Source organism: Delphinapterus leucas, chromosome 3, assembly GCF_059928025.1.
Source record: "Delphinapterus leucas isolate spDelLeu-1000000601 "Yukka" chromosome 3, BTC_Dleu_Yukka2, whole genome shotgun sequence".
In the NCBI taxonomy this organism is placed as follows: Eukaryota; Metazoa; Chordata; class Mammalia; order Artiodactyla; family Monodontidae; genus Delphinapterus; species Delphinapterus leucas.
This window is the reverse complement of record NC_143131.1, coordinates 57379192-57523370: the sequence shown is the minus strand read 5'-3', so window position 1 is coordinate 57523370 and position 144179 is coordinate 57379192. Positions and strand designations below refer to the sequence as shown.

Sequence of the window (144179 nt, the reverse complement as noted above, 5' to 3'; positions counted from 1 at the left end):
TAAATAGTGTTACAGCAATTTCTAATTTTTAAGAAACAAGTAATAATGTAGAACAAAGGTTGGCAAACTAAGGCCTGCAGGCCAAATCCAGCCCCCTGCCTGTTTTTGTATAGTCCCCAAGATTATAATGGTTTTTACTTTTTTTAATGCTTGTGGGTAGAAATCAAAAGAATGATACATAATGATATGTGCAACTTATAAGAAACACAATTTTTAGTGTCCCTAAATAAAGTTTTCCTGGAACACCACTTCACTCATTAGCCTACAGTTTTTCTAACCTGCTCTTATAAGATGCTTCAGGAGAAAATGAAATTACAAAAACAGTCCTGAATCAAAATAAGTTTTTAAATTGACAAAAATTTTAACATATACTGACAAAACTTTTAATATATACTGATAAATTGCCCTCCAGAATACAGTGAAATTTACAATCCCACCTGCAGTATATCATATGTCCTTGTATATCTATTTCTCCATATCCTTGCCAACAGAGTAATTTTTACCAATCTGACTAGTGAGAAATGATGTCTTTACATTTGTAGTTTCCTGCTTACTAGTGACAAAGAGCACCTTTTTATGTTTCTTGATCAGCGTACATTTCTTATTCTGTTAATTGTCTATGAATACCTTTGGCTTGTTGAAAAAAAATCTATCTTACTGTCTTTTAACTATTTCCCTGATTACTAGAGCAGTTGTGTTCTTTAACGTTTTTTGGTCATTTTTTTCTTCCTATTCTGTGAATTGCCTGTTTATACCTTTGCCAATTTTTCTACTGTGTTGCTTGCCTTTTCTTATTAATATTGAATTCTTAAGAATTACTATTGTTTAGGGGGTCTCAAAGTGCAGTCAGTTTTCAGAAAGCAAACATAATCTGACACAATAACCTAAATTAAACTCTTGTCCAAGCCAGTCCTGGGGTTAGCATATTGCCCCTTGTCTGTGTTGTACACCTACAGCAAAGCACAGAAAGCTGCGAGATAACAAATTAGTTCTCTCCTCCAGTGAATGCCACACACCTCTTCTTTCCTTTTCTAATAAGCCGTTCAAAGAAAGAAGGGAATTGATCATTAAAAATAGCTGCTGGGGACAGGAATAAAGATGTAGACATAGGGAATGGGCTTGAGGACACGGGGAGGGGGAAGGGTAAACTGGGACGAAGTGAGAGAGTGGCATGGACATATATACACTACCAAACGTAAAATAGCTAGTGGGAAGCAGCCACATAGCACAGGGAGATCAGCTTGGTGCTTTGTGACCACCTAGAGTGATGGGACAGGGAAGGAGGGAGGGAGATGCAAGAGGGAGGAGATATGGGAACATATGTATAGGTATAGCTGATTCACTCTGTCATACAGCAGAAACTAACACACCATTGTAAAGCAATTATACTCCAATAAAGATGTTTTTAAAAAAATAGCTGCTGGTTTTATCAGTAGCACTCAGTAATAATCAAAATCAGCTTTGGGCTCAGACAGCAACAGCATGTATTGAACATCCTCTGTGTGTCCTGGTGATTCATTAAGAAGATAGCAAAGGACCCTCTAGACCCCCTGGTGGTGGAGGGATGGGGGGAGGTGGTGCTAAGCAAGACCAGACCAGTCCACCAGGGGATAAGATACTAGAAGGGGTCCAGGTTGAAGCCCTTAGAGACTGCCATGGTCAATCCAGGAAACAGGGATGAGCTGACAAGTCCAGAGGGCAGGAACAGGGCCAAAGGTAGGAAACAAGATTTAGGACATGGATGGACCTGGAAAGAAAGGGGAAGAGGGAGTGAAGCAAGGCAAGCCCTGGAAGCTGTTCAAGGTCCCCAACCTGTTGCTGTAACAGCCACAAGACATCTTACATGAGTCCTCACGTGCAGTGGCTTAAAGCAAGTTCTCCACTCTCACTGAGCAACCCATAGAGTCCTTGACCCCTCCCCAGAGAGACGGATTCATTGGTCTGGGGTGGAGCCCAGGCATCCGTATTTTTTAAAACATGAAGCTAGGGTTGAGAACTCCAAGCTTAAAGAGTCAATCAGCTGACATAGAAGGAAGAGACATGGCCACAGTCTTGTATATGTTACAGTTGTCCCTTGGTATCCAAGGGAGATTGTTCCCAGTAACTCCACAGATACCAAAAGCCAAGGATGCTCAAGTCCCTTGTATTAAATACCATAATATTTGCATCCTCCCATAGACTTTAAATCATCTCTAGATTACTTATAATACCTAATGCAATGTAAATGCTAGGTTAAAAGTCATAAATACAATGTAAATGTATGTAAATAGTTGCCTGTGCATGGCAAGTTCAAGTTTTGCTCTTTGGAACTTTCTGGAATTTTTCTTCTGCCTACTCTCAACCTCTGGTTGGTCGAATCCACAGACGTGGAACCTGTGGATTTAGGGGGCCAACTGTAATAACTGCCTATTTTCAATCTCTGCCTATTTTCTTTTTTTTTTTTTTTTTTTTTTGCGGTACACGGGCCTCTCACTGTTGTGGCCTCTCCCGCTGCCAAGCACAGGCTCCAGACGCACAGGCTCAGCGGCCATGGCTCACGGGCCTAGCCGCTCCGCGGCATGGGGGATCTTCCCAGACCGGGGCACGAACCCGTGTCCCCTGCATCGGCAGGCGGACTCTCAACCACTGCGCCAGCAGGGAAGCCCTCTGCCTATTTTCAATCTCTGGTTTGTCAAATCCACAGATGTGGAACCTGTGGATATAGGGGGCCAATTGTAATAACTGCTGTGCTCAGAAGCCCAGCCCTGGGTGGACTGCTGCTCTGGACCACCCAAAGTCAGGCCTGAGAGGGAAATCAAACCCAAGTGCCACAAGGGAGGAGTTGATGCCTAGAAGAACTGTGGTGCCACTAGTTAATCTAGGAAACATTGAACAGAAGATAATGTGTTCTGTGACACCCCCATGAGTCCATGAGTTAACTACATCAATTTGTTTCAGTTAGAAATATAGATGGATTGCTCAGCAGAGAATTCTGGGCTAAGAATGTGCACTAGGAAGTCACCAAGAGCTGCTATTGTGCCCACCTATATTCATATGTTGAAGCCTTACCCCTCATTGTGATGGGATTTGGAGATGGGGCCTTTGGGAGATAATTAGGTTTAGATGAAGTAAAAAGGCTGGGTCCCTTGTGATGGGATTAGTGCCCTTATAAGAAGAGACACCAGAGAGCTTGCACTCTTTCTCTCTCCTCCATGTGAGGACACAGCAAGAAGGCAGCCATCTACAAGCCAGGAAGAGAATCTTCACCAGAAAATGACTATGCTGGCACCTTGATCTTGGACTTGTAGCCTCCAGAAGTGTGAGAACATACATTTCTACTGTTTAAACTGAATATTTTGTTATGGTAATTTGTTATGGCAGCCCCAGCTGACTAATACAAGAGCCATGGGAATGGACCAGATTACACAGAGAGAGATCAGAGAGTGAGATGAGAAATATATCAAGAATAGAAACTTGGGGAGTCTGACATTTAAGGTAGGGCAGAGTAAAGAGATCCAGGGAAGGGCAAGCAAGCCACCAGAGAGACAGAAAGAAAATGAGGAATGTGCCGAGAGAGAGGAGATTTGAAGAAGGCAGGGATGCTGGACAGAGTCACTAGAGAGAAGTACGCAGTTTGAGGAAAGGAGACAGGCCTTTCAAACCTTCTGCAGTGAAGTCATTGCTAACCTCAGAGAGACAATTTCAGGCAAAGGAGAGAGGCTTTTCTCTTCTTCCCCTTGTAGGGCTGGCTGCCTGGCCCTGCTCGGCACAGTTATGGGTTCTGAGGCTTGTGGACTGGAAAGTACATTAGGAGCTCCTTCTATACCAGCTGGTCCATCAGGATGCTGTGCTGCCTGTGTCTGGAGTCCACAGAAGAAGCAAATGGTGCTTAGCTCATCACCAGACTGTCAGACTACCTGGTAGGCCTTATGCTCACGTCCCAAGTTACTAGATAGAACCCCACTGAGGCTGGAGCCCAGCCCCTGTCCCATCCTAATGAAATGGAGACCTCGACTCCCTCAGCTATCTCCTGCCAGCTCCTTTCCTTGGGGCTGGTTCTTTCTTCCCTATATTAGCTTAGGTAAACCTCTGATTTATAATTTGGACACTTAGATGCAACCAAGAGCCACAGCCATCTCCTGGAAGTCCTGATTTCGTGCTGCCTTAGGCACAGCTGAGGGCAAGATCAGACACTTCAGCATGCCCCCTTGCACTGGGGATTTGGTACCAGCATCCCATTGGTCCTCGTTGGTCCCCTTCCTCATTACACCACTGCCTCATGCCAGTTTAGTCTTTTCACTGCCCCCTTTTCCTCTGTCCTGGGAGCCCCAATCATGCTATGGGGTAGGGGCCACAGCACTGATAAGCATGCACTCACACTTTTCTCCAAGGTGCTGTCCTAACTGGCCTTTCCGAGTGCCTCAATGCCTCTGACAATGTGGGAGTTCTTTCATCACTTTTCTTTTTTAATAATGTTAACAGACATATCAACACATTTGTCAAAATCACAAGTCAACAGAAAAAATTCAAACACTTAACAGAGTAAATATGAGAGCTGTCTCCAGGCTGCAATAATCTTGCTGGAACGCAGGCAGACACAACAAACCTCCTCTCATTTCCCTCCCACTACATCCTTTACACCAAGGCCATCGCCTGTCCTTCCTGGACCCTGATGATCTCTCCAATGAATAAACAATTAGGCTTGACTCAAGTTTCCGGACCAAGCTGAGCCCATGCTGCCGGCAGCCTGATCTGTGATGAATGATCAGGGATCTTGGAAAATGTTGTGCTCCATATTTCACCCAGGGAATAATTTCTTGGTGTTAACTTTTTAAAAAGTGATTTCTAAGAGGGCTTAGAAAAAAGCCTACAAGACATCACCACAGTCATTCGGTTTTGTAGAATCCTTTGATATGCTCAGATAAAAGAGACAGTTCTGTGTAATTAACCTAAGCCTGTGGACGATCACCGAAGGTCTAATGGGTGTTGGACCAAGCCTGATGGATGCAGGGGAGGCAGCACTGGGTATCCCAGCCCTGTTTGTTGCCAGCCCCAAGGGTAGTTAGATGAGCCCTGTGTCTCTTGTCACCTCTCTCTCATATACAGGACAGAAATGAAATCCAAACCAGGGCCTCTGCTGATAACCTGAAGACACAGAAAGGATATATTTATGTCCAGCCCTGGTAAAACTGCTAAACTGCCTCAGTTTCTCCACTGGGAATGAGGGTGGATGCAGCTTGAAGCAGATGCAGTGTTTGTCTATCCCAATCGTACGCTATGCAGATGTGCACCTTTGCTCCACCCCAGCCCCTCCCTCCTGCCCTTAGCCACTCTATTCCAGGAGAAGAGGCAGAATGGTCAGCCCATCAATCCAAATATCAACATCTCCAAGAAATGATATTGGACCTCCTTCCTCAAAATCTGGATGTTGCTAAGTACCTCCAGTGGTCAGATTCTATCTGCTTCTTTAGGTCTTGGATATTGATCTTTGATTGCTATGTCTATTTTTCTTGGCTTATCCCATAATCCTTGGGCGGGTGAAGGATACAATATTATACAGAAATACAGATAACACAGCCTGGGCAGTCTGCCTTGCTAAACCATATGATCCTGTACACACAAACATCTATCCTGACCATCTCAATGTGTCCAGCATCGGGACCAAAGACATGCCAATTACTTTCCGAGTTGCCTGGGCCATAGGCTCATTAGTGGAGAAAGTGATGTGAGCGATGGCAGAGAATGTGCTGCCCACTGCTCACAGGTAGCAGCTGCCAGGAGTCAGAACGGGCCAGTAGGAAGCAGTGGGAACATCACGCCCCAGTCCTCGTTTTATCTCAGGGTCACTCTAGGACTTTGTTCTCTCTCTGTCTCACCTCCCTCCTCTGTGGCAGGAAAACACCGTCTGTCACCCAGGGAGGGCCAGGTTGAGAAGTCCCTAATGAGGGACCGGCAGGAGTTGACAGCTGTCCTGTGTGGAACAGCACGTCCTTGTTAGGCCACATCCCTCGCCTCACCTCAGGGATATCAGCAGCTGGCGGCAGGCAGCTGCGAGAAGACAGACACCCATAGACCTGTCAGCTCCGGGAGCCGCCTCCCTGCCCCACAGTGATCTGGGGGCCACTCATTGGATTGTTGCTGCTCATAACAATATAATGCCTGGGCTTCTACTTCCTCCAGTGATAACTCATTTACTTAGGAGACTTAATAAAAGCCAAACATCATCACCTCATTGCCAGCTCACCAGTGGTGTTCATTCCATAAATACTGCTGAGGTGTTGTGTGGAGTTTGTTTTTGATCCAGGACGCTACAGAGAGGCTCACGGCCAATGCGAGGGGGTGGAGTGACTCATCAGGGAAGACTTTTGCCTGCCCAAGTGGTGGGAAAAGTTCAACTCTAGGCCAATCTTTTAACTTGCTCCTCTCCACTTGTCACCTTGTTTAGTGTCACTTAAAATAAACTGTCCCTTTCTTGGGTGAAACTGGACCTTGGATCACAAGGAGGTAACCTGTGGAAGCTGCATCAGGCATTCAGTAATGGATGGCATTCTGATCGCCAGAGCCTCGCCTCTGGCAGCTCACCATCTCTCTCCTCCTTCCCCTCCTCGTTCCTTCTCCCTCAGGAGCAGCAGTGGTGACCACTCAGAGCTGGAAACCATCAATGCATGATGAGTTCTTACCTCAGAATGATTATTAGGAGGAAGGGTGAGGTTGTTTTCACTCTATTCATGGTCATATGGTCAGAGACCCAGGAATGACAAATTCTGCCCTGCAATCACATCTACTCCCCACAGCAAGATTCTAGGAAGGTATATGCAAGGTTCAGTGGCAGAATGAACATATTAAAACAATTTATGAACAGCTGTCAAGTGCCTGACATTCCAAAAAGAGCTCTGTGAAAAATGCAGAGTAGATTCTGCTTGAGACCTTCACTGAACTTACTTCTTCCCCGTGCACTTGAATCTAGGAACTTACAAGTTCCTATGGAGGGGAATAAAGAGATGGATGACCCTCAGGGCCCCCCAGGATCCAATTATCCAACCCCTTGGACGCAACATGAAAGAGGAAGAAGTGACAGTTTACCAATTCTACAGAATAAGGAGAATGACAAAGAACAAGAGAGAGGCGGGGGACCCAAAGATGGCACCTTTCAAGGCACAATGCCCTCACACACAAGTAATTGTCTGGGACTCTGTTCCATCATCAGATTAGCAAGTCTTCAGCCCTTGAAGAGGTGGACAGAGGTCAGTGCTCTTGAGTGGGAGGAAGACGGAGCAGTGTTCCCTCTCTTACAACTGACATCATCATTGTTGTTATCATCACGCCTAGACAAATACCTCCATGTCTATGCAGCCATTCTGGTGAGCTTCTGTTTATTTACCATGCTTCTCCTATGGACCAGGCATGATACATGGCACTCTACAACCTGAATAGAGCTCTCTTCAGTGATTATAGCTAAGATAGCACTATTAACTCAGGTATTACATTTCAGGACGCAACTGGGATTGAAAGGGTACATTGAAACTGGCAAGAGAAGCCCCAGAGACAGACCTAGGGGTTAGAAATGGAGCTCCTCACGTGGTAGAGCAGGCTCTCAGCTTCAGTTCATGGGGGAAACTCTACCTAAGAAATTAATTCTGGTTCTTAGAGAGTGAGTAGCCTGAAGTCCAGCCAAAAGTAACAGGGGTGTCCTGTCAAGCAGACAGGCATGCAAAGCCCACGAGGGTTGAAAGGAGGCAGTGAAAAGGGAGGGAAGAAGGCAAAAAAGGTGAGAAAACATTTAAGGTAAAATCTGAAGGTAACTAGCAGTCATTTTTTCCCAAGTTGTGGATGGGTGGGGAGTTGACCAGGGAAAGATTGACTCAGGCAGATGGAACAGTGTGTGTAAAAGATGCGAGTTGGCCAGTTGTACATACCAGTTAAGTAGTGGAAACTAGGGAAAGAAACAGACATCTGGAAAAAAAAGAGAAATTTATTTCTCTCTTAAGTAAGGGTCCAAAAGTGGACATTTCTGAGCTGACGTATCAACCCAACAGAGTCTTCCCTGACCTGGACTCCTATCTTGCTATTCCACATATTACCATTGGATTGTTGCCTCACAATCCAAGACAGCTACTTGAGCTCCATGCTTAGCATCTGCATTAAGGAGACCGATGTGATCAGATTTGCCATCTTGGACAACTGCTATACCTGCAACATAAAGAATGATTTGGAGGAGACAGCATAATGTAAGTAGGCCATTGAAAGAATTCAGGCAATAGATAACTGTGATCTGAGCTATGCCAAGCTGCCACTAGTATAGCTGTTGCCAGAATTACTTCAATAGAGGACAATACTGATGACATAGTAAGTGACAACATGGAATATAAAACTAAATGAAGAAGCACGTAGGGCAGAGTCCAGGAAAAGTGCCAAATGTGGAGCTTCCGCGGTCCTCTCCCCATGGAATCATGGACATATTAATGTATGACAATACACACTAAGTATTGCCATGCAGGGAAGCTCACCTGAGCCTTTGGTGTCTAGAGTTTTTATTTGGGCTCAATCATATTGTGAAAATTAATGAAGGGAAACCTCACTAAAATGGAGTCCAGAAGAAGGATGGAGCTTTCACATGCATACCACTCAGCACCAATAAAGATCCCAATAGAAAGAGACATACCTTACACCTCCAGCAGGAAATGACACTACTTTACTATGTCAGCAGGAGGAAGAAAGATTTTCTCTTTGCCTGACAACAGTTCAGTCAGTAAGAGACTGTTACCACTCAGTCAATGAAAAGCCACTATACTCTGAACTCCCAGTTTCCTCCAGTGGACTTTTTGTTTATAACAGCCTCTCCCAATTTTCCCTTCTCCTCTATAAAAAAAACTTACTCTCCTTTGCTTTACTAAACTTGAATATGGCTTGCCATAGTTGCACGTCCCAAATTGCAATTCTTCACTGCTCCCATATAAACCCATTTTTCTGGTAAAATAACTGGCTGTTTTATTGTTTTAGGTTAGCAACATATATTCTATGTGGCTGACCTTTAGTCTCCAGCCCTCTCAGAGTTCAGGCTGATACCTATAATCTCCAACCCCTTTGAGAGGCAAAACTGATAGTAGTGATAATGGGCCCAACGCCCCCAGTATAAATCACACTGTTGACTCTCTAGTGGCCAAAGTCCCTAGGCAAACAGACACAGTCCTATCAGACATAGTACTCCAAAGGCCTGGAGATCACCCTCCAGTAGCTGAGGGAAAAGGCCAGATCTCTCTTCAGGTAGGGTTAATTCTTCACTCCTCAAGAAGGTAAAGTAGTGCCATGTCAATAGCACCTCATACCCTCCAAGCACCTTCAGTTCAGGCCAGCAGAATTGAGGTCAGGCAATAAACTCACAAAGTTAACCAAGCCCTTGAGAAATTAAGCCATCATGTGGGACAGCCAACGGAAACAAACAATAGACTTAGACCCCTGGAGGCTGATAGTATTGGAACTCTCAGACTCAAAATATACACTAGATATACAGAAAATATTTAAATACATAAATAATGGAATTTGAAATATGAAAAAAAGCAAGATACTGTAAGGAATAGCAGACACATTTGAAAAAAAAACTAATGGAACTTGTAAGAATAAAAAGGGAATTAGTAAACTGGAAAACAGAGGTGACATGATTATCCAGACTGCGGCACAGAGAGGTAAGTATATGGAAAAAACAAAGGGAAGAAAAGAGATAGGCAGGATAGGTTGAGAAGGTCTAAGTGTTTGAGGATGTGTCTGGGATTTGTTTTAATCAGGTGTGGTAAGAAATGCAAACACAAAAATGACTGTGATGAAGAAAGAAGTTGTTATATCCACAGAGCCCTAGAAACAGAAGGCACAAGGTGCCACACAGGACTACACAGGGAAGCCCTGGGTTGGTTAGAAGGCAGAGGGGACAAGGGGAAAACATGGGCAAGAGCTTTTATTGTGGTTTCCATGGGAAGGAACGGTTGAGGCAGGGTAAGCAGGCTTAGGGTTGGCTACTTTGAATAATTTCGGTGGGCTGTCTCTACTTGTCTGGTACCTGGCCTTGGGGTGATTAGGACAGGGGGATACTGGCCCCGAGTATGACAGCTCAACAGAGGAGGTGGTGGGGTTTGTGGGCTTTGGATTGGTTAGTTTGCATGTGAAAGGCACGTTCCCAGGTGACTCATCTACTATCTCTAGGAATTGGCTATCTCTGGCAGGGGCAATCTCTCCTGGGTCAGCAGGTCCCCAAGACATCAAAGCACTAGGAAATATATAAAATAAAAAAACATGATTAATACATTAACATATAACTAACATGAGTCTGAGGGAATAAAGAACATCAAAGATGGAAAAGAGAGTATTTGAAGAGATAATGACCAGAAAATTTCCAGAACTAGTGATAATCATGAATCCACAAATCTAGAAAACACAACGTATCTCAAAAAGGGAAGAGAAAAAAGAAATCCATGCCTAGATATGTTGTAGTGAAACAGAATCAGAAAGACAAGAGAAGATACTGAAAAGTAGTCAGAGAGAACTGATAGGTTACATTCAAAGTAATGGCAGTTTAACTGAGAGCAAATCTCTCAACAGCAACAATGAGTAGTTAGAAGAGAAATAAAAATAACTATCAACTTAGAGCTATAATCCCAACAAAACCATCATCAAAATGACAATGGGGTCCTGGTTCTAGACAAGATGGAGTAAACACATTTGTATCTGTCTCTCATTGAATACAACTACAAACCATGGCCAGAATGTGTGGGACACCTATCTGAGGCATCTCAAAGATTGATAACAGATTGTGGAAGGAGGCCAAAATTTTACAAACTAAACTGACATCGAGTTTCTGATTTTTTTCCTTTCCAGTATTACCCAGCCTAGACTCAAAAAGCAGCTCAAAAGTTGGGTGATGAAAGAAAGAACGCCAGGAGAAGCCCTCTCTTTCTGGTCTGAAGGGGAATTCTAAAGGTCAGAGAGAGTACGAGGAAAACCATGTTCTTTCTTCCCCATTCTCTCTCAACCCAGACTCCAGGGACCACACAACAGCAGCATGATGGCATCAGTGGCCAGACAGGCACTTACAACTCCCAGGGCAAGGAATTCTTCTCTCTGACGAGAGGAAAAGAGGATGGGATAAATACCTGTTGCTTTTCTTCCTCTCCCTCTCTCTCTCCTCTCTCCCCTCTCCTCCACCTTTGCCTTGGGTGGAGGTGCAGTAAAGGAAAAGACACAGAAGAAGGAGGAAACTAAGACCCCAGGTTTTGGGTCAGAAGACTAGGAATGGGTACTCGAATCAACTGGAAATTGTTAGATCATGGAGGAAAAACAGCTCGAGAGAGATTTCACAAAGTTGTGTATGAAACTCTGGACTCAACTCCAGGCTGTGCATACATGGATCTGACTCTGAAGAGTATATTAAAAGCTTTGAGAACTCTACTATAAGGTAGACCACTGCCAGGGTCCTGGACTGGCTGGGGCACATGCAGGACAGATCCAAGTAGAAATGCAAACTGACTGACATTGGAAACATAGTCCATAGTGAAGAGGCCTGAACCGAACCAGGTTCTGTCTGCTTTAAAACACATCAACATTCTCCTTAGGATTTAAATAAGAAGTCTCATAATGGAGAAATTTTACGACAAACAAATCTTCACTTAAAAAAAAAACTCTAAACCTCAGCAAAAATGAAAATTTTCCATAAAAATAGACTAGGATGCAAGAAGGAAAGATGAAAAACTAAAATGGTAAAATACCTGTAAATCTTTTTTTTTAATTGCATGATGAAGTGAAATTACTTAATGGAAACATAGCTATGAAGTCTCCATGAATATGTCATGTTTCTGCAGAGTCTGGGTCCTCTGAGAGAAGTCATTTATAGTTAATGCTTATATAAGCGAGACATTTCAGGATAGTAAAGCTTAGAGACATCTCTCTCCCCAGAGGCAACCCTGGGTAATAAAGATAAAGACCTCTTCTTCCCTGCCTGCAGATTTGCTTACATTCCGGGATAAGAGCAATCTCTCTCTGAAGGGAGGGTGGGCAGCTCTTTATAAGTCAGTTTCCTAATTCAGGGTTCTCCTGAAATGCTCTCCATTGCATGTACATGTACTATCAGATTCTCAGCATTTCACCCCATGGGGATTTGGACTTAAGAAAACAGTGCCATGAAGCTACTCTGGCTGCTGCAATTTTTTTTTTTTTTTTTTTTTTTTGCGGTACGCGGGCCTCTCACTGTTGTGGCCTCTCCCGTTGTGGAGCACAGCTTTGGACGCTTAGGCTCAGCGGCCATGGCTCACGGGCCCAGCCACTCCCCGGCATGTGGGATCTTCCCGGACCAGGGCACGAACCCGTGTCCCCTGCATTGGCAGGCGGACTCTCAACCACTGCGCCACCAGGGAAACCCTAAAATGAACTCTTTGAAAAAAATTAATAACAAACCTCCTGAGAAATTAATCTAAAATAAGATTAAGGCTCAATATTAACAATGAAGAGGTAAACATAACTGCATATATAGCAGAGGTTAAAAAAATAATACTATTGTCAACTGAAAAAAAAATGCACAACCTAAAAGGTGAGAGTTATGCTTTATTCAGCAGACATTCTTAGGACTTTAGCTGGGGCCAGTATCCTTTGTTTTCTCATCCTGACTCTCTTCAGGGTGCACCTTTGCGGGTGGCTGCAGTCTGACGTCTGCTAGCTGATGGGCATTCTTTGTTTCCTTCCTGAGTTCCCTCAGGGCTCACTTCTGGGGGTAGCTACAACATACTTTATTTACTGATATGGCAGGCTGCTTTCCTAGTCCGCACTATGAGTAACTTTTTGATGATATATTTGAAATTTTAGATGAATAAAAAACTCATAAAAATTAAAAGTTACTAAGATTGAATCAACAGGAAATGTAAACCCTGAGAATTTCCATAAATATTAAAGCTTTTAAATCAGTAATTAAAATTATTACCACAAAGAAATCACCAAATCCAGATAATTTATAGAAAAATCCTATCAAACTTCCAAGAAACATATCATTGTAATATTTTACAAACTCTTCCAAATACTAAAAAAAGAGAGAATACTCCTCAATTTAAGTTGGCTGGTATAATCATGATATCAAAACCAGACAAGAACAGTACAAGAAAGGAAAATTATAAGCCAATTACATACATGAACATGAGTGCAAAGACACCAATCAAAATATTAGCAAATTTAAGCTAGAATTTAAAGAGAGATAATACATCAAACTTAAGTTGAACATATGCCAAGAATGCAAGAATGTATTAATCATGTTAATAGATTAAATTAGAAAGAAATCATCTCAGCAGGTTCAAGAAAAACATTTGTCAAAATTCTACATGTATTTATAGTCTTTAAAAACCTCCCAACAAACTAGGAATGAAAGAGAATGTTTTAACCTGCTAAAGGATATCTTCATAAAATCCATTGCAAGCATCATTTTTAATAGGGAAATATAGGAAGCATTACCTTCATGAAAAGGAACAAGACAAGAATGCCCATTTTTATCATTTTAATTCAGCATAGCGTGGGAGGTTCTAACCAGCACAGTTAGATAATAACAACAAATTAAAAGCAGAGTACTGAAAAGAAAAAATGAAAACCATTATTACTTAAGGTAATATCATTATATCTACATAAAAAACTCAGAGACATTACAGAAAAATTATTAGATATAATAAGGTAATTTAGCAAGGAGCCTGGCTAAAAGATCAACATACAAAAAGTAATTACATTTGTATACACCAGAAATCATTAACTAGAAAACATAACATTTAAAAAGATTCTATTGCAGACTCACAGACATAGAAAACAAACTTATGGTTACCAAAGGGGAAAGGTGTGGGGGGAGAGATAAATTAGGAGGTTGGGATTAACATATACACACTACTTTATATAAAATATATAATCAACAAGGGCCTACTGTATAGCACAGGGAACTCTACTCAGTACTCTGTAATAACATATATGGGAAAAGAATCTGAAAAAGAATAGATATATGTATATGTATAACTGAATCACTTTGCTGTACACCTGAAACTAACACAACATTATAAATCAAATATACTACAATATAAAATAAAAATTTAAAAAAAGACTTACTAAGGTACAAACTTTTGCTATAAAATAAATAACCTATGGGATGCAAAAATAAATAAAAAGATTCTATCTACAAGAGTTATAAAAACAGAAGATACTCAGAAATAAATCTGAAAGCAATATATGAGACCCATATGGAGAAAAATTCTAAATTTCATTGGAAGGCATTAAAGAAAATCTAAATAATCAGTAAGACATTCTATGTTTAATAAGACAACTTAATGTCATAAAGATATCAGTATAGTCCAAACTGATTTATAGATTCAATATAATTAATCAAAATCCCAACAGATTTTTTTTTCAGAGAACTTAGAAAGCCAATTCTAAGATGTATATGGAAGAACAAAGGGTCAAGAATAACCAAGACACTCCTGAAGACAGGTTGAGGGGACTGTCCTAGCAGATACCAAGATTTATTATAAAACTTTAGTTATTAAAACAGTGTGATATCAGTACAGAAATGGATAAGTTGACCAATGAAACAAAACAGACACCTGAGAACCAGGTCCATGCACAAGTGGAATCTTGAATTTACTACAAAGGTGGCATTGTAGATCATGAGAAATAGCCTCCCTTTGTCTAAAAGGAAGTGAAACAGTTGTGATAGGGACAGAGTAAAGGGACAAAGTAGGTAATTAAATAGTTAGCCCCACTAGGGGACTGTAAGTAAAGAAAAAAGTAGGGAAGACCCCTGTAAATTAATGATCACTCAAGAAAGTAGGTTTACTTAACCACAAAACTAAGCAGGCTTGCTTAGCCAGAAAACCATACAACAGAAGCATGAGACATGCCCCAAAACAATAAAACAATGGTGGCATGAGACCCACATCCCGCCCAGTAAGACCAATAAGTTAATGATTCCTAGGACACACTCCTTTGCGTGCACTAAAAAAAAATATTAGGAAAAGGTGACATTATACTAAAACCTGAGATGATTTACCATTTTTAGCATATGTTATTACCGCCTTTCTGTTTATTTCCATGGCATCATGACAGTCCCTGCTTCACAATGTAGGGACAAGAAAACTCCCCCACCCAACATGGGGGAGGAAGTGATGATGGAAGCATGATGTCTACTCAAAAATGAGGAAGAAAATGGTCTTTTCCCCCTCCCTACTTTTCCTTTGATTTTAAAACAACAGCCCACTAAGTTCCCAGGGCACGGCACCCTCTCACCCACCCACTTCTAAGCTTCACAAGCATCCTATTCTAATAAATCACTTCTTATCTATCACTTTGCCTCTCACTGAATTCTTTCTGTACTGAGACATAAAGAACCAGAACTCCTCGGAGCCCCCCGAAATGCTACCTAGTGGTTTCAGTTGGTTAGTCATGGAGGACAAAATGGAATAGGATTCCTACCTCTGGAATCTAGCAATTCTACATAGGTTAAGGACTCAAATCTGAAAGACCAAACTTCAAAACTATTAGAAGAAAATGCAGGTAGGTATATATCTTTCTGATCTTGAGGTATGGAAAATTTTCTCAAACGATATTTTGTATAAAAAGGGAATTCCATGGCGGTCCAGTGGTTAAGACTCCAAGCTTCCACTGCCAGGGGCCCGGGTTCAATCCTGGTCAAGGAACTAAGATCCCACAAGCCGCATGGCACAGCCAAAAAAAAAAAACGTAAAAAGCAGTAACAAAAGAAAGAGTGATAAATTTGGCTACATTAAAATTAAGAGCTCACTAGCTACACGTGGCTACACTAGTGAACAACCATAGTCTATACAGTTAAACATTCGTGTACCCTTTCACCCAGTAAGTCCACACCTAAACAAATTCCCTACAGCAGTGGTTCTCAAACTTCAAGCATCGAAATACTTGAAGGGCTGGTTAAAACATGGATTGCTGGGCCCATCCTAGAGTTTTTGATTCAATAGGTCTTGGATGAAGTTCAAGAATTTGCATTTCTAACCATTTTTCAGGCAACAACTGACACTGCCCTATATGACATGTACACAAAAGTTCATTGCAGCCCTGTAATAGCAAAAAACTAGAAACAACATACATATCCATCATCAGAAGAATGGATTTTTGTAAAGTATGGTATAAGCACACAATACAATACTATACGAAACTGAAAATGATTTGTTGTCAAATACAGCAAGATGGATCAAGCTATATCCATTTATGGAAATAGAATGTTGATTTTTAAAGTCAGTTTCAAGAAGATTACAGACAATATGATGCTTTTCTTTATAAAACTCAAAAACAAATAATACATCACTTGGACATAGATGAAACAATTTTTATTTTAAAAGCAAGTGAATGAAAAACACAAAATTTGGGATAGTCATTACCTCAGGGGGCGGAGAGGAGGAATAAAGATTAGAGTATATTCATAGGTGTTCATTATATTATTATGCTTTGTAAGTTACATATATGTCATATATAAAACATAATAAAGAAAATAAAATATAAAAATTAAAATAATACTACATAGCACAAAATCTTAAATATCTTTAAAAATACACGTATTTATAGATGCAAAGAAAAAAAATCTGGAAGAAAAAATATCAGAATGTTAAGAGTGGTTATTTCTGGATTGTGGAGTTTGGATATATTTTTTCTTTTTGTATAATTGTATGTTTTCTACATAAATATGCAATGCTTTATAATTAGACAAGTTTGTTTCTTTTTATCTTCAACACATATGGGATTCAACTTGCTGTACTCAGTTAATCCCCAAACCCTCTGTTCATTTCTGCACTGCCTCAGTACAAACCTTTAAAAGGATCCATTTCTATTCTCTAGAATATATGTCTCAGATGTCTTTTCATATGTTCATCAATGATAACAGTAACAGTGATAGCTGACATTTATTAAGCACCTACTATGTGTTCTTGTGTTCTAAGTATTTAGTGAATAAGTCTGGTTAATCTTTACAAAAACCTAAGAGCTCGGTACAATTATTTTTCTCACTGTACAAATGTAGAAAAAGAGGTACAGTGTCTACTTAAGTAGCCTGGATAAACTGCTTGCCCAAGGCCACACAGCTAAGAAGGTGGTTTCCCATGAAGAGCAGTAAAGAGGAAAGCAACAGTTTGCATTTCATGTTAAGTCCTGTTTTAGGGCCCATTTTCTCAGAAATAACTTGGTGAGGTTATTCCACATACCAGCAAAAAGTGGGGAAAGGACTCATGGAAAATTTATTAGATTTCCTGATCTAATAAATCTAAAAAGCAATTGTAATTACTACTGACGACAGAACTTCCGGGCCAAAATCAGTATCTGTCTAATGAGCAGTGTTTGGCTATTCTCAATCTAATCAAGACAAGCAGAAACCTGGATGACATCAGCAGTGGTCAGAGTCCAAGAGCCCTCAGCTTCATCAGGCCCTGGGGACTCCTGCAGTTTGGTTCACCTTCCAAAGAGAAGAGCCCAAAATTCACGAGCTGTGCTGTTGACTGCTAGAGAAAGTTTCAGCGGTGATTTCCTTCACTGTCCACGTGCGTATACATTTCATCTTTCATGGGGAGATGGTCAATCATCTTACTTGCCAGGTACAATGGAAAATAGATGTTATTGGGTTTTTCTGGCAACATCATGCTGGGATACTGAGATCATATCCGTCCACAGATGTTGCCTTTTCACCAAAAGTGGCCTGAGTCGTCAATCGCCAAGCAGCTTATTTAATTTTATTCTAATAAAATCCCCCAATACATCACTTACTCTACCCAAGCCTAGTACCAAGGCTCTTGGGAGCTTCATGTTTCTGTGTTCTTTTCTCTATTTTCACCTTCCTTATACCTCAGTGACAACTTAGAGTCATTGAAAGCCCCAATTTCTGTCCTTTTAAAAAATGGCTATTTAGTTTCAATTTTAAGAAAGTAAGAATGCTGTTAGAAAACCCAAGATCTCAAATCTATGATGGTACAAAACATGGGGGTCAGGCTGAGCACCCTGAGTTTGGGTCTGACCAGGCCAAGAGTGTCTGTGGAGGCCAATGGCTTGGGTCAGCTGGCAGGAAGGGCAGAGCCACACCCCAGCCCAGCACCTGAGAACAGAGGATAGTCCAGGCAGAGAAAACAACACCCAGTGAGCCCAAAGTATTTGCAGGGGTCCTTAAAAGTAGAAGAGAACATTAGAAGAGGGAACCAGAGAGATGGCAGCATGAGATGGACTCTGCCTGATGTTGTTGGCTTTAAAGCCAAGGATAGTAGACAGCCTCTAAAAGCTGGAAATGGTAGGAAAAAATATTTTCTGAATTGATTGTTAGGCTCTACTTACAAATATAATCCACATCCTCTTGTGAGCCATGCACACAGCCCCTCCTACTCCCACAATTCTATTTCCTGTAATTTTCTTCGTTTCTTTATTTCTCCAAATAGAGCAGAGCACAAAGGCCTTGGTGCAGCTGTTGGTACAGGTCACACCTACCCCTCAAGGACCCTGGAAACATAACATATCCTTGGCCACATTCTTAACTCCAAAACCCAAGGATTCCTCAACTATTTTGTTTCTCTGACTTTGAAGAACCTTAAGCCATTTAAAAACATTCTCTCCTACAAGTATTCATTGCACTTCTATCATGTTCTAGGCATTATGCTTATCTCTGGCAATCCAGTGGTAAGCAAGATAAACACTGTCCTTGTCCTTGGGAAGCTACTGAGGGGAAAAAATTGTAAACGTTAACCACATTTTTTTAGAAAAGCCAACACTTAAATAGACACAAATAGGTACTTAACACACATTAACATTTTATCTTCCCAGCAATCCTAAAGGTTGTTATTATTTATGTCCCCATTTTACAGATGAGAAAAATGAATTTCAGAGGGGTTAAGTAACTTGGCCAAGGTTATCTATCTAAGTAGTAATGGAGCTAGGATTCAAACCCAGGCCATCAGGGCCCAGATTCTATGTTCTCAGTCTTTTCAATACATTATCTCTTTGTGACTCTGTGAATACAAATATTCCTTATACTACCCATTTTCATTCTGCAACAAGATCTACTTTATCTAGAGTGACAGACCAGAAATAAGATTGCTGAAAAGCAGGGCAAAGAAAAATATGATCATGGTTAAATGCCTGACACCAAGCTCAGAAGCCCAGTCTAGCTTTGGAGGCACTTGTTGTGGTCCAAGAAATGATGCCAGTGTTAGATCTCGCTAACCAGACAGCAGAACTCTTTACTATTCACAACGTCCTTGCCCCAGAGAAGTATGACTGTGCTGCAGACAACAGTTCTGGATAAGCCTGCTCTGGCCCCAAAATAGATCCCTGACTTTATCAAAACCAGATTCCATCTATTACATTCTCTCCTAGTGCAACAGCCTGGATCTCTGCCTGAGACTTCGCCTACAAGGAAATGCAACTGCATTACCTATATACAATCACAAAGAAACCCGCCCTCAGCCAAAAACCTCTTCCCCTCCTTGCAAAACTCAAACATGACCAGCTCCATGGTGGGTATTGAGCAGCATCCAGCAGCAAGTGAGATTTGAAGTGTCACTGTGAGAGGTCTCTCAGTGAAGGAGGAGCCCCACTCTTTGTGTAGGACCTTTCCCCTGAGGATATACCCAGCTCAGTCTGCAGAATACAGCAATGTGTGTCTAAGAAGAAAAAGGGAATGAGACCCCTGAACTCTCCAGCACCCGCCTCCTTAGGTCAAAGAGACCCTAGCTAGATCCCTGTAAAAGATATGAACATACGGGATAAAGCCAAAATATTTAGTATTACCAGATAGAGTTTTGCTCCCCACCTTCTCTGAGGAACACTGGATGAATAGACTGGACCATATTTCAGAGGGTCTTGCTTTGGCTGGTCTAGATTGATTGATTGAGCAGCCTGATTCAAAAACCATTTGAGTGGCTTCCTTGTTCCACTGTCTCTAGGTCTGTACCCTCTCTTAGTTCTGGAGATTTCACCAGGGTGAAAAGAGACAGGGAAAGATAAATCTATGGGAAAACACACCCCAAAGAGGGGAGTCTTTCCCTAAAGGTCCCCAGTATTGGCCTAAAGCTACCTACCTAGGAGAAAGAGGAGGAGGAAGCCTCCCAAGGGGCAGAAGTCTCCAGATCCTCTCACTGCATTAACAGAGGGAGCATTCCAAAGGAGACAGCTCCAGCTAGAACACACACGGCGGAGAACAGGCGTCAGTCTCATGGGGAAGATTCAGGAAGGAACACACACACACCCAAAAGTCTTGAACAATAAACAGGAGTGATGACTTTCTTATTTTCTATTTTACTTAATTGTTATGAAAAATAGTAATAAAGTTAGAAACAAAAAACTTTTTTAAAAAATTTAGCACCTAGGACAGTGCTTATTATTCAAATATTTGTTGGGTGAATGCATACTCCCTTCTCCCAACCTAGAAAAAATCGCCAGACTTCCAAAACAGGTTCAGTATCCTATATACACACTGGATCCAAAAGGCTGGTAAAATTTTGGCACATTTAGTCTCAAGCTTCCCTGCCTGTTTTGATATGGGACAGCCCATTTGGGAATATACCTCCAGACACCTCCAGACGCCTCCTTCTTGCTAAGAGGGCAGGAGTGACCTGACAGTTCCTCAGATGCAATAGTGAAACTCCTCCGTTATGTCCCACAGTGTCTGAAACAAATCCTATAGAAGCCAGCCACAAATTCAGAGCATAGGAAATGATGCAGACTTTCCTTTATTCTTTGGAGTATTGAATATTTATTGCGTTCAGGTACTGTTCATACATGTAAACTCACTTAGTCCTCCTTGGGTCAACAAGGTCGGATCAAATGGGGGAAAAAAAACTGCCTTCTTAGAGAGCAGGTGTTATCATCTTAACAGGGCATCAGTGGCTTTATAAGACTGTCTCATTTTAAGAGCGCTGTGTCCAGTTCCTGGTGTCACATTTTTAAGAAAGTCTCCACCTGTACTGAGAAGACGTCTCAGTAGAGGTGACCCCAACTCCTAGGTGAGAGAACAGACAGACTAAATGACAGCACATTGACATTGATATTCAACCTCAAAGGAACTCAAGGCAAATGCCCACATATTTATGAAATATGATCTGTCTGCACTGAGCCTGGAGGGGGAATTACTTTTCCCTTTTCCTGAGGGACATCATTAGCAGAGTGATAATTAATGAAAGGCAGCAGCCAGAGTTTGGTAAATTATTAATGGTTTCAATCATCCAGACGGCAGACAGCCCCTGTGTGCAGTTGTCCTTGGCGACAGTGTGGAAGTGCTCTGGGGAAACAGGGATGGTGGACACAGAACCAGAGCCGTGTGTGTAGCTCTGCCTTCCAGAGTCTGTACACACAGATTCAGCCTCTCTCAACCAAGCAGGCTGGGTTTTCACACAGAAGTGTTCAAGGATTACGGCTGGGAGCAGGTCCCTCTGGCAGACGGTGGATACTATCAGATTCTCTCTATAAAATGGCTACATGGGAATTAGGCCTGTTCCCAGGGACCTGTGAGAACACTGTGGGGAGGGAGTAGTGGGTCTTTTACAGCAACCACAGATATTGGGGGCCAGGGGGTAAAATTGAGAACTGCATTAGGAAATCAGTGTCAAGGTGTAGCTGAAGAGTGTTTCATAGAGGGTTATCAGAGCCAACGGGTTGGAAACAAACGTCAGGAGCTGAGATACACAGACAAAAGGAATTACAGGCAACCTGGGAAAATGACAGGGAAGAGAACCATGTAGGAACAGGTAAAAGAAAGATTATCAGGACAAATTCCCAGGGGAGAAGGATTCAATGCCATAGCAGGAATCTTTCTCCCTCCCTACGTCCACCTGCATGGGTCCCACTTAAACAGGGCCTTCTATTACATAAAAGCATAAGCTCCTTGAGGGTGGCAACTTGACTGTTTTCTTCTCTGCTCTATCCTGGAGCCTATCACAGTGCCTGACACAGAGTAGGTGCTCAAAAATGTCTCTTGAGGGGCTTCCCTGGTGGCGCAGTGGTTGAGAGTCTGCCTGCCGATGCAGGGGACACGGGTTCGTGCCCCGGTCCGGGAAGATCCCACATGCCGTGGAGCGGCTGGGCCCGTGAGCCATGGCCGCTGAGCCTGCGTGTCCGGAGCCTGTGCTCTGCAACGGGAGAGGCCACAACAGTGAGAGGCCCACGTACCGCAAAAAAAAAAACAAAAAACATCAAAAATGTTTGTTGAAACAGACTCACAGATATAGAGAACTAGGGGCTCCCAGGAGGGAGAGGAAAGCGGGGAGGGGCAAGACAGGGGTAGGGATTAAGAAATACAAACTACTATGTATAAAATAAATAAGCAACAAGGATATATTGTACAGCACAGGGAAATATAGCCAATATTTTGCAGTAACTTTAAATGGAGTATAATCTATAAAATATTGAATCACGCCAAAAAAAAAATATATTGAATCACTATGCTGTATACCTGAAACTAACATAATATTGTAAATCAACTATGCTATAATTAAAACATGTTTGTTGAATAATGAGTAAAGGGATGAATGAATGGATATAGCTATCTTACCATGCTAGCTATTGGCTAAAGGAAAGAAATACTGATAAGCCTTTTTTTTCAATGAAACCACATCAATTGTTACTTTGAGAACAAAGAATTTACTGAAGAATTCATTGGAGAGCAGGAAGAAAGGTTTCTAACAAACATACAGCAAATAACTAGATAAATGTTCATGAGACAGGTGTCTATGGTCTTCCCATAGATCCCTCTTCCAAATGACTTCTTCTTCACCCTTTCCCCAACACAGCACACAAGCGCTCTCACTCTCTGTCTCTCCCTCCCTCTCCCCCAACCCTTACTAAGTGCAAAATAAAAGCAAAAAGTTCTTTCCGTATTACATGTGGTTAAGAAAACCACTCCCCCAATCATGATGCGATTTGAAGAATGAGAGGTGCCACTCCCACATGCCATCTTGGAGCCCTTGGCACTCTTTTTCCCTTTGGAGTGTGTGCTGAGCCTTTGAGATCTCCAGCCAGGCTTTAGCAAAGTGTGAAGCAGATAAAGCTAGCCCCAGTGTCTCCCTATGGGGCCCTGATACCTCAGTCTTTCTGCTGTCACCAAAAAAAGAGGCTGTGGAAAACCCATCCTAACATAAGCGTGAGTAAATCAGTGGTCTGCGTCTTTCAGGAGTATTTGCTTTTTACATCAGAACCGCAAAAAAAGGGAGTTTGGGGAAATTTCCTTTGTGGGGACTGATCTAGTGAACAGAAGATGAGTTACGGAATAAAACCAAATTATGGGGCTTCCCTGGTGGTGCAGTGGTTAAAAATCTGCCTGCCAATGCAGGGGACACAGGTTCGAGCCCTGGTCTGGGAAGATCCCACATGCCGTGGAGCAACTAAGTCCGTGCACCATAACTACTGAGCCTGTACTCTAGAGCCCACGAGCCACAATTACTGAGCCCGCGTGCTGCAACTACTGAAGCCCGCATGCCTAGAGCCCATGCTCCGCAAAAAGAGAAGTCACCGCAATGAGAAGCCTGCGCACCGCAACGAAGAGTAGCCCCCGCTCGCCACAGCTAGACAAAACCCACGTGCAGCAACGAAGACCCAAATTATGAATTAGAGAACCACCTCAAAAATTTTCCCCTGGACTCAGACGGAAAAGATCAAGGTAAAAAGGAGAAAAGATATAGTTCACACAAACATAGATATAAGAGATTCTATATTTATGTAAAAGAATCACAGAAAGAGAACTAAACATACAGCAGATATAAGAGATTCTATATTTATATAAAAGAATCCCAGAAAGAGAACTAAACATACAGCAGAGAAACAATAATCAAAGAAATGAGAAAAATATCTTTCACTTAACCAAAGAAAATCTAGAATCTTTCCGTTGAAGGGGCTCAACAAGATTCAGGCGAGATTATGGAGACAGACCTACCCCAAGATACCCTGAGTGACATTTCTGAAGTACAAGTATAGGAAATAATCTCTACTCAGATATTGAGGGAAAGACAACACTCCAACAACAAAAAAAATGACAATTACAGTGAAAGATTTCCCTTACCCCAATGCCAGAAAACGATAGACCAACAGCATGACAGGACACTTCTACATCAATTACTAAAAACTGTTTTTTGAAAAAGCAAAATAAACACAAATTCAAGTATGCGAGGATTCAGAAACACAATACCCAAGTACCCAGTCCCCAGAAAGGCACTCGAAGAAAGATTCCCATGAATTGGAATAAAGAACTCAAAAATTGAGACAATGTTAAGAAGAGTCAATAATGAGCAATACCAATAAAACTTAGAATTAAGTCAAGAAAAGTGTTGCTATTGGTTGGGTATTTTAATGCAAATGTTAACATACTACTCCTAAGGTAAAAATATAGAAAAATTGAAATGTTAAAAACCTGGATATAAAATACTAGATTAGTTTAAAAGAGACTGGAAGGTACCAGTTATGAGTTTAAGATTCTACTACACAACCCAATAGAGCTGCCGTGAGGAGTCAGGAAAAGGAGTAGTTGTAGGAGTAGCAGTGATAGGAGAGGAAAACCTGGAGATGGAGGTAAACTGAAAGAAGAAAAGCTGTCAATAAATTAGAAAATCTATCAATAAATTCACCATGTCAAGCAGACAAGGTGAAGGACCGGCAGCAAAAACAGCAAGTCTAGAAAAGCATTGTTGGGAGAAATTTGTGATGAGGACAAGAGCAGAAGCAGGTATGTGGTTCTCCACTGCCTGCCCAGGGTATAGAAGAATCAGATTGTAGCCTCTCAGAAAGGGATCCAGGCCTTCAGGCTGTGAGAAGTATTAGCTGCCCACCTGGCAGGATCAAGGGCTATGGCTGTAGGACACGGCGGAATCTTAGACTCCAGTACTGATCTTTCCACCTTAGAACTCCACCAAGATTGATTGCTCAACCACGAGCATGTATCCATGGAGTCTGCTAGAGGCTGACTACTTCTCTAGGATGTAGATTAAGTCAGATTATTAAAAGGTCAAGTAAAATATTAATAGATTAAGATAAAATGATTATTTCAATAAATGCAGAAAAAATTCTTTGAAACCCAATACTCATTTGTTTTTGAAAAAGAAAAAAACTTATCAAACCAGGAATAAAAGTAAAATTCCTCAGTCTAAGAAAGGGTATATATATTTTTTAATACACACACACACATTTCCTGTTAAACTTAAGAAACACTGTCACTGAAATCAAGCATAAATAAGAATGCCTGCTGTCACCTCTATACCATTGACATTACACTGACAGACCCAGTCAATGTAATAAAACAGTAAGAAAAGGATAAGAATTAGAAAGGAAGCGAAAACTATCTTTATTTTCAGATAACGTGATTGTCTACATAGAAAATTCAAGAGAATATATAAAAAGTATTTAAAACTAACTAATGGGAAAGTTCAGAAACATTGCAGGATCTCATGTTTATACATGATATGTAACATTCCTATATATCAATAAACCAGTTATGAAACACGATAGAATTAAAAAACATACATACTTGCAACAAAAAGATACCAAATAATCTAAAACTTGAAAAAATTCTAAAACCTAATAAGTCCAAAACCTATACGAAGAAAATTATTAGTTATTTTAAAATCCAAACTTAAATTGAGGTGATTTTAGGTTTAATCTTTCTTGTTAAAGCCTGTAGTTCAAGTAAAGTCAAAACCAATTTGGACTGAGGCATATTTGCTTTATTTCCCAGTTGCTCAAACATAGAATATTAGATATGATCAAATAAAGTAGAATTCAGTCTCCAAATACCTCACCTAGAAGGGGAATCTTAGATGTCAGCCTGTCCGAATCCCTGCAAGGCTACACAGGTAACGAGTGGCAGAGCCATGACTAGAAACAAGGCTTCCTGCTTCCACTGCAGTGCTGCCCTGCCCTTACCTCCATTCTGGTGAAACCACACCTGAACTGGAACCTAGAGCAAATCTAGAGAAGCTCCAGGCTCCTTAGAGATTCAAAACCTCAGTCCTCTCTCCGCTGCAAGCATCTCTCCCCACGTCTCCTTTCTCTGGCATCTACCATCCTCCCAGCCTTTCAGATTCCTCATTTCACAAGTCTCCAGGAGTTCAATGGCTTCCAGATTTCCAGATTTCCAGATTTTCTAGACCAGTCAAATTTCCCCCCAAATTCTGGCATCTGAAAATAGAGATCCCAAATTTTGTTTTGTTAATGGAAACATTAGGAAAACAACCATCTATTTCCACTATCATTTCATGAAAGAAAGAACACTTTATAGAGAATGTACATTTCAAAAGGATGAATTTTATTGTATATAAATTATACCTAAATAAACCTGACTTTTTAAATGCAAGTATGCTAAACTTTGAATTAAAACAGTTAGAAATTGGATATATCTAGCTTTGGTATCCCAACTTCCACACCACTTTACCACAGAAGATGAAATAAAACACCATCACAAACAGAAGAGTTTTGGGAAACTACCGCTTCAGACTTTTCCTGAACGATGTCTTCTTTGTCACTCTTGTCCATCCTTACTGCTCTTATCCATCCAGGCCCTCATCACTTTTTTTCTGGACTACTGCAATATCCTCCCACCTGCCCTTTCTGTGCCCATGTCTCCCTCTCTGGTCCCTCCATTAGTGTGCTATCAGAGAGCTTCCTAAAACACAGCCCTGATCATATCATTCTGCTACCAGGAATAAAGCCTTGGCCCCTTACCCCACAATCTGAGCCAAACTTGTCTCCTTCATCATTTTACACCACATGGACCCAGTGCTCAAGTTATTTCTAACTGCATTCTCTTTTCCCTGTGTACTTTCATTCACACTACTTCCCACACCTTCAACAAGTTTTCCCAATCTTCACCCTTTGAAATATTACACACTCTTCAAAGAATATTCAAATACCACTTTGTCTACAAGCCTTGATAACTCACCTCTTGGGCCTTCTAAATTGATTTTTCTCTCTGTCTAGTATTAGATGTATCATGTCTTACGGTGAAACTCTCACTTTATGGCAGAGACCTGGCTATCATCAATTTCTTTTTTTTTTTTGAATTTTTGAATTTTGTTTTATTTTTTTTATACAGCAGGTTCTTATTAGTTATCCATTTTATACATACTAGTGTATACATGTCAATCCCAATCTCCCAATTCATCACACACACACCCCGCTTGCCCCCCTTGGTGTCCATACATTTGTTCTCTATATCTGTGTCTCAATTTCTACCCTGCAAACCGGTACATCTGTACCATTTTTCTAGGTTCCACACTGGCTATCATCAGTTTCTATATTGTGTATATATAATTATTGAATGGACAATTTGCTTCTTCTCCTCCTCAGCAGATGACTTTATATCCTACTTCCCTCAGAAAACAGAAGCCATAAATAACCACCCCAACTTCCTGCCAACACACCTACAAATTCACCTGCATCTGTGCACAACATGTTCTCCCACCTTCCCACTCCTCCTTCAAACTAATCTTTTTCTTGGCTCTGAATCCCATCCCCTCATCCCTGACAAGAGCCTTGCTTCATCAATTATCTCCTCTTTCTTCTAAATTTGTAACCTCTTCCTTTCTTCTGATTCCTCTTCTCAATAGTGCAGGGAACACCAGCTAGAAATATTTACATAAACTATTTTCAAGCCCAAAGAATTTTGCTGATAGACCCTCAAGACTAGATACCCTGAAAAAAGCACACCCACACTTAGGAAGGTAAAGGAAATAAACCATAAACACACATTAGCCAGGCAAGAGAGAATTATATTCATCCATCACTGAGACAAAGAAGATCAAAAGTTGATGTCAGGACAACCACCCTCCTTATTCTCAGTCCTACTTTCTCGTGAGAAATTTCTAACCTATGAACATCTGTTAATTTCACCTGGCACCTGATTAAGGCAACTGTGTACACCCAACAGGGCCCAAAGAACTATCCACAGGGGTAGCCACTTGTGCCTCTCCTCATGGGGCATTCATCTGCTAAGAGTCCTTGGTCTTCTTTCAGCTCCTCAAGCAGGTCGACATCTATCCTGCCTTTGAACATGTCAAACCCTCTGCCTGAAGCCCTTGTGGCAGAGTACTCCAACCACTCTGTTTTTGACATAACTGGCTCCTTATCCTTTAACTCTCAGCTCATATATCGCCTTTCCTGGTCACTCATTTGATACCACAATGTCCTTCATAGAATTTCTCATGGCTTGTAATTTTTATTTGTTTGTTTCTTATTAATTTTTCTCACCACTAGACTATCACGCAGTAGACTATAAACTCTATGAGAACAGGAATTGTGTCTATCTTACTTACCATTATGTTCTCAGTACCTAGCACATGGAAGGTACTCAAAAAAGTGTGGAATGAATGAGTTATATTAAAAGCTAGCTCAGCACTGCAGTGGTTCTAGAACAGGAAACTTAGCAGAACCACCTGAGGATCTTATTTAAACTAAACAATCCTAAATCCCCTTCCCTAACTACACTTCAAACTGTCAAAGAAAAACTATAGCTAGACAGTAGTTAAAGCCATAAAAACAGATTTTATTCAGGGCTGTTGCAATAATGGAAAAGAGACCTCAGTATAGAACAGGGCTCAATTCCAAATACAGCATGGACAAGTAGTAATTTATGGCCAAGGGACAGGGTTGGGGGGTCTATGAATGGAAAGTTATTAAGAGGTAAAAGGGGAGATCCTGGCTAAACTGATCTAACAGGATTTTTGCTGAAGGTGGGCCAGGGTGATCAGACATCACTTCGGGGGTGGTGGAGGGTAAGGAACTTGATCATATTTGGAGAGCGATCAGATGTCCAGGGTGGGGAGTTCTTGATAAACTGACTTAGCAGGGTTCTTGCTAATACTATATTTTACAAGGAAGCACACAGATGGGTCTAGGACAAGGTTCAGGAAGCTGACTAAAGTTTGGTCAAGCAAAGAATCTTTGTCAATACCTAGAGTCAGATGTGCCATTTTCAGGATCAGGAGAGGGTACAGGTACACAGGTAGACTATGTATCCCTCATAGCCCTCCAGATTCTGGCATAGGGTGAGGGGTATAAGGTCAGTAATCACCATGGGAAGGGGAATGTTTGTATGCAACGGAGAAAAGTCCTCCAGTAACTTTCACACATCATCTCCAGGTCCCTGGGAGAAACACTGCTCCATTCCTATGCCTTGTAATATTATTCCCCAGATCTTTAGATCGAGCAGCTTGTCAACTTTCAGACCCCTGATCTTTCAGCCAATCTCAAAAGGTCTCTAAGGCACACACATGGAAGCCTCCATATGGCCGACAACTTTTCTCATTTAAACTTTCTCGATCTTTAATATTCTTGTCCTCTACCAAAGGGACCTTCAATCATTAAACATACTAAGACATTCTATTAGAAGAGGAGCTCTAATACTGATAAAGTGAAAAGGCAATGTTACTTCCAACAAGCCACTTAAGATTAAATGTTGCCATCGTTAATGTAAAATGTTACTAGCACTATGAACTTAAAATCTGGGCACCCACACAAAATTTTTGGAAAAACCCTTTTCATACCAAGCCCACAGATTCTCCATCATCAATCCCCCATAAGTCCATATCCATATTAAACAAGAAAGGAGGGATGATATAGTACAGGTAGGGGTGAGGGGGCAAGTTAAAGGGGTTTAGAGCAATATTCTTATTCTTCTCTTTGAACTACAAATTCCTCCAACACTTCTTGCTTTTGGGTGAAACATTCCAGGGTAAAATAGGAAGCAGTTCTAAGTGTTATCCCTGAGGGCCCTATCTGTGCACTAACCAATGATTAAAGCAATTTCCACATCTTATTTATGTAGGACTGACACAAATGGGAAGAGTTAAGGTACTCAAGAAAGATAGAATTTCAACTGAAATGCTTTCTGGAAAAGCAGTGGGCTATGAAACTATTGAATAACTCTTTTCAGTTTTTAAAGATTAAAATGCAACACATTTCAATCACAACTAAAGCCTGGAATTCAAATTGAAGTGTGACCCCCCCCCAAAATACATTGGCATCCCAATGAGCTAATTTCTACTAAAGAAAGAAGAGCTTCTGGGGAATTTGGGAGTCCATACAGCCTGTTCTGGAGGGACATGGAGAGAAAAGATAAATCTTTGGAGTCAGAGAAATTAGAGCTGAGATCATGATTTAGGATTGGGTAACTTGTGCTAGTTCTGTCTCCTCTCTTGGTGTCTGTTTTCTCCTCTGCGGTGGGGGCAGAGGAGTGATAACAGTATCTTGCAAGATTATTAGGAAGACCAGCCATGATAACAGTAACAATAAGAACACTGCAAAAGGTAGTTGTGTATGAAAATATTTTTTAACAGCATACTCTAGGTCCCCAAGAATCAGTGGAGGGAGTTTAGTTTTAAATTCTACTACTACGTAGGTGCCTCCTGAGTTTGCATTAGGAAAAAGCACCTGCTCCTCTCATGATGCTTCCACCTAAACGTTACTTAGTTTGGTTTAAACCCCCAGAAATGTGACCTCGGGTAAGCACTCAGAAACATTTTAAGACTCTTAAACTTTACATTTAAGATTTTTGTATTTCTTGAGTTGAAGCTGCCCCCATTAATTTTCACTTGTTCCCCTCAAAACTATTTACTGAAATGACTGTTATTGCTTTGAAGTGAGAATATTTCCAGGATGGTGTAGTAAATAGTGCGAATGGTTGTGTCTCACACGCTTAGGGCACCTGAAATAGCTATTTACCTTCCTTTGGACAAACAACAACTCCCAAAGAGCCCACTGTTTCGTTTTTTTTTTTTAACCAATGCATATCTTCTAATAAAGAGGTGTCAAAACAAAAGTCCTAATTTTTCAAATTGCTTTTAATGTGGCTAAAGTATGGGACAATTTCTCTTGTATTGGTCTCCCTGTTAAAATTAAGTATTCTAGCTAAAGCGTTTAATAAACAAAATATATCAACTCAACTCCAACCATCTTCACTTTATTTCATCTTTCTCCCTCTCTCTCTCTCTCTCTCTCTCACACACACACACACCCCCCACACCACTGCAATCAAAGAAAAATTGTGTACAAAAGCTTGTGTGGCAAACTCCTAATTAATGATGAAAACTCCTTGGAGCCCCGGTGCCGTTTTCCCAATAGACTGCTATTTTTAAAATATTTCTCCTTGAAAACAACAGCATGATTAATGCCACCATTCCTGTTGAAATTACTTATGCAGAAACAACAAAGCACTATGAGCAATTATGAAAAACATTTTATTATGTATAATTTGTACATGCTTCAATTTGTGATGCTTGGGGTGATTTATTTTCCAGGTTGTGATGTCATCTACCAGATTTACCTGATCTAATTTTCATCCTGTCATGCCACCTACAAAAATACAATTTTCAAAGTGAAGTTCTCCTTCTTTATTTAAATAAAAAGTAAAAGGTTTTTATTTGAAAAAGCTTTGAAAAGCTGGTCAGACAGATAAAATAAGAATAGAATACTTTGCACACGTATCAACACCATACAAGGCATTACCCTTCACACAGTAACACCTAATGTGTTCTTTTATTTGGAAACAGCAGGAAAAGAGCCCCCTTTTCCTCAGAGGGAGATGCAAACTTTGCTGCTAAAGCCAAACTCCGGGGATGAAGGTGTGGTCCTCTGGGGAAAGTGGGGGCAGGGGGACTTATGGAGAAGGGTGGACGCCTCATAAGCACTTCAGGAGGAAGGAATTGCAGGAGGTTCCTCGGGGACAGTCGCACAGCTTCCCGATCCTAGCTCCTTTTCGCACGGCGCACTGCTCTCCCGCGTCACACTGCGAACAATACAATGTGTAGTCACCCTGCACACGCATGCCCATGCTCCCAACAGGCACGTCTCCCCATCAACACAAAGTCTGCCTCATGGGAGAGACAGATGAACCCTACCACCATCACCATGGGTCTAAGTACAGTCAGGCCTGAAACGAGGAGAGCCTTGTGCTTATAATTTCAGCGAGAGAACATAAAAAGAAAGAAATTTAAATTATTGAACCCGTCTTACTTTCTTCTACCTTTTGTGGGGAAGCTACATTTCCTGGCTCCTTTAATTGCTCATCCAAAAGAAAAAAAAAATCAACAAGACCTTTTTATCTAAGAGATAAACAATAGACAGACATTCTCACACCCCCTGCTCCGTGTACCCTCCTCACTCCAAGAAGATCAAAATGTGTGTGTGTGTGTGTGTGTGTGCGTGCGCGCGCGCTCTTCAAGGAAGGTGACCAGACCTGAATCAAGATTTTTGACCCTAGAACTTAGACTTTTAAAAACCTGGCAGTGGTCCGGAAGGCAGGAAGAAAATTAGAGGAACAAGCACTGACTGGATTTAAGGGCTCTTCCAACTCAGAGAATTCTTTGTGAGGTGAAAAGAACACATTTTTAGGAAATACTGCTTTCCACAGAAACCCAAGGGCTGATTCCTGGCACAAACTGTTCAATCCTCCGAAATGGTCGATCTACTCTTTAACCTTAGAGACCAAGGGGCAAGAGCTGAGGGTGGAAACAAAGGGGAGCCCACAGAATTCTGCAAACCCATTATCTGAATTATTTGCCACATCCTGGAGAGAAGGTTGTGTAAAAGACTCCAGGTGGTGTATTTCCTCTTGGAAAAGCATGGGGAGGGGCGACCCCAAAGCCTTACCATGGGGACTTGGCCATACTTCTTCTCATAAATCGGAATACGTTTACTCTTGAGCTTCTTCAGAACTTCCTGCAGTGCTTCGATCTGCAACACACCGCCCGCAGAGCCCCAAGTTGCCGCCTTGGCTGTGCACCCAGCCCCGGTGCTCTCTTCCAGCCCTAGTTATAAGGAACCCCAGAGCCACACACACTCCTCCCCTGGACTCCACAAAGAGGGATGTTCAAGGGGTGGAAACTTAGCGAACGCTGTCCCACGAACTGACCGCAGGTCCAGGAGCCTCGGAGACTCCTGTTGCTCCGAGGAGCCGGGATCAGGGATTCGCTCTACAGACTGTCTGGAGCCCGTGGGCTCAAGACGTTCTTCGGGTAACAGCGGGAGCCGGGAATCTGCGCCCACCTCCCCGGGCCCTGACTTAGGAATGGGGGTGGGGAGGCAGGGAGAGAGGAAGGACGCGCACAAAGGAAGGAACCTCGCGGCAGCCCAGGGGATTCTGGGGCGGGGGAGATACAGACCAGCTCCTTCTCATGGGAGGCATCCTCCACGGCGGAGTAGATGTCCAGGGCTCGCGGCTGGAGCTCGGCGCCCTCCTGGGCTAGGGTGCCCAGCAGAGGTAGCAGCAACAGCAGGGCGGCACCCAGGAGGGGCAGCAGCCGCAGGCGGGGGCTCTCCATGGTGCTGAAATCCGGCGCTACGGGGGCAACCCGCGCTCCCGCCTTTTATAGCGAGCCTGAGCCTGGGCGCAGGGAAGAAGGAGGGGGCGATGAAGGAAGGGGGTGTGGAGGAGGGTCCGGGTCAACCGTCTGTAGGCAGCGCTTCGCCGCCGCTTGACGTCAATGCCCGCTGGGCTCCAGGCGCCCCGGAACGAGGCTCTGCGTACAGATGGGCAAGAGCGCGGAAAACAGGGACCCCGCGCCCCCAAGTGCTGTCAGACCCGTAGCAAGGGACGCTCCCCGAGGGGCCTGAGCTGAAGTCGAGGGGCAAGAGGTGAGGGATGGAGAGCGGGAGGGGACTAGGAAATGGAAAATGCCTTCGAGTCAAGGCACAGACAGAAGAGTCCTTCCCCATCACCTAGCAGCCACAGCGGCACGATCCACCTCCCAGCACCACCGTGCTTCTTATCCCAGCCCCATCGGTGGCAGCAAGAAGACAGTGTTGCCTCCAGGCAGGCGCGTTTGCTGAGCACCTTACGAGGTACTCTGTGGTGGAGAGGAGGCAAATATAGTACGTAAAAGAAAGAGAAAGCATGGCCTTTCTCATGCTGGGTTCTTTGGTGGACTCTGTGTGGTAATGAGAAAAGAAGGAAAGCAGAATAACCCCAGTTCAGCGGCGGTGTGGAGAGTGTAGAGAGCCAGATTCTGGTTTCAGTCCTGGCTCTACCACTTACAAGCTGGGTGACTTTGGACAACATAAAGAACATATCTGAGCCTCACCCTTTTCTTTTGTAAAACTGGAATTTTAAAATGTATTTCACAATGTTTTCAGGAGAATGGAATGACAAATTAGGTATGTAAAACCCCTGGCCCTTAGCACAATGAACACCAAGGCTCTCCTTTGAACTCTGAGGCTGACCAGACGAGTGGCTGTGTGTGCAGTATCTCGGCTTTTCCTCAGGGCAAATTCAACCATCCTCAGAACCCCTCCTACCAGACTGCCCACCCCTGATATCTAAGAAGCCTAACTAGAAAGAAAGAAAGAAGGGGTGGAAAAAAAATGCAACTTCCTGATTATGGAAATATCTCCAAAGATTAAAAGTCAGTGGTGAGCCAGCTCCTCAGTGACTTGTGAAGGCTTTTTTTTCAGAGGTTGGAGTCCCTACAGCCTGAATGCAAATGAAAGTTCCTGTAGGGGAGACAATGTTTTCCTACTTAGACCTAGAGGCTTATCCCACCTGCCTGCCCTCCTGGCTTCTTCTCTCACAACACCCTCTTTTTCTCAACTGCTCCTGAATCCATCCACTCTCGTCCATCCCCATTACTACCACCCCAGTCCTGGACAGCTGCCCCCACCTACTTCTTGCCTACCCCCAACTCCCACCTCATCTCCTCTTGCTTTCCTCTAATCCATAAGTGACCCCCAGCCAGAATGTTTTTCCACTTAAAATACACTAATGGCTTCCCATTACTTCCCATACTAAGCAATGAATCTAAATTCCTTATCCTGACTTACCAAGTACTACATGATCTGTACCCCTGTCCAACCTCATGCCCTACCATTCTGCCCTCTCCACTCCAACCTCAGTAGCCTTCTTTTTGGTCCCTTAACAGGCCAAGCTCATTCCCACTTTGAGGCCTTTACACTTACTTTACCTAGAATGGTATTCCTTCATCTCCAAATGATTGACTATTTCCTGTCATTGAAATCTCAGTTTAAATGTCCTTGACCACCCCATCTAAAGTATCCACTAATTTATTCTCCCACAGATTTATTGTTTACCAGATGCTTTGGGTCATTGGGATAGTTAATGCATAATATGTGTCTAGCTATTACATTTATCAAGTATTTAACTGTTACTCAAATGCACACTGGGAAGCAATTCAACAAGTAATATCTCAAAAGAAAAAAAGAAGTAATATCTCCTCTAATAACTGGCACGCATATTAACAGCGTCAAAACATTTTCCTTTGGGACAAATGCAACTTGAAAATTAATCTAGCATCTCCCGTAGCTCTGCCTTTCACACACACCTTGCCATTCTATACAATAAAACTTCAGTAGCAGCACATATTGCCACTCAAACTTTACAGACACATGTTGGCACTTGTTGCAAAACCCATCTCCAGTGATAAAAGTATATTCTAAGCTTTAGAAGAAAAACAGTCCCAAACAAGATTTTAGCCCATCCTTCTGCAAAGATGGGGATATTCCCAATGTAATACTTCCTCTCAAACTGTGATCTATCCAGACACAAACAATAGCTTTTCCTTTCTGCCATTCCTACTGGAAAAACAGCTCAAAGTTCAAGTCCTGCTGACGTTTGGTTGGTGCTATCCTCTTCATGGAAGGAGGACACCACATTTAGTTGAGGGGTTGGGAAAGGGACCCTTGGACAATCCTGTGAAGCAAGCCACAGGTATCTTGGTCATTTACACGCTGCAATGCTTTTTTCGTCTATGAATAGAACGACTTGATAACCTATCTTTAGGGATCATATGGTACAATAAGATTTAGACCATTTTATTCCCAAAGATAACTTATGTAAGTTATAACAAGGGAGGGCACAAAAGCATGAGATGTTCTGCAGTCTGTATACCATGCTCTGGCAGGAGAATTTATGTATTCTTGCTACTTTCTAATGACTCCATTAGAAAGAAAAAAAAAACCCATCTTTGATACCCCCAAGCAAGTAAAGTCATAAGTGGATTTAATTACTACTTCTCATCTCAGATATAGAAATGGGAGTCAAGTCACCTCTCAAAAGAGAAGCAGTGACCAGGATGTGTCTACGGAGATTTACTGTAGACAAATCTCTCAATCACTCCTCCTAAGATAGAGCAGGTCTCCCGTTCTGCTCTTTGAAATAGCTCAAGAAGAGAAATCTCATCAGCAGAGAGCTGAGAAACCAGTGCCAGTAAGATCTACTTATAATGTACTGCTATCCGAATTTAAAAGATTGGAAGAAACTCTTCTGACCGTTGTCTATCTCTTGGAGTTCTAAAATTTTCACTATAAAAAATTAATTAATTAACCCATTAATTGATTTGTGACTTGGCAAGAGAAGAGAGTCTGGCTCTGGTCTAAAAGCCCTAAAATTACAGGGGCTGGTCAGTATTACTAAATGATAACTCTGGAGCCCTAAAGTAGTAAATAATGAGAAGACCATGGAGAAGCAGACACCAAAATGACATTCCAAATTCCAGTACCTCCCTCTCCCTCCTTCTTTCAAATTTTGAATCATTTCTTTTCCTATATGGCCCGCAATAGCACCAGCCTTTTGAATTGTCATATTGCTCAAATGTCAGAATACTTTATTGTCCATTAACGCCCTCTCTACCCCCCACAGCCAAGTCTTGCTCAACAGTAAAACTTCCTCAGTTTCATTAACTTTTTTTTAATTAATTAATGTATTTATTTGCTGCATTGGGTCTTTGTTGCTGCGCGCGGGCTTTCTCTAGTTGCGGTTGAGTGGGAGCTACTCTTCACTGTGGTGCTCGGGCTTCTCACTGCGGTGGCTTCTCTTGTTGCGGAGCACGGGCTCTAGGCGTGCGGGCTTCAGTAGTTGCAGCACGCAGGCTCAGTAGTTGTGGCTCGCGGGCTCTAGAGCGCAGGCTCAGTAGTTGTGGTGCACGGGCTCAGTTGCTCCGCGGCATGTGGGATCTTTCCGGACCAGGGCTCGAACCCATGTCTCCTGCGTTGACAGGCGGATTCTTAACCACTGGACCACCAGGGAAGTCCCTTAAATCCTTAAATATTTGCATTTAAGATTGTTTCTCTTTACCTGTGTTTGCTGCACTTTCCCCCCAAGTTAAACATCATTCTGTCTCCTTTGGTACACATTTATAATCTCTCAGGTGGCACACTTTCATTTCTACATTGTCTGCTCTCCACCCTCCCTGCCTCTGGAAGAGAGATTACTTTCCATTGGCATTCATCTTCTGTTTACTGACTTTCAGTCCAGAGCCTTCCTTCCAAAGGAACTGATGTTCACTCTGTTCTGACTAAACATCTTTATCACTATGTGAAAGAAAATAATCTTTCAGGGAAGGACATTTGGTGTTGGTGCTAAATTGGGAGGTGTTGGAGATGTAGTAGGGAAGAATATGTGCTTTACAGGCAGCCTCCGAAGGAATAAAGCAGGGGAAATTAGACAAAGCTTTTCATTAATGTTTTTACGCTTTCAGTTAAAAGGCTTTCAATTTCAAGGTTTTCAATTTTTAAAAATATGAATGCCAATATGTTCACAACACTGCTAAGTACTAGGAGGACTGCTAAGATAATCAAGACAAGTTCTTGCCCTTGATCTTTGGATCTGGTCATGCCCACCAATACCCATAATATAACAACTCAGTGAACTTAGGGTCCTAATAGAGAAGGAGAAGCCCAGAAAATTCAGAGATTAATTCCCTCTAAAGATAGGAAGCTTCACAAAAAAATGGCATGTGAGTGGGTCCTAGAGGGTGGGTAGAATTTCAGTCATGCCAAACATCCCACTCTGGGGCCTCGGGTGCCAGTGGGCTATGTAGTGAAGTCACCGAGGCAAGGACGTCTCAGGGAACACTGACCGATCTGCTTTGCTGATGAGCAGGCTGCCTGGAGAATCTGAGAGGTGGCAACGTGTAATGGGAAACATGACTAAAAACGGAACTGCAGAGCAGAAAAAGAACATCCAAAGCAGCAATAAAGAGTTCCAATTTTTGATCCAATGAACAGGAAACACAAGAATAGATGAACCCAAATAATTCCATTTTTAAAATACTAACACTGAAAGTAAGCTTCTTGACCTGAAAGGTCTAGCCTAAGAAAAGTAGGATATAAGGAGAAATCACTGATGAAGAGATACTTGTCCCAGGACAAAGCAAGCAACCTTTCTCTGGTTTCTTCTGCACAGCACACCTGGAACACAGCAGATGGAGTGCCACACCTAGCCTACACTCCCTGTGCCACATCTATCCCGTTTTCTCCTCTAACTCTTCTGGATCCAGATCTCCTAAGCTTACAGGAAGTATTAGGTTTAGCACTAAAGCAGTAGACTAGGATGCCCCAAGAGATGAACTCTATGACTTAATAGTGAGCAATTTGAATCCTTCAATGGCTGCTCGTTGCCTACAGATTCTAGTTAGCTTCACAACAATGGTGTCGAAGTTTCTCATAATTTGGTCCTGGCCCATATTTCCAATCTCATTTTTCTCCATTCCCAACAAGTCCCATCAGATATCTTGTATCTTATTTTGCAGGCACACCATACTTATTTCTTAATTTTGCACTGAATTAGAGAAATAGACTAGGTTATGCTAAGTAACAAACAATCAAAAATCTCAGTGACTTGAAAAAAGCAGGTATATTTCTTACTCATGTCACATGTACATCAAGGGTTGATGGAGTGCTGTGTTCATCATGGTCAGTCAAGGACCCAGAATGACAGAACATTCACCATGTCTGATGTTCCTGGTTGTGTTCCAAAGGGAAAAAAGAGCTCTGGACAGTCTTAAACAAGCTATTAAAAGTTTTGGCCCAGAAGTGATATTTCACTTTTGTTTCCAAATCACTATCCTGAACTAGTCACATGGCTCCACCAAGGTAAAAGGGACAAAATAAGAAGTACAGTGTTAAGAGGAACCTAGAATGCATTAATGACTAGCACATGTTCTCTGCATGTTTGTACCTCTGCCTCTGTCCATGTCCTTCCCTATGAACCACACCTTGAACATCTAAAAAGCTCATGCTTCAAGATACATCTTACCTGAAGCCTTCCTCATCCACTGCTCCATCACACCACCAGGTTTGCTTTGCCTTTGTTTCCATAGAGCTTTGTACATATACTTATTAAAACACCTAGCCTGCATTACATCGTATTATCCTATGTCTATCTCATTTTCTAGACAAGATCTTTGAGGGCAGAGAATATATCTAGTCACCTATGTATTCTCAGTATGTAGCATGGCACCTGACACAGATAAGGAGGGGACCATTAGTTGCTATGAAATGAAAGATTACCTTTAGACACTAACAAGATGACCATCCAATAAGGTACACATCTATTACAGAATAGCTTCATCCAAGCAGCTTAAAAGTACTACCAATTTACTATCCAGAAACACCATTGTCACCCTTGTGTGACGGGAAAAAATGTGCCAGAAGGGGTAAAATTGTTTCACAGTAGTCAATTTCAGAAGTAGGATTTCTGAGGTTCAGACTATGGCCTCTCTCAACATTTCCTCCAATAACTCAGGGCATTTCAGTTGCAAAATGGAAAAATTTTCTCAAATGCAAAACTTGCTTTGTCACTAGGAAGAAGGATATTGTCTCCATGCTCTTCTTATAGATTTCTACTTCATTGCTTTCCCCTCACACTCACCATGATGCAATATGGAAAGAAAACTGGAATAGGATCAATCCTAAAAAAATTCTTATGAAGTTTAAAACCTGTCCCTGATCACCAATCTCCAAATCATGGAGACATGAAGAAATGACTTCTGTGCTAGAGAGGGGTTTGGCTTAGATGGCATCTAAGGTCACTTTAAAAATGACTAGTCTGGGACTCTTCTATGCCTCCTTCAGAACTAATCAAAGTGAAGTCTATTTCTTTTGACATAAACTATAACCTCAGGAGAAACAGAATACCATCTGGCATGATCCAAAGAGGCAGGGCCTGAGGGCAAAAGTATATTTTATACGAAGAAAGATTTTCAACAAGTTTCTCCTCTACTTTTTAGAAGCTCTCTGGCCCTGACATTTCTCCACTGCACATCAACAGAAGTTTAATCTGGTTCTGGTTTTAACAGTACATTCATCACATTGGCTTGGCTTACCAGCTAAGTCAGACCCCACTTCTCCTGTTCTGCAAGCTAGATTTATTGACATTCAGGTCTCTGTTCTTCCCATCAAACTGCCTCTCTAAAGCCAGGCTGGCAGCCTCTGAGATGGATGGGCTAGCAAGCATTCCTTAAGCTCCTCCAACATTTGCAGGACATCCACAGGGACTGTGCTTATTACTCAGGAAGGGGAGATTAGAGTGGGCTTTGGAAAGACTGCAATCCAGAGAACACCAAGCTTGCCCAAGGTAACATGTCAACATTTTCCTCTCCTATAAATGATTGCTGGAAGACAGTTGTTTGAAAACCCAGTTTAACTTTATGAACAGTATTATAGACAAGGAAGGTTCTCATATTTCTATACAAAAGAAGCTTAGAGACTTTAGGGAAGGCAATCCAGCTAGAAAAGTGGGGACAGAGAGGCGTGCCTTAAAGCTGCACTTGCCAGAGAGTTGACTGTTTTAGGGGGATGTTAGAGAGGTGACAATGGAGATTATGGACATGCTTAAAAACTTCTCAGCTTTCTTCAGTGCCCCATATTCCCTTAATTTTCCACCCTTCTCTGGAAAAGAGAGCTCTTTTTTTTTTTTTTTTTGCGTTACGCAGGCCTCTCACTGTTGTGGCCTCTCCCATTGCGGAGCACAGGCTCTGGATGCGCAGGCTCAGCGGCCATGGCTCACAGGCCCAGCCACTCCGCGGCATGTGGGATCTTCCCGGACCGGGGCACGAACCCGTGTCCCCTGCATCAGCAGGCAGACTCTCAACCACTGCACCACCAGGGAAGCCCGAGAGTTCTTTAACAGTACTCTCCTCTCTGAGGCTCTGGGGCCTCTACTGCCATTCATCTGAGGATGTGAGCTATTCCTTCTCTTTTCTGTATATCATGGCAGTCTGTGGCTATCCCTCTCTCTGATGGTATATTATACATTGTGTTCCTGTTCATGATTATTTAGTGCTCCACCCTGAGGTAGGATTATACTTTGGGTCCTGTTCAACTCATACGTGACCACATGACTTGCTTTGGCCAGTGAAATACTAAGCAGATGTATGATGTGTTGTTTTCATGGGGAAGGTTTAAAAGTCAGTACATACTTGGCCCTGCTCTCTTTTTCCTCTTCCATGATGATTGGCAATGTTCCAAAAAGGAGCGGCTCTGTCAGCCTGGGTTATGGAGAGTTTTGGAGGGAGGAAAATATTGAGCACAGCTACAACCAACGTTCAGTGGACACAGAGTGTGATCAAGCAATAAACTTTTGTAGATATGAGCCACTGAGCTTGGGGGGTTATTTGTTACTGCAGCATAATTTAGCTTAATCTGACCCGTTCAGGTAGACAGACTACCATATCCATCAATACACCTCATAGATAATATTAGTTATCTTACCTCAAAACTTAGTGGCTTAAAACAATCTATGTTTATTATCTCACCATTTCTGTGAGTCAGGAATGCAGGTGTGGCTCAGCAATGCAGGTGTGTCTTAGCTAGTTCCTTCAGGGTTTGTTATAGGGCTACAATCAAGGTGTCAGCCCAGGGTCTCTCAGAAGGCTGCAATCAGAAGAAGTTGGGGCTGCCGTCATCTCAAGGCTCAACTAGAGTAGGATTCACCTCCAAGATAACTCAGTGGATGTTGGTAAGGTTCACTTCCTCAAAGGCTACTTTACTGTGGCCTCAGTTACTTGCTGACTCTTGACTAGAGGCCACCCTCAATTCTTTCCAGGTAGCCCTCTCCATCAGAGCAAGCATGCGAGAAGAGCCTGAAAGAGAATGCCAACAAAAGGCCAGGCCCAGTCTCTCCTATGCTAATCACAGAAGTGACATCCCATCATTTTTGCCAAATTCTATTCACTGGGTCCTGCCCACACTCAAGGGCAGGGGATTACATAAAGGTGTGACTATCAAGAGGCAGGGATCATTGGGAACCATGTTAGAAACTATCTACCACAATGACTCTGTCAAAAAAGAAAAAAAAATTGATTAACGTGAATTGTGCAAGAACCTAGGCTTGACTGGTGAGGTAAAGAAGAGAACTGCAGAATTTAACAACTGGGCTTTGAAACCCAAGAAGTCTAAATACCTTGCCTAAGATATACAGTTAGAAGTCAAGCCAGAACTAAAATTCAGATCTGTATTATTTCCACTAGACAGAGATAAGTGAAATATTAAATAGCAAGACAAATTGCATTCAACTGAAACAGAAGCTAGCCATCAATTGCTAATTGATGTCAAATAAATCATCTAGACAATGAGTGAATAAGAAGTGCATGGAAGACAAGCTCTTTAGGCTGGAGCAATTCGAAAGGTAGGTCAAGGAAGGATGGAATGTTTGAGCAGAGAAGAGGGGAAAGTGTTCTTGGCAAGGGATTGGTCAAACTGAGGCTTCTTCAGGGAATGCTAGTGTCATTGGAAAAAGTTGCCCCAAGTGATTCTGATAAAACCTGAATGATATAACCCCCTGGTTGAAGAGCACTGCTCAGGGGATTTTTGCATCATCTAGTGAGGTGTCAGGAAGCACGCTTTGCCCTACAAACATCTCCAAGGCCAAATCTTTTCAAGATTCCAATACACTTTGTTCGTAAAACATGAACAGCTCAATAGCTATATAGACTCTACCCAGTATAGATGGGTAGAGTCAAGTCACTGCCAGTTCAGCAAAGACTTCCATGGCCCCCTGATCTAATGGGTCATGAACACATCTCAAGGGGCTTTCCAAGAGCTCCTAGCATGCAGAGATAAGCCCCCAAAATATAATAAGTAATTAAACCTTGAAGAAAGACTTATTTATATTCACCTTGAGCAGATACTGTGTTCCCAACTCTGTAGACAATAAAATTGATAATTTAAGTAACTAGATCCAGGTCCCCAGACAAGTGGGAAGGAAGTTGGACCCAAATCCTCTGAAAAACTAGTGTTTTCTTATTTATACCTTCCTTCCATTTTATTTTATCAACTTGGTCATTTTTGTAAGGGGGTTAAAAAAAAAAGAGGGAGCAAAAGAGAAGGAGAAAGTAAAACTTGAATTCTAAAATAATTTTTAAATACAGTAAAAGATAGTGCCTAATGGTCAAGATTCTCCATTGCTCCCTGAAAAACCAAGTCATTTTCCATTGGAAGCTGAAAAAACAGCAGGTTAAGTCTCCAAGTGCAAGCTTTGACTTTCGAAATGTGAACTGGGACTGGCCATGTTATGACAGAGACCTTAATGTCAAGTACACGAGAGGCCTTAGGGCCTTTTAGCCATTGGAAGAGCAAAGATCTCAGCCTATAAGGACACAAAACCCCACACGCCTGACTGATGAGGAGGGGGCCCTGCGGAGCCACAGTGACAAGCATTTGTGATGCTTTGTACCCAGATGCAAATGTCGTTTTCTGCCATTTGCACTCTTGGCCAGGATAGCCCTGGATGAAGATATCGCTGATGGACATGGCCTTTGCCCAGTGCCCTGCAGTGAGGGTTGGAATGGACGAAAGCTGGAGCTTTGCCCACAGCAGCCACCAGGTAACCACAGAGACCAATGTCCTCCAGTGTTTGCTAATGAAATTTCTCCTTAGCAGATGAAAAGGACTTCAAAGAAACCTGTCCAGGGGCTTCCCTGGTGGCACAGTGGTTGAGAGTCCGCCTGCCGATGCAGGGGACACAGGTTTGTGCCCCAGTCCGGGAAGATCCCACATGCCGCGGAGCGGCTGGGCCCGTGAGCCACGGCTGCTGAGCCTGCGCGTCCGGAGCCTGTGCTCCACAACGGGAGAGGCCACAACAGTGAGAGGCCCGCATACTGCAAAAAAAAAAAAAAAAAGAAAGAAACCTGTCCAGTTTATTGTATTTTTTTTATTATGTTTTATTTCTGAAGCAAGGGTGAACATAAAAGAGCAAGTAACTTCTAAATGTTTCCTCTTTCCTAGGAATCTTAATATTTGCCATAAGATACTCTTGATATTTGAGCATTTCAAAGGAAGACTTAGAAATAATTCTTTGTTCCTTTCTCATCTTCTCTCTTTCTCCAGAATTCTATAAAACCTTAGCAGTGGAGGTGCAAACATAAAAGTCAAAAGAGCCCAATTACACGTGAGTAAATCAGGATGAGGTGAATGGGGCCACCCCGGAGGTGCTGGGAAACAGGTAAAAACAGCAACTTTGATGCAAGACTTCATAAGCCCATTTCTCTGACATAGAGACCTGAGGCTGGAGTGCTACTTATGCGCAAGCCCTACTTATTTTTCCTAACTTGGCTGCAGATTAGAACCACCCTGGGAGCTTTTCTAGTAATGCCTATCTAGCCTCAGACTCTGATTCAATCAGCCTGAGGTAGTGCCCAGGCAAGCGCCATTTAAAAGCTCCCCATTCATCTGTCAGTGGACACTTCGGTTGTTTCCATGTCTTGGCTGTTGTGAATAGTGCTGCTATGAACATAGGGGTGCATGTATCTTTTTGAATTATAGTTCTGTCTAGATATATGCCCAGGGATGGGATCACTGGGTCATACAGTAATTCGATTTTTAGTTTTCTGAGGAACCTCCATACTGTTTTCCATAGTGGCCACACCAACTTACATTCCCACCAACAGTGTAGGAGGGTTCCCTTTTCTCCACACCCCCTCCGACATTTGTTATTCGCAGAATTTTTTTTTTTTTTTAGTTTGCAAACTTGTGTTTCCAATTTTTTATTTTTGCAAGATATTTATTGAAGTAAGAGATTTGGGGGTTTTTTGTAGATGTTTTAATGATGGCCATTCTGACTGGTGTGAGGTGGGTACCTCATTGTAGTCTTGATTTACATTTCTCTAGTAATTAGCGATGTTGAGCATCTTTTCATGTACCTATTGGGCATCTGTATATACAGAATGGATAAACAACAAAGTCCTACTGTATAGCACAGAGAACTACATTCAATATCCTATGAAAAACCATAATAGAAAACAATATTTTAAAAGTAGCTATATACATATATATATATGTATAATTGAATCAGTTTGCTGTACAGCAGTAGTGAACACAACACTCTAAATCAACTATACTTCAGTTTAAATAAATAAATAAATACTCCCCTGGTGGAAGCCAGACATATCTCACTCTTTCAATGATCAGATGGCTTTCTTGGTGCATACACTGAACTAGTCTTTAGGTCAATTAGCTTTGTTCTAGCCTTGGGACTGCAAACTCAGATATCTAAGAGGGCCAGTAAGGTAAGGCATGAAGAGGGCCATATACAAGGCAATAGAGAGTGGTAGAACTTCTGGTTTTTCAATAGATGGAAATTTGGATTTTTACATGAAACTTCCTGATTTTAAAATGTTGACAACTGATTTAACATGAAACTCTTTTAAGGTACACAAGGCAAGAGCCTTGGTTCCCCTTCACAGCAGTTCCTACAATGGGTCCTCAGATGATATGGTTATCTCTTTCTTTCCAGGATAAACTAGCAAAATTAAGGAAAGAGAGAGCAGGTCTACAGAGCTTGATTGCATGACCTGGTCAACACTGGCCCCCATCAATACGGGGAAGAGAGGTGGGTTCTCATTTATACCCTTGTACCTTTAGTTGACATTTAATAAGACTGGTTACAGAGAAAGCACAGGAATATCCCCATAGCCAAGAGGGGTACCTCTGAGCCCAAGACTAACCCTTAGGGTAACCCTAAGCCCAGGCCTTAGACAAGGACGTGCCAGTGGGTCCAGGACTTCAGAAGAAACTCAACAAAAATAAGACGGGGAATAACTGAACCCCGAAAAGATCACTGTTGAGCCTTTCTGTTAGGATCACCAATAAGACAGTGTGAGGTATAGGAAAAAGCACAGGCACTGAAACCAGACACTTACCCACTGTACGGCACTAGACAAACCAAACCATCTACCAGACTCCATATCCACAAAATGGGCATAAAAATACCTCCCCCATAGAGCTGTAATGATGACATAAAATGAATGTAGAGCACTCAGCACAGTGCCTGGCACATAGAAGGCACTCCATAAACTCCCAGTCAGAAAAGGCAACGATTTTCATCCTTTTGTAATCGAATTAAAGCATCTCAGAACACTTACAGTTGGAGAGCTCTTCCAAACACCCAATTTAATTCTAAATTCCTTTTGTTTATCTGCAACAGCTGCCAAACACATGTTCCTTCCACATATGGAACACAGGTAACAAATGTCCCCTCCCTTCACAGCTCTTTTCTCCTTCCAGCATTTTCCCAAGCCTCTAGTGACTCCTGTTGCCCTCTGAATTCTGCCTTCCTTCCCACATACCTCAGGTACGTCACGTATTACTATGTCTACTACAGCACCTGCCAATCAGTTCACCAGATGTGAAAATGCTGCACTTTAGCAGTCTGCATACAGTCTCCCAACAGAATTAACCTTAGGGGTGAGACTGTGTGCTGTTTACCTTTTCATCCTCTTCAGATACAGAAACATCACCCAGAAGACCAAAAACGTCACCCAGGGCACCTTCTCCCAGCCTCTTTCTGCAGAGCCCTATCTTGCCTCCAGCACCCACAGCCAGCTCTGAAATTACATTTTCCATCTTGGCGGGCTTTGCATTCCACAAAGCAGCTACATTCATGGTTCACAACCTTCCACGAAATCTGTTTACATACAGTTTAATTTACAAACATGTAGTGACTTCTATCTCCAACCACTCTACTGAGGCCTTGAGGAGGACAAGCTGAACAATACAGAGTCCTTTACCTGAGCTCCCACATTATAGAACAAGTTTTCTTGGGGAGATGACATCCCATCAGTGGTTAGGCAGCTTTTTATTAATACTTCTCTGCTCTGTATCTCTTTACCAAGATATCCACCTCTGATTCCCTGGCCCAGAAGTGGAGTGGGTATGACTATTAACTAATATAACTGATTTTTTGTTGATTTATTTTTAAGAAGGTGACATTGGTTTGCAACATTATATGTTTCATGCGTACAATGTTATATTTCTATTTCTGTATACACTACAGCATGTTCACCACCAAAAATTTAGTTTCCATCCATCACCATACAGTTGAAACTCGTTAGCTATTTTGCCTTCCCCACCCTCCAACTTTTCCCCTCTGGTAACCACTACTCTGTTCTCCATAACTACATGTTTGTTTTTGTTTGGTTTGGCTTATTCATTTATTTTGTTTATTTTCTTTATATTCCACACGTGAGTGAAATCTTACAGTATTTGTCTTTCTTTGTCTGACTTATTTCACTTAGCATAATACCCTCAAGGTCCATCCATGTTGTGGAAGATGGAAGAGTTCAGCCTTTTTTATGGCTGAGTAATATTCTTTCTATATATACCACATCTTCTTTATCCATTCATCCATTGATGGGCACTTAGGTTGTTCCCACATCTTGACTATCGTAAATAATGCTGCTATGAACACTGGGGTGCATATATCTTTTTGAATTAGCTGTAACTGATTATTTAAAATTAAGAGCTTTCATGTGCAAACAGATCTGGAAGGAGGTCAGGGTATGCTACCCCACAATATGCCACTTTAGCATAAGGATTATTTTGATAAGAATTTGAGCTGAAGGCAATTGAGAATCAATAAACACAGAAAGAGTTCTCTGCCCTTCCCTTATCTGCCTATAAGCAGAAAATAATTTTTTCTTCGTGAAGGTATCCCCCTCTCCTGTACCAGAAGAGGAGAGCGACCCTTATCACCGAAGATAGAGAGACCCCAACAAGTTTTGCAGAAACAAAGCTTACTAAAATAGTCCTCCTCTTCCATTAGTTTCTCCCATGTATTTCCTAGTCACTTCCTTGCAATTTATTGTCCCTTGAAGCTCAAACCCTCTTTCCTTTGTTAAGAAGCGTATATAAGCTCCCAAGTCTAACTGCTTCTTTGAGTTTTCACTTTTTTTCTGTGAAGTCCCATGCATGTAAATATTAATAAAAATTGTGTGTTTTTAATCCTGTTCATCTAGCTAATGTCAGTCAGATTTGCAGGTCCCCAATCACTGAATCTAAGCGGCTGGAGGAAAAGATTTTCCTCCCTAACAATTTCCTTCAAAGCAGACATTCTTGGAGACAGTATACTTACACTCCAAACCTAAACACCTGCACCCCCTTTTATTTAATAAGCAAACAACTGTTGAGCCCTTATGTATTCAGGGCTGATGGTGGAGAATTATAAACACTTAATGCCCCTTAAGCCATGGGTAAGCTACTGGAGGTGGGATGAGGGGACATCAAACAATTCCAGTACAGTGTGAGATGAGCTATAAAAGAGAAAAGCACAGAACGCTCCAAACTGGAACTCGAAAGCTGTGCTTCTCGCTCCTTCAAATCCCATGTTCCATCATAGCAGCCATAGTGATCTTTTTTAAACATAAACTGAGTCTTGTTCTTCCCCTGCTTAGATCCCTTGAAGGCTTACTTTGCACTTTGAATTCCTAACTCTTTTCATGGCCTACAAGACGCAGAGTTATCTGGTCCTTGCTGCCCTCTCCACCCACATTCACCGGTTCTTTGAGCATCTACTAGGCTGTAGGCCTCCACTCACCTCATTTCAGGCCACTCCCCTCGACCCTCACCTACTCCTGAGTGGTTTCTTCTCATCCTCTAGGTCTTTTGCTCTAATGTCACCTCGACAGCCACTTAAAATAGCTGCCCTTTGTTATTCTTAATTACAGAACTCCCATTTCCTTCAGAGCACTTATCACTATCTGAAATGGATTAATTTGTTTCCTTGCCAAAGGTTTATTTTCCTCCATAGATTGCAGACTCAGGGAGGACCAGGTTCTGGTCTGAGTGAACCAGCACCAGGCACAGAGCGTCTCAGGAATGAACAGTTCTTTTTCTTTTCTATAAATTTATTTATTTATTTATTTTTGTCTGCGTTGGGTCTTTGTTGTTGCTGCGCGCGGGCTTTCTCTAGTTGCAGCGAGCGGGGGCTACTCTTCCTTGCAGTGCGCGGGCTTCTCTTTGTGGTGACTTCTCTTGTTGCAGAGCACGGGCTCTAGAGCATAGCCTAAGTAGTTGTGACGCACGGGCTTAGTTGCCCGCGGCATGTGGGATCTTCCCGAACCAGGGCTCAAAGCCGTGTCCCCTGCATTGGCAAGCGGATTCTTAATCACTGCGCCACCAGGGAAGCCCCGGAACGAACAGTTCTGAATGAGGAAACAAGCGGAAGGTCAGCCTTCTGGGCAGCCCCACGCCACCCCCTCCCCTGTCATGTGGAGCTCATGCTATCTGCAGTCAGCCATCCTTCACCTGCCCACGGCCAAACTGGTGCGAATGCTCCCACACACCTGGCACGTCCAGCAATATCTCGGGGCCCCTTTGCAGCTGTGTTCCTGGTTTCCTTCCCCCTCCCCACCCCCGCCCCCAGGAAAGCCTTTGGAAAGCAGACTGGATGGAAATAGAAGCCTGTGCCTCCCCCTCCCTCTTCATCACACCTCCCATGCAGGCACTGTCACTCACACACTCACACACACACACACACACCCAGAGAAGCATGGCTAGGCGTCTACAGAGGGAGACACAAACTGCACAACTGGTACAATTCTGGCTTTATTCTGAGACCTTAAACTCCTGGCCCCTCACTCTAAACTTTCTTCCCAAAGGGAGTCTATGCTGGGTCTTTGCTCTGGGGCTCCTGCTGAAACCCACCACAGGTCAGCCTCAGGGAAGGCTTTGCCGCTGCTGCCCAGGACATCCGGCATGACCAGAGTTTGGGACGGTGCCAGTCAGTGACTGTGGGCACTGGGTGACATCACACATGACCTGGCACTGGACTTCCAATGCTGCAGAGCACGAACTTCATCATAAGAATGGGAAAATACCAATTTGATGCCTCCAGAAGAAATGGCTAGGATCTCTTTTCCTAGGGATCAGACAGATCAAGCTGAAATGGCTGTTGGTAATACCCACTGATTGCATCTCAAGGGCCATTTCCCTGAACTAAGCCTGGGTCTTGTCGTCAGACAGCTTATTCCTCTATAGCTGCATCTACTGGGAAAATTTTAGTTCTAAAATACATTGCATTAGAGAAATGGAGAAAACCTTTTACAATTTTGTAGTGAAGAGGAGCGGGGCATAACAACCTAATTAATTTTTAGGATAGCATAGAGCTTATTGAAAAGCAGCTCTGAAGACAAGATGTATTAGTGTCTTAGGGGATACACTCAATAGATTTTGACATCAGAACCCCGCCGTGTATGCTAATGGAGCCCTTACTCTGGGCCAGGCACCGAGCAAAGCACCTGATAGGTATTTCTCATTTAAACTGAGGATCAGGAATTATTCTCCCATTTCCACATGAGGAAACTCAGGCTCAGAGAGGTTAAGTAGTCACACAGCTTGTGAGTGGTGAGTCTGCCATTTGCCACATGGCTCCATCAGTTCTTCCTGCCACCACCTCTGTGCTTTTGAACTCAAGGGTCAGTGAGAAAGCCAGGGGAGGTAACCAGCTTAAAATCCACCATCCACTGCCACAGTGTCCACTTCCTGTCCCCATCTGGTGGCCTCATCACCAGCCGCCTTAGGCAGACGGCTCTCAAGTCTGCTGCTTGGAAATTGGACCTGCAGGAGCAGTGAGGAGAACAAAGGGCCGGAGGGCAAAAGCCTTGAGATCCTCTCCTGCCACCTACTCACACAGCCCCCAGTCACCCACATCCAGCTCCCACACCACACAGGATACTGATCACATGGCTTTCAAACAGTAACAGTGCTCAGCGTGAGTCACCACATTTCTGCTGAACCTGAAAACAATGTGTTTTCAATAAGCTGCTCTTTCAGAGCTCTAAGACAGAGCTGAATCTAGTGGGTGCCCTTTAAATATAATCCAGCATATATTTCTTTCCTGATAATTACTATTAGCATAGAATTATTATTATAGAATTATTATCATAGAATTATATAATAATAGTAATAAATGGCTACTGTTTACTGAATACCTACTATGTGTCAGATGAATTACATAGATATTTCTCTTAAATAGCTGTATCATGAATAACGTACACTGTACTAATATTTTAAGTTATTAATAGTATCTTAATAGTATGAATTTACTATTAAAGTATTTTATTTATCCATTTCAAATCATTTGCAAAGTTAATAATTTCATTCTTTCAGACTTTTATAGCAATTACAGTTTAGAATAGGGCAAGCCCTATAAAGATTAATTCATTTAGTTCTTCTTAACAACACTATATATTACCCCATTTTTTTGCAGATGAGGAAAACTGAGGCCCAAAGAGAGTAAGTAATTTGCCCAAGGTCACACAGCAAGTAGGTAGCAGAGTTGAGATTTGAACCCTAGCAGTCTGATTTCAGAGTCCAAGCTTATGGCCTCTACTGTTTGCTGCTACAAATGAGCCCAATGGCTAAACTCCTGAGAGAGTAAATGATAACTACATAAAACTAATAATTGTAAAAAAAAAAAAAAAAGAGGATTAGCAGATTCAGACGAGTTCATCCTATGACAGAGTCAGAATCACATACATTTCATGGAAACAATTTTACACACTGAGTTGAGATCACAATCAACAGTAAGTGCTTAATGTTACATACTATAGAGATTCTAATTTTTTTAAGATTAAGTACATAAAGACTTAGAAATGCTTACAACACTTATCAGCATTCCTAACTGTAATTTGTTAGTGTCACCATCTATAACTCAACAGGAATATTGTGTAATGTGTTCATTGGATATTCATGCCATCAGTGGATGCTCAGCTAAAACCCACATGCAGGTGAATCTTGGGGAAACATACTTAATTACTTGTGTGTGTGTGTATAACATACAGTAGCCTGAAAGATTTATTGGTGGGAAACAGGACACTCAGGTAGAATATGTAATGTGTCCACCGTCACACAGCTGGATGAGTGGTGGAGCCAGGGTTTGAAGCAGATCTGATGCAAAGCCCACATCCCTTCTACTCACTACACTGCCTTTCTGAAAAAATAGGATGAGAAGGGATTTCAGCTATGTTTTCCTATAAAACCTTGAAAATATGTTAAAAGCTATTCATCAAGAGGAGATAAACAGACCTAACTCTCATAAAGTACAATTTATCTGCCATTCTTTGATCTATTTATTTTCTATCCTCCATAGATTCTGTATCCCCAGGGTCTTTCATAAGTCATACTGGTTGTCATTGAAAAGATTATCTATTTAATTGATTGCTTTTAGTTTAAAATTCTGTAAAGTAAGTTTGCTATAAGCTGGGAATTCATGTTTTACAGTATTTCTGTTTAGTGTACCATAGACTAATTGTTCCTTTCTTCCTTTTTTCTAAATGACTTATTTTAACCCAAAATAATAGCAACGGAAACCAAGGAATTTTGTGGGAAACATATCTGTGGATACTGTTATTATTTTAGTGTCTATTATTACTCATTGAAATCATGATCCTTATCACAATGGTGAGAGACAGGATAATTCGGGATAACATTATACATTGTCTACAAAGAGGGTGAGAGAAAAAGGGAAGAAATGAGAAAAATGGTTAGACCTCATCACAGCTGGGTCACGCACACAGAAGAAAATGCCTGTAAGCTGTTTCTTCCTTAAACTGCTTTATTAAAAAGCACAGTTTGCTTTTTTTGCCTTTAACTTCATCTTTGAGGCAAGTTTCTACCCTTTGCTTTACTTCAACTAGCTAGCTAACCCTAAGGTCATTCAAGATAACTTCCCAAATGTCAGGCACACACAGAAAAGGATAAGGGCTGTAAGGTTTAAGATACAGGCTGCTCCTGACCAGAACCAACCTGCCTGGAGTGGTGGTGGGGGGTCCAGCTGCCGCAGCCCCCCACCAACTCAAAGAAGTAAGGGGTCCACTTAAGGCCTGTCTTCTGTGAGTGTCTCTCAAACTACTTGAGAGACCAAGGTTAAGATTAGGGTTGCGGATGGGCATGAGCGAAAGCAAAGCCCTGAGTTTTCACAGGCTGAGGCTACTCCCTCTTCCTCTGCAATCACACTGAAGTGCTCTTCTTGTGTCCTGAGGAATCATAATGGCAGAGCCCTTTCTCGACACTATGCTGAGTCTTACCCACATTACACAGGAACCCTATGGAGTGAGTGCTATCATTTGCATCCTTGCCGAGAAGAGGAAAAGGAGGTGCAGGCTGGGACTACAAAACCTGGCGAGCCAGCTGCAGAGCCCACTGCCAAGGACCACAATTCTACCAGCGGGGCATCCCCGCACCTCTGCAGGTGTCTTGATGCATTAGGTAGAAAAATGAGGAGTAGGAAGGCCAGGGACTCGGGAAGAGAAGGGGAAGCCCAGAGCAGGGGACTGAGGACCAAGGGAAAGGCTCAACACCTGCACCATGTCCTCCACTCCCTAGGCCCGGAGAGGCGAGCATAAGCTTCCAGACCCACCTTCAAGGCTGCCATCACGGTCCTCAGAGGCCTGAAGGAGAGGAAATGGGGCTAAACCTGAATTTTCAGATTTCTTTTTCAGCCTGCTAAAAGCTAAGAAAAGTCTGCTTGAGGGAGATTGTAGAGTCTGTCCCTTGAAATGGAGTTTACAAGAGAGAATGGACAGTCCTATCTGCTGTGTACTGAACGTCCTCCCATCAAACCAGGATGTTCTGCTACTACCCCATCCCCACCCCAGTGAAGTCCTCTTTCTCGTCTTCTCTCTGCCCCTTTCTTTCTCCTTTTCCTCCAGTCTTCACTAATTTGACATTTTGAAATACTCCACCTCTTAGCCACAGCATCTAATAATTTCTTGACCTCCTTGATATATGAACAACTAAATAGTTTTTGGCTCAGTAATAAGACTTACTATGTCAGACTGAAAAAGAAATAACGTCTACACAGGGAGATCAGCTTGGCGCTTTGTGACCACCTAGAGGGGTGGGATAGGGAGGGTGGGAGGGAGACGCAAGAGGGAGGAGATATGGGGATATATGTATATGTATAGCTGATTCACTTTGTTGTGCAGCAGAAACAAACACACCATTGTAAAGCAATTATAAAGATGTTAAAAAAAAAAGAAAGAAAGAACGTCTAAAACATCTTGTCCCCACAAATCACCACTCTTTCAAGTCTATAGCAAATATCTACAATTAAGTATCAAGTGAATAAATAAAATTAAAATTTTGTTTGCTAACAAACCCTGATTCTTGGATCAATAAAAACTCTTTGTATGACAATATCGCTGTAGATCTATTTTTTTTTTCTGTTGGTCTCACGTGTTCACATTCAGCTAAATGTTCAACGTGGATTCATTTATGGAGCGAGGAGATTTTTGATGTCTCCCTGGCCAAAGACCCCTCTGGATGACTGCTGTCATTGCCTCTCCGGGACAATGTTCTCCTCTGGGGGATTTTTCCATTGGTCGTGGGTCATCACCATTCTCAGAATGTATTGTTTGTCTCTACCTAGGACCCTGTAAGTGAGAGAATCATAACTGAGGGCTTTGGCATTAAACAGGTCTGGGTTCAGTCCCAACCCAGCAATTCTATTCTCTCCCATGTGCACAACGTCCCATGGTCGTGGATGAATATGGCAGCACTGTGTTTAGTAGAGAAACAAAGGAGACAACCTAAATGCCCACCCCAAGGAAATGTACTGCTCTGCTGGAATACTACACAACAGTTAAAAGAAGTGATCTAGATGTTTACAAGACTGTACATTTATCAAGTGCTTACCATGGAATAACTGGAAAAATTTCTGTTCTATGGCTAATGATTTCAAATCCACCCCCCATGCAGTAATGTTGGTAATGCTTGCTTGAGAACACAAGAGGGATTCTGTGGAAATCTGTATCAGTGATAGAAATAAATAATTCAGCATCTTTGTCTTAGTGATGGACAGCCAGGGGCATCTTTCACAACAGCAGCAACAACAAATGGCAGTTACTGAGCTCTTTCTGTATCAGGCACTGTTCTACACGCTTTACACGTTTAACTCAATTTCTCCTCCAGCAGCGCAATAAAGTAAAGACTACGAGAACATGCGTGTCACAGATAAAGAAATTAAAGCACAAAGAAAATAGGGAATTTGCCCTAGGTCACACACTAGTGATGGTAGGACTGGAATCCAACTCAGACAGGCTGACTTCAGATCCTGTGGCCCTAACCACATTGCTGCCTGTATTTCTATTGGAATCAAAATGGATAGATGTCAAAATAAAATGTGAATGGGGAAAAAAGGATGCAGAATTTTATGTAAGATATTATTTATGGAAACTTTAAGAGTACATATATATTATAATAATACCAAGTACTAGCTACTAGCATATAAATGTATTATGTAAAAGTGTTTTTATGTGGATTGGAAGAAGCTACACCTAGCTGCTGCGAGCAGTTCATTAGGGAAAGAGGGGAAAACAAGGCCTCAGGAGGGGGAGGGGAGAAAAGAAATTGAACAGAACTGTATCCCTAATATTTTATCTAATATTTTACCTCTTTAAAAAGTTTTCTTCAACTTTGTTTAGTATGTGAAGTCAATGCACTGCCCTTTTAGTTTTCCCAGTACTCTTACAAAATGTCTCATTTTTTTCCTGTCATTCATATTTGCAAAGCCCAGAATCCATGAACATGCTTTAAATTTAATCCTACCAATTAACATTTGTATTATTATTTATTATTGCATTTTAATAGTATGAAAAGATTTGAAGGCAAAACCAAATAGGTTAAACAAATAAACTTTACTTCCTAATGATAAAAGTGAGGGAGGTTCATTTTAGAAATTTTAGAAAATTCAGAAAATTCCAATATGCAAAAGGACACTTCACTGAAATACCACTGTTTACAGTCCCATGTATATTGTTCCAGGGTTATTCTGTGATTAAATACATACATAATTTTATATAAAATGACATTATACTGTATATCTATCTCCATAAACTGCTATTTTCCACTTAATACACAGCAAATGTCTTTAAATACATTTCTGCATTAAACAGTTACATATGTTTGATTCTGTGGATGTATATATTTAACCAACTGTTATTCCCCCCTCCAAGAAAAAGAAGTTTAAATAAAAACATTTTTGTAAAAATGAAAGCTGAAAGAACTTGTTGCTAGCAGACCTACACTACAAACAAGTATAAAAAGAAGTTCCTATGGCTGAATGAAAATTATTCCAGATGGAAATTCAGGAAACTCTTCAAAGGAATGAAGAGCATCAGAGGTAAATAAGTGAGTAAATAACTTTTTGTATATATTTTTTTACATTTCTATAAAAGATAATTTAAAATTTAAAGCAAAAAGGAATAACAGTATATTGTAGGTTTTATAACAGAAGTAAAATTAAAAGATATGACAGTAATAACACAAAAGATGGCAGGAGAAAATGGAAGCAAACTCTGGTAATGTTCTTATATTATTCAGGAAGTTGTACAATATTATTTGAAGCAAAATGTGATAGGAGGCACATTGTAGACCTAAGAGCAACTACTAAATAATTAAAACAAAAAATATGAAACAAGACAGTAATTATATGATTCAAAGTAATAACTGATATTTAAAGAAAGAGAGAACTTACTTAAACTTAAAAGCTTTTACACAGCAAAGGAAACCATTGACAAAATGAAAAGACAACTTACTGAATGGGAGAAAGTACTTACAAATGATATGACCAATAATGGATTAACAGCAAACATATATAAACAGCTCATACAACTCAACATCAAAAAATCAAACTACCTGATTAAAAAATAGGTAGAAAAATAGACATTTTCCCAAGGAAGACATGCAGGTGGCCAACAGGCACATGAGAAGATGCTCAACATCGCTAATCATCAGAGAAATACAAATCAAAACCACAATGAGATATCACTGCACCTGTCAAAATGGTTATTTTCAAAAAGAACACAAATAACAAATGTTGACAAGGATGTAGAGAAAAGGAAACCCTCGTACACTTGATGGGAATGTGAATTGGTGCAGCCACCGTGGTAAACAATATGGAGGTTTCTCAAAAAAACTAAAAATAGAACTACCATATGACCCAGCAATTCCACTCCTGGATATATATCTGAAAAAAACAAAAACACTAATTCGAGAAGATACGTGCACCCCAATGTTCACAGCAGCATTATTCATAATTGCCAAGATATGGAAGCAACCTGAGTGTCCATGAGCAGATGAATGGATAAAGAAGATGTGGTATACACACACACTCACACACACACAATGGAATACTACTCAGCCATAAAAAAGAACAAAATTTTGCCATTTGCAGCAACATGGTTGGACTTGGAGGGCATTATGCTAAGTGAAATAAGTCAGACAGAGAAAGACACACACTGTATCTTACCACATATGTGGAATCTAAAAAATACAACAAACTAGTGAATATAACAAAAAAAGAAGCAGACTCATAGACACAGAGAACAAAATAGTGGTTACCAGTGCAGAGAGGGGGAAGAGAGGCAACATAGAGGCTGGGGAGTGGACATACAAACTACTGGGAGTAAGATAGGCTACAAGGCTGTATTGTACAACACAGGGAATATTACAATATTTTGTAATAACTATAAATGGAGTGAAACCTTTAAAAATTGTATACAAAATTTTTTTTAATTTAAATAAATAAATAATAAAAAATAAAGAAAGGAAGGACTCATCATTGAGAGATGCAGGCCGACTTCACCATTTTCACCTGCTGCTCTTCCAGGACTAAAAATATCCTCTAACATTTTGACTCTGGTCTACTTCCTTAGTCCCACCTTTCAACTCAAAATATGGAGGCTGGGACTTCCCTGGTGGTAAAGTGGTTAAGAATCCGCCTGCCAATGCAGGGAACATAGGTTCGAGCCCTGGTCCAGGAAGATCCCACATGCCATGGAGCAACTAAGTCCGTGCGCCACAACTACTGAGCCCTCGTGCCACAACTACTGAAGCCCGCCTGCCTAGAGCCTGTGCTCTGCAACAAAGAGAGGCTACCGCAATGAGAAGCCCGCACACTGCAGCGAAGAGTAGCCCCTGCTCACCGTAACTAGAGAAAGCACACACACAGCAATGAAGATCCAACGCAGCCAAAAATAAAATAAAGTAAATAAATAAGTTTTAAAAAATATATATGGAGGCAACCAAACCCACCTGAGCAAACTTTTGAGAAAACAGACATAGGCAAATAGTCCATAGGGGTCCATCGAGAGAACTGAACTAGATGAGAGCCAGGTGTCCTCATCCTGAGCCTGTGACTTAACCAGAGAAGCTTGGGTCCTGAAGCTTTGACATTAATCACTTTTATTTCAATTTTAACAATGTTTATCACCACTGAAGACATTTTAGATTCACTTTTTAATACAGTTTAATGTCTGATAACCAAAGTGGAAGTCTGCTGGCATTTTCAATACCAAGGGATAAATTTTTCTAAGACTCAGTTCCTTTTTGCATCCGTGTCCACAGAGACAAAACACAGTGACTTGGGCTTGAATGAGCCCTTCAGGAACAACCAGCTGTTGATGCCAAATACATCTGCGCTTGGGTGATAGAAATCAAACAGACTTTATGAATCATCCCATTTTGTTGCCTGGATCCAGGCACAGCTCTGCATATGCCTCTGACAAGTCCTCTTGTTCAGTGAGGTGCAGCCAGTGGCTGCAGGCCTCTGGCAGCTGGGACTTTTTTTAATGGTTCATCAATCTCAAAGTATTGAGGTCAAAGTCACTCTAGACCCATCCCAGGCTTCCTTTGTGGCTATGGGCGAACCACCTGACCTCCTAGAATCTTGCATTAGTCACTGGTAATTATTATATTAATGAAACATAATACTTAGGCCTTAATATGTGCCCTGAATGGGCTCTAAGTGACTATATAATACATATGTATAATAAATAATACATACATATATATAATAATATAATAAATAGTACACATTCACTTAATCCTCACAATAGATAATGAAACTGAGACAGAGAGAATTTGAGTACCCTCCCCTCAAATACAAAATGAAGAAGTGACAGAGCTGAAGCTTCAAACCCAAGACTCAGCTCCAGCTCTTCACCTTGGTACCACACGGCCTCTGGTAAAGGAATGGTGAGAGACTGAGCCATCCCAAAGTCAACTCATTTTTACCACCAATTTCAAGGTGACAATAGACAAACACTGGGACAGAACACAATAACCTCACTTCTTACTCATGTCCCTACCACTAATCCGCTGTCCCCACAGCCTCCCTTTGACTGGCCCAAATGTTCATCTTGGAAACACTTCCCCCAGAGAGTTAGAGACAGCTCCCCTGCAGTCACTCTGGAGGGTCCACCTGTGTACCAGATCTCGCTCTAGTGCTGACATGTCAAGCCAAGTTGGCTTTCTTACCCTTAACGAATGAATTCATTTGTTCATTAAACAAATATTTATCAAGCACCTGTTATGTGCCAGCCCAGGCACTGTGCCAGGAACTGGGAATACAGCGCTAGATAAATAGGCATAGCCCTTGCCCTTGCAGAACATACAACCGAGTAAAGGAGACAGATAGTGAACTCATAATCATTAACAGTTTGAAGAGGGAGGGAACATTTAGGGGAAATGTAATAGAAGAGCTGACATTTGAGCAGAAATTTTAGGGTTTAGTGGGTGTTTGTCAGTCAAACAAGGAGAATAAAATTCCAAGTTGGGAGTGAGCACGTGCAAAGGCATGAAAGAGGGAAACAGATTTGAGAGTTCCATGACTGTGGGACTATGGGCAAATGATGGCCGAACAGGAAATCAGGTGAAAGAGATTAGGCAGGCTTTGACTGAAGAAAGCAAACTAAGCCAGGACATGTGTCTCCTCGCCCCCTTTACACGCCAATAAAATCACAGAAAGGAGCACAAAAGGAAGAAGCCAACAAAAACAAAGATATAGAAAGGAGGTAATCAGTGGATGCATCAAGGTGGAAAGCACTAGAAACGGTGTTGACTCATGAAGCAGAGTAGATGACAGACATCTAAGTTTGAGGTTTCCCCAAAGCAGACCCTGAGACAAAGACTTGTGTACAGGTAATTTATTTGGAAGGTGATCCCAAAAAAGCATAATGAGGGAGATGGGAAAGAAAGGGAGAAAAAGCCAATCAAGTGCATGTTAATTTGAAGGTTATTAGTAGGCAACTAGGGCTCCATCCCGGTAGGGATGTAATGCACCTCAGAGCTGGAGTATTTATGCAACAAATTCCATCCCTCACTGGTTGAAGGTTGTCCCTGGAGGCTTTAACCCTCCAGCACTTTCAGGCTGCCCTGCTTGCTGAGCCAAGCCCTCCTGGCCCAGGAGAAAGCCTCCAAGTAAGGAAAGGCAGGTACCTGAAGTAGGAAATTGTTGGTATCTACAGGAACTGGAACTGCAGGTGAACTCAGAGGTGAGCTGCAGGGATGTGGTGCCAGGTATCAACAGCTTCTGCTATGTACAATAGGCTCCAAACTCAGAATGTGAAGGACAGCAGGAAAGGGGCAGGACTTAACTGGAAATTAGCTGAAATTCAGTTCACCAAGCAAACATTCTCTCACAACACCATGCATAATAGACTCTGCAGCCAGATCATTACCCTTCTCTTGCTCTATTATTCATCCAAAACTGAAAAGTTACAAAGGGTGGTAATACCATACTCAAATACGTTTCTTCCAAAATCCAAAAAGTCTCACCAAGTGCTATGCCTCCTTTTATTGGTAGACAATGAAAGATACAGCAACCTGTCTTTTACCTTGCAGGAGCTGCTTCAACTGGACCCCCAGAAACCACTAGGGAGACAGACCACTAAATGTTCACAGGCTTTATCTCCCACCTTGGGTTCACATATGTCTCATTAAGGCATCTTAAGTACCTGCTACTTCGTGCTCATCAGATCTAACTAATATCGGCATCAAAATTGTGGTCCACTATAATGTTGCATGGAATGTCAAAATGTCCAAGGCTTTGGTGGACCATATTATAACAGAAGGCAGAACAGATTGTGTAGACCTGAGGCAAGACTGGGGAAATATACGGTTGGTTCTTTTGGGTAAAAGCAATTTGTGTCTGGTGATACAAAGTAGTAAAGAGAAAAAAGCATTTTCCGGGTCAATATCCAAATACCAGGTGCCCAGGGCTGTATTAATTTGCTCCAGCATGTACACCATACCTGAAAGAGCATGTAAAATTGGAATCAAGTTTACAATCATCTACAGTCATTCTCCAAGATTTTTCTGCCTTCTTCAAAGGCCAAAGAGGAAAGTTAAATGAGGACGCAGCAAGTCGCAGCAGCTCACATCTTTTATGTGTTCGACAATAGCAGTATTAGCTATTTCCTCCCATGTAAGACTTTGTGCTTGTCAACCTAATTATGGATCTAGTGACAAGGGGAGATTGGACTGGGTCTTGATGATGATTGGCATCCTCTTGTAAGGCAACTTCCCCAAGTGAAATTATTACTATCTTCAAGCTAGAGAAGATTAGTCTTCTCAGATGCAGAAGGGTAGCCTGCTTCCACCAACAAGGGAAGCTTGAAATGGCTTGGGGATTTGAGATTCTCAACTCTACCTGAGCCCATAATATGTCCCCATCCAAGTCTTAAGATTTCATTCCTTCTCAATGTTCTAACTGTCACAAGAGAGACATGGCAAAGCTGTGAATTCAGTTAAATTTTGTATTTCATTTTCAGCTAGATTGGCTCTGTGGCTATAAGAAATAAGAGATTATTTTACGGTTGCCCTAGAAGCTCTCTGGTTCTCTATAACTAGAGCTGAGAATCTAAACATCTAAGCTTGTCATTTTCTTTCTCTAAGTGCTCCCAAGTACCCAGAAGAATCCACCCCAGGCTATTGTCCTCTGTAGCCATCATTACTGCCACAATGGTCAAGTGCAGAAGCCACTTGTTCCCAAGGATACTTGCTTCTGTAGATGCTTCATCACAATTGACCACACATGAGATAGGTTAGAGATTAAATTTGCCAGCAAATGGGTTTTGACACCAAGATTTTTTTAAAAATCTTTCAGATTTCACAGACTTTTGAATTTTAAAACTGTTGATAAAAAATTATGAACTTGTGATAATATAACTATACTGAGGGGAGAAAAAGAGGAGATGGGGATCGTTGTGTAAGAGAGCTAAAATTTTAATTTATTATAGCAAGAATTAAATAGATGATTTCTAAAGCTGAAAAGCAAAGAAATATTAATATAAGCTTTTAAATAGGGATATCACCAAAAGAACAAAATAGAAATGATTAAAAGTGGTTGCTTCTATGGATAAAGATGGATGAGAAAAGTGGATCAGGGGACTATTATGAGACTGCCTGTTCTATTTATTTTAACCATTTTTTGGTAGCATTTGATTTTTTTTTTTTTTAAAGAATTTAAGCCAGGCCCAGAACACTCAAGGATACCAAGGAAAGACATGTAACTTTTATCCCTGAGTGACAGAGAACCAACAAAAGTATTTAAGCAAGAGAATGGTATGATCAAAAACTGTTTTTAAGAAAGGTCTGGGGGCTTCCCTGGTGGCGCAGTGGTTGAGAGTCTGCCTGCCGATGCAGGGGACGCGGGTTCGGGAAGATCCCACATGCCGTGGAGCGGCTGGGCCCGTGAGCCATGGCCGCTGAGCCTGCGCGTCCGGAGCCTGTGCTCCGCAACGGGAGAGGCCACAACGGTGAGAGGCCCGCGTACCGCAAAAAAAAAGGTCTGGGGGGGTCTACAATGTGAAGAGTGTACTATATGATCTCACTTACATGTGGAATCTGAAAAAGTCAAACTCATAGAAACAGAAAGTAGAACAGTGGTGACCAAGGGCTGAAGGGTGGGAGAAACGGGGAGATGTTAGTGAAAGGGCACACACTTTCAGTTAGAAATGAGTACATTCTGGAGACCTAATGAACAACATTATGACTATAGTTAATAATAACGTGTTGTATTCTTGAAATTTGCTAAGAGACTAGATCTTAAGTGTTCTCACCACACACACACACACACACACACACACACACACACACAAATGGTAACTATGTGAGGTGATGGCTATGTTAGCTCCACTGTGGTAATCATTTCAACAATGTATATGTGTATCAGAACATCATGTTGCACACCTTAAATATATATAATTTTTATTTGTCAACTGTACACAATAAAACTCGAAAAAATAAAGATTTTTTTTTAATGTAAAAAAAGAAAAGAGTTACTTTCCACACTCAAGGTTCCCATAGCTCAGTAGTTCGGGATCTATTTCACTTGCAATTCCAAGTTCCAGCAGTGAGAATACATAAGCTCATACCTCACACAGCTCTCAAATAGTAGGACAGCACACTGACACAGGCTTTTTCATTTATTCTCAGTTATCATTACTGCCTTGGGGTATAAAGATTTATATATGGCCCCATATTGTACTGAAGCCTGATCGGGAGGTTTAGAAGAAAAAAATCTTCCACTAAGAACCAAAGAGACAAGATGAATTCCTAGGGTTTAATGGCCATGGGATAAAGGTGTGGACAGAACGAGGATCTGAATAGCACCCTTCAGATGCCTCAGGTACTTCCATGCCCATTTCCCTGCTGGCATGTGTGGGTGGGACTTGGAGAGGGAGATGACCGGGAGTTAATATACTCAGTCTTTGAACTGATCCTGAATTTGCAAATCATATTTGAAAATATTCCCCATTAAATTTTAATCCAGGGCTTCCCTGGTGGCACAGTGGTTGGGAGTCCGCCTGCCGATGCAGGGGACACGGGTTCGTGCCCCGGTGTGGGAGGATCCCGCATGCCGCGGAGCGGCTGGGCCCATGAGCCGTGGCCGCTGGGCCTGCGTGTCCGGAGCCTGTGCTCCGCAACAGGAGAGGCCACAACAGTGAGAGGCCCACGTACTGCAAAAAAAAAAACTAAAACAAACGAACAAAAAATTTAATCCAAATATTTATGTGGTATGAATGGACAAAGAAAGAGAGGAGGGAAGAGCTTCAAAATGGTGGTTCTGTGACTCGATGTGACCAAGGACACAGATCCTTTCATCCTGCTCTGCCACACACAATGTCAGCTTCATCCTTCGATGGGCAGCAACAAGTCTCCAATCCCAGAGCCACATCCCCACAAGACAAGATCCAGAAAAAGAAAGAGACCACGTTTCTGGCTTTTCCCTGGAGCAAAGAAACATCTCCTAGAACCACCCCTCTACAGACTTCCTCCCATGCCAATTCCTGGTCTAATCACTGGCAAAGAGAATGGGAAACCTGTAAACCAGGCAGGCCCACCTGGAGCTGAGCACTGACCGGCTTCCCTGAGGCATGCGCATGCATTCGTAGGTATGAACAACTGAAGAAAAGAACAAATAGAGCTCCACAGGAGAGAAAACAGGAGGACGGGTGCTGGGCAGACATCCATTAGCATCCATTACAACATCTCAATGGAAAAACTAACTTATGGGGTCAGGAAATCAAACTATATTAACTGGTAATTTTGTTCAAAATCAGTAGAGAAAATATCCTGATTTTGGAAGGTGAAAGTAAGAAAATGCTAACAGTAAGGACATAAGACCCACAAAAAAGTAATTCCAGTTAATCTCACAGAAATCTGGGAGAACACCTGGCCTCTGAGATCGCACAGGTACACTCCGTGGGCAGAGCGGTCAAGAATCCTCCAAGAACATAGGAGGCCCAGGAAGGGTAACAGTGCAGAGCCCATGCATGTTTAAATGAATAATAAATATAATAACAGACAGCATTCCTCAAGCACTTGCTCTACACTAAGCACTTTACATACACTAGCACACGAAATGTTCGTAAAAACTCAGCGAGGGGTTATCGGAGATGAAGAAAATGAGGCTCAGGTGGGTTGTTACTTGCTCAGCTTCATAATCCTAGTAATGAGGGAGGCAAGACACAAACTCAAGTTTATTTGATTTTGAAGATCATGCTCTTGGTCACTCATCTACAATAACTAGATTCTAGAGAATTGGAAGAAATAAGCTAAACAAGTTAAAGCATGGTCCACACCAAAAGCTCTGAAGGATACCAGTGTAGCTTTGGTAGCGTGCTTTCTCCATCTTCAATTAACGAACCATTCCTAAATACCCACTCTGCCCTGAGACATCCTCTAGGTCATCTGGCCAACCAGTACCAGCATTCCCTACAGTCTTCTACTAGAGTGTGGCCCACAGACCAGAAGTCTTGGCATCTGTAAAAGCTTGATAGAAATGCAGAGCTGCAGGTCTTACCCCAAACCTAGTAGTTCAGAATTGCATTTTAATAAGATCCCCAGGCAATTCATAGGCACATTAAAGTTTGAATTACCACCCTACAGCATCTCTGACATCTGGGCTCCTCTAATCTTTCCTGGGACAGCTAGGTCCATAACCACACAGCTCTCATTATTAGTAAATTCTTACTAAAGCTTCCCTGATCATTCTACACCTTCCCCTCAGGCTGCTATCTCAACTTGCAAATGGCAACCCTTCAGATTTTGGAAACACCTATTACGCTTCCCCACAGTCCTCCCTCTCTAAGTTCCTTCAATATTTTCCAGATCATACTGTTTATTTCCTTCATAACAGTGGTCCCTGACCTAATGTGTGCATTGGAATCACCTGAAAATACCGAGGGGTAGATCCCAGGAATCTGTGTTTTTTACATACTCCGCAAGTTCAGCCAAGGCCCAGTTCTACGCCTCAGAACCACTGCTCTGCATGCCCTCTAGTTTGTTAATATTCTCCCTAGAATACAGCTTATGGAGCTGAAGACAATGCTTTGCCTTAAATATAGGCATTATTATGGCCCATAATCAGAGCAGCCTAAAGTGTGACTAGCTCTTATAAGGAGTCTCATCATACTGTTAACCCTTATTAAGCCTGCCGATAACCAAAACTTCAGGGTCTTTCTGTATGAACTGCTGCAAAGCCAGGTTTCCCCAGTTCTATACATAAGCTCTTTATCCTCCTTTAGAATTAGATGTAGGACTATGTACTTATTACATAAGTACATATGTACTTATATATATGTACATATATGTACTTAAAATTCCTCTTGATGTTTTGACTCCTTAATTTCACCTGCCAAGAGTCTTGAACCTTTAGTCCATCCTTTACTGGAAGGCAGTGAATGGACTGGGGAAAGTTGGCGTCTAGAATCAGACATGCTTGGGTACCATCAGATTTATGTTATTGAGACAAATGGCTCAAATGGCTATACACAAGGCTCTGTAACTTAAGAGGCCAGCTCAATGCCTGACAAGAAATGTTCGTGCAATATAATATTTGTTGAGTGAATTAATGATGTAATGACTGATGGCAGTGATAACCAGGGAGACCGGTTAGGAGGCTCCGGTACTGATACAAGTGAGAACAGATGGAGGTCTGAACTGAGGTTGGTTGAGTGATAAAGAAGGAGGATTTAGGGAGCTATTGAGAGGTAGAATCAATAACATTTATTGGACAAGAATAAGAATGTCAGGGTAAGGAAAAGGGAAGAATCACCGTGACACCCATGCATCTGGACTGAGCAACTAGGAGGATGCTGGTGCCTGGTGCAGGACCATCCCATATGCTGCCTCAGCCCATCCCACATGGTTGCCTAAAGGCTCCAGGGAAATAGGAGTATTCTCCATCACCTGCGTGTGTGTTTAATTGAAATGAGGCTGATACCTTTATGGACCTAGCTCAATTGCGGCACGGATACAATTGATCAAAAATAATCTCCGGATAGCCTTGAAGATATTATGCTAAGTGAAATAAGCCAGACACGAAAGAACAGATATTGTGTGATTCCACTTATATAATATACCTAAAACAGGCAAATTCATAGTGACAGAAGATAGAATAGCTGTTACCAGGGCCTGGGGAAAAAGGGAAGAATGGGGAATTATTTTTTAATGAATACAGAGCCTCAGTTTGGGATGATGAAAAAGCTCTGGACATGCGTGGTGGTGATGGTCGCACAACAGTGTGGATATACCTAATACCACTGAATTGCACACTGAAGAATAGTTAAAATGGAAAATTTTTATGTATGTTTTGCCACAACAAAACATGTTTTAAATGTACCTCAAGTTATCAACCATCCACGTGGATGAACAGTCCCCTTTTTATCTAGTTACGGTTGGTTGGGAGCGAGGAACTGACAGAAGTCCTCAGAGGCTTAAAGCCCCTGTTTAATTCACTGAGAAGTGACCACAAAGTCACTAAGGCATAAAGAACTGACTCAGAAGACAATTCTGTGGAAGCAAAATAGCAGCTGCTGCTACGGCCCATGACGCGTCTCCTGTTTTCAGGTGTTTGTTTTTGCTCTGATCCTAGTTCTTTCCATCATCTTGAATAAATCTCATTAGAAACTTTTAGCTATGGGTAACCACTTTCAGCAAATAGCCTGAAATAAGGTACATAAAGATGTCAAAGATAAGGCAAACTTTTATCTGAGCTGTGAGCTATATCTAAAAAAAAAAAAAAAAAAAGGAAAATACGATCTGAAATTTAAGATTGTAAATTTATGGAAGTGTCTTGAGATGCACAGTGGCTCCATTTTGAAATCTCCTGATCTAGCCGTACCCTGTGAAGTGACTCTCAGCCTTGGCCACACACTGGGACCACTTGAGGGAGCTTTACGAGTTGCATCCTGAGCTGAAAGAGTCTGATTCGGGGCTTCCCTGGTGGCGCAGTGGTTGAGAATCTGCCTGCTAATGCAGGAGACATGGGTTCGAGCCCTGGTCTGGGAGGATCCCACATGCCACAGAGCAACTAGGCCCGTGAACCACAACTACTGAGCCTGCGCGTCTGGAGCCTGTGCTCCACAACAAGAGAGGCCGCGATAGTGAGAGGCCCGCGCACCACGATGAAGAGTGACCCCCGCTTGCCACAACTAGAGAAAGCCCTCGCACAGAAACGAAGACCCAACACAGCCAAAATAAATTAATTAATTAATAAACTCCTACCCCCAACATCTTCAAAAGAAAACCACAGCCTTTTAGAAAAAAAAAGGAGTCTGATTTAGTTATCTGGGGTCCAGCCTGGGCAGCAGAATTTTTCGTAAGCCGAGTTCCTCAGGTGATTCTAATGTTCAGTCCAGGCTGTGAATCACTGGCTTAGAATTTAAGACAAATTCACCCTACCCTGAAAATGGGAGAGGGAGAGAAATGTACCTAACCAAAAACATACAAGAATGATCATATCACCAAAGCAGAAGTTGATCTTAGAATCCTAAAACTTTAGAAGGAACTTCAAGATAATCTAGAGCAGTCAGTGGTTCTCAAAGCACAATACCCAGATGAGCAACCTCTGCATCAGCAGGAAATGTGTTAGAAAAGCACATTCTGGGGCCCACTCCAGACCTATGGAATCAGGATCTGAGGTGGAGCCCAGCGACCTGCATTTTAAGGAGTCCTCCAGGCCATTCTGCTATCAGCTGAATTTGAGAACCATTGTTCTAGAGCAGTTACAGGGAGCTTTAAACAATATCCCATCAGGCCCCAAAGATTCTGATTCAAGGATTTTTCTTTTAAACCTCCTCAGCTGTTTCTAGTGGAAAACCACTAATCTAGTCCCACCCCTACATTAAAAGAAAAGGAAAGACTAGCCCAAGATTAGACAGCTAGTTAGTACCACCCGCTAGAAAAGAGCCCAAATCCCTTGATCCCAAATTGAGCTCTCTGTCCAGCAAGCAATTCAAGTTCTCCTACTCAGAATGCTAGATCCATTCTAGTATAGATTTAAATTGTGACCCAGTCTGAAGACTCCATTGTCCCTTTACTTATAGGGCTCAGTTCTAGGAACCTGATCCTCTGGTTACCTTTCTTATATCCCTCATGGTGGAAGGAGAGGGTTAGAAGGCAGGCCACATTAAAATCAAGACAAAGTAGGAATAAAATAAAATAAAAATACCAATAGCTCCAAATTAAAAAAAGAAGCCTCACAAATACTTGCAAACATCCATATAATAAATGCAAAGTGTTTTCGTTTCAGAAGGGATTATGGACAATATATTTGCCATTCATTTAAGACCAGCACTGTGGTCTTAAGGCTACCCAAAAGGTCACTTAAGGCTATCTACGAAGTCACTTAGTTCTACTTTCTGTCTCTTGGTATGGCTTTAAATTATCCCCAGTGGAAGATTGTCAGATTTTTTAACCAGATTGCCAATTAAAAGTAACCTAGGGCTTCCCTGGTGGCGCAGTGGTTGTGAGTCCGCCTGCCGATGCAGGGGACACGGGTTCGTGCCCCGGTCCGGGAGGATCCCCCATGCTGCAGAGCGGCTGGGCCTGTGAGCCATGGCCACTGAGCCTGCACGTCTGGAGCCTGTGCTCCGCGGCTGGAGGGGCCACCGCAGTGAGAGGCCCGTGTACCGCAAAAAAAAAAAAAAAAATTAACCTAAAGCCTTATTCAGTGACTTATTTCAGCAATCAAAAGGTTGCAATAAATTGAATTTCCCTTGGACTTCCCCAGTGGTCCAGTGTGTAAGATTCTGCACTCCTAATTCAAGGGGCCTGGGTTCAATCCCTGGTCAGGGAACTAGATCCCGCATGCATGCCACAACTAAGAAGCCTGCATGCCGTGACTGAGTCCACATGCCGCAACTAAGAGTCCACATGCTGCAACTAAAAAAAAAGATCTCTCATGCCGCAACAAAGATCTTGCATGCCGCAACTAAGACCCGGCGCAGGCAAAATAAATAAATAACAATAAATCTTTACAAAAAATACAAAGTAGAAATAATCAAATAAATCAGTGTTCTTAAAAATAAAAAAACTGAGTTTCCCTTGTGGCAATTTAACACCCAATCCAGCCTCACTATTGACGGTGGTGGGGAAGTTACAACCCTCCTTTGAATGTTCTGAGTCTGAGGGTCAATACCTTCAGTTTACTTTTCTGTTTATATTATCTTTTTTATTTAGTTTCAGTGTTCCAGTGGTTTCATTTCTGAAAAGTCTTGTTTTTAGTGCAAGCAGTAAAGCTTTCACCAAGTTGGAAAATATAGAGGAATTTATTTTAACCTATGGCTTGCAGAACATGCTACCAGTTAGTGTTTGTTGCTACAAGCTCTGGAGCCTGACGCTGGCAAATTTTTTTCAAAGATTGTTGGAAAAAAGTAGGATGCCAGGATACCCGGGCTCACAGAGTCCAGCAACCAGGTTAGTGCCAGGGAGCCCAGAGCAAGAATGAATGAACAGCCTCATCAACTCCACTGGAACAACTCAGGGCCAGTCGCCTTCCATCTTTGTCCCTCTGCTCAAGAGTCAAAGCACCGGAGAGAGTCAGCCTGGCCAAGCCTCGGTCATGTGTCCAGCTCTCGGCTAGGGACCAGGGCTCTCTGCTTGACATGCTCACCAAGATCGCACAGGAGAGGGGTAGTTCCCAAATGAGAATGAAGGTGCAGAAGGAGCTGAAGGGGTACTAGGCAGGTGGAAAGACCCTCCCAAGTCAACGCCTCACTGCAAGAGGACAGGGGCCGAGTTCTGCTTATCTTTGCATCCCATCCCAAAGCCAGACACACAGTAGGCCTTCAGTAAGTGTTTGTTCATTTGAATAAAATCAACTCTGACAAAAAAAAGCTGACAAAGCTGAAGGATGCATCATCATCCTGCTAAATGTTCTCCACCATGAGTCTCACCAAGCCAGCTAGTGCACACACTTACGTGTAGAATTTAAAAAGCCCTTAGCACGCCCTTTTTGTTTTCCCCTCCAGCTTCACTTCTAGTAAGTAGTTCTGGTCATGTTTTCTCTTCAGAAAGTTCTCCATTAAATCCCCACCTTCTAAGACCTTCCCTTCCCTCAAATCCTCACCTCCTCTGCCCACTTGCCCTATCACTGGCAGAGATAAAGGGGACATGAGGAGGTGGAAAGAAAACTTGGGCCTCTGGAAAAAGAAAGAAAACTGATTTTGGTCCCCTGCCATCTTCCCCAAGTTCACACAACTTTTTAGTAGCAGAACTAGGACTGAACTGGTTTTCTCCCAGTTCTTCTCAGTCTAGTGTTCTTTCCACGACCACGATGCCTCCCATGCATTTATGCTGAGTCTTCACAACTTGTTACTGATGTGACATTGTCACCTAGACACAATTTTTAAAAATTAAAGGAAACACTCGGTTTGTAAACCATTTAATTCTACTAGAAGCTGTTTCAGTATCTGAAAGCACCAGGGTCATCATTATACCCAGCAGGACTTGTATCATAAATGTACATTTATAGAGCACAATTTAGCAACATGCCTTAAAGGTCTACATACACTTTTGGGAACTTGTACTAACAAAATAATCACAGCCATATAGAGAAACTACAAGATATTTGTTGCAGCATTATCTATAATAGTGGGAAACCAGAAACAACCTAAGTATCCGACAATAAGGGAGCGGTTAAATCAAACAGGGCATCTATACAATGTAATATCATGTAACAACAAAATTATTGTAGAGGAAATATTAAATGACATGAAAACATGTCAACACATTTATACTACATTAAGTGAAAATGCAGATTACAGAATAACCTTTTTGTGAAAAAAATTCCTACAGATAGAAAAAAGAGAATAGTATACAAGAAAATATTAATAGCCGTTATCTCTAGGTGGTGAAATTACAGAGAATTTTCACTTTATTTTCTTCAGTCTCTAAATTTTTTACAAATAACATTGTTGGATTTTTAATTATAAATAATTTTGCAGCAAAAGTTATTTTAAATTATCCTACAGCTATAGGAATGTGATGGATAGAGCTATGGTTCAAAACGTCAAGTACATCTTCTACAGAAACCTCTTGACACTAGTCCGAGTTCTCCAAAATTCTACTTGTTCACATCTTAAAATTAATATCTGCTCAATTACACATTAAAAAAAAATGTCTTTTCTCCAGCTTACTTCCGACAAGTAGTTTGGTCACATTTTCTCTTCAATAAGTTCTCCATTAAATCCCCACCTTCTAAGACCTTGTCCACTCTCAGACACTCCTCTCCATTAACATAAGCTCAAACCTGTGATTTGGGTCATCTTTGTGAAAGAAAAAGCTTCCAGACATACTGAAATGCTGGCTGCAACAGAAAATCAAATTACCCCTGCCTTATGGTAAATTCTCCTCTTGAGTCAATTACATAGCTCTCTAGAATGTTAATGCATATCATGTGTTTGATATCATATTGAAATCTATATTAAAATTTACACATCAGGCAGACAGCCTCTAGAAGCTGAAATCAGCAAGGAATTAGATTTTCCCCTCAAAGCCTCAGAAGGAATGCAGCCCTGCTATTTTGATTTTAGACTTCTGATCTCCAGAACTGTAAGAGAATAATTCTGTTTTAAGCCACTAAAAAGCTACAAAGCAGGGCTTCCCTGGTGGCGCAGTGGTTAAGAATCCGCCTGCCAATGCAGGGAACGCGGGTTCTAGCCCTGGTCCAGGAAGATACCACACGCTGCGAAGCAATTAAGCCTGTGCGCCACAACTACTGAGCCTGCGCTATAGAGCCTGCGCGCCACAACTACTAAGCCCGTGCGCCTAGAGCCCGTGCTCTGTAACAAAAGAAGCCATCGCAATGAGAAGTCTGCGCACCGCAATGAAGAGTAACCCCCGCTCACCACAACTAGAGAAAGCCCATGCGCAGCAATGAAGACCCAATGCAGCCAAAAATTTTAAAATGAAATAATTTTTTTAAAAAAAAGAAAGCTACAAAGCAGCTATCTGGAATACTGGCTTGTAAGAATTATCAACACCTGATGTGTAACATCAGTACTCAGTCCATGATAGTGAGTTACAGAGAGAGCAACCATACATCCCAGGCTGCCTGATCAGTCCTGGCTCACACCTGTTTCCCAGTGTAATTATTAGCAGTAGGGCCCTTTCACTCTCAAGCGGCCCAGAGTGCATGGTCAATTGTACAGTCATGTTGATTATAAGCCTCCTCATCTGGAATGCACACTTGCCTACAAAGGTCAAAGGCAGACAGAAATTTCATTTAGCTACAAGAACAACTTTATCCTTAGCATCCTGATTCCAGATACAAGAGCATCCGAGGCACACGAAATAATAAATTATTTTTAAGTGTTTGTTGAAAGGCTTTTTTTCAAACAAAAAAAACCAATGTCATCATTATTAGTTGTATTTAATTTGTACCATTTATAAATGTTATAAATGACAGGAGACCATAAGTGTCTAGTTCATTTTCTTGCCATTTTTCTAAATACTGAATTTCAGAGCCCATCTTTAGAGATCCAGTTTTGATCAGGACAGTCAACAATCACCCTTCCAGAACACCATGATCAATACATTTTACAACTAACAAGAACTACGTGGTCTCCCCTCCCAAAAGTCTTATTAATGAAATCATTCAAAAACCTGCTCTTGCCCCTGTAAATGTAATATACAGCCTCTAGTCATGCCTTGCACGTAACCATGCATGTTTGGTAAATGATCAGTTTTTCACTTGCACAGTCAGTAGTGCCTTCTGCTAGTGTGATAAATTCTCATTTGAAAACATTTTTCTTGAAAACTGAAAAATAGAAGTAATTTTGTCTCTCTTTCATTCTGTAAGCACCCAGAAGGGCTAATTTAGAGACTAATTAGCTGTACATTTCTCAAAATTCTAAGTTACGCATATTATCCTGGCTGAAATTATTTTTAGTAACTAAAATGTTTAAAAAATTCTCATTAAAAAAGTTAGTAGTTACGTGAGGTGATGGATGTGCTAAGTAACCATACTGTGGTAATCACTTCACAATATATGTGTACCAAGTCATCACAGTGTATACCTTACAGCTACATAATGGTGAATGCCAATTCTATGTAAATAAAGCCGGAAGGGCAGACAAAAAAGGCTGCCTATTTTGGTAAAATGTTACAAATGTTTTGTATCAGATAAAACATACAAAATAATTTAATTAATTTAAGTGTGGTGCCAGTGATGACCGTAATGTTTCCTAAAGAGAGAAAGGTAAAAACACTCCTAAAATATCCATGAATCTTTGACTTGTGGATGGTTACTACCCATGGAATACCAACTAGTCTTGATAAAAAATCATTTTGATTTCTGACCTGGTTGTAAATGTTAACCGAAATTTTAATATAATTTACTATTTAAAAATACTCACTGTGTTCCTTTGTTGGTTGGCAAACTAGCCGCCATATGCGCAGGGCTAGGAGAGCTGAGGAAAGAGGCAGCCGCTCCAGGTTGGGAGGTGGCAGGTTTAATAAGACAGGGAACTCACAAACGAGGCTTGGCGGTGGCAGCCGCAAGACGAGGGGGTCTCCCCGCCCGCCAGCCAGAATCTTCAAAGTTTATATAGAGGCCTTATCGGGGTTCAGTCACGTATTTAGTCCAGGTGGTCTCAGCAACACCTTACTCTCTCAAGGCTTCCTCCTGCAAGCTATGGGGACGGCATTCCGTAGGGGAGAGGGGGAGGAGCCAACGATTGACTGGCTGGTTCCGGGTCAGGGGTCATCTAGCGGGTCAGGGGTCAACCTGCAGTCACATCCTCCCCATGACCTCCTCAAACATTCTTCTGAAAATGCAGCTTACCCTTGAATTATGATCTTCTATCTATATACTTCTCAAAAAACTGAGCTGAGGCCTTCCCTGGTGGTGCAGTGGTTGAGAGTCCGCCTGCCGATGCAGGGGACACGGGTTCGTGCCCCGGTCTGGGAAGATCCCACATGCCGCGGAGCGGCTGGGCCCGTGAGCCATGGCCGCTGAGCCTGCGCGTCCGGAGCCTGGGCTCCGCAACGGGAGAGGCCACAACAGTGAGAGGCCCGCGTACAGAAAAAAAAAAAAAAAAACTAAACTGACTTCTGATACACACTGCAGCCTAAACTGAACATCACACACAAATGTTTGAAATATTAATTTTATTAGGAAAGCATTTGATAGTTGTTTTAGATCGTATAATCAATCACTTTATTTTAAAATGATGTGGCCTGAGGAGACAATTAAAATATGGACTTTTCATTCATTCAACAAATATTTGAGCATCTACAAGTGCCAGGCATTGGAGATACAGGCCAAACAGGAGGATCCCTGCTCTCACAGAGCTTACATTCTAGCAGGAGGGCAATATTAAAGAAATGTTTATACTTCTTATAAACATATAAGACAGAGAAAGTGACAGAGGAAGAAGATGGTGCTCTACAAGGGCATACAACAGGTGTCTAACCCAGCCCAGGGAAATCACAGAGACAAAAGATAGGTGTTTAAGTAGAAGGGAGGAGAGAACAGTTCAGGCACAGGGAACCTCGTAGACTCTAAGGGGGCAAGGACTTCGTAGGTTTAAGGAACTGGAAGAAGTCTAGAATGGGTGGAGCACCCAGTGTGAAAAGAGGAGTCAGGGAGATGAGACTGAAGAGCTGAGGATCAAGATCCATGGAGGCCATTAGGGGTTTGGCACTTCAGGGAACCAGTGAAAGAAGGAAGGAAGCAGCATGACAGATGTGCACCTTAGAATGGCCATTCTAATTCCAGAGTGATGGAGAGATTGGACTAGGTAAGACTGGATGCAGGTAGACCCCTTCTAAGGCCTGCATAAAAGAAAAAAATAGTAGGGGAGTTCAAGAGACAGTTAGGAGGCAAAATCAACAGAACTTGATGATTGAGTCTGAGGTTCCTGAGACCTGTTAGATAGACAGGTCTGGAGCTCAGGGGAGAACTATGTTAAGAACTGTCAACACAGGAATCATCCCCATTCAGATGGCAACTAAAACAATACGAAGGGCTGAAATGGCCCAGCGAGAATTAATCAAGCCATGTAAAACACATACATTCAAGGATGAGGAGGAATAAAATTCAGCCATAAAAAAGAATGAAATCTTGCCATTTGCAACAGCACGGATGGACCTTGAGGTCACTATGTTAAGTGAAGTAAGTCAGACAGAGAAAGACAAACACCATAAGATCTCACTTAGATGTGGAATCTAAAAAACAAAACAAACAAAGCAAAACAGAAAACCAAGCTTATAGATACAAAGAACAGACTGGTGTTTGCCAGAAAGGAGAGGGGCATGGGGTGGACAGAATGAGTGTAGGGGGTCAAAAGGTACAAGCTTCCAGCTTGTCCTGGGGATGTAACGTACAGCATGGCGACTATAGTTAATACTGTACTGCATATTTGCAAGTTGCTAAGCGAGTAAATCTTAAAAGTCCTCATCACAGGAAAAAAAAAGACAAGTCTGTAACTGTGCTTGATGACGGATGGTAACTAGACTTATTTTCGTGATCATCTGCAGTGTATATAAATATTGAATCATTATGTTGTACACCTGAAACTAATATAATGTTATATTCAATTATATCTCAATTAAAAAAAAGGAAAAAGGAAATGTGCCAGTGGTAGGGAGAAGAGAGAATGGGGAGTTATTGTTTAATAATAGAGTTTCAATTGGGGATGATGAAAAGTTCTGGAGATGGATGGTGGCAATGTAAATGTACTCAATGTCACAGAACTGCACACAAAAAAGTGGTTAAAATGTTATGTATATTTTACCACAATTATTATTTTAATAAGAATAATTAAACAATAAGGAGATACTTTTGTGCTATTTGTATCTTTCAGAATAAGAATGCATTCACATATGACTAATGAAAAATCAAGACAAATGGTAAAGGGAAGGAGGAATGAGCAGAGGAAGTGGGGCCTGCAAAGGAAACTGAACAAGAATGGCCACGGAGGCTGGTGGAAAACCTAGAGTGTTACAGCAATGGAAGCTAAGGACAGAATTTCTAGGAGGAAGTGTCTGACTGATTTGAATGCGCCAGAGAATTAAATCAGGTAAAATCGGAAAACGACCCACTGGTTTCAGGAACATGGAGGTCAGTGGTGACCGTGGAGAGGGCTGTTGGCAGTAGAAGCCAGAAAACGAGAGGGTAAGGAGAGAACGGGTAGGAAACAGAGCCCAGAGTGCAGACAAGAAGCCTGACAACTATGGAGAGGAGGACGGTGGTGGCTGGAGGGAAAAGTAACAGACGTTTATTTTTTAAAGTACATTAAAATATCACCATGCATAATCTGCAACGCGATCAGTTCAGTGGAAATACAACTTTATGTTAAAAATCTCAACAATACCTGGAATTTACAGATTACAGAACTTTTCATAGTACTTATGGCTTAGAAAGGATAACCCTAAGTTATTCTCTTCCTTTTCAGGGCGGTAAAGCTGAGCCATAGAAAAATTTCTCTAAGAGAATTTACAAGGAATTGAGCTGCATCAAATAAATATCTTCACTGATTCTTTTTTTAAAGGTAGAAAAGTATAATGCACTGTGTTAAGAAAACCATTTTACTGTAATAGCCACATATTGAAAAAGTCTAAAATTTTAAGGCTACTAATTTATTAATTTTTGGTACATGTCCAACGGAAGATGCTTTATATTCCAATTACATCCTCAAGATACCGAAGTTAGTCTTCTGGATGGGTGCGTTGAGGGCTGCACTAAGACTGAGACCCAGGACCAGCCTGGTGTCCACTGGATCGATAATCCCGTCATCCCACAGCCTGACAAAAGAACAAAAACCGAGCGATCAGGAGTCCACCACCGAACCACCATTTATACACCCTATGGCCAAAAATGCTGAGGAGGCTTTCCTTCAGGTAATATGTGGATCTACTGATTAGCTACTATAATCTCGCAATGGAAACAATGTTCAAGAGGGGAATAAAGAGAGAAAGAAAAATAACATGACTCTTACACAGCTTTAGGAACAGCTTACTACAAGGAACTTCAAAATAAACCCTGGTTTTATTTATTTCAGGAAAAGCTTTCCTGTCCCTCCTCCGCCCACACAAACATACAAGTCAAGTTGATATATTACTGTTATTATTATGAAGAACCACATAAACCAAGGTAACATTCTCCAACCAAAGTCCCTACTAGAAAAGGTATATTCCCCCAAACTCTTAAGAAACTAGGAAAATTACTGAATAGACTTCAGTACATTTTATTAATAAAATAAATACCTTCATATGTAGTTCTTTATTTTTTGCTACAATAGGAAAAACAAGTAATGGCTTTAAACTGCTTTCAGAAGAAACTCAAGTAGAAATCTTAGTTTGCTTTTCATGGACAACCTCACATTTATAAAAAAAAATGAGTAAGAAATATTGTTTTTTAAAGGTCATTAGTGGATGGTAGTTTTGCTTTCTTTAAACAAACTGCCTTCAGTATCTGGACATAGCATCCATTATTAAACCATACTTACATCAACAGACCGTGAATGAAATCATTGCTCATAAAATATTCATAATAGGGATCTTAAAGTATCAACAGCCAAAAAAAAAAATATATTACTCTTGTAGTTTGTAACCCAGTCAATTGATTACACTCCCTTCTGAAGCCTCCAGCAGAGTAATATAGCAAGCACGATGGTGCTGGGGCTGTTCCAGGTAAGAGGCCCTAATCAAATGTCTGGAAAAGTTTGATTATAAAAACAACTGAGCAGAAGAAAATCGGCAGGCTGTACGTGTAGCATGTAAGGATTAAGAAAAACATAGGAGGTTGCAGTACTGTAAAGATGATGACAGAGCTCTCCAAAAAGACAGGTCTAGCCACGTTAAAGCCCAAACAGACCACAGAATTTTATTGCTAAGCTGAGATTTATTAAACCAAAGGAAGGTGCCATAAACTGGCTTGAAAATCCTTTCATCTTTGAAACAAAGTTGGTGTCTCCATGCCACCAACTGTTTCAACAGAAGGGTTAAACAAACATCTATAAATTAAAAGAAAAACCTTGTTTTTCAATATTAATTTCCAAAGATAAGTCTATCTGGGCCATATGCTCTCATCTTGAATATAATCCACTAAAAACAATAATAATCTAAGTATGAAAATAATAAAGGATTCAGTCTTTCTTAAGAGATGACTTAGCCAGGGCTGAAAAACAAATTAATGGTTCACACAAAATATGCTGTTTTTTAAAGTTTAATACTCTAACTGCCCTTGTGAATTTCAAAGTCTTATGTAAAAACAAACAAAAAACTATAGGTGAGCTTACAATGTATATTTTCTCTTTAACCTTTTATATGATTTTCTATTTCCTCTTTGCTTCTACTGGCTACTACGTAAGCCTATTTAAGTGATGGTAAAAAGAACGTTTATTTCTTAAATCAAAGACTACAAAATATTTTGTTCTTAATTAAGAGAATCAATGACCACCACAGCAAAATATACCTGTACATTTGCTTGCAGAAATACATGTTAACAAGAAGAGAAACAGGCTTTTCAAAAATCCCAAATGGTATTAATTGAATTTTGAAACTAATTATGCTCTGAGAAATAAATATGTTCAATCTTTCCTGCCCCCCAACATCAGGAGCAGTGCCTGCCACAAAAGATGCATTTGAGGAACTGACATGGATTTTAACGTTTGATTTTCTTTTCCCCTTCCTCTCCAGTCTGCCTTCACAATAAATGGCATAAATCACAGCATAACCCAATTTTTAAAGGACACAAATAGTTATTTTCTTTTTTCCATCTGCCCAAGGGATAAAAGAAAAACATGAAGCTTCAATTATTCTTCAGAATGTAGAACACTGAAGTTGTTGAAAAAAGAGGTATGAAAGCACACGCATGTCTCCAACGGGGACAGCTGTGATAATTTATTACCTCATTTAAGTGGTGTAAGAAACAAACAGAATAAGAACCGCCATGGCGTGTGAGGTAGTTGCTTAGTGTTGACATGTGGATCCTGGCTATGAATAATCACCTTCTGAATGCACAAGCTCACTTGTTAACAAGTGTCAGTAAGTGTTCAACCATTTTCATCTTTAAATGGGGTAAAAACAAAATAATCAGAGAGGGGGATGACAGGAACCCATTACTGCAGAACTAATTCCTGAAAGTGACACAGCCAGGACTATAATTCTCATCTTCCCAGCCCCAGTGCGGTCCACCTCTGGCCACAGTGCTCCTGCAGGCCTTGGACCACTTCAACTAGGAGCGGGATAAGGGAAGAGGGGTGGAGAGTGGCAGAATCAGACCAATAGTGATGGATCCAAAGCCCAGCCTGGGAGAAGGGGCAGCATTTCAGCAGTAAGCATTCCCATTATAGAAACAACAGTACAAAATTGTGTCCAAATGTTATTTTTTGGTTCCCATGAGGGCTGGACCATGCCAACTGCTCAGATCTCTGTAAAGCTGCTGCCCTGACTGCCAAGATGTGCCCATCAAGGAGTCAGTTATTCTCTGGCTCTCACCTTGCACTGGAATAGTAAGGGTTTCCTTCCTCTTCAAACCTCTTAATGATGGGCTCTTTCAAAGTTGCTTCATCAGCACTGGAGAACTGAAAGAAAAGCGACAATGAGTAAGTCCGCTGCAGGGGAACAACAGATCCACTCAAGAGAACCTCAAGAAAAAAGGGGCAACAGATTTCATCAACGATAATGTTACAACCAACACCTCTGCACACTGATGTATAGATTACGTGTGATGCTCTAACATACATGATCTCACCTGAGACATGAGTATCAAATTAGTGTGCTGTTATATCTCCCTTATCAGAGCCAATGTCCTGAGGCTGTTTAATGTCAGGTCAAAATCAAAGGTATCACATATTCCAGCAGGGTATAGCAATGGATGTGAATTATACAATATAACAAAGGGCTATATTACATCTTGCAGTTTCTGTATAAGGAGGTGGAAATGTAGGGTATTTTCATTCAAAATAGCTAAAATTTTAAACATTTTAAAGCTTAAAGGGATAAAACAATAAGGCCCATTTTAAATAACCTCTTCAATTTTCCAGATGGCTGAGAGAGATTTTTCCCTAATCAAAAATGTAATGGCTTGCCTATCCGTATTGCCAGAAACAAGTGATAATTCACATGTTAAAATCTTTATGCAAACTAATTTTGAAATCCTGAAAAGTATTTCCAACTTAAAAAATATTCCACACCAAAAACCAAGTGATTTCTTTTTTCAAATAAATCCAACCTTTTATGTACTTCCGTCGTTTAATATCATTTATAGGTCCAGAATTTGGAGGGAGAACCACTAAAATCCTATACTTTCCTTTCACATATAAAAATAGATGAATTCATATATCTGTATATCAAATTAATCAAAACACAACTATTTAATAAGATATCGCCATGCTGGGCTAGAATTTAAGACATGCCTTCAAAATATCAGGTAGAATTTCATATCCCCCACTCCCCACTACATACACACAAAAGTAAAACTTTCCTCTGGCTTGGATACTAGTTAGTACTAAAGTGCATCTGAAACTTCAACTTAAGTCTGCAGAGTTACTGTTGCTTGGAAAAGATAGCTGGGGATGTGAGGCACGGATGAGATACATTCAGGGAGGCAGGAACCACCCTCTGGCTTTATATTATCCCCACTCTACAAACTAGGCGGTTGACCAGATGATCAATCTCTAAATGGCAGAAGTGAGAGCCTGAGAAGGCAGGGCCTCCTCCACATTATGCCTCGTTACGATGAAACAGTGCACCTAAGCAACTTTAGGAACATGCACCAATCATTTTATAGGCCTGCTGTTTACATAAAATAGTTGTAAGTTATAATAAAATGTAATGCAAAATTTCAGATGAATCTCTAACAGAGACACAAACGAAAGAATCCATCTCAAAAGCAGTTATTTGCTGATTTGCTTTTCATTAAGCTTCCAGTGCCCTTTCCCTCCTTCTTCATTGATACTTTCACGGTATAATAATGGTATTCAATTCTCATTACACAACGGGGCCCTCCCACTAGAGGTATCCTTAACAACAATCTAAAAGTAAAATAGGAAACACAAAATTTTGCTGCTTTAGGTCATAAAATCAAAGACATAAGTCAGATTTATTTAAATCTCACGAACTGCAAATGACTAAGAATCAAACATCTTTATGCCTCAGGCACCCAGAGACAAAAGAGTTTGTTAAGTGTTTTCTTGGAGATTCTGAAAAGTTTGTAAATTACCACAAGAAGGTACTTCAAGTGAAATGGCTCTAGAAAGAGAAATGGAGAATGTATAAGTGTAAGTTGCTAAAACAATTTCCAGGTCAGCGTCTTCTAGATAAAGCCAGGCCCTGAATGTTGGAATCCTAGCCACAAACTTGGAGGGGTTTTGGGTATGCTGCTCCCTGGCTCCACGTGTTCTGGTGCAAGTCAAACCTGGAGACAACGAAACAGCATTTACCTGTTTCCCTTCCCGTGCTCTTTGGTCCTTTGCTACTGTCGCTAGCACATTAGCTGCCTGCTCTCCTCCCATCACTGAGATGCGAGCATTTGGCCACAGGTAGAGAAATCTTGGGCTATGGGGGGAAAAAGGAAAGAATGATCAAATGAATTCACTGTACTACACAGAGATTTTCAGAGGCCCATGTTTACCTTTTAAATCAGTGGTTCTTCATTCTGGCTGCGCATTACAATTATCTGGGGATTAAAAAAAAAAACAATGCCTAGAACCCACCGCAGAGTAATCTCCAGCAGTGGGGCTTCAGCATGGTAGAATTTTTAAGTTCTCCAGGTGATTCTGACGTCTGTTTTGATAAATAGTATTTTTCCATTTCATCCAAATTTACTGGGCAAAAAAGTATTCAAAATATCCTCTCATTATGTGCAGTTATGTGCTGTTTCCCATTCCTAAAATTGGTGATATGTGCCTTCTCCCTTTATTTTTTAGTTTTAACAGGGGATTCTCAAGTTTGTTAACCCTTTTAAACAAAGCAACTTTGGGCTTTCCTGATTCTTCTATCTTTATAATGTTTGTACTTTATTATGTCCTGTTTTTATTTTTCTTGTTGTAATATGCTGCTCTTCTTTGAACCTCTTCAGCTGGCTGCTTGGCTCACTGATTTTCGGCCTTACTTCTCTTCCAGTATATAATATACAATTAAGTCTACACACCTGTCTCAAAGCAAGACTTTAGACACATCACACAAGTTATGACATGTAGTATTTTCATTATCAGCCATTCCAAAATATTTCCTGATTCCCACTGTGGATTTCTTCCAAGTGGTACTTTTAGCATTAAATTTCATTTCACGCCTCCAGATGATACAGATTATGGTATAACTGATTAAGATTTGTGAATGTCATTCTGTATTTCAAATAGCCTTGACGTAAACTGACCATTCATAATGATCCTTGAAGTATGATTCATGCTTTCAGAGAAAATCATGACAACCACCTACCTAAATGCTCTGCCACACATCCCATAGTTTCCAGCCCCGTAAGAGCCCCCGATAATGACAGTTATCTTTGGCACATTGGCACAGGCTACGGCAGTCACCATCTTGGCGCCATCCTTGGCAATTCCTTCAGCTTCGTACTCTCTACCAACCATAAATCCTGTGAGAACAGAAAGAGAGCCTCAGGGTGATGAGATTAGTGTGCAGAAGTCATTTTCACCAAGGTACTAGAAGGACGTCTTGCCAACCTTATATTTTACCACAGGCCTCTCACCCTAATAAAATATTTATATGTGAAATATGCCCCCCACAAATTTGCATTAAAAGGTAAAATAAAATTTTCTCTAATCATTTAAAAAATTGTTTACGTGGTTCATCTGGATGCACACAGAGATCCTCAAACAAGATAAGAATGCAACGTATCTTCAAGAAATTATCTCAGAACAACAGCTTGGTGATGAAAGAACAGGATATGGCAAGCTAAGGAAAAAGTACTATGGCAAGCCCAACTGTGAGGACTTTAGGATTCACTGACCTGGTTTAAAATATAGATTATTCCTTCTGAAGCACTGCTTTAAAACTATGATGAAATAAAATTAATGTTTCATAGAGATGCTGAGTCCCTGTCAGCGACTCAATAGCAAGATAAAAGAATTCTCATGATAATTATAGGATCCTTCTACTTCTCCAAGCTCCCACCCCCGGCTCTGTTGAAACTGGCCTGCAGCGTCACTGCGCTTTCCAGGCCTTGGGGTTCTTCCTCTTCACCTTATAAACGTTGAATCAGGCTTCATTTGTCTCCCTCCACACCCATAGACGCACAGGCCTACGTGATGGTCGCTGTTCTTGCTTTGCAAATCTCCAGCAATGGGTAATCCAATTCAATTAAACCATTTTTTATGGATCACCTGTACTTGCTGTGGATACAATAGTACTGATGTAACAAGCCCTGCCCCCACCAGGCACCATCTGCTTCCTCTGGTCACCTCCCTGCCCTCTGAACTGGGCCCTCAGAATAGCTCAGAGACTCCTTTATCTATTTTATCTCGACTCCCTGTAACATTCCCACAATAGCTATCTCAAATATGGACTCTCCTTAAAAGCCCTCACCCACCACCCACCACCCTATCACCCCCCTGTGCCTCTAGTCCCCGTGAGTGATTTTGCCTTGAAAAAGAAGACCGAGGCCATCTCACTTGGCTTTCTCTAACCCTTCTGTTTCTCACCATAAAGAACAACATAATCATGCTGCCTTTCTTCCTTTACTCTCATCTCTGTGGAAGAAATTAGAGTTACTCAAAGATTATCCCTGAGCCCTTTCTCTTCTCTCTGGGTGTTATCTATTCCCACAGCTTTAAACACCATATCCACATTCTAAGGCTGTCTCCACGTTTGCCTCCAGCTAACACACCTCTTCGGTGCTCAAGACTTTTCAACTGCCCACCATATATTTCCAAATGGATACATTTGAGGTCCCTCAAATGCAATGTTGAAAAACCAAACTCAAACTCTGCTCTCTGACCCCAACCCAACAAAAAATAAAGCACAGCGAAAATGTAGGAATCTTCCAAGCACATGGTCTAACTTACTGGTGGTTAATAAATCATGAGTCATTATTAGAAACAAGGTTTCTGGCCTAATGAAGCTTCAGAGTACTTTTACCTGCCCTCTTAGAAGGTTTGCCACATAGGGACCTCTCTGGCTGCCACCTGGATATAACTCCTCTCAGGAGTCATCTAACCAGATATCTTAAACTTAAGAACAGCACCAGATGAAGATGTTTTAGCACCAGTATTATGTAAAGCCCTGCTGATTGCCAAGGCCAAACTCCTTCTCATAAAGGCATGCCTGATTCCAACAACTAATTAAGTACTTCTTCCTTTGAACCTGAGATAACCACACATGACTTAGAACAGTGGTCCCCAACATTTTTTGGCACCAGGGACCGGTTTCATGGAAGACAATTTTTCCACGAGTGGGGTGGCGGCGGGCGGTGGGGAAGGCTCAGGCAGTAATGTGAGCCACGGTGAGCAGCAGAGGAAGCTTCACTCCCTCGCCCACCACTCACCTCCTGCTGTGCGGCCTGGTTCCTAACAGGCCATGGATCAGTACCAGTCCGCGGCCCAGGGGTGGGAACCCCTGACTTAGAAGGCTGGGGGAAACATTTTTTTTAGCTAATCAACATATCGGAGTGCCTCCTATCTGTCAGGCACCATGCAACACACAAAAAGTATAAATAGGAGAATCATAGAATGCCAGGAAGAAGAACTCTAGAACCCTAAGAGCCCTTAAAAATCATTTCACCTGCCATGTTAGGATCACCCATGGAACATGAAATCAGACAGTTGACATCGGTCTTATCATTCTCTGGAGTCAAAACACAAATCACGGAACTTCCCTGGTGGTCCAGTGGTAAAGAATCTGCCTTACAATGCAGGGGACACGGGTTTGATCCCTGGTCAAGAAACTAAGATACTACATGCCAGGGCAACTAAGCCTGTGCGCCACAACTACTGAGCTCGTGTGCCTCAACTAGAGAGCCTGCATGCTGCAAACTACAGAGCCCATGCACTCTGGAGCCCATGTGCCACAGAGCCTGCGCGCCACAACTAGAGAGAGAAAACCCCCCGCCACAACTAGAGAGAAGCCCGCGCGCCGCAACGAAAGAGCCTGCGTGCCACAACTAAGACCCGACGTAGCCAAAAATTAAATAAATAAATAAATAATCTTAAAAGAAACACCTCAAATCCCAGACTTTGGTTCAGGATGTGCATGTCCATTTAAGATGTTGCTTCAGGTAGAATTAACTGCACGATGAAAGATAAGGAAAAGGGAGGACCACAGCATGTACTTAAAATCCTTTATGGGGAACAAAGTACTGGGAAAGAGACCATGGGTCAGATAACACCCTCCAGCACTAATGAGAGTGTTACTGGCTGAGAACACTCTGCTGTTTTCTGGGTGGGTGGGTGCACATGTGCAGGAGTAAAGGAAGGCCACTCAAATGTTTGATACACTTGAAACTCAGAAACTGCTTCACTCAAAAACATGGATAAATTCCCCCAAATACTTAAGATTCTTGAAGTGTTAACCTTTAAAGATAATCTAGAGAGAGCATGTCCAATAAAGCTTTCTGTTATGATGGAAGCATTCTATGTCTGCACTGTCCAATACATGAGCCATACTGGACACTGCAGCTCTTGAATAAATGCACCCAAACTGGTTAAGCTGTTTTCTTTTTCTTTTTCTTTTGGCTGCGTTGGGTCTTCGTTGCTGCGTGCAGGGTTTCTCTAATTGCTGACAGCAGGGTCTACTCTTCGTTGCAGTGCACGGGCTTCTCATCGCAGTGGCTTCTCTTGTTGCGGAGCACGGGCTCTAGGCATGCAGGCTTCAGTAGTTGCGGCATGGACTCAGTAGTTGTGGCTCGTAAGCTCTAGAGCACAGGCTCAGTAGTTGTGGCGCACGGGCTTAGTTGCTCTGTGGCATGTGGGATCTTCCCGGACCAGGGCTCAAACCCGTGTCCCCTGCATTAGCAGGCGGATTCTTAACCACTGTGAGGCCACCAGGGAAGTCCAAGCCATTTTCTTACCAGTAATGTTTTGAAGAAACAGCAGAGGGATATTCCTTTGGCAGCATAACTGGATAAAATGAGCTCCCTATAAGCAAATAAAATAAAAATCTTTTTAGTGGGAGGTTAGCAAATTTAATCATCATTTACCCTGCAAGCAACACATTTGGGTCAAAGAAAGAGTACCCTTTGCTTGGCTAGTCTGACCTTATAGTAACAGTAATAATAATACTAGCATGGGGACCCACTGTCAATGGAACGTGATTACAATTTGCACTGTTTTGCACAGGCACCTGTGTGATCACTGGCACATGACTGCAGGCCAACTCCTGTATCAGAGATGAAGTCAACCACTAATATTCCAAACAGCAAGTGAAACTTCAGGAACAGAGAAGAAGGAATTGCTTGTCAATGAGAATTTCTGAGCCTCACCAGAAGGCAATTCTCTGGTTCTCCACTTTAAAAAAGATAGAATATAAACCCTTCTGGGATACCTATGTTTTGATGATCACTTGAAATTCTTTCACGCACCAAGATTATAGTAAAAATATCTTTCTTACCAACATACTTGAAATAAAGGGGATTTTTTTTTTTGGCTGCATTGGGTCTTCATTGCTGCGCGTGGGCTTTCTCTAGTTACAGCAAGCGAGGGTTACTCTTCATTGTGGTGCGCAAGCTTCTCATTGCAGTAGCTGCTCTTGTTGCAGAGCACAGGCTCTAGGTGTGCGGGCTTCAGTAGTTGTGGCTCACGGGCTCTAGAGCTCAGGCTCAGTAGTTGTGGCACACAGGCTTAGTTGTTCCGTGGCATGTGGGATTTTCCCAGACCAGGGCTCGAACCCGTGTCCCCTGCATTGGAAGGCAGATTCTTAACTACTGCGCCACCGGGGAAGCCCAAATGGGATTTTAGATGAGTGCTGGACACCTTTTAACCTTGAGTTTAGGAAATTAGTTATTTAATGACACAAAAATATAACTATTCCAGGGGCTTCCCTGGTGGCGCAGTGGTTGAGAGTCCGCCTGCCGATGCAGGGGACACGGGTTCATGCCCCGGTCTGGGAAGATCCCACATGCCGTGGAGCGGCTGTGCCCGTGAGCCATGGCCACTGAACCTGCACGTCCAGAGCCTGTGCTCCGCAACGGGAGAGGCCACAACAGTGAGAGGCCCACGTACCGCAAAAAAAAAAAAAAATAATAAAAAAAAAAAAAAAATATATATATATATATATAACTATTCCTTTCCCTATCTTCTAAAGATTATGTGAGTAAGAAAACGCTTAAAGCTGTTTCCTTTATATTTTACTCTCTATTTGCAGATGCCTTTAACTTAGCTGGAAATGCCTTGGCAAGTACAAGATTGCAAAGCAATTGCTCGACCTCAAATACGAGAACGAGGAAATCACACAGACTTGTGGGGCTTACCTCAACAAATGAAATGTCAGACAGAGGCCAAACATAGCTCTCCTCCTGGATTTATCTGTGACAAGCCAACAAATAAAACAAGGCGGTGTTTGTTGGCCTCAGTCTGACATACCTTCTATTGAAATAAGTATATTATATAGTCATTAAAAGTCAGTGTATTAGGGGCTTCCCTGGTGGCTCAGTGGTTAAGAATCCACCTGCCAATGCAGGGGACACGGGTTCGAGCCCTGGTCCGGGAAGATCCCACATGCCACGGAGCAAATGAGCCTGTGCGCCACAACAATTGAGCCTGCGCTCTAGGGCCCACGAGCCACTACTGAAGTCCACACACCTAGAGCCCGTGCTCCGCAGCAAGAGAAGCCACCGCAATGAGAAGCCCGCACACCGCAACGAACAGTGGCCCCCACTCACCGCAACTAGAGAAAGCCTGCACTCAGCAACAAAGACCCAATGCAGCCAAAAATAAATAAATTAAATAAATTTTTTTTAAAAAGTCAGTGTATTAGAAATATTTAATACTTTGGAAACACTCACTATACATACTATTAAGTGAAAACCAGCAAAACTTCCCTATATATGGCAAAACCAATTTTGTTTAAAAAAAGAGGAGGAATAGAAAAAACTAAGGAACCATAATAAAATGTTACTCGAGGTTATTTCTGGCACGAATGTAGGTGACTTTTATTTTCTTTATTTTTACTCTCTTATTTTCGTCTTATAATCTCAGTGGGGGAACAATAATGAATAGCAAAATCCAGAAACTAACTTTACTAATAAAACATTCTGCCAAAGACAAATTCTTCCTAATTAGGGTATGAAAGTGCTTAATTGCCTGTTACCTGCCTCAGTAAGAGAACTTTTACCCTGTTATTCACTCTATCATTTGAAGAGGAAAAACAGGGCTAAACTTTTTTATTTTCTTAAGAAAATATTTTATCAAATAAGTACATGAATTACATTTTATCCAAGTTTAGGTAAATCTGAGACAATGATGTATGAAATTGAATACTAAGCCAAAATATATTCATGAACTCCCTCTTTTAAAACCAGAGCTTCAGTAACAAGACCCACTATCTTTCCGTTTCCAAAAAGTGAAAATATAATCAAGTTAAACGGATTATGGGATAGAATAGAGCAGGTCATGTCTCAGAACCATATGAACAGTATGTTTGAACCCCTCGAATGCATGAAACACTTTCAAGACAAGTATTCCTATATTCTTAGAAAATGTATACATCATCCACAGCAGTTATAATTCAAGTATTAAAAGAACTTTCCTAAAACAAACATTTGTATTTTTAACAGTGCTCAAGACAGTTCATCATATTCACGTAAACCTCCCTAAAGCTGTTTCAAACATTTAACACGCACACACATACATGTTCACAGGTATAGGCACACAATGTTCTGTTTGCTAAGGCATCTGGTTAAATATTTTAAAGCTTTTATGCAATAATTTTCATTCATTACTTGATAATGTTTAAATTAAAACAGAAAAACCTTGAAACATTTTTAACAGTACTTGCCTTTTTTGCAGATTCAGAAAAGAGAACTCCATTGTTTCCAACGATACCTACTGGGTATCCAAATATTCTAGCAAATCCTCAAAAGAAAATTGAAAAAAAGATGTATATATTTCAGAGGGCTTTTAATTCACAACGAACAGACATATTTATACATTGTTTAATTTCAAATCGATGTTTAAAATGTAGAGATTTCATCTATGGTACAAAATAGCTCATGGCATAATTTATTTCTAAGGTACTGGAGGCTGGGTTTTTTGCTTTCTTGAAAGGGGTGTGTTACATATAAAGTTATCCACTTGTCTGACCAACCAGTTTGGTTAGATGATTGGATTAGTGTCATCCGTTCATTCATGTAACATATATGAGTGCCTACTATGTACCAGATACAAAGGGTATTCTGATATAGAACAAATCAGACACAGATCCCTTTAAAGGTCAATGTTCAGAGCCATCGGCCAGTTTCAGGTGCCTAGCTTGCCTTAAAACGCCTGAGGTAATGACAGGCCCTTGAAATAACAGGGATAAATTCAGCAAAGACAAACTTTTTTAAAAAGCAGGAATGCAGTCAAGCCTGGTGGTAACTGAGTTTAAGGTAAGAAATCCAGTTAAGCTTAGAGGAATAAATCACTACACTTTCATTTTCTCTGTGTTTGTATCTTTTTCTTTCTCCTTTCCACAAGTTTGGTTTTCGTCTCAATATCACTTCCACTACCACTACACACACACACACACACACACACACACACACACACACACACACACGAGAAATAAGAGAGAAGAGAAAGGGGGAAGAAAACCCTGTTATTTTGTGAAGTAGACACTTTAGGTGATTCCAGGAGGCTATTTTGTAAATATGAAGGACGTGACTAGAGACATTCCCAAGAGTGATTTTCAACAAACCTACTTGACTATAAATAGGTGTCAAATACTTGGAAGCCAAGTGTCAACAAACTGTGCTTGTGAGAGGGGTCACAGGAAGCTCAATGCCAAAGTTCCTGGATCAGGCTCTGTGTCCAAGCTCAAGCTTGGACAGGCTGCCACTAAGACCCCTGGCGTGGGCCGCCCAACACAAAGCAGGTGCTCGAAGAATGAATGGATAAGAGAGAATGTCAACCTACTGACAAGCCAGAACACCGAATTTTTTAACTTATTTTTGTTCTTTACTCTGGCTTTGCCTTGATTTATTTTTTAAAATCCTTATGTTTATTTAATACGTTAAAATGAAACACTGATTTGCCGGTCACCTTGATTTCTCTTGGTCTTTCAGACCTAAAATCCCAGCCCAAACCCTAGGCTACACATCCTAAATGGCACTGCCACTTACAGAGGCAATTCAGAAAGGGGCAAACCTCCCCAAAGTTCTAACAATCCACTCTGGGTCCTGACCCATCCCATAAAAAGAGCTGGGAATCCAGCACGTGTCTCAGCAGCACGGTGCTACCCCTGAAGGTGTTCTGCCCTGTGAGCTGTTTAAACTTTCCATCCACCCTTAGTCCTGCTGAGTAGGGAGCATGCCCCACTACACTAGGGTCACCCATGGAGGGAGCACCTTCACCAAGTTCCTATCGGCCAAACAAGAAAGCAAAATGTCTACGAAACTCCTAGGCCTACCTATGGCAAGTGCGGGGGCAGGAGGAAAGCTGTAAGAACTGCCAGACACCTGATCCTTACAAAACTCTGTCCTTCTCCCTCCTCACTCCCTCACTCACCCATGGCCCCCGCATTCATCCCTCCCTCCTCCTTTCATGCCCCCTCCCCCTCATGCCCCCTTTCATCCTCTCTTACTACCTCCTCACCCTCTCATTCCCCCTTCGCCCTCTCATTCCTCTCTTCTCCCTCTCACTACACCCCCGCCCCACCCCGACCCAAACCTTATTTGAATTCCAGTACAGACAAGAAGAGATGGAGATCTACCATCTGGTAGATCTACCCCTGGTATTTTAGGGAGCAAAGGTACCACAAGTATTTTAGCAAGTCCAGGGCAAATACATAAAAACAGATGACAAAGCCAGCCCATCCATCTCTGAGAAAGAAGCAGAAACAGTTCTGACTTGTTTTAAACGGCTACACAATGAGGGTTACATCCTGAACTATTTGGGGACAAATCCTGTCTATATATCAAAGAAAAAGCTCTTAATCACTTAAACACCTAAATACAAACACATAAATTCCACTTCCAGTGTGAACCCTTCTCTTGCTCATAAATCAGACCAGGAGAAACTGCTGTGACGTATCCTTAAGCCTCAATGTATATTTGCAATTTGGATTTTTGCAGCTGGTTGTTTTTTCTACTCTGGTATGCTGTCTTCAGATTAACTACTACATTTTGGAGCTTCTTTAAGACCAAGTAAAATGCCCAAATTTGTTTTGCCGTTTGTCCAAAATAGATTACTATGGACCTGGTGTCTATGTTTCAAATATTTCTTCAAAGGCCTACGAACCTAACAGTTTAGGTGAATGAATTAACTTTTATAAACATTCTTATTTTGTTTTTTCAGACTTGGTATTCTGTCCTGTATTCTCAATCTAGTCTTTATGTGGATCAACATAAGACCTACACAGAGGCGGTGAGAAGGTTTAACTCAGTCTACAGTCTTCTGGGAAACTAAAACATCACACGAAACTTCACAGTCGAATTGAAGACTAAAGAATAAAGAAGACAGGGCTGAAATTTTCAAAATAATTATAGTCATCCAGAGAAATTTTTAAAACTACAAATATTTTTGTTAATTTTACTATGATAAGAGCCTTTTTATACAGCTAATGCTACAAAGTCACAGAATAATGGTCTGGACCAGAGCATCTTGCCCTCATCATTTTAAATTCTGGATCCATGAAGGCATTCAGCTACAACTGATCTTTACAAAATAGCTCCTTTTGAGTACTGACTCACACGTTTATACTGCTCTAAATAACAAAGCCCATGCCAAGTGCATCAGGGCCGTGAGACAAGAGATCACTTATTTTCAAAGCAGCATAAAACGTTCACATTTTCAGTTCTTCATCTTTATACCTGTAACTAATGTGTCTCCATATAAGGCTTTAAATTCATTGAATCTGCTTCCATCCACGATTCTAGCAATGACCTAAGAGGAAAAATAACAATGTCCCTGAGCAATTATATTATAAAATTTTTTGCATTCAACTTATTTGTAAGGAAAACAAATTTGTAATGAAGTTGTCACTTTCACAAAATTTCACCCTACTCAGAAAATCTTCTCAATAGAATTTCACTTGATATGCATGGTTAATGCCCTGAAGTCATTCTTGGCCCTGATTTTACACTTTACTATAAAAGCAACAGCTCCATGTTGTATACCAGAGAAGCACAGAGACTACATGGGCTGGTTGCTAGACTCACAGCTTCAGGGGCTGTCAAATGTATTGACCAAGAGTCAGGGATTCAATCAGAAAGCAAGGTCCTACTACATGTCACAGGGAATCATACTCAATATTTTGTAGTAACCTATAAGGGAAAAGAATCTGAAAAAGAATATATATATAAAACTGAATCACTGTGCTGTACACCTGAAGTTAACACAACACTGTAAATCAACTATACTTCAATTAAAAGATTTTATTAAGAAAAAAAAAAGAAGAAGAAAGAAAGCAAGGTCCAGCCTTACAGTCAGAAGACTTAGGCTCCAATCTAGGGTATAACATATGATTTATTGATTTATGTGTCCTAGAGTAAGGTATTTAACCCCTCTGAGTCTCGGTTCTCACTTCTGCAAAGATGGAACAAAGTTGTGAAGATATGATGAACTAGTAATAAAGGAACCTAAGAAAACAATGCTGAGATGAAGAACCAGCTCTGACTCCCAGCTTCTCCCAGCTCTACCACTGGGAAACTAGAGTCACAGGCTGGTTACTTAAAATCCCTGAAGCCTCAGTTTCCTCATCTGTTTAAAAAAAAAAATTAATAACAATAATAATAATACTTAAGAGCTAATAACATTGCCTGGTACTCATCAAAAGGTAGCTATTATTATTAAGCCTTCAATAAAGGTTCATTGATTCTGAATCTGATACACATACACACACACATATATAATTAATCTACACAGAGTCAAAGTTACTAGCTTATCCTCCATATTCATCATTATATATCAGGACTATTTCAAAGTGTTCTAAACATGAAGCATATTCCAAATTTTTTCAGAAACTATTTTAGATGCTACACATCATTTTTTCTATCCAGTTTGAGCTTCCTTTTTCCTGTTTACCACATCAATCAAAGCCTTATTTTATAAGCTGCAAAGGCTGAAAAATGAGTGAATAGCTTACTTTGAATTATGTTTTAGCTACTTTCCTAAAAGGTCAAACAATATAATGGGGATATAACAGTTGTCTAAGTGCTATGTGGCTCCAAAACTACACCTTTTGAAAAACAAACACATAGCGACGACCATTCTTCCACACAAAGATAAAGCCACTCAAAAGGTCAGAGCAGCCTAGGGCCACTTAACGTGAACCCCCTTCTATTTGCTTTACAGTGAAGTCCACTCAGCTACATAAAATACACTAACTCATCTGCACAAAGACTCAAACTTTAGGAAGCAGACATATCATATGGCACTACTCCTATTTCTAGGAGCAGAAATCAATGCTCAGAGAGGTTCAACCCCAGTACCACTGACTAGGGAAACAAGAGCTAGAACCTGGGTTTTTTTTGTTGTTTTTTTTTTTGCGGTACGCGGGCCTCTCACTGTTATGGCCTCTCCTGCTGTGGAGCACAGGCTCCGGAAGCACAGGCTCAGCGGCCATGGCTCACGGGCCCAGCCACTCCGCAGCACGTGGGATCTTCCCAGACCGGGGCACGAACCCGCGTCCCCTACATCGGCAGGCAGACTCTCAACCACTGCGCCAGCAGGGAAGCCCTAGAACCTGGGTTTTTCAATTAATATCTCAATGTTGTCCCACAGCTCCATATACTAGTAAGACCTCCATACAAGGCTTATTTGCAATTACAGAAAAATATAATAAATTAACATCACAAAGATGAACATGAATCAGCAAAAGGTAGAAGTCCAGGATACAATTTAAGAAGGCAGACGTCTATCTTTATAAAAAGATATCCATTAAAATGAAATTGAACTACCATGAAGGCATGGATTCACATCTGTTTTGCTCATTTCTGTACCCCTAGTGCCTGAAACAATACCTTCATGGAAAAAGCACTCAATAAATACTGTGGAATAAATGAAAAAAGTGATTATGCTTGAAAGAATGAATCCTTAGCCACCTAGAAAACTTGACTATTAGAACAACTAATTTTTCAGGCACATCAGATTGTAAGTGCCAGTTTTTTCTATGCCTGTAATTAACTAAAAAGTCAAACTGAAAACCTAATTCTAGGGGCTTCCCTGGTGGCACAGTGGTTGGAAGTCCGCCTGCCGATGCAAGGGACGTGGGTTCGTGCCCTGGTCCGGGAAGATCCCACACGCCACGGAGCGGCTGGGCCCGTGAGCCACGGCCGCTGAGCCTGCGCGTCCGTAGCCTGTGCTCCACAACGGGAGAGGTCACTACAGTGAGAGGCCCGCGTACCGCAAAAAAAAAAAAAAAAAAAAAAAAAAAAAACCTAATTCTAAAACTTATAGTTAACTAAATTACCTTGCTAAAGTGAAGTACCAGTTGAAGCTCCATTAAAATCCAGCACTTAAGACCCTCTAACAATAATAGGGTATTGCCTAAAGAAATATTTGTACATATCCATAAGTGGGATATTACATTCATCAATTCATCCAAAAAAGTATTTACTGAGTGCCTACCATGTCACCAGGTACTAGTATAAGAATCAGGACCTAACCACAAAAAAACATTCATGAAGAAGTTTTAAATAATGGGGAGATGTTTATAATTTAAACTGGAAAAATTAGAATTAAATATATATATATATCAATATATGTATGTATGTATATACTATCTAAACTACATAAAAATGTATACATACACACTAAGCCAAAACACCAAAATATTGGCTGCTTTCTCTGCATGGTGGAATTACAAGCAATTTTATGTTTTTCTGTATTTTCTATATTTTTCACAGTTAGTACATAATAGTTTTACAGTCAAGGGGAAACATAACAAAATATTAAGGCACAGAATCTGATATTAGGACAGTTCCCTAATTTAGCAAGTATCCTACCAGATATGGATACTGAACAAAATAAAAGACTACATGCTATATGCAAGCACTAAAAATTGTCAATCTAAACTACAGAAGACAATCTGTAACCATAGCAACATCTTCAACTGCAATCAAATGTCTGATCTTTGCTCCTGTCATATTGATCTAAAAGGGTATGTTTTTTCCTTTCAACAACTTACTGACATTTCATCCATTTCCCAAAATAAGAACCCAAAAAAGACATAGCTGGAAATTATAAAGTTGTGCTACATCATTCCTAATGTCCACAGGAATATGGAGTACTAAATATGGACAAAGCAAGCTTAGTCATCGTGCAATGAAAACTTTCCAGTAATTAAGAGGTTTCCCCCCCTCTCTCTTTTAGTAAGATATCTTTCCCTTATATGTCACTCCTTACTGAGACCCACAACAGTCCCTTAGTTTAGGGATGAACATATCTAAAACAGACTTCAGCTCTGAAAATGGATACACACAGCTTGTAGTTCAGACAAAGTTTAAACACATGGCATAAACTATGATAGCATAGCTTACAGCTCACAGTTCCACTTTACACACCTCTCGGACATCAAAGTTCCTCTTAAGGTTGGCACCAACTATTCCATACAATTCATCAGCAGGAAATAAAGGATCTTCAGAAGGTTCAATGGTAACCTGCAGAAATACAGAACAATCACATTAGCCTATTTAAAGACATTATTTCAAGGTGACATAAGCCAAAATGCTTTGGGAAAATAAAAAATATAAGAACAGATCCAACTCACATCCATTTTCTTCTGATAATTTAGATTCCTTACAATCTTCCTAGCTAAGTGAAGGGCATGGTTATCATCCAAAGCGTAGTAGTCACTTACTCCAGACTTTCTACAGAGTAAAGCACACTAAAAGAATCAGAACAGGGAAAAGGAATATAATTAAATATCTTAAACCCCAAGTATCTTCTCTCATCTAAGGATGACGTCTTTTTACTTCCAAAACACTTTAATAACTGTCATCTAATTTGATCTTCATAACATCCCTGGCAAAACAGTATTAACCTTGTTTTACAAACAGGAAAAACTGAGGTACACAAAAGTTAAGTACCTTGTCCTAGGACCACCAGTACCTGCATAAGAACCCACACCTTCTATTTTTCAATCTTGACCTTCTTCTACTGGACCACAGGGCCTTATTTAATGCTCATCCCGTACACCTCAGACAAAATCGTATATGATAGATAAAGTTCAACCACAGCTGGCACGCTTTCGTGATGTAGTTGGTAACAACAAAAATTGTTTGTACCTCACTGAGACCCCAGTGAAGATGCCAACTATGGCCTCTCATTTCTGAGAGACTGCTGAGGCCTTCCTCACCAAGTTACACCCCAAGAGTAAGCTGCTGCAGGTAGCACACACGAAGGCTTGAAAACGCTGTTCCTCAGATCAATGGTGAAAATGGGTATTGATAATATGGAACTGTGGTAAGGGCCTGCTCAATTTCAAGTTCAACGTGAACAAAGCATGGGCGTGCTCTGGTTCCAATTAGATGGCTTGTTGTTTCACTTGTAGATGTACTATGACTTTCTAATAAAGTATTAAAAAAAAACACTATAAAGTCAGGCAAAAATATACACCTAAAGGGACTTCCCTGGCAGTCCACTGGTTAAGACACCACGCTTCCAATGCAGGGGGCACAGGTTCAATTGGTCGGGGAGCTATAAGATGCCACGTGCCACGCAGCACAGCCAAAAAATAGAAGAAATATATATATATATATCTGTGTGTGCGCACACACACACACACACAACACCCCTGAAGAAACAGAATTTTAGTACATTTTATGAGCAAGAACTAAGCTGCCGCGATCTAAATTTTGATGTCTTGTCTAAGGAACACACCAAATCCTTAGGAGACGTCTTAGAACTGGGCGCTCACAGTGGTTTCACGTCACTGTCCACCTCGGGCTTGGGTGTTCCTCAATAAGAGCAAGGACCATGTGTGCTCCTCTTTATAGTCCTCCAATCCTTTGCAAATAGCAGACCCTTCAGTTTCTTTAATTTGGTAGGACATTTTACAACTGACCCTGTCTTCCAAATGCTTCACAAATACCAGCTACAATTGCTGACTTCTAGCTACACTGTAGTAACTCAGTAAGCAAAGAAAAGCAGAAGGGACTGCTTCCAAATCAGTAAATATTTAAAATAAAATGCCCTTTTTGTAAAAAAAAAATTTATTTATTTTTGACTGCATTGGGTCTTCATTGCTGCACATGGGCTTTTCTCTAGTTGTGGAGAGCGGGGGCTACTCTTTGTTGTGGTGCACGGGCTTCTCATTGCGGTGGCTTCTCTTGTTGTGGAGCACGGGCTCTAGGCACACGGGCTCAGCAGTTGTGGCTCGCGGGCTCTAGAGCGCAGGCTCAGTAGTTGTGACGCACGGGCTTCGTTGCTCCGTGGCATGTGGGATCTCCCCGGACCAGGGCTCGAACCCATGTCCTCTGTATCGGCAGGTGGATTCTTAACCACTGTGCCACCAGGGAAGTCCTAAAATGCCTTCTTTTAAAAACTGTCTAGCATTTACCAAAACAACAGGAAAGGGAAAATTTTTGATGAGACGCTCTACTATGTAAAGCTTTGTGTCAAATTAACTACGAAGGATGACGAATCGGAGATGTACAAATACATATTTACAATGACAGAGAGAGCCCAAAGCAAGTTGTGCCTAGTAAATTTTATGACACTGTTCCCAAAAAAGCCATCACCATCTAATCACTGTCCCATGATTTTAAACAGGCTCCTATGAATGATGATAGCTAAAAGTAATAGAGAGCTTAGTATGCCACAGACACTGTGCTGTGTGACGCAGGAACTATTCATATCTTCACTTTACAGATGAGGAAATGAGGCTCTGGGAAGTTATGTAGTTTGTCTAGTCACAAGGGTAACAAGTGAGGCAAACGGAAGATGAATCCTAGAACCTGCACGCCTAACTTGATATACCACCTACAGCTTTTATGGGCACCAGATGACTTTTTTTTAAACTGTCAAAACAATTTTTTTAATTAATGCTCCTCAAATACTATCTTCATCTCCTTCCCCTGATTAAGCCACTACAAATAGTGGCAGCCCACTTTGTCCTGTTTCTATTCTACCTGCATCCTCTCTCTCTCCAGGCTGAAACATCTACTTCACTGTCTCCCTGAAATGGTCGGTAAATGACCAGATAAGAGAGAAATGCTGCATCTCTGCTCACAGTAGTGTTCACCAAAATAAGCAAGTCTTCTGTTTGAACCCAGGCAGAAAACTCAAGCTCTCGAAGCTTCTTCTCTGCCTACCTCAGTTCTGCTCCAGCTCTTCCCTTAATCATTCCTCCTTTTGCCTCTAGTTGTAAAACTGGAAGCATAATAGCTTATTTGTTTTGTAATTGTTTTTTAGCTCATTCTCTTATCTGCCAAGTTAAATTATAAATCCTTGAGGGCAGGGACTAGGCCTGAAATTTTTCTGTATTACTCATAACACTTTGTACAATCAATCTATCCACAAATAAGTGCTCAAAAAGAAAGGAGTGAATGAAAAACTGAGGCAAAGGTAGGTTCCTTAGCCAACTCTTCAAAAGGCAAGGCAGTGTTCTTTGATAGGAGGGTGGAAATGTTGTACCTATTTTCCGTCTCCCACCTACTGGACTGCTCCCACAGTCACCTGCCTCCCTGGTTTGTGGTTTGGCAAAGCAAAGAAAGGTTTACTGCACCTCCCAGGCCACTGAGCTCAATGATTAGATCTACCTGTCAGTTATGTCTGGGTTCTTTAGGGTCTAGTCCTGGGCCCTCTTCCTTATCTACACTCACCTCAAGGTGAGCTCACCTAGTCCTATGGTTTAAATTCCACCTCCATGTTGATGGTTCTTGAGCACAGTTCTAGGCTCCAGACTCTTATAGTTAACTGCCTATTCAGCATCTCTACTTGGATGTCTGGATCATCTCTAACTTAGCAGGTTCAAAAGCAACACTTGATCCCCCTGCCCTATCCCCAACTCTGCCCCTCCTCCCGTCTTCCCAGTCTCAGGAAATGAAACCATTTCATGTCATCATCTTTGTCACCTCACTTTCCTGTGCCCCATATATGAAATCCATCAAGTCCCTCAATTCCACCTCTAAAATAGAGCACAAATCTGATTACTCCCCTCCTCCATTCACTACCACCATAATTATCTAAGCCACCGGCACCTCTCAGCCAACTTAGCAATAGTTGTATGCTACTGATACAACCACCCAACTGGTCCCTCACAGACACTATTGCCAACCCTCTAAGCATTCATTCTCCATTTAGCAGACAGAGGGATTTTTTTTTTCTAGTGAAATGTTTAATAATAGCACAAACTCTCCTTAAAACTCTTTGATGGTTTCCTAATTGCTCATAAAAGAAAAAGTCCAAAACACTGAATGACCAATTACAATGATAAACAATAATAATAATGGCAGTTAACAATTACAGGTACTTATTTTAAAGCAGGTATTGTTTCAAGCAATTTACACATACCATCTCATTTAATTCTCACAAAATTCTAGGAGGTAGATGATCTTCTTACTCCTGAACTCTAATCTGAAATGGGAAGACCAGCAATGTGATGGAGCGGCTCATGCCTGACTCACAAGGGCCAACTGTGTGCATCTCTTCCTGATTCCATGTTCAGTGGTGCCCCGCTGGTAGCTTAAAATCAGCTATCGTGGGATAATTCATACCACAGATATCGGCAGATGCCACAAAGCAGGACATTTTCCCTCCTCAGTGAATCAGCTAAGCATTTACCTGCTATTGAGCATTTAGCCAAGCTATTCCCCAGCATTGCAAGCAGCCTGCATGGACCTTAAATGGACACTGGCCCCTCAAGCAAGCCCTAGATAGCAGCTCAGTCACAAGCAAATGTAAGTCCTCATATAACTTCCCCAACAGCCCTTAAGATCAACAGTCTCCCCTGCCTCTCTGCACCTGTATGCTTAGATTAAATCCCCATGGAACTTACCAATACCCCAATCTTCTGGTTTGACTGACCAATCCAGCTGTAGTCAGGGGACCCCAAAAGCACTCCAACCATGGACCCTAATAAAAACAGGTACCCAGGTCCTGTCTCTCTCTCTGGGCACTCTGCCTAGACTGCCTCATGTGGCCCCTCAAGGTGCGCTGTGTACTTCCTCCAGGACCTGTGACTGATAAACTTCTCTATTTCAAATTCTCTTGTGGTCTGCTGTTGAACCACGGCTCACCATCCAGCACCCTGTGCTCCACTTAACAAGTGTTAATTAAACAAAGGCATAATGCCTGCACACCACTGGGTTAGCCCCACCTTCTATATGCCTGTACTTCTTTGTAGCCCTTATCATGTATACATATTTATATAATTTTTTGCTGATTATTTCTTTATTGCCCACCTCTCTGACTAGACTATAAGCTTCTTGAGATCAAAGACAATGTCTATCTTATTATCTCAAATACCTAAACAGTGCCTGGCACATAACAGGTGCTCAATGGATGTTTGTTAAATAAATAAGAAACCTGTTTCTCCAGTCTTTCTAGGCTATAATGAAAAAGTTGATGTTCTTGCTTAGAAATGAAACTCTAAAAGGATTGGACCCTAAAAGAGCGGATCTAGAACAAATAAACTGGTTTGATCTGGCAAGTTTAACACCTGGAAAAAATAATTTAACACTTCTTTTAAGCAAACAAGTGACAATCAATCCTGGAAAGAAACAACTGCTTCTGTTTCACCTGCAGTGAAGATCAGCACCTCCGAGATCCTCAGCTGACACCTCTTCTCCAGTGGCTGCTTTAACCTACAACAAGGATAAAAGTCAATGGTGTGTTTTCTCCATCAGAGATACAGTAAAGTCCCCTACAAACAAACAAGTTCCGTTCTGAGAGCACGTTCGTAAGTCCAATTTGTTCGTTAAGTCCAACAAAGTTAGCCTAAGTATCCAATTAACACAATCGGCTATACAGTACTATACTGTAATAGGTTATAATACTTTTCACACAAATAATACATAAAAAACAAACAAACACAAAAAATGAAGAAAACATTTTTAACCTTACAGGACAGTACCTTGAAAAGTACAGTAGTACAGGACAGCAGCTGGCATCCAGGGGCACGTTTGCATCTTCAAAAGTTCTCAACTTGAAGGTTCGTATGTAGGGGAATTACTGTATTAAAATGCTGTCCTACACACCTCTTAACCTGATTATATCTACCATTCTTTCTTCCATAGAACTAGACATTTTGTTTCTCATCCCACCCACCTAGGTAAACCTAGATAATATTGTCTCTAGTCTACCGACGAGAAATGTGAACCCACAGTCACTAAGGAACCTGCCCACAGCCTCTGAGCAAGGGATGGAACCTGATCTGAACCCAGACATTCCTGTTCTGAAAGCACACTCTCTTTCCCCTACATTATTCTGCCTCCACACCCACGTTAAAGCCTTTGTGTCTGTGCACATGCTGATCCTACTGCTGGGCTCCCTTCTCCCTCTCAACCACCCGGTGAATCCCCAATTATCCTTCAAGCCCTATCTGCTCTGTGTGGCTTTCCCTGACCTGCCCAGGCCTTTTAACCATTAACGACACTCCATGGTTTTAACAGAGCAATGTTTGCTCATCTGTGGTTCAAGAGCATTCCACCTACACCTCCAACATGGTGCCTACCAGACTATATGTCAGTAATTTGCATGCGTCTCTGTCATCTCCTCTATACTGTGAGTTCCTTGATGGCAGAAACTGTGATTTATTCATCTTTGGACACAATACATATATTGAAGTAATGCTATTTTTTCACCTTTGCTGAAAAATTCCAGTGACTTTCAAAAGCAAACTCTTAAAGGTATAATATCTTTAAGATGGGGGGAAAAAATCTCCATGATTACCCACATCTAAGATTCAGCATAATATGACTAAAAAGAAAGAAACCTTAAGTAACAAATTAAGAATGACTTAATTATAGGGACTTCCCTGGTGGCGCATGGGTTAAGAATCCGCCTGCCAATGCAGGGGACGCGGGTTTAATCCCTGGTCAAGGAAGATCCCACATGCCGTGGAGCAACTAAGCCCGTGCGTCACAACTACTGAGCCTGTGCTCTAGAGCCCGTGAGCCACAACTACTGCAGCCCACACACCTAGAGCCCGTGCTCTGCAACAAGAGGAGCCACCGCAATGAGAAGCTCGTGCACCGCACAGAGAGTAGCCCCCGCTCACCACAACTAGAGAAAGCCCACGCACAGCAATTAAGACCCAACACAGCCAAAAATAAATAAATTAATTAATAATAATTTTAAAAAAGAATGACAATTATAGCCTGAGAAATTCGAACAAGAAAAAGCAAGAAAAATCATTTAATGCTAAATGTCAACCTGATCCCTTAGGAATCATTTATTGATTCCTACTGCTTTGGGTTGGTCGATTTGTTTCTTTTTCTTCAAGTAATAAAAGAAAAGCTTTTATGAGAATAATGAACACTAATCTAAAATACAGCATAGAAATGACTTATTCACTACATCAAAAGCTCTGTCTTAAATAAAATATTATTCCAGGTAATTAAATTGTTCAGCTCCAATTATGCACCCCCAGAACTAAATTCTTTTCTTTTTTTTTTTTTTTTTTTTTTGCGGTACACGGGCCTCTCACTGTTCTGGCCTCTCCCATTGTGGAGCACAGGCTCCGGACGCGCAGGCTCAGCAGCCATGGCTCACGGGCCCAGCCGCTCCGCGGCACGTGGGATCTTCCTGGACCGGGGCACGAACCCATGTCCCCTGCATCAGCAGGCGGACTCTCAACCACTGCACCACCACGGAAGCCCCAGAACTAAATTCTTGATTCTCTTCTTCCCAAAAAATTTGGTGTAAAATAACATTCAGTCCAGACAATAACTACTTATAAGAGGTGTCTGGATATTTAAAGTTGCAAAAACGAATAAACGTCTGATACATGATAATTCATTTTCAGGGAACTGACTGATATCAACTGAAAAAATAAAGATTTGTCATCAGTTAATATTTATGCAACCCCCACAACATGTTTGAAACTGTGATATGTATAAAGATGATAAAAGTCAAAGAGAAAATGAACACTGCTCATTCTATTAAATAACAAGTTCGGATGATAAACAAAAGGTAGGAGAACTAAAAAACTCCTTCAAAAATTTGTCTTATTCCACAGGGAACTTTGCTCAATACTATGTAACAACCTAAATGGGAAAAAAATTTGAAAAAGAATAGCTGTATGTATATGTATAACTGAATCACTTTGCTGTACACCTGAAACTATCACAACATTGTTAATCAACTATACTCCAATACAAAATAAAAAAAAAAAAATTTACCCTATTAGTATGCATTTTTTTCCAACCACCTTAAACTACTGAAAGCTACAACCTCACATTATGTGTGAAACCTACAAAGCCTTTTCTCAATTTTCAGTGAAACAAGCATCAAAATTTAGAATTCTCAAGCAGGTAAGGCTGCTGCTGCTTCTTTTTCTACCTGTAAATACAGCCTTTTGATGGTAGACTACTGAACAAGGTTTAGTTCTCTAACAAAACTGCAGACTTCAGCTGCTACGTTGCTTCTTTCTAAGGCACAAGTTAAATCTGAATCCACTGAACAGACATTGTAATGCTGACCTTTAGACAAAATCTTCTCTTGAAAACAGTTAGCATTATTTCAGTATTATGATACTACCTATATTCCCAAAAAGATGTTTTAAAATTTTAGTCATATCTTTACTTATTCTCTAGTGAAAAATAAACAAGAATTACCCAGGAAAGTTTACTACACATAGGTAAATTAACCAACAATTGCTATCGCACATAGCTAGAGAAATATTGAAGAATAATATTTAATATTATGCTGTAGGGGTTTTGAATAATGCCTTGAGACTTTTAATTCGTTTGAAAAGGCAGCTCTTCAGGCTTATCTGATCCTCAGTAAAAGTTATTAAAAATTAACACAATCATTTGGAAAATACACTTATTCAACATCAAAGTATAACACCTTTTAATATACTCTTTTTAATAAACTTGAGTTAATATTCCAAAACCAGATAATTCTTTGACAGACTTTTGAAGCAATAAACTTACTTTTTAAGATATAATTCACATACCACAAAATTCACCATTTAAAAGAATACAATTCAGTGTTTTTTATTATGTTAACAAGGCTGTATAACAACCATCACCACCACCTAATTCCAGAACATTGCATCGCTCCCAAAAGAAACCCCATACTCATTAGCAGTCCCTCCCCATTCTACCCCCTCCCAGTCCTTGGCGACAGCTAATCTACTTTCTGTCTCTATGAATTTGCCTATTCTACATATTTCATAGAAGGGTAACTACACAATATTTGTTCTTTGTGTCTGGCCCAATGTTTTCAAGGTTTGTCCGTGTTGTAGGATGTGTCAAAACTTCTTTCCTTTTTATGGCTGAATTACTCCACTTGTAGGTTTATTATAGCTTTAGAAGTTCCTTGACATTATTCTTTTTACCTATTTAATATTCTTGGATTTTACTTACGTAATGGGATGTTTTGTTGTAACCAGTAGAAATTACCTGTGTCTTCACCCAGCCTCTCTTTATCACTCTGAAGCCTAGGATCATGTTGTGACATAAGCAAAGCAGGGTGACAACTGCTTTCCTGAAAAATCACAATGGAGGTGTCCAAAGGAGAGATGAGGAAGAGCCGAGGATGACATAATCCAGTCCTCAGTGCCTGCATCACGGGCAGGTGGCCAGTGAAGTTGCACAGGGTCCCACTCTCAGAAGGGCCCTGTGCTTGGAGTTTAATTAATGCTCAGTGGTCACCCTAGTGAAAGTCTAATTAACTTTATCTTTGAATCTGTGTTCTGTACATGAAGTCTGATGGGACAATGGCCTCAGATCTTGTGCAGTCTGCCTCCCCCCATCTCCCTGGGATGGGTTCTTGGCTCCCTGCTTCCCTGCTGACTGCTGCCTGGGCCCTGGGTCCTGCCCTACCTTCTCCTCCCCACCCCTGCCTAGCACCTGGTACACCCGCCCCCAGTGGGGGCCTGACACAGGTGTAGGGAGGATCAGAGATCAGGTGTGCCCCCCATGGTGTCTCAGGGAAGAGCATGGCAGCCCCATCACTGTCCTGGGCTGGCAGTGCTGAGGTGTGCTGCTGAGGTGTGCTCTCCAACAGGCCACTCTGCGTGTTGGGGGAGGGGTGCTGGGGGGGGGATGCTAAGGGCTAGGCTTTTGCTCGTTCCCCATCTGGGTACCAAGCACATTCTCACATGGAGGCAGCACATCCTTGGGGACATGGTGGGCCCATGGGAAGTAGAGATGCCTGGCGGGGGCGGGGGTGGGGGTGGGGTGGGGCCCGTCATTAAATAACAAATAAAAACACCATGACTGGTAGACAGACCACAGAAGAAGGGAACATGTTTCATATTTTAGTATCTTTCACAGTAGTTTTCTCCTTTTTGAACAAAGGGTTCCATATTTTCATTTTGCACTGGGGTCTGCAAATCATGTAGCTGCCCTACCAGTGATCCATAAAGCTTGCTAGTATTAAAAATTTAGAGCACCACTGATAGCTATTCTAACTCTTTTTTCTTGGTGGGGGGGACTTAACCTTTTGAAAAGATGTTTTCACAAGACTCGGAAAGTCAAAGGTCTCTCTCCCACCCGGCTTCATCTCCTCTGCATTTAAACAACATTTACTCTATCTTTTTCAGTTTCTTTATGCATATACAAGCTTACAAATGTATAATTCCCCCCCTCCACTTTACGCAAAAGTTAACACACTATGTGTAAGCACCTTGCTGTTTTCACTTAACAATGTATTGGTTTGTTATTGACCTTGAGTAGAAGAAAAGATAAGTAAAAGTATTTTTCTTCAGCCAGCACCATTCAAGGGGGAAAGGACAGTCCTTTCAACACGTGATGCTGAGACAACTGCATGTCCATGTACAGAAAAATGTCGAACCCCTTCCTGAAACCGCACCAAAAAACAACTCAAAATGGATCACAGACCCAAACGTAAGAGTTAAAATTATAAAACTCTTAGAAGAAAACAAAGGATTAAATCTTTGCAACCTTGGAATAGGCAATACCTTCACAGATAGGACACCAAAAGCACAAGCAAAAAAAAAAAAAAAGAAAAAAATATAAAAATTGGACTTCATCAAAATTTAAAGTGTTTATGCTTCAAAGGAAAATACCATCAAGAGGGTGAAAAGACAACCCATAGAAGAAAATATTTGCAAATCATACATCTGATAAGAGACTTGTATCCAGAACACATGAAGAATTTTTACAACTCAATAAAAAGACAAGAGCCCAATTACAAAATGGGCAAAGGATCTGAATAGACAGTTCTCCAAAGAAGATATACAAATAGCCAACAAGCACATGAAAGATGCTCAGTATCATTAGCCATTAGGGAAATGAAAATCAAAACCACAGTGAGGTACCATGTCACACCCACTATGATGGCTACCGTCAAACAGACACACAATAACAAGTGTTGGAGAGAATGTAGAGAAATCAGAACCCTCACACACTGCTGGCAAGAATGTAAAATATGCTCTGGACAGTTTGGCTGTTCCTCAAAATGTTAACCTAAGAGCTACCATATGACCCAGAAATTGTACTTGTAGGTTTATATCCAATAGAAATGAAAACATACCCATATAAAAACTTATACATGAATGTTCATAGGAGCATTATTCATAATATCCAAAAAGTGGAAACAATCCAAATGTCCATCAACCGATAAATGGATAAACAAAATGCAGCCTATCCATACAATGAAATATTATTCAGCCATAAAGAGGAAGGAAGTGATTCCTCCAAAATTTAAACATAGAATTATCACGATTCAGCAATTCCACTTCTGAGCATATACCCAAAAGAAATGAAAGCAGGGACTCACACAGGTATTTGTATACTCATGGTCACAGCAGCATTATTCCAAATAGCCTCAAAGTGGAAGCAACCCAAAAGTCCACTGATGGATAAGTAGACAAAATGTGGTATGTACATACATTGGAGTATTATTCAGCCTTAAAGAGGAAGGAAATTCTGAAACATGTTACAACATGGATAAATCTTGAGGACATTTTGCTAAGTGAAATATGCCAAACACAAAAGGACAGATATTATATGATCCCACTTAAATGAGGTTCCTAGAGTAGCCAAATTCATAGACAAAGTAGAATCATGGTTGTCGGGGCAGTGAAGGAGGTGGGGAAGAGGGAGTTAGTGTTTAATGGGGACAGAGTTTCAGTTTGGGAAGATAAGAACATTCTGGAGATGGATGGTGGTGATAGTTGCACGACAAAGTGAATATACTTAATGCCAGAGCGCTGTATACTTAAAAATGGTTAGAATGGTAAATTTTATATTATGCATGTTTTACTTCAATCAATCAAGCAAGTAAGCAAACAAGACTATGTTCTTACCCAAAAGAAACAAACAAACAACTAGCTTCTTACCAAGGGAGGTCCTCCCAAGAAAATGGTACCCTGCTTGCGTACGATGATGTTTTCATCAGCCATCGCAGGCACGTAAGCTCCTCCTGCTGTACAGGAGCCCATGACCACTGCTATCTGGAATCCAAGCACACAAGAAACTCATGCAGTACAGCTCAGACAGTGAATTTACACAGTCCCTGGATCTACAGTTCCACAAACACTGCAGTACCAGGGGATATTACTAGCTTGTACCCGTGTTTCTCTCTTTCCCTTTGGCTGTGCCATGCGGCTTGTGGGATCTCAGTTCCCGACCACGGATTGAACCGGGGCCACGGCAGTGAAAGTCCGGAATCCTAACCACTAGGCCACCAGGGAACTCCCTGTGTTTCATTTTTAAAATGGAGTCCTCTAAGTGTTTAGAATGGTTTCCTAACTTTTGTATCAAAGCATTTTGAAGGACTTATGTCTCACTTTACAAAGCTTGTGGACAATCTCCCTGTTAAAGAGAAGACTGGCCAAACAGACCTTTACCCTGAGCAACTAATGGAGAGAAGAAACTCACAATCCATCCATAAATTAGCAAAATTATATTACAAGGACAACTTTTAAATCGAATAATAATAACAGTAATAATAAGTCCTCTAAACAATTGCCACTTACCTCAAAGGAATACTGAAATAATTCTCCAAATGAGTAATGTTAATTTTGTGTTACCCTGAACATAAGACCTTCTAAATATAAAACTAATGTTAGCATCACAATTGAAAATCTTGCTAAAAAGAAAGTCCATTGTGTTGAAGCTGGGTGATGCATACCTGAGGGTTCACAGTACTATGTTCTCTACTTTTGTGTGTGTTTGAAATTTTCCACGATAAAAGCTTTAAAAAAATTCTTGCTTAGAGATTAGTATGACACATAATAAATATGGGTTTTGCTGATTACCCATAGACAGGAATAAACAATATCACAGAGAAAAATAAGAGAAGTATGTGGTGAATATTTTCTTAAATTATCACATGAAAGTAGGTTTTGCTAATTCCAATATGCCATCAGTTTTCCTTCTAGTCATACAAGTATCTGTTCTGAAAAAAAAAAAAAAAAAGCCACACTAGTATTAATCCAAAAGTGAAAGGCAGCATGAGTTAACATTTTTCCATCTAAATGGCTGTCACAAAAGGCATTTTCCCCTATTTCATGTAACATTATGAAAAATGGCTGTAACATTTCTTTGTCAACATACTACAGAAGTGTTTGCCACTTACGGTTTTGCTTATCAATCACCCAGTTTTTTTTCTTTCAGTTTTATTGGAATATAATTGACATACAGCACTGTATCAGTTTAAAGTATATAGCATAATGATTTGACTTACATATAGCATGAAATGATTCTTAGTAAGTTTTAGAAAATATCCATCAGGGACGTTGCTGGCGGTCCAGTGGTCAGGACTCCGCACTTGCACTTCAGGGGGCTCGGGTTCAGTCCCTGGTGGAGGAACTAATATCCCGCATGCCATGTGGCAAATTAAAAAAAAAAAAGCGGAGCCTAACCACTGGACCGCCAGGGAAGTCCCCAAAATTTTTAAAATAGAACAAAAATGTTTTTCTTATGATGAAAAAACCCCTTAGGATCTACTCTTAACAACTTTCATATATAACATAGAGCAGTGTTCATTATATTATTCATATTGCACATTACATCACATTACTTATTTATCTTAAAACTGGAAGTTTGTACCTTTCGACCTCCTTCATCCAATTCCCCTTCCCCCCATCCCTCGTCTCTGTAACTACAAATCTGATCTCTTTTTTTATGGGCTTGTTTGTTTGGTTGGTTTTGAAGTATAATCAACCTACAGCACTATGTTAGTTACTGTAATACAACAGAGGGATTTGATATTTCTATACATTTCAAAATGATCACCACAATAAGTCTAGTTACAGTATGTCGCCACGTAAAGATATTACATAATTACTGACTATATTCCCCCCACTGTACATTTCATACCCACGACTCATTTACAACTGGAGATCTGCACCTCTTAATCCCCCTCACCTATTTCTCTCCCTCCACCCACACCCCACCTCCCCACAGAAGTCTGTTTTGAAGATATCTATGGCTAGAAAAACTCTTGCCCACAAGCACAAGGAAACATTCATCATAGCAGTGTTCATAATAGCAAAATATGCAAATAGCCAACATGTCCGTCAATACAATATTTTGAAAGGGATACTGTGGATGAATAAATTCTTTAAAAATCTGGGGCAAAAAGTAACACAAGAAAGGTTAGTACTTCATAAATCCAAGTGGAGGGTACATGAGTGTTCTGGTCTATTATTCTCTGTACTTTCTTCAAGTCTGAAATATTTTATGGGTTTTTCTTTAAATTTATATCAGAAGCAAAGGACACAATTTCACCTTATCACCCTGTTCTCTGCACTAGAACACTAGAATCCACTATCAAAAAAAGAAGTCAAGGAACGAGAGAAGAGTCACAATGATGTGAGAATATGAAAGGGGACAATTTTCAAAAGTAAGCTCTAAAGAGGCACAGCAGGGTTCCATGAAAACAACTATTGAGCAAAAGGAGAGAAAAGAAGAGCAACTGTCAGCAAGTGGTGTCCCAAGACCAAGGACTGGGGGTTCGGGGTGGGGACGGAGCAAACAAAGACGAGTTATCCTGTCAAAATGTCACAAGACAAAAATGAGGGAAATGAAACTAAACGCCATCCTGTCATCTCAGGGTGGAGAGAAAAGATGTACCAATTTAGCAGAAAAGTCTCTCAAGAGAATAGCCGACAAATTATTAGCACATAAGGCAAACAACAGTCTCTCCAGCCCTCAGATCTTCCAATGTCCGTCTGAGATGGGCAGTCAGGGTTTCGATCATGCTGCAGCCCCTTTGTACCCCGCAACTCCAAGGGGCAGTGCTGCCGGGCTCCACATCAGGGACCCATTTAAACCCCAGTCCCACCTCCTTTGATTCTTCTCTGTCTTGCTGGCTGATCTTCCCCCATCTCTGAACCTAGACTGGGGGTGGGGGGGTGGGTGGCGAAGAGAATACCCAACTCACTTTGTTTTCTCCCCTATCTTGTTTTTAAAACTTATGGCTTGAGACCTCCAAGCCCCTTTTTAACTATCACAAATGCTCTCTCACAAAACGAATTTTACCATATTCCTAAGAACACTTCAGATGCCTTTTCGCCACAGAATCTCTGCAATCAAGGAAATCAACAATCCACTTCTCAGACACCAGGTGAGGCATCACAAACATATACAGAAGACTTTTGCTCAGTAACAGCATAGGAGACTGTGGTAGGCAGCTTCTAAAACGCCACCCCCCCCCCGCCCCCTGTCATACTAGACTCTTGGTATTCACTTCCTGTAGGATCACAACCCCTTGAGCGTGCGGTGGATCTGGTGACATGCTGCTAATGAATGGAATATGGCAAGTGATGGGACATCACTGCTGTGCTCAGGGTGTGAGGGACCGTGTCTTCTGTCTTGCTGGCCATCTTTCTCGCCCACCTGCTTGCTCACTCTGATGCAGCTAGCTGACATGCTGTGACATGCTGTATGGAGAGGCCCACAAAGGAAAGAACCCACAACAGCTCATAAGGAACTGAGGGGTTACTGCAAAGAACTGAATCCTACCAACAGCCACATGAATGAGGTAGGGGGCGGAGCCTTGAGAGGACTGCAGTCAGTCACATGATCCAGCTAAGTGCAGAGCTCGAGGATCCAGCTAAGCTGTGCTCAGGCCCCTAACCCCACAGAAACTGTGAGATAATAAATGTTGTTGTTCTAAACTGTTATGTCTGGGGGTAATTTGTTCTGCAGTAATAGAGAACTAATACAGAGATCAAAAACCATCTCCCTTAAGTGACTGCAATTGAGGCCCATCTGAAGACCTAGGATAGTCTCTGAAGTGCTTTGTTGTTGCTCTTTAATGTATCTGTGAACTATTCCTCTAGTCCAGAGATGGGAGACAGACCAGCATTAGCATTCTGTACCATCCCAGAGAATAATGAAAAACCAACAGAAAGACGTGGCTAAACCTTGAAGCCATTATGCTAAGTGAAAGAAACCAGGCCCAAAAGACTACTTAGTACAATTCCATTTATATGAAATGTCCAGAATAGGCAAATCCATAGGTTAGCAGGGGCTGCAGGGACTGGGTAAAAATGAGATTAACTGCCAGTGGGTAAGGCATTTCCTTCTGGGGTGATAAAAGTGTTCTAAAATTGATTCAACCCTGTAAATACCCTAAAAACCATTGAATTATACCTATTAAATGAGTAAATTTTATGGTATGTGAATTATAGCTCAATAAATTACACCTCAATAAAACTTATAAAATTTAAAAAAAATACAAGAGCTAGAGTTACTAAGTATACAGGAATCAAAATTCTCAAATTTTTCATCAATGAGAAAGAGAGGCTATTCTAGTTCCAAGTATCTAACAGACACAAAACTTACTACTGCTAAAGCAAGGATTTCCCTGGTGGCGCAATGGTTAAGAATCTGCCTGCCAATGCAGGGGACATGGGTTTGAGCCCTGGTCCAGGAAGCTCTCACATGCCGCGGAGCAACTAAGCCCGTGCGTCACAACTACTGAGCCTGTGCTCTAGAGCCCGTGAGCCACAACTACTGAGCCTGAGTGCCACAACTACTGAAGCCTGCGCACCTAGAGCCCATGCTCCGCAACAGGAGAAGCCACCGCAATGAGAAGCCCGTGCACCACAACGAAGAGTAGCCCCCGCTCACTGCAACTAGAGAAAGCCTGTGCACAGCAATGAAGACCCAATGCAGCCAAAAATAAATAAATTTATAAAATATACATATGTATTTCTCAATAGAAATAAAAGAACACAGTTAAGTCACCACTGTCACACAATCTCCTCTTCTGCATTTAATTCTGAGCCCTTCACTCGCAAAATAGAGTGAACGGGCACCAAGAGCTCCGCCACTGTGTCTACTGCTGCTTCTCACAGAGCATGGGGACCCCAGGGCCCAAACAGCACTGATGACTTTCCACATCCCAAAGCATTTGTCTGTAGTACAATGAAGACCTTACACTGGGCCACACTGGACAAATGATTCAGAACCCCAGAAAGATAATTCTGCTGCTTTCTTCTACTAAAGGGACATTAAAGGGACATAAGGAAGCTGCATGACCACAAGCTGTTCTGACCATGCTCAGAGTACAGGTTTGCCTGTGTGGGCAAATCCCAGGCACTATGTCAGGACAGACATGACTGCGCCCCTCATCTGCATCAGAACAAAAGACAGCTCCCACGAGTTCCACTGAGAGGCCACCATCCACCCTGTCACCAGAGAAGTGGGCCTGCTCTGTGACAAGGACAAGCCAAGAGATCCCTCTTGCAGGGTCAGGAGGCCCATGGCAACTCAAAAACTTGAATTCAGAGCAAGAAAACAGCAAGTAGGCTAAGAATGATGTGTAACTGACAGTAACAATCTTTGTCATCACTGGCACAGACAGCACAGCAAAAGCTGGAAGTGAAAGGAAACGAGAGGCTACAAAATAGAGGTAATAGTCTGGAAAAACTTTGGACAAAATTTCATTACCCTCCAGGTCTTGACTGCACAAGTAGAGACTGGTTCTCGTCACACGAAAAACAAATTACATATTGTAGGTCAGCAGCCTGCCCTATGGAAGGGGTGTCTGAGAGGGAGTCAAGAGGTTTTATACCCAATTCTGAGAAGCTGTGTGAACTTTAGGCCTCCATCTTTCCACTGAAAAATTGCCGAAGACTATCTAGTTCAAAGGCTCTCTGTGATAAATGTAATAGAACTTGGGGAGGGAGATTTCCAGTTGCTTGGTGGAAAAGCCATTAAAATTATAATATGTTTTTTAAATCTCTCATCTTTCTTCTTTTTCCATTCAAAGTACTGTAGAAAGCAAATACTGCCTGTATCACTTTTTTCTTCCTCTACCTAAAGAGTCACCATTAAAAAATAAAAGCCATAATACACACATATCTATTCAATGGCTGTCCAGAATTTAAGAACATTATCAACTATACCAACGATCACACTGCTGATCCTAGAACGTGCATGCTTATCCGTGCTCACTGGATAGGATGAAGTGTACACAGAGAACAAAAAGTCCATCTCACTCAGAACATTCTGTTTCTTCCTCAATCCTTTTATCAGAGAGCCTCAAAACAAAATAAAAAACAGAGTGGTTTCTTCTACCCCTGACCCCATCTGGCTTCATGAGAAGGTTGAAATGCATTTTAAAAATAATAATATACAGTGTTTATCCTAACTAGGACCCTCAAAACAATTACCAAGGTCTGAGGCAAAGAAAATAAATGTCAAAAATAATGAGCTAAGCCAAGGAGGGAAGAGGGAAAAGTTAAGAAAAGAGGAAGGGAGGGACACTTGAGAATAATTTTAGGCACATCTCCAAAAAGAAGAACAAACAGGCAGAAGTGCAAAGAAGAAAAAAGGGGGAAAGGCCTGAAGAGCTGCAACTAAGTATAGCTAGGCGAATAACAGCTATTTCAGAAGACATAAACCGTTAATAAAAAACAGAAACATTTGCTGCTGGGGTGGTAGGATCACAGTAAAATGAGGAAGAGAATTAATGCATCAGAGCAAAACCAGTCTAGACTAGACTCTCACTAGACTATAAAAATTAATGGTAACGTAAGACTTGAAGAAAACAAACACCAAGATCCCACTTCTGAAGAGAACTATAAGTCTCACATTTAAAAAGCCAGCAACATGGGAACCGCATCAGGAAAACAAAAGAAGCACAGCCCCAAGATCATCACGGCATCAGGCATGGATTTGGAGTAGGACCAGAGAAGGTATCCTCAGGACACGAGGCTCAGAGAAAGACCACTGGACACCAATACGCCAAGTCTTTAAACTTCAAAACAAACCAGGGTCCTAAAACCTACCAGAAAGTAAGGAAAAATGATACAGAAGAGAATACAAAGGTAACTACCTAGTTAACTGTTTTTTCTCAAGTGCAAAAACAAAATTGTTGAAACTGGGAGGTCTGTAGGAATCTGGCCACATCTTTACAGCTGCAAAAATATAGGAAAAAACAGAGATATGGTTGTCAAGAGACATACTTCTTAGAAATCAGTGGATAAATGGACTTACAAAGGGCAAGGTTAATAACATTAAATAAAAACCAACCTTGGGGAGGAATAGTGATTGAACAAGTAAGGGAAGCTAGTGCTCACTATCAAAATGCACACGTAACATAACTGCAGTTACAACAGTTATTGCTTTATGTAGGAAATACAAAAAATTGTTAACAGTCCACCTAAACCAAAGTCTTAAATAAATAATAAAATATATTGGAAATTCCCTGGCCATCCAGTGGTTAGGACTCGGCACTTTTACTGCCATGGCCTGGGTTGAATCTCTGCTCAGGGAACTAAGATCCTGCAAGCCATGCGGCGCAGCCAAAAATAATGATGATAATGGTAATAATAATAATAATAAACATACATTAAAATATACGAAATAGAACTACTCAGTATGTTAGGTATCACTTTAATGGTTATTAAAGAGTTTCACTCAAATAATAAATTATTAAGTAGGTAAGTAAATGCGTTGGGATATAAACAATCCAATATTGTCTCTAATCTCAAGTGGCATAGAGTCTAGTAAAGGAAATTAGTCAGGATATGTCTAGATAAAAGGGATAAATGCCATTAGTAAGGTATAGCTCAAGAATTATGGGAATGGGGGGGGAAGATCACTTCCGGTAAGGGATTCTGGGAAGCTTTCCTGGAAAAGGTGATCTGAGATGCACCTTGGAAAATCGGTTGGAGACTCAGATCAACCCATATGGAAGGATTGGGGGAAAGAGAGTCTGGCATGGACCTGAGCAGAAACTCATAAAGGTCACGATGCACATGAAAAATAGCAAGCGCTTCAGACTGACGGCAGTTTACAATGCATGATCAGTAAGGCTAGAAAGTTAGGTTGGAACCAGATCACACGAGGTCTTAAGTATCAGGCTGTAAAGTTTGGTCTGGAACAAGGGAACTAGATAAAGAATAACCTTATAGTAATGTGTACAATAGACAGAAAATGCCTGAAATAACTATGGTGATGGCAGTAGGAATGGAGTGGAGTGGACCAATCCAAAGGTAAAAACCAACATGACTTGATTCATCAAAGGTTTACTATGTATTGATTACCTGCCCAGCATCAAAGGAGCTCCCAGGGGTACAAAAATAAGGAAGATATATATTTCTGACCTAAAAGGATTAAGTAGGGGAAAAATCAGAGAAGAGTCAATGATGACATCAAAGTTTCAATCCTAGAGAAAAGAGCAAGAAGGAAGTACCATCAACAGCACACAGAAACATGGGTGAAGGAACAAATCAGCAGCGGCAGCTAAATACGGAATGTCTACTCTGAGCCTCTGGCACTAGCAGGAAATCTAACCAAACAACAGAACCCCAAGGGGAGGTGGAGGTGGAGGGAGGCCAGGACCAGAGAATGATCATGGAAGTGACAGGTATGTCATTAGACTTTATTAAACTACTAAGGACAAGTTCTTGAATGGGGTTGGGAGGATTAAATGAAGAGAGTGGGAGAAGAAGGAAACCAGTGGCACGAAGCCTAAGGAGAATTTCAAGAAAGGGAACAATAACAAAACCAACAGGTTGTACAGCGTGAGAATCTCTAGGAGGTTAAGGTTAGCGGGACCCTCCGAGGGCAGCGAGGTTTTTAGGAAAGTGAGTGGTCAGGAACGAAGATGCTGGGCCAATCCTTAAGAAGTCTGGGATTCCAGGGAGGGAGAGAAGCTTCAAAAACAGCAGAAGCTAGAAAAGGTCCTTTCTTTGTGCATCATTTTTTGCTACTTTTTCCTTTAAAAAAAAAAAAAAGAGGAAGTCAACATGATTATTGGCTGTGAGAAAAAAAATTAAGTGGATGTGAAATATTAAAGTAAAAGAGAGAAAGAGGATTAATGATGAAGCACAAATAAGGGATTAGTATTAAGATTATAAATGACAAGTCTAGCCTTGGAGAAGAGAGACAATTCTTCCTGGGATTAAAAAAAAAGACAGAGTAAGCAGTATTGTTTTTAATAGAACAGTGCTCACATATGACTTTCTCAGTAAAGTACGAAGCAATAGCTTCAGTGGCGATATCAGGTTTATAGTTCATATATTGGGGAAAAGATGAGAAGAGGCACCATGGACACTAGGATACAATAACAATTAGATTTTTTTTTAATTCCACGAGGTTCATGAGAATATAAGAAGGCAAACCTCAACCACAAACTTCCTATTGGGGTGAAATAGAAAAAATAAATGCTGAGAAGTGGCTCAGTTAAAGAAATACTGATGTTAAAATTTTTAGGAAACAAAAATTAAATAGGCAAACTGAAGGCATTCAGTCAAATGCCCCTTAGATACTTTAGATTTTTTTATCATAAGCAGATATTGCTTATTCAAAATTATAAGGACACTTTTAATTTTAAAAAGACCTAGTTCTTAAAGCACTTCAAGCTTCAGGTTCCACAGGAGCAGAGACCCTACCTGGTTTTATTCATCTAGTACAGGGCCTGGCTTAGAGTAGCTTCTCCATAAATATCTGTTAGATGTTGGCTGACGTTTTATATAGTCCCACAAAATCTACATGAAGAGAAAGACAGAGCACAGAATGAGCGTGCAAGGTGGCAGAGGTCTACAGTGAGTTGAATGGTGCCCCTCTGCGCCCCAAATTTGTCCACGCCTAAATCTCCGGAACCTGTGAATGTGACCTTATTCGAAAAAAATGGGTCTTTGCAGATGTAATTAAGTTAAGGATCTTCAGATGAGATCACTCTAGATTACCCAGGGGTGCCCTAAATCGAGTGACAAGTATCCTTGTAAGGGAGAGAGGGCGCAGAGGAGAAGACCATGGGAAGACCAAGGCAGAGACTGGAGTTACATAGCCACAAGCCAAGGGAACGCCTGGAGCCATCAGAAGCTCAAAGAGGCAAGGAATGGAATCTTCCTTAGAGCCTTCTGATGGAGCACGGCCCTGCCGCCACCTTGATTTCAGACGTCTAGCCTCCAGAAACTTGAGAGAATAAATTTATGTTATTTTAAGCCACGCTGTTTGTGGTAATTTGTTACGGCAGCCCTAGGAAACTAATACAAGTTTCGTATAGCTATATAAACTATAATACCAGGTTAAATGGGCTAATTTCCCCTATAAGACAAAAGATCACAATAAGAATTTCATAACAGATAATGGATGCAAGGGCCATCTGTACAAAAGTGAGCAAAGCTGAAGTTTCTATTTAGATAAACAAAGCATAGATATACGCAAGGTCACCACATAACAGTAAAATATATAATAAATAATAACAACACATTGTATTGGTAGATTATAAAGAAGAGAGATAATAATTGCAAGTGATGACTAATTAATTAGAATACTAATAAAAATACTACAAACTTAAGAAATTCAATAACAAAACAAAAACAAAGGAGTTGCAGCAGTATTATGAAGTATTTCAAACATACAAAAAAGATTAGAATAGTAAAATAAATATTCTTTACCTAATACCCAGTCTTAATAAATCTTAACATTTGGTCAAACTTACTTCTGAATTTTTTTAAAGTAATAAAATATTTCACATACAGTTGAAGCCTCTGTAGACCTCCTACTTGGCCTTTATTCTCCTCCTCCCTCCCACCTCAAAGGTAACCACTGTTCTAAAGTTGAGTCTATCATTCCCATGTACCTGTTTATACATAATAGATTTGACATATTTAACACTTGCATACATAGCAATTTGCTATACATTTATTCTACACTTTTTTTTTTTACCCAACATATTTTTTGAGACTTATTTCTGATGATGCACACAATTCTAGTTCATTCATTTTAACAGCTAGTAACTATTATAACTCTCCTATGAATGGGCATTTACTTTGTTCTTTAACTTTTGCTATAACAAACAATGCTACAAGGAACTTTCTTGTACATGTCTCCTCATACATATACTAGAATTCCTCCAGAGTATAGTCCTAAAAAAGCAATTTTACTCAGTGTTCTTTCTTTTTAAAAACTCTTTTCCTTTGGTAAATAACCTTTATTATAGCATAACAGTATTCCCATATTTAGCAGATGAATCTGACTGGAGATATCCTTATGATGCTTTCTGTGGAAAAAGACTAAATTCTGTATTAAATTCTGTTCTGGAAATTCCCTGGCGGTCCAGTGGTTTGGACTCCATGTTTTCACTGCCAAGGGCCTGGGTTCAATCCCTGGTCAGGGAACTAAGATCCTGCAAGCTGCATGGCACAGCCAAAAAAAAAAAAAAAACAAATTCTGTTTTAAGTCATCTCAGAATACCTGGTTAGCAAAGACATTTGATGCAAGAAGCAATACGTCTCATTAATGAGAAATTACCTGTATAATACTTTTAGAAGACATAACTGCCTGATTATAGAATATGCGGCCAAAGTGATCTCGATCTGGAAATACTTCTGCTTGTCGAGGTAAGTTTGCTCCTCCCGAATCAACTGAAGAGAAATAAGTACATCTCAATGAACAAAACATGCTACACACAGGAAGACTTATCTCAATGATAACATCAGTTCTTTTTCTTTTGCGGTACGCGGGCCTCTCACTGCTGTGGCCTCTCCCATTGCGGAGCACAGGCTCCGGACGTGCAGGCCCAGTGGCCATGGCTCACGGGCCCAGCCGCTCCGCGGCATATGGGATCCTCCCGGACCGGGGCATGAACCCGTGTCCCCTCCATCGGCAGGCGGACTCTCAACCACTGCGCCAGCAGGGAAGCCCAAACATCAGTTCTTAATTACATTCGCAAAAAACTTGCCCTATCTTTCTAAACTCTTCTACAGCCTCTTTCTCCAATCCTTCAACACAGCCCCCCAAAATGTACTGTTTTCTTCAAACACATTAGGCTCTCCTACCCCTGTGCAGAATTCCACTTGAAATGTTTAGGACATTCTCTCCCTTGAGGATTAGCCCCAGAAACACCAAAACTCCTTAACCAGTTCAGCTAAAATTGGATCTTTCTCTCTTTTAAAACAATCTGAAAATCATCTACAGAATTCATGTGATAATTTTATTGCACGTCGCCTCTGGTACTCTTTTTTACTGCAGATTTCCGTGGTGGGTAAGAATGTCAGCTGAGTTCAAAACAGAGCTTCCTTACTTCACAGCTGTGTGATCACAGGTGTGTTTCCGAACCAGTCTACTGCCTCGGTCTCCCCACCAGTGAAATGAAGGTAACAGTGGCTATCCCATAGGGTTGTAATTGGGATGACATGAAATAGTGTATGTGAAGCACTCAGCTCAGCACATACTGTGAGTGCACAGAGTGAACGCCACAAAAAGTTAGCTAGTCTTATACCTGTCACTCTTGCCTGCAACCACTAAGTCTTCTATTGATATTTAATGCATCAAAGACAGGGACAACACAATACTCTTCACTGCATCCCCTACAGTGTTGGGCACAGCACCTGCAAGCAGCGGGGCCTCATTGGCTGTTTTCTATACGTGCAATGCAGTTCACACTCTGAATCAACGAGGTAAATTCACTTTCATAGGAGAAAAAAATCTCATCAGTACCTGTTCAAATATCCATAAAAATGAACAGTATATACTGGCATTTTTACAAACCAATTTAAGCCAATATCCAGGAAGTACCAATTTTAAACTGCCTTGCTTTTATGTCTTTTTAAAAATATCCTTAGATTTAAATGTACTTTCATTCCAAATATAAATTTACTTTCACTGAATATTAAATTTCTTTAAATTATGTCTGCTCAAACTATGTACATAATCAAGCATTTAACCTAGTACCTGGCACTCAAGAGACCCATATATATTAGCTATTATTTTTTCATGGTTTGAACCCATTATTGTGAACAGAAAAACAAAATATTGGGTTGGTCAAAAAGTTCATTCGTTTTTTTCCACAACATGGTTCTAACTAGTGCTTAGTTGACTTTAACTTCATTCGAAACAATTTTGTTAGATTGTATTGTGACAGCTGTCATATCAGCAGTGCATTTTAAAAAAAAAACTTATCAAAATTGGTCAATTTTTGTGTAGCCATTTTAATACTGAAGATGGAAGAAAAAAGGCAACATTTTCGGCATATTATGCTTTATTATTTCAAGAAAGGTAAAAACGCAACTGAAATGCAAAAGAAGATTTGTGCAGTGTATGGAGAGGGCACTGCAACAGATCAAATGTGTCAAAAGTGGTTTGTGAAGTTTCATGCTGCAGATTTCTTGCTGGACGATAGTCCATGGTCAGGTCGACCAGTTGAAGTGGATAGCAATCAAATCGAGACATTAATTGAGAGCAATCAGTGTTATACCACGCGAGAGATAGCTGACATACTCAAAATATCCAAATCAAGTGCTGAAAATCATTTGCACCAGCTTGGTTATGTGAATCGCTTTGACGTTTGGGTTCCACGTAAGTTAAGTGAAAAAAACCTTCTTGACTGTACTTCTACATGCGATTCTCTATGTAAACATAATGAAAACATGTCATTTTTAAAACAAATTGTGATGGGCGATGAAAAGTGGATACCGCACAATAATGTGGAACGGAAGAGGTCGTGGCGCAAGGGAAATGAACCACCACCAACCACACCAAAGGCTGGTCTTCATCCAAAGAAGGTGATTTTGTGTATATGGTGGGATTGGAAGGGAGTCCTCTATTATGAGCTCCTTCTGGAAAACCAAACGATTAATTCCAACAAGTACTGCTCCCAATTAGACCAACTGAAAGCAGCACTCAAGGAAAAGCGTCCCGAATTAGTTAACAGAAAAGGTATAATCTTCCATCCGGATAACGCAGGACCCCATGCTTCTTTGATGACCAGTCAAAAACTGTTACAGCTTGGCTGGGAAGTTCTGATTCATCCACCATATTCACCAGACACTGCACCTTCGGATTTCCATTTATTTAGGTTTTTATAAAATTCTCTTAATGGAAAAAATTTCAATTCCCTGGAAGACTGTAAAAAGCACCTGGAACAGTTTTTTGCTTAAAAAAATAAAAAGTTTTGGGAAGATGGAATTATGAAGTTGCCTGAAAAATGGCAGAAGGTAGTGGAACAAAATGGTGAATACATTGTTCAATAAAGTTCTTGGTGAAAATGAAAAATGTCTTTTATTTTTACTCAAAAACCAAAGGAACTTTTTGGCCCACCCAATATATAGAAGGAAAAAACACCACTCATGTAGAGAAAAAATGGCAAACCCCAAAATACTGTCAGGGATTCTTCCTCAGTGATGTTATTATGGGTAGTGCTTGTTTACTTTTTCTCCCAGAGTTTTTAGCAAAGAATGTGCATCTCTTTTGTAATTATAAGAGAAGCCAACAGTTTTTTTAAAATATCCATTGATAACGTCATATATATATAGCCTTCTAAACAATCTTATTATTTTTCTAGCTAATAACAGTTTATTTTACAATTCTCGTGACTTGCCCAAGTAAATGCAGGGGAGCCTGTTTTGCATCGCAATTTCTTGTGCCCGTAAGTGTTTCTTCACAGTCACCGGGTAGTAGGTACCTCCTTTGACAGTGGCATCATTGGCAACAATAATGCATTCTACTCTGAAAGGCAGAAATTTCATCGGAAAGAGAACATGAGAGAGTTCTTCAAAGTAAAGACCAATTGCATCTCATTACAAGACACTCCCAATACAGCCTGGCAATTTCTAGTACATATCGCCAGGGACAGCCATTAGTAGACAATCTTATGATATAAAAGTTTTAAGCACTGTTCACATATTTATTTATATAAAATGAATCACTTTTAATAAGTTTACAAACTCTAACTTGATTTTTAAAGAATCATCACCCCATATTAGTAGAGGAAAACTAACAACCTAAGCCACATTTTGTAATGGTTCTGTGAAGGAAGGGGTCCTAACTAGATAATACAAGATAATACAACAACAATAACAAGGAATCCAAGTCTCAGGGTGAGAAAATCCCACATGGTAAACCTTTAAAATTTCCTTTTAGGGAGGTAATTTTCAAAAAGGAAAACTGATCCATCAAAAGTATTTATTTTTCATATTTTCTTCATGTCACTGCCATATGCTTTGCTATAAAACTAAAAGAAGTTTAAAGTACAACACTTATCTTGGTTAAAGTAACAATAGGTACAAACTTTAAAATAGTAGTCTGAAAGCATATACTATAATGAGTCATTAGTGGTGCCCTTTCTCACCAAAACCAGCCTGTCAGGTACCATGGCCCACAAGTAACACGCAAGAAGCAGGGAAGTGAATGAAGAGGGCCAGTAAGGGAGCCTTCTTAGTATTGCCAGGAAACCCGAAGATCAGAGGTTCACTTGAAACTGGAGAGAACAACAGTGTGGTCTTTACAAAATTTAACCTTTATATTTATGATGTTTTTGCTACCTCACTTTATATTCTCTAGAATTCGAAAAAGAAACTCATTGAATCCTTGCTGAAAATGAAGTAGAGAACAGCAACTGAGCACACAGCCTCAGGTAGTGTTGTACTTCTTTTATTAGGGTATGTGGCTCCTCTCCTTTGAGCATCAATTTTATTCACTAGGTTATAGATAAAGCCTTTTTCCACATTATAATTAACATTTTATAGAGTGGGATGTACATTTCTAATGACTTTAACATTGAACAAACTAGACTTCAAAAGGAATTTAGGCTTTGGCGGGTGCTGGGCCATACCCCCCACACCTCCAGAGTATGGTCACTCCTCCGTCCTGGGGATGCTGCACTAGAAAAGCTTAAGAAGCTCTGGTACAGGAAAGAGCCCAGGCTATGAAGTCAGACAAAGCTAGGCTGAAATTCTGACTCTGCCACTTGCTATATATACGACCTTGGACAAGAGACATAACCACTTTTACTCGTCTTTTTAAAAGGTCACAGACGTTACAGAATGAGAAATAAAATTAGTCCACAAAAATACTGTATTAGACATCTATTGGTTTTGCCTACCCAGCATCTATTATTTTGGCAACAAAACTAAACTTTCTTTCAGAAACTGCCCTTTCTCTATTTTTGATCCCTGAGGTTCTAGCGGGACTGACCCCAAAGCCCATCTTCAGACGTGAGCACAAGGACCAGGCCTTTCTACTCAGCGTCCACGCCCGTGGGCTCAACAATGGGCTCTAGTCCCAGGCCTTCACCCTCAAGAGCTCTCAGTCCACTGCAGCTGCTAAGCTTAGAGCGTAGAAGCTGGGGATGCCTGTGGCCAGCTCGGCCTGCCTAGGAACAAAACCAAAACCCAGCCTGTGACCTGGTAACACTGTTTGTGCTCCTCGACCCAGATAGGCCCAGACTCATCAGTTAAGAGAGTCAATAAATTCTTTTTTGGTTTTAACTAGTTTGCACATCTATCATCTGCCAGAGAAAGAGTGCTGACCATATTCAACCATATGATCACGTAAGAAAGGTCAACTTCAATTACTATGAAGTACTACTTTAGACCTTTTAAACGAGTGAATTCTTTTTCAGTCATACTATCCAACACTAGAGCAGCTCTAGTGGAAAGATAAAATCAGTCTTGCCCTGGCCCTTGCCTCCATGGAATCTCAAGAGCTAAAATGCACACACTCCACAGATGAATCTAACACATGTCTGGGTAGGAAGCCTCAGTCCTAAATAATATCACGAGCATAAAACTCACATGCTCACATGCAGAGCAGTGAGTGCTGGACACCCTGCCTCTTCGGCCTGCTTCCTGAACCACATGGCTGAGCGTGGGCAGAATACTCACCCTGACACTCTCCCAATGCCTGTAATAATGCCACCGGCGGGGACCTCCTCATCACCATACAACTGGTAACCGGCAAACTGGGATAATTCCAGGAATGGAGACCTGAACGGAAGAAAAGATGTTGCTTGAATTAATGTCGTTTTTCAAAAAATCATATTTAAACAGTTAACACGTGGAAAAGGAAATTTTCTTCTTTAATGGGCAATGTTTTAAATATGCGTGTTGGACATAAAATCTACAAAAAGAAAGTCAAAAACAAAATCTAGGGGACTTCCTTGGTGGCGCAGTGGCTAAGAATCCGCCTGCCAATGCAGGGGACATGGGTTCAAGCCCTGGTCCAGGAAGATCCCACATGCCACGGAGCCACTAAGCCTGTGTGCCACAACTACTGAGCCTGCGCTCTAGAGCCCACAAGCCACAACTACTGAAGCCGGTGCGCCACAACTACTGAAGCCCGCGTGCCTAGAGCCCGTGCTCCGCAACAAGAGAAGCCACCACAGTGAGAAGCCTGCGCACCGCAACAAAGAGTAGCCCCCGCTCGCCACAACTAGAGAAAGCCCACGTGCAGCAATGAAGACCCAATGCAGCCAAAAATAAAGAAATAAAATAAATTTAAAAGAAAAAAATATAGTGTGACCATCCTGGGGATTTATACAGTATAGCCATACAAAGGAACACTAGGTTCTTATTTTTAAAGATGTTGTACAGATGTGTTTATTAATATAGAAAGAGAATAGCACCTAACACTTACGTAGCACCTACCACATGCCAGCCTCTCTCCTAGGAGCTTCAGAAACACTAACTCACTCATTCCTCAGAACTACCTCCTGATATGGATCCTATTACGATCCCCACTGACTGATGAGGAAACTGAAACACAGAGATTAGGTCAGTTGTCTAAGGTCACACAACTACTAGTAAGTGGCAGAGCTGGGTTTTAATAAGCTCCGTAATAAGGGACCAGGCTCTTAACCACTGTATTATTCTCACTTAAATGTTCAGGATACACTGGGGGGACAGGGGACAGGCGCGGGCGGGGAGTTATAAAACACCAAATTTAGTATGATTCCATTTTTCTTTAAAAAAAAAAAAAAAGTGATTCACATTTGCATAAAAACAGTATAGAAGGATACACACTAGGTGTTAGCGGTGTTTGTCTCCAGGTTGGGCGTCTGTGTGCATGTCCCCCGAAACAATACTTGTGAGCCTTCATTTCTCTCTCTAACTGGTCTTTTATTTTTTTATGATTTATTTATTTGTTTGTTTATTTATTTATTTATTTGGCTGCGCTGGGTCTTAGTTGCGGCATGTGGGATCTAAGTTCCCTGACCGGGCCCCTGCATTGGCAGCCCAGAGTCTTAGCCACTGCACCACCAGGGAAGTCCCTCTCTCTAACTGGTCTTGGTGCTTCCACCCTCAAGGCCCACAGTCTACTCACAAGACAACAGCCAGAATAACTTTTTAAAACCTAAGTCAGATAAGCCCTACAAAATCTCCCCATTTCTGTCAGAGTAAAAGCCCAAACTCTTACACTGGCCTACGAAACCCTTACCGAAATCACCCATCTCCTGCTACTCCCTTGTTCATTCCTGCCACCCCACCACCTTCCAGTCCCTTCCATATCAGCATCTGTGACCTGCCCCCACCGCAGAACCTTCACACTGGCCACTCCCCTCCGCCTGCAACGCTCTCTCCCCAGATATTTAGAGCCCATCTCTCTTCACTCCTTCCAATCTTTGCTCAAATGTCACCACCTCAATGAGGCCTATTCTAACCAACTCATTTGAAACTACAACTTGACCTTCATCTTTCTCTCCCGTACTCTGGTCTATCTTTTCTTTTTCCCATGACATTTATCACCTTCTAACATACTATATAATTTATGACACTTATCGTTTATTTTCTGTCTCCTCCTGCTACAATGTAAATTCCAGTAGGGCAAGGAACTTTGTCTATTTTGTTCAGTGATGTATCACTAGCACCTAGAACAGCACCTGACACATAGTAGCCTCGCAATAAACATCTGTTGTTGAATCTTACGATAAGAACCAGAATTTAAAATCATTTATTTATAAAACTATCTAAGACGGGAATTCCCTGGCAGTCCAGTGGTTAGGACTCTGCACTGTAACTGCTGAGGGCCTGGGTTCAATCCCTGGTTGGGGAACTAAGATCCTACGAGCCACGTGGCACGGCCAAAAAACAAAACAAAACAAAAACAAAAAAAACTGTCTAAGAAAGCACCATGGAATAGAGAACACCCTGAGCCAGCACTTGGGTATGTACCAACCCTGGGTCTATAAGATTGTCAACTCTTTCTCTTGGTAACAGTTTTCCTCTTGATATGTGACGTGCTCGGGCTTTCTCACCACCTCCTGCGATAAAAAATATGATTAGATTAGATGAATTCATTATAAGGTCTCTGTTTAACTTAATATCAGAAAAACATATAACACTTAATCCAAAATATGGTACTTTTTAAAAAATTTAACATATCCTGTGAAAAACAACTAATTTTTCAGATCATTGAAACTGGCATTTTTAAAAATCAATCTATCCCTGAGCCCACAGTATATTATACATTTTCTAAATTCAGTAGTAATTACTTAAGGAAATAATGCAGTACTTTTCTCTGCATCTCATACATTGCAAATACTGTCTCATCTCCACCACACTTATTACACCTACTATAAATACTAGCACTGTCCTATATGCTATGTGAAATTTGAAAAGTTCCTAACTTCATTTGTACCAGGTAAAAAGCATTATTTTAGAAATGATTTCCATAATAAGCACAAAAAACCTTAGCTAAAGGTGCTATTTTTAGGCCCACAAATAGGAGAGAGTTGAACACCTTATATAGCAATTTAAAAGTCCCCTTTTGTTAGTATCCTGAATCAGAGATGATCTTCCGTGTTTCCTGACATTGCTCCAGACTAAAGGAAATTACAATAATTGAAGAGTCCGCTGGGGTAACCAACCCAGTGAGGCTGCTTGAGGTGAGGGGTACACCAAACCTCACCCAGCCTGAGAACGGCTGGGTTCGGTACCTGGGGAATATCCACAACCCACTCTCAGCAAACCAAGGTAAATAATCAGAACAGACGATCAAATTGTACCTTAATATGTTTACCTTCACTGTTGCCCAAGAATTCCATCTTAATATACTCCTTGTCTACTGAAATGTTCAGCTGTTGAAGAAAGCTATTGGTTTTTTAGGTGAGAAAATAAGTTCATACAGATTTCAAACAAGCCTCCAAGTAGCGCAACCTTATTTTCAAATCAGGACTTCCCTATGTCTAAGGGGATTTTTTTTTTTTTTCCTGAAAAGGTAGAGGGTATATTTTTAAGACTAAATCTGCCTTAAGGTAACCAAGAAAATCATAACATGCATCTAATCTTTTAAAATGAAAATTATTCTGGGAGGGAAAGCCTTACAAGATAGTATGAATTAAATCAAACAGCTTTCCTCTTTTCTCCAGAGTGTCCTACTGAGGTGTGTATAGTTATAGGAGACAAGGAGGACGAGAGAGTGACAAAGGGCAGAGGAAACTTCTGAGAGTGACACATTCATCGTCTTGATTGTGGTGACGGTTTCACGGGTGTATACATATGTCAAAACTCATCAAACTGTAAGCTTTAAATAATGCGGCTTATTGTATATCAATTATACCTTAATAAAGTTGTTTAAAAGTAAGTATTAAAGAAAAATAAACCTAAGACACTGCAAAGAAGACCAGGCTTGGGTGAGGGTCTTTGGAGAGTTTGGCAACATAAGCATCCACTAAGGGGATAGCAGGAAAAAGCATGGCAGGGGAGGGTGGGATGAAAAAGAGATAAGAAAACATATCTGTGTTTTGTTTTTTTTTTTAGTACTTAGAGCAACACTATTCTTAATTCTGCCTAGAGCTTCACTTTGCTATTCCGAGCACCTAGTGAATTCTGTTTTTATTAGGAAAAACCAGAAAGAGTGCTATCCTTGATACAGATTCTCAGGTCACAGAATTCAGCTCCTCTGGCATTTAAACTGGCCTAGGATATGTAGACCACCACAAAAAGACAGAATGTCACAGCACCTTAGTTTTCCAAGGATTACTCTTAAAAGATTTTGCTTTAACTATCTCCACTCTCACAGACTCAGAGCCAGAAAAGCCTGATGTTTTCCTTCTATCTCATTTACCACATTGCACTGATTCTAAAACACACATTTTGTTTGCATTTTAACACCCCTAAAATCAGGAAGCATTTTACAGTTTATAGCATCTTTTCATCTCTGTCACCAGGGGGCAGTCGCGACATAGCTGTCTGCCTCTGGGTACACAGCTCAAATGTCTAACTGTGGTCACTTCAACGGTGCTATATGCATTGCTGGAACTACCTGCATGCAGTCTAACTTGAATTTTCAAATGTTTTCAAAAACTACACAAGCCTTAAACAACAAGGTCCTACTGTATAGCACAAGGAACTATATTTAATATCCTGTAATAAATTGTAATTGAAGAGAATATGAAAAATGTATATATATGTATAACTGAATCACTTTGCTGTACAGCAGAAATTAACATGACATGTAAATCAACTATGCTTCAGTAAAATAAATTTTTTAAAAAACTACACAAGCCTTATCTTAAGGTCATTAAAAGATCCCTTTTCAACCACCAAAAACTACTTGTGTTTTTCTATATCAATAAAGTTATTACCCAGTTTTAGAAAAACTAAGCACTTCTGAATCTATCAAAACACTTAGAGCCCTTCAATTAACTTGTGTTAATCAAAGTACTTAATTCTGGCTACCACGAATAACACAGCTGGGTTAATCCTTGTTCCACCTACAGAAATGACTAAGCCACTCCTAGCAATTCTACATGCTCCAACAAGAACCAAAAGGGATAGCAAAGACGGTGCCCCGAGAAGAAATCTGAAACAAAGGTAGTAGCAGTGAGGCAGAAAGAAAGGAAAAGACAAAAAGGAGGACAAGAGTCCACTCATCATTGTCAACCTTTTAATTTATCACAAGTTCTATCAAATGAAAACTTCAAGGATTAACTTTCAAAGCAAACTGAAACACTGTCACTCCTTCTTATCTGAAAATTACTTAGGAAATCTTATGAATTTTAAAGTCAGGATGGGGCTTCCCTGGTGGCACAGTGGTTAAGAATCTGCCTGCCAGTGCAGGGGACGTGGGTTCGAGCCCTGGTCCGGGAAGATCCCACATGCCGCGGAGCAACTAAGCCCATACGCCACAACTACTAAGCCCATGTGCCTAGAGCCCGTGCTCTGCAACAAGAGAAGCCACCACAATGAGAAGCCCACGCACCGCAACAAAGAGTAGCCCCTGCTCACCGCAACTAGAGAAAGCCCACATGCAGCAAAGAAGATCCAATGCAAACAAAAATAAATAAATAAAATAAATAAATTCAGTTTTTAAATAAATAAATAAATAAAAGTCAGGATGTCTATACAGGTGGCCAACAGGCACATGAAAAGACGTTCAACATCGTTAATCATATATTAGAGAAATGCAAATCAAAACTACAATGAAGTGCCACCTCACGTCAGTCAGAATGGCCATCATTACAAAGTCTACAAATAACAAATGCTGGAGAGGGTGTGGAGAAAAGGGAACCCTCCTACACTGTTGGTGGGAATGTAAACTGGTGCAGCCACTATGGAAAACAGTATGGAGGTTCCTCAAAAAACTAAAAATAGAGTTGCCATATGATCCAGCAATCCCACTCCTGGGCATATATCTGGACAAAATATATATATACACACACAATGGAATACTACTCAGCCATAAAAAAGAATGAAATAATGCCATTTGCAGCAACATGGATGACCTAGAGATTATGACACTAAGTGAAGTAAATCAGAAAGACAAATACCACATATGAATCTAAAATATGATAAAAACGAACTTATCTACGAACAGAAACAGATTCACAGACACGGAGAATAGACTTGTGGTTGCCAAGGGAGGAGGGGGTTGGAGAGGAATGGGTTGGGAGTTTGGGATTAGCAGATACAAACTATTACATATAGGATGGATAAACAATAAGGTCCTATTGTATAGCACAGGGAACTATATTTAATATCCTGTGATAAACCATAATGGAAAAGAATATGAAAAAGAATGTGTGTATATATATACATATATATATATGCATAACTGAATCACTGCTATACAGCAGAAATTAACACAACATTGTAAATCAACAATACTTGAATAATATAATTTTTTTAATGTGTTTAGAGGTGTTACTGATAGGTGATATTTTTTTCTTTTCTTCTTTATACTTTTCTCTATTTTCCAAAATTTCTATAAGTATAATATATATATTATATAACATAAGCATATATTACTTTTAAATTATACATATCTGTGTAATATCCATCTTCCTGGTATAACAGTACTAGTCCCAGGCAACACTGTGAAGAAGGCTTTGTCCTTTCCTGGCTTCCCTCCCAAGGAGCCCTGCTCAGTCCTCTTCCCCTTTAGAGACCAGAGCGTCAGATGATCAGAACCTGCCATCCCCAGCAGATGCTCAGTGCTGGAGGACTCTACCACCTCTTATTCAAACCCTCTAGTCTTCATATCCAAAGGGAATGATCAATTCATCAATTCTGCTCCCTAACAAAACATACTTTCATCTCAACAAGGGTTTTGGTTCTTTTTCAGGAGACAAGACCTTATTCCACGATGGCTTCTAGTCCTCATTCTAGTCATCATTCTGAAAAGCCTACCAGCAGGATATTTTGCCTCTCGAATCATACCCAGTAGACAAAAACTCATGTCATTTTTTAACACCATTTCCTCACACTTAGAACAGGGGTTCGAGAGCTACCTGGTCAAAAAGGATGGCAAATATCCACTACCCCTGTTTTCACAAGTCACCCTCCTACTTACGCCCCTCTCTCCCTAGAGAGAAATTAGGGTGGTCTGGGGACAGTGTAATTGACGTCTTTGCTTTTTGACTGTGTGCTTTCCTTTCCCCTTTTCCTGAAAACAGTACTGCCACCACCATGAAGTTCCAGGAGTTGCCAGCCACAGTACACTTGAGCCCTGGTGGACATGGGTCCAGGCTGGCACCATTAAGTACTATATCCCCCTGGATACAGTGGCTGGGCCAAAGAATGAACATGGGACCCAAGTGAACCCATCAAAGTTTTCCAAATCGGAGATGAAAGCATAACTAGATCTTTCCTTCAGATTGTAAACTGTAAGAATGTAATCCCTGACCTGCCAGCAACATAATTCCCCACCTCACAGAGAAGCCAGAGAGAATGCAGTCCACACATATATACACATCCTGAAATGAGAGAAGATGGGCAGAGACAGTGAGTCCTGTTGGAGCTGGAGCCCCCCGGTTCATTCAGCACTTCCTTTCCACGGTTTGGTTGTTGGTTTCTGGATTAAACAAGTTTGATTTGGATTTTTGTGACTTAAATCCAAAGGAACTGAATACAGCCATCATCAAAACAATATTCTTCATATATTACAAATACCTAACTTAGAAGGAGCTATATGAAGTTTATGCTCTTCACTTTTTTTTTTTTTTTTAATTCTCCCCTGCACTGTCATAGATAGAATGGGAGCAATTACTGCCACCTGAATGAGGTCTTTGCTTCAACAGGTCCCACACTGAGTTGCATATCTATTTGTTCATGTCATGGTAACTTTTACAGGATTTAATTGATTTTGACCCTAAACTACTATAGTACAAAAGACAGAGACCAAGACATTCCAAATGGATTTAATTTCTGGTCTTTTCAATTAATTTTGATTAAGTCAAAAGAAGACAGCAATGTGTGCTTGGAATGAATAATGCCTATAATTCACAGACCCACTCCTAAGTCTCAAGTTATGAATGAGGTACTGAAAATTTACTAGAGGGATTAAATAACTGGACCAAAGTTGCTTAATTATTAGAGTAACCAGTCCAGACTTCCACCCTCAAAATTCTACAAAGGACCAAAATACTGAGCTTATTTCTTCCCTAACACCTACACAAGTGAATATACAACTTTGGATGGTCTTTCTGTTCATCTGTCATTAATTAATTACCTTGCCTCCATCCTTAAAATCCTCAGAGGAGAAAAATATAAAAAACATTTTAATTTAAACTAAAGAGAAATCTATCAAGGTTTTGCTAAATTATTTCACTAATGACTTATACTTCTACTGAAAGTCTGTCCCCTGAGTGTGATAAGATTATACCCAGGAATGAAACAATACCCTTAAACCACAGGTTTACAGATAAAATAGATTCTTTATGAGGACATTGGGGAGAATTCTTTTTAAATGAAGGCTGTAAAATTCATATAGTTCCTTCTCAGTTAGGTACTTGTAATATATTAAGACTCTTACTTTGGACATGGCCAATAGTTTCAAGTCACATAGCCTTCTAAATCGTCATATATACCAATAAGGGCACAACAGAATGTGATGTGGTACTTGTTTATACATTAATATTTTATATTCCTCCCTATGATGCAATTTCTTCCAAGCAAAAAAATGTCTATTATGTCCACAATTTAAAAATAAAAAATGACAATTTACAAAGCTTTTAGGATATCTCATTTATTTAATTAGCAATAAACCCAGATAGAAATTATTTCCAAATTACATGACACAGCAGAAAATGCACAATTACGCAAAATGTAGTATGTAGTATGAATATGACTAATGGACAGAAAATGGTTTAGTTGCTTCAAGTGAAACAAAAATTTCAGTGTGATGCTGCGGCTGAAATAAAAACCTTAAGAAGAAATAGTTTTAAAAATTGATGAGGGAGTTCTCCGGTGGTCTAGTGGTTAGGATTTGGTGCTTTTACTGCCGTGGCCCAGGTTCAATCCCAAACTTGTTTAATCCAGTAGATTTGGGGGAAATCTACTTTCTCCCAAATAATGGCAGTGCTATAAGAGCAGAAAATCTGGCCAAGTAATAGGAAAAAATAAGATGTCTGCATGCCAACAAATGCGTTTTTTTTAAAATTATAGTTGATTTATATTATTGTGTTAGTTTCAGGTGTACAGCAAAGTGATTCAGTTTTATATATTTTTTTCAGATTATTTTCCATTATCAGTTATCACAAGATAGTGAATATTGTTCCCTGTGTTATGCAGTAAATTCTTGTTGCTTATCTATTTTACGTATAGTAATTTGTATCTGTTAATCCCAGACTCCTAATTTATCTCTCCCCCCTTCCCTTTCCCCTTTGGTAACCACAAGTTTGTTTCCTATGTGTGTCTGTTTCTGTTTTGTATATAGATTCATTTGCATTATTTTTTAGATTCCACATATAAGTGATATCATATAATATTTGTCTTTCTCTTCCTGACTTACTTCACTTAGTATGATATTCTGTAGGTCCATCCATGTTGCTACAAATGGCAATATTCCCTTCTTTTTTATGGCTGAGTATACACCCATATATTTATGTGGATATATATATACCACATCTTAAACCAAATCTGGGTTGTTTCCATGTCTTGGCTCTTGTTAATAGTGCTGCTATGAACACTGGGGTACACTGTATCTTTTTGAATTAGAGTTTTCATCTTTTCCAGATATACGCCTAGGAGTGGAATTGCTGGATCATATGGTAGCTCTCTTTTTAGTTTTTTAAGGACCTCCATACTGTGTTCCGTAGTGGCTGCCTCAATTTACATTCCCACCAACAGCAAATGCACAGTCTTGAAGAGTCAAAAGCCTGATGCTACTAGTTTTTCCTAAAATGAATAATTATAAGGGACATCTTAATTAAAAGCATAAACTGAAGAATAAATGAGGGCTTACCCAGTCTGATGTTCTGTGCTCGTTCATGGAGCTGATTTACTAGTGCTTTCATCTGCTCGTAGTTTTCCTAAAACAGAAGCAAAGAAAAACAGGGAGAGTATTATAGGAAAGCAATGATTTTTTTTTACCATAATAAGGGTTAAGGAGAACAGCATTACATGCCAACCCCATGTGGCCTCCACACTGGGCCACTTTGCCACCTGTGTGGCCTCTGTGCTGGGCCAACTCCAATGTGTAAAAAAGATTAATTCGTGCCTCTTTGTCTTTGCTCAAGCTCTTCTGCACTACCACCCCCCTCTCTGGTCCATCTATCCAAATCTCACCCCCCTTTTAAAGCCTAACTGATGTTCCATCTCATCTCCAACACAACTTCTGGCTACTCCCATTCATTTTAACAACTTCCTTCCTTACACATCTACAGAACTTAATTGATCTCTAGTATTTGTTTTCTTTTGTCAATGAATATAAGCCCTTTGAGGGTTAGAATGCCATCTTATTTTTTCTGTCCCCTCAACCACTATCGTGAGGAGATTCCAACCAATGCAGAAATACTTGTTTTACACTTACTGACAAATTACAGTAATTACTTACTTACAGTAAGTAATTAAAAACAAAGCCCAGGGGGAAAATGGATCCTATTTTAAAAAGGAACAGGGGGGAATTCCCCCGTGGTCCAGTGGTTAGGATTCCGGGCTTTCACTGCCAATGGCATGGGTTCAATCCCTGGTTGGGGAACTAGGATCCCATAAGCCACATGGCACGGCCAAAAAATAAAAAAATAAAATAATCCCAGCCTCCTTTTTCAGACAAGTGTGGCCATGTGACTAAACTCTAACCAATGAGATGTAAGCAGAAGTTGTTAGGTATGACTTCTAGAAAGGCTCCTTAAAAAAAAGGACAAGAAGGTGAGGGCGTCCTTTTACCTATTCACCCTTTCTCCTCCTTTGCACACGGAACTCAGACACAATAGCTGGAGCTTAAGCAGCCATATTAGACCATAAGGTAAACTGTACTACTTATTTTAAATTCTTCCTTCCCTCCCATCCTAGCCAAGGTTCACTGTGAGATTATACTTCCCTACCCCACAGTCTCTGAATCTGTCCGTATTACTTGCTTTGATGAGTGGAATGTGGGCAAAAGTGACAGTGTACCAATTGCAAGAAGAGGCTTTAAGAAGGACAAAGTGTTTCCATGCTCTCCTCTTTGTGCCCCAGCCTTCCATTAGGAGAGGAGCATCCCACAGCAGCCACTGCCCCTTCATTCTGGGTCCTGGAATAAGAAACAAGTAGAGCAGACCTGAATCTACTACAGTCCTAGAGCAGAACTGCCACAACCGACCCATAGATCCAAGCACAAAAAATAAATACTTGTTCTTTTGAACACTGAGATCTTGGGATTGGTTGCTACTCAGCATTACTGAAGCAAAATCTGGCTCATACAGTAATTAGTCCAAGGTCATTCAGCTAACAAGTAGTAGAATTAGGATTTAAACCAAAATCCACCAACTCCAGAAACTCACTCTTAAAGCAACATGCTACAATGTCTCTTCTGCCCACTGAAAGGGCCACTGTTGACACTTTAGCACATTTCCACCAGGTCTTTTTCCCCCTATGGAAATATGTTGCTTGTTAGCTTTTAAACATACATGAAATACTAAGCCAGTGCTTTTTCCACCATAGCACAGCTACTTTCTTATTCTAATTACTGGTGCACAGACTGAACCAGAACATAAAACATTTTACATAGAGAAAGAAGTTATAATCTCAGGCTCACACTCCCTAACCCCTAGCTAGCAGCCACCATCAAATACATCAGCCGAGACCTGACTTCAAAAAGATGGCAGAGCAGGAAGCTCCAGGCCCTTATTCCCCCACAGAGACATCACAAAACAACCCAAAACTGGCTAAAGTAACCTTACAGGAGCTCTGGAAAACACTCAGAGGTCTACAGCAACCAAGAGAACACCCAGCCAAGAAGCCATATTCAGAATGGTGGGAAACCCATTCTCCACACTGCAGCCACACTGATTATTCTACCATGTCCATAGGATCATGCCACTTCTCTACTTAAACATCTTAGCAGACAGACTGCAAAGTGAAATCTAAATGTGGCTTCTACACATGGCTTCCCTCCTCTACCTGGCTGCATAAGCAATCCCATCTACTCCATGAATTCCTCACCCTGGCTGGGACTTCCAAGTTCTCACTCCCACTAACCACTTTCATAACTTGGTACCTATGTTCTCATAACTCCTTTAGTTTGTATAATCCTGCCTCCCATTCTCCATCCTGAACCTGGCCAGTTCTTACCCAACTCAAGATCCAACTCACTCACTGCCTCCTATGTGCAACCACCTTTTTTAAGCTTTAGACATCACTCATCACAATGCATTGCTTTCTTGTCATCTCCCCCACAAAATTATGATTCCATTCCTACACATCTATTCCAAATATCTAAAATAGTGGCTAGACCACAGTAACCACTTAATGTTTCTAAATTAAACATTCTCTCCTGATCCCAGGACATCTAAAGACTTTTGGAAGTCTCCCATTGGATACTGTTTCTGCCTCAGCCTGCTGATTTCTTTTCAACCTCCTTGTTTTCCCAAAGGCAGGAATTATTTAAAATGTGTTCTCTGAGGGAACTTCCTGGCGGTCCAGTGGTTAAGACTCTGAGCTTCCAATGCAGGGGGTGCGGGTTCGATCCCTGGTCGGGGAACTAAGATCCCACCTGCCGCAGCAGCGCAGCCAGAAAAAGTCTTCTCTGAAAGTTATTTGCACAATTTAAATGTCATCTGTACAGGCTTAGAAACCATAGGACAGACTGAAAATTTCCAGCTCTGATATTTCACAAACCAGGAGTTGTTTCTTTAACGTTGTGATACCTCCCAATTCCAAGAAAAGTCATTTAAAGATAAATATTTTCTATTAACATAACCAACCATTTCAAGTCTGGTAAGCACAACCCAGGGTCAGCTGTGATAGGCCAGTGGTTCCCAAAGCTGGCTGCCACCAAGGCCCTGCCCTCCCCTCTCAACAACTTCATTAACAATGCAAACACCAGGACCCCACCCTAGAGACGGAAAAGGTCCAGGGTGGGGCTAAGGCAGCCATATATTCAACAAGCTCCCAGGTGACTGCTAAACCAGAGAGCCACTGGTTTTGCGAACCAATGATTTTAAAGATACAAAGTATAGTGCCAGTGCTAAAAGTGAACTAAAATGTACCTGATTTGGAATTGTTTTCTGTTTCAAACTTCACGACCCCCTGGTGCGTCCCAGAATCATGACTGGGGATCCAGAGAAAACAGCAGCGACTGTTGAAGTGTGCCTACCCTGTACCTGCTTCCCAGTCTGGCCAACGCCTTGTGCCGTCGGTGAAGAGGAATCACTGACTCGGGCTGGGTACTCCAGGCCCGGGCCGCTCACCCGCCCTACCTGGTAGATGGCAGAGGTCGAGTCCGGTTGGGTGCCCAGCGTCGCCACGGAGTCCCCATGATAGGCGCGCGGCGCGGGGGCAGCGGCGCGGGCGCACCGCCGCAAAGCTAATCTCGGGGCGGCCCACATGGCAGCAGGCACAGAGGCAGGAAGGAGCGTGAGAGAGCGGCCTGCGCCGGTCCGGGGCCGAGGCTTTCCCCTCCAACTCCCACGCTTCGGGATAAAGCTCAGCCCAGGCCTTTGCAGTCCCAACCCGCCTGAAACCTCCCCGATTCTGAGGCCAGCCTCGGCACGTGCCGGCGCACGCCGCCCGTGATTGGTCAGCGCTGAGCACCACGCCCCCCGAATTCAGCGAATAAGGGACAGAAGTGCAGCCCCGCGAGGCCTGTCCCATCGCGAGCCCCGGAGCGTTGCGGTTCCCGGGGTGGAGCGACCCTTCTGCGTCCTCCCGGTCTCCCGAGATGCTGAGCTTAGGAGCTGCGGCTGAGTTTGCTTGCTGTCGGCGTCTGTGCTTTTTCTATGTGCTGTTTTCTTCTTCCCCTGCTGCTACAAAGGGTGTTCCGGGGCTTGAAAAAGCTTATCCTTATATGAGAGCTGGAAACTGAACAGGCTTATTAAGCTGCCCTAAGAAACTCTTTAAGGGGATAAGCATTCGTTAATCAAATGTCTTTAATGTCCCCTATCAAGTGCTCTTCTGGAGCGGGGAATACAGTGGAGAACAGGCAAAGTGTCCTCTTTTATAAAGCGGAGAGAACATAAACAAGTAAATAAAAATTCTAATAGTGATAAATTACAACTTAGATGTACAATTATAACGTACTTCTAAAACTTTGCCTATAACAAATCTGAGCTTCCTCACAATTTCTCATCCACTGGACAGTGAGAAAAAATTAATCTTCCTTTGGTCCACTTAAGTCTTAGATTTAATTTTTGTATATGGTGTTAGGTAAGGGTGTGGCTTCATTCTTTTGTATATAGATATCCAGTTTTCCCAATATCATTTGTTGTAAAGACTGTCCTTTCCCCATTGAATAGTCTTGGCACCCTTGTGAAAAATTATTTCATAAGCAATGATTTATTTCTGGACTCTGTATTCTGTTCCATTGGTTTGTATGTCTGTCTTTATGCCAGTACCACACAGTTTTTTGATTACTGTAGGTTTGTAGTAAGTTTTGAAATCATTAAGTGTGAGTCTTCCAGCTTTGTTCTTTTTCAAGATTTTTTTGGCTATCCAGGATCCCTTGAGATTCCATCTTAATTTTAGGGTAGGTTTTTCTATTTCTGCAAAAAATGCCAGAATTTTGATAGGGACGGCATTGAATCTGTTGATCATGTTGGGTAGCATTGACATCTTAACAATATTAAGTCTTCCAATCCATGAACGTGGGATGTGTTTCCATTTATTTATGTCTTCTTTAATTTCTTTCAGCAGTGTTTTTTCGTTTCCATTGCGCAAGTCTTTCACCTCCTTGGTTAATTCCTATTTTATTCTTTTTGATGCTATTGTAAATGGAATTGTTTTCATAATTTCCTTTTCAGTTTGTTCATTATTAGTGTATAGAAATGCAACTGATTTTTGCATGCTAAGTTAGTATACTGCCAATTTGCTGAATTCATTTATTAATTCTAACAGGTTTTGTGTGTGTGTGTGTGTGTGTGTGTGTGTAATCTTTAGGGCTTTGTAAAAGTCATCTGTGAATAGAGATAATTTTACTTTTTCCTTTCCAATTTAAATGTCTTTTATTTCTCATTCTTACCTAATTGCTCCAGCTAAAACTTCTAGTACTATGTTGAATTGAAGTGGTGAAAGTGAACATCCTTGCCTTTTTCCTGGTCTTAGAGGAAAACTTTTCAGCCTTTCACCATTGAGTGTAATGTTTGCTGTGAGTGTTTCACATGTGGCTTTTTTTTTTTTTTGGCTGCATTGGGTCTTCATTGCTGCGCGCGGGCTTTCTCTAGTTGTGGTGAGGGGGGGCTACTCTTCGTTGCGGTGCACAGGCTTCTCATTGTGGTGGTTTCTCGTTGCGGAGCACGGGCTCTAGGCGCGCGGGCTTCAGTATTTGCGGAGAGCTGGTTTCAGTAGTTGTGGCTTGCGGGCTCTAGAGCACAGGCTCACTAGTTGTAGCATACAGGCTTAGTTGCTCCACGGCCTGTGGGATCTTCCCGGACCAGGGCTCGAACCCATGTCCCCTGCGTTGGCAGGGGGATTCTTAACCACTGCACCACCAGGGAAGTCCCTCACATGTGGCTTTTATGATGTTAAGGAGGTTTCCTTCTATTCCTAGTTTGTTGAATATTTTTATCATGAAAAAGTTTGAATTTTGTCATCTACTTTTTCTGCATCAATTGAGATGATCATGTGAAGTTTGTTCCTTCATTCTGTTAATGTTGTGAACTACATTGATCATTTTTTTCTATGTTGTACCATCCTTGCATTTCAGGAATAAACCTCACTTGGTCATGATATATAATCCTTTTAGTATGCCGCTGAATTCAGTTGCCAGTATTTTGTTAAGGATATTTGTATCAGTGTTCATAAGGGATATTGGTCTATAGTTTTTGGGGGGTTTTTTTGTTTTTGTAGCGTCTTTGTCCTGCTTTCACGTCAGGATAACGCTGGCCTTATAGAATGAGTTAGGGAGTGTTCCCTCCTCTCCAAGTTTTTGGAAAAGTTTGAGAAAGATTGGTACTTGTTCTTCAAATGTTTGGTAGAATTCACCAGTGAAGCCATCATATTCAGTGCTTTTCTAGGTGGGGAGATTTTTTTTTTTTTTTGGTGGGGAGATTTTTTGATTACTGTTTTGTCTTCTTACTAGTTATAGGTCTATTCAGGTTATCTATTTCTTTGTGATGTAGTCTTGGTAGGTTTTGTTTCTAAGAATTTGTCCATTTCATCTAGATAATCCAACTTGTTGGTGTTCAGTTGTCCGTAGTATTCAGATTTACTTTTTACATTTTTCTTTATTAATTTTCATTTTTAAGGGAATACAATAATTCAACTTTTATCATGAAAATAAAGGTATTTTTTAACCTCCTTCTCTCAGAAATGATCCCAGAGCAACAAAGGAACACAAAAAATAATTCATATCCCACCTTCAATTAAACTAGGGGATATATAAAGACAATAGGCAAAAATTGGAATAATAAATTTAGCAAAATAAAAGAAGTTGAAATCTAAGTGCTTGCAGTGGAAAATACAAACAAGTAACAAGTCAATTTGCCTCTCAGAATTGGTGGTACCAGGAATTGGTGGTACCAGGTACAGAGAAATATGTGCATAGAAGTGGAGAAATGTGGTAGAGACCAAGAAATGGTGGAACTACTTGAAAATTTGCAGAAGAAGTAGTTAAAACCGCAGGTTTCCACCCCCCAGTCTGTCCAGGAGATATATATTCCCTGGAGAAACTGAATCTGAAATGTTCCAAATTTAGGGACACTAGGCACTAGTGAAGTGCCAAATTGAGACCAGAGAGATTAAGTGACAGTCTGAAGGCCAAATCAAGAGAGCCCCCTCCCCCCAAGTCTCTTTTCCCACCCAGTTCCAAAATGCTGGCTACCAGATTTATATAGAAGGGAGTCTAGAGAAACCTTACCATTTTACAGAAAAGATCTACAAAGTGACATTTGAGGTTCTCCAGTGAAAAAACTCCCTGGAAGATTGATCTACAGGGATTTCCCTGGGGGTCCAGTGGTTAAGACTCCCTGCTCCCAATGCAGGGGGCCCAGTTTCGATCCCAGGTCAGGGAAATAGATACTGCATGCTGCAACTAAGACCCTGTGCAGCCAATTAAAAAACAAAAAAAGCAACATTTAAAAAAGAAAATTGGGGCTTCCCTGGTGGCGCAGTGGTTGAGAGTCCGCCTGCCGATGCAGGGGACGCGGGTTCATGCCCCGGTCCGGGAGGATCCCACATGCCGCGGAGCGGCTGGGTCCGTGAGCCATGGCCGCTGAGCCTGCGCGTCCGGAGCCTGTGCTCCGCAACGGGAGAGGCCCCCGTACCGCAAAAAAAAAAAAGAAAAGAAAAAAAACAAAAAAGAAGAAAATTGACCTACAGTGTAACCTACAAATTGACATATCCTACCTACCCTCCAATAAGCTTGTAAAAAACTCCTAATCAGCTTTTTTAGACACTTTCTCTAACATATGCATGGATAGCAAAGGATCAATGGGCATTTGAAGAAAGCTTTCTATTGCAGTTCCATAATGGTTAACACTCTGGACTCTGAAGAAAGTTTTCAATACGAAAAAAAAAAACAAAAACAGAAAGGAAGAAATGTTTAAAAGGAAAAGAAAAAGACACCCACTACCACCAAGAAAACAAAAACAAACAAAAAGAAACCATCAGGGCAAGGAACAGAAGAAACTATAACATCCTTGGAGAAATGAAAATATATTGCATCCATCAAAGACCAGGATTATGAAAAAATTTTTAAAAGCTTTTGAAAAAAATATAAAATCAAGAATTCCTTGGCTGGGGGACTTCCCTGGTGGTCCAGTGGTTAAGAAAGAGCCTTCCAATGCAGGGGACGCAGGTTCGATCCCCAGTTGGGGAACTAAGATCCCACATGCCACGGGGCAACTAAGCTCGTGTGCCACAACTAAGAAGCTTGTGTGCCACAACTACGGAGACCATGTGCGCTAGAGCCCGCATGCTGCAACGAAGAACCCCATGTGCCGCAACAAAAATCACGTGTGCTGCAACTAAGACCCAACACAGCCAAATAAATAAATAAATAAATAAGAATTCCTTGTCTAGAAAATGTAACAAAAGCTAGAGGTTACAGAGTTTAATTAGCCATTTAATGAGAAAGTTCTTTTTCTTTTTTTGGCTGTGCCACACGGGATGCAGAATCTTAGTTTCCTAACCAAGGATTGAACGTGTGCCCCTTGCAGTAGAAGCAGGGAGTCCTAACCACTGGACTGCCAGGGAATTCCCTAGGGAGAAATTATTAAAAGGATGGGAAAACAGATGTTCTAAGGAGATAAGATACTCTACTAGCCTTTAAATTTATTAAATAAATGAGAAGTTAGCAAATATTTCCCACTGGCATTACATTTTACACTTAATGTTATAGTTACTTAAATTTTTACTTGTTTATATTTATCCTGTTTATCTTATCATTATAATTCAGTTTCTAAGTCTGTTTGCTAAGAACAAAGAGCATTCCTATAATACTTTAAAAAAAAATCTTGCTTTAATAGCTCCAAGGGCTAGGCTGTGAGAGGATGTTAGAGAAAGTACATTTGCGGACTTCCCTGGTGGTACAGTGGTTAAGAATCCTGCCAATGCAGGGAACGTGGGTTCGAGCCCTGGTACGGGAAGATAGCACGTGCCGCGGAGCAACTAAGCCCGCGGGCCACAACTACTGAGCCTGCGCTCTAGAGCCCGTGAGCCACAACTACTGAAGTCCGTGCTGCACAATAAGAGAAGCCACGACAATGAGAAGCACGCACACCGCAACAAAGAGTAGCCCCTGCTCGCTGCAACTACAGAAAGCCACGTGCAGCAACGAAGACCCAACACAGCCAAAAATAAATTAATTTAAAAAAAAAGAAAGTATAGGGCTTCCCTGGTGGCACAGTGGTTGAGAGTCCGCCTGCTGATGCAGGGGACACGGGTTCGTGCCCCGGTCCGGGAGGATCCCACATGCCGCGGGGCGGCTGGGCCCGTGAGCCTGCGCATCCGGAGCCTGTGCTCCGCAACGGGAGAGGCCACAACCGTGAGAGGCCCGCGTACCGCAAAAAAAAAAAAAAAAAAAAAAAAAAAAGAAGAAAGTACATTTGTTAAATTTTTTTTTTTTTTTGGCCATGCCGCACAACCTCGGCAGTGAAAGCGTATGGAGTCCTAACCACTGGACTGCCAGGGAATTCCCCATTTGTTAAAATCTTAACTGCAATACAAAAATCAACTGTTTTTCTATGTTCCATCAATAAACATACAAATGAAAATAAGCATTTAAAAAACACCATTTATAAAGGTATCAGAGAACATCAAGTACTTAAAAAATAAATCTAAAAGATGTGCCTCTCCTAGGCATTTACACAAGAGAAATAAGAACATGTCTACAAAAAGATTTGTACAATATTTATAGTATC

The 144179-nt window shown here is 41.2% G+C and overlaps 2 protein-coding genes and 1 long non-coding RNA gene across 8 annotated transcripts; 1 reads left to right on the top strand and 2 right to left on the bottom strand.

Annotated features, from left to right (window-relative positions):
• Positions 1–28502: 28502 nt before the first annotated feature.
• Positions 28503–41847, bottom strand: CARTPT (CART prepropeptide). The gene is made up of 3 exons (XM_022551385.2): positions 33117–41847; positions 32605–32688; positions 28503–31741 (listed from the first exon to the last, which is right to left on the bottom strand). Exons 1-3 carry the CDS (start codon positions 33273–33275, stop codon positions 31634–31636), a joined length of 351 nt encoding a protein of 116 aa, XP_022407093.1. The 5' UTR covers positions 33276–41847; the 3' UTR covers positions 28503–31633.
• Positions 41848–53910: 12063 nt separating this feature from the next.
• MCCC2 (methylcrotonyl-CoA carboxylase subunit 2) lies at positions 53911–138370 on the bottom strand. 6 transcript variants are annotated; one of them, XM_089908961.1, is made up of 18 exons: positions 137874–138074; positions 135799–135916; positions 134648–134714; positions 127139–127223; positions 124849–124950; positions 122565–122692; positions 119498–119610; positions 108112–108225; positions 101376–101440; positions 96403–96502; positions 96197–96292; positions 92504–92576; positions 89487–89567; positions 86567–86629; positions 82981–83137; positions 81984–82098; positions 80038–80123; positions 73942–77340 (listed from the first exon to the last, which is right to left on the bottom strand). In XM_089908961.1, exons 3-18 carry the CDS (start codon positions 134697–134699, stop codon positions 77223–77225), a joined length of 1548 nt encoding a protein of 515 aa, XP_089765087.1. In that variant the 5' UTR covers positions 134700–134714; positions 135799–135916; positions 137874–138074; the 3' UTR covers positions 73942–77222. The 6 variants fall into 6 exon arrangements, with proteins under 6 accessions (XP_089765086.1, XP_089765087.1, XP_089765088.1 ...); XM_089908960.1 differs by lacking the exons at positions 73942–77340; positions 135799–135916; positions 137874–138074 and adding exons at positions 53911–54395; positions 138084–138370; XM_089908962.1 differs by lacking the exon at positions 135799–135916.
• Positions 114389–125857, top strand: LOC111185741 (uncharacterized). Its single transcript, XR_002647665.3, has 4 exons — positions 114389–116603; positions 120218–120342; positions 123527–123599; positions 124143–125857. It is a non-coding gene; the product is annotated as an uncharacterized LOC111185741 (long non-coding RNA).
• Positions 138371–144179: the final 5809 nt, after the last annotated feature.

Excerpts from the sequence above, each read along its gene's own strand:
- CARTPT (XM_022551385.2), bottom strand. The coding sequence starts at position 33,275 with ATGGAGAGCCCCCGCCTGCGGCTGCTGCCCCTCCTGGGTGCCGCCCTG. Across the intron at positions 32,689-33,116 it reads CCTCCCATGAGAAGGAGCTG|ATCGAAGCACTGCAGGAAGT; the intron begins GTCTGTATCTCC and ends GGTGTGTTGCAG. Across the intron at positions 31,742-32,604 it reads AGTATGGCCAAGTCCCCATG|TGTGACGCGGGAGAGCAGTG; the intron begins GTAAGGCTTTGG and ends TATTGTTCGCAG.
- MCCC2 (XM_089908959.1), bottom strand. The coding sequence starts at position 138,212 with ATGTGGGCCGCCCCGAGATTAGCTTTGCGGCGGTGCGCCCGCGCCGCT. Across the intron at positions 122,693-124,848 it reads GGCATTGGGAGAGTGTCAGG|AGTAGAATGCATTATTGTTG; the intron begins GTGAGTATTCTG and ends TCTGCCTTTCAG. Across the intron at positions 96,293-96,402 it reads ATTATCAGAAGAAAATGGAT|GTTACCATTGAACCTTCTGA; the intron begins GTGAGTTGGATC and ends GTATTTCTGCAG.